The 125,212-nt window shown below is 42.2% G+C and overlaps 2 protein-coding genes across 2 annotated transcripts in view; both read right to left on the bottom strand.

Moving 5' to 3' along the window:
- Positions 1-9,143, bottom strand: part of si:ch211-156j16.1 (uncharacterized protein LOC564557 homolog) — a 9,541-nt gene extending 398 nt beyond the window's left edge. The window contains exons 1-4 of the mRNA XM_041846162.2: positions 8,658-9,143; positions 3,151-3,522; positions 2,702-2,810; positions 1-1,055 (exon numbers count right to left, since the gene is read on the bottom strand). The exon at positions 1-1,055 is cut by the window's left edge and continues 398 nt beyond it. Coding sequence (XP_041702096.1) covers positions 1,049-1,055; positions 2,702-2,810; positions 3,151-3,522; positions 8,658-8,724 — 555 coding nt within the window. The 5' untranslated portion in view covers positions 8,725-9,143 and the 3' untranslated portion in view covers positions 1-1,048. The remainder of the gene's footprint in view (positions 1,056-2,701; positions 2,811-3,150; positions 3,523-8,657) is intronic.
- An 11,492-nt stretch (positions 9,144-20,635) lies between these two features.
- LOC121538293 (forkhead box protein J3-like) lies at positions 20,636-122,979 on the bottom strand. Its single transcript, XM_041846163.2, has 14 exons — positions 122,729-122,979; positions 119,415-119,470; positions 80,502-80,619; positions 79,708-80,131; positions 61,526-61,600; positions 45,300-45,383; positions 40,154-40,255; positions 37,678-37,806; positions 33,329-33,527; positions 27,939-28,286; positions 26,638-26,739; positions 23,202-23,405; positions 22,583-22,684; positions 20,636-22,267 (listed from the first exon to the last, which is right to left on the bottom strand). Exons 4-14 carry the CDS (start codon positions 80,056-80,058, stop codon positions 22,155-22,157), a joined length of 1,809 nt encoding a protein of 602 aa, XP_041702097.1. The 5' UTR covers positions 80,059-80,131; positions 80,502-80,619; positions 119,415-119,470; positions 122,729-122,979; the 3' UTR covers positions 20,636-22,154.
- Positions 122,980-125,212: the final 2,233 nt, after the last annotated feature.

Here is a 125,212-nt window from a genome sequence, read left to right as displayed (position 1 = left end):
GCTATTGACCACTACCTGTAAATGGAACACATTTTTCAGTGAAAACCTGAAGTCGTCAAAGCTGTCCTATTGGAATGGGTGGCAGTTAAAGTACAGTCAATTCACATTAATGTACTTCAATAGTAAAATCTCCAAACGATGCAGGGAATACCAGAGACAGTGGCACAAACCCTTCTGCTAAATTTCACAGATATGTATTAGGTTTTTATATGTCAGTGTTAAAGCTGGCAGAATGTCACGTTACACTTGCAAATGAGGCGTCTTTTCATTAGCCCCTCGCTAACCCTCAGAACATGAGCACAATGTCAGTACAACTTCTGCATACAGTGCTTCATATAGTTGTTGAACATTTCTGTAGTGAGGGACTCATTGGCTAGGTGTTAAGGTGACAAAATACTAATGTGGTTGGTTTTTCAGAAGGATTTTCAGTTAGGTCCATTGGCCACAATAGCCTATGGCTGCTTTGCAATGTTCCATATACTGAATGCTATAGTGAGCAACTGCAACATATGATAAAGTAATAACTATAGTCCCTTTGCATGGTATATACACCCTATGGAATTCACAACATTCTCTCCCGTCTCCTTTTTTTCCATATTCCCATTTTTTCTTGTGTCGTTTTTTGTATAGTTTTTAGGTCCTCTTCACCAACTCAAATGCACATCTGTGTTAATGTACACACCACTGCATAAGAGAGAGCGTTTTCTACCACAAGTTAGATAATCCCTTACTTATTTTTACGAATCCAAATGAAAGACCCTGAAATTCACTGTGACATCCTGTGGGCAACCTTTTTTTCAGTTTGGTTGTTGGTATGGGGGGTTGCTGTGTGGTTGGGCAGGACCGTTGATGTCAATGGCTCTGTCTTGGGGTTGGGGGAGAAGAGGAGAGGTGGGCAACCATCCTCCCCCACACACCTTCCCCTCCTTTTGTCAACAGTCCAAGATCCTGGTTAAGTTAGAGTAGCATGCTTGTTTAATGACAGGAAATTACATAGTTCAGAATTGCCAGAACTTTTTGGGGACTTCCTGTCTTGCAGCCTTTCTCCTCAGGGGCTGAGGGATGAAAAGAGAAGGAGAAAGAGAGAGTAAGACACACAGGCCAACACACATAAACATCTGGTTATAGCTCATAAAAATGTCAGTTGATGGTTTGGAAAATAAAATATAAAACGTTTATGATTTTAAAGATAACACAGCACCTACATAACATTACTTTTAGTAGATACTGCAGTTTTTAATGAAATGTCATAATTCATAAATATAAGGAGTCTCCATTGACCCCAAAATGAGTAAAGAAAAACACGGATTATTTTAATTTAATTAATTCAAAAGTCACACACTTCATTATACTGGGTGTTATCTTGGTTATGGACACTGTACAGACATATATGGCTTGGGATAAGGATATTGTTTGTTTTCAATGGTTTTAAAAAAGGAGAAACAGACTTGAAATCATGATATTTGTGAAAGTAAAATGTATTATATTCCAAATCTAGTCAATTCAAACAAAGAGTTTCAAAATGGACCAATGACAACAACAAATATTTTTGAATTAGTTATCGAGGTAGAACATTCAAGATGACAGCCTTGAATTGTTACTCCGTTTCAGACCAATATGTGATCGAGATTGGCAACATAATCAATCGCAATTAACGATGTAAAGCCAAACGGCTGTCTTCTGGAAAATTCTGCCACCACAGCAGGGAAACCATTTATCAAATGGACCTACTAATTCAATACACAAGGCGTTTGACCGAAATTGAATCTCAAATAGAGCCACTTGTTTCAGTGAATGAACAATGCCTGATGGCTCATAGGCCCATGAGTGGATGTCTCAGAGAGGAGTAGCAACCAATAGCCTGTCGGACAGTTTGTCTGCCTGACAGTTTGTCTGCATCCCAAATGACATCCGATTCCCTTTATAGTGCACTACTTTTGAAAGTAGTGCAGGGAATAGGGTGCCATTTGAGATGCAGCCTTTGTTATGTGTCTGTGATGTTGGACCATGGAGAGTCAGGGGGTTAAGATTATTAACTGGGATAACAATCAAAGAGAAAATTACAGAAACCAAGATGCTTTCTTTTTTGGCAGCCTTTTTCTTAGCAACAGCAGCAGCAGCCCTATGGCATAGAAAACGTTCCCCGTTAGCAGGCAAGCACATCCCCAAATATGACAGTATTCAGAGGAAGAGGTGTTGTAGAGAGTACAGCAGCGGTCTGTTGGAACATGCTTCTTGTTCCCATTTGAAAAGTTAATACAACTTCCTTTTCAAAGGAATACACACACCTCTATTTGAATCTTTGATGTTAAGAGGACCAGTTATGGTTGAAAAGTGATGCAGGTTGTGTCTTACCTATTAAACTACATTCTTCATAACACCCTCTACACCCATTTCACCATAGTGGCTTAAAGGGATAGTTTGGGAATTTGGCAATGAGGCTCTTTATCTACTTCCCCAGAGTATGTATCTGCATGCATAAGTTGTGGAGTATTGTGCATGGTTTTATTGTGCATGGTTTTATGGTAGCTTCATGCTTCTACAGCATGCTTAGTCCTCTCCCAAGATCATGACAAGGCAAACAGGACATGCAGAGTGTGTATGCGTGCATGTGCATGCCTGCATATGAATGTGCGTGTGTATCCATAGACATAGAATGACTCATTCTAGTTCAATATGTGTATCCCTTGGAGGTACTTACGAGTATTTACCCATTCTCCTCACCACGGCGATCACCACGGCGATGACAACGATCACTGCCACTAATGCACCAATAACAATACCCACCACTTGTCCAGAGCCCATACCCTCTGTGGAAGGAACACAAAGGCTGAGTTACTCCAGCAGACCGACCTCAATAGGGAAACAACAACACAGGAAGGAAACCAAGAGGAGAAGGAAAAAATGAATGGAAAGAGGGAAAGACAGAACAAAGACAACATCAACTAAAAGGCAAGAATAGAAATTAAGAGACCAGGGGGCAGAGCAATCTCATGGTGTCTTGAGCTCTACATATCCTTGGCCTCTATTTGATTCCCCTCTATGGGAGCAGACAGACTGTAGCATCGGGAGGATTTCCTCAGCTTCATGGTGTCTCTATATCTCTATCTAATTGCAGATATCTCCTATCCTGAGATCCTCAGTCCTTACCCTCTGGCTCTTCCACCACCACCTCCTCCTCCTCAGACTCTGCAGCTGCCGTGGCCTCGGCTTCGGGTTCCGCCGGGGCCTCGGTGATGATGGTAGGGGCCTCTGTTGCGGCCGTCTCCTGCTTGGCAGCTTCAGTGGCGGCGGCAGGGGCTTCGGTCTCCACAGAAGCGACCTCCGTCGCCTCGGGGGCAGCAGCCTCGGTAGCGGCGGGTTCTTCGGTGGCAGGGGTGTCCGTTACGACCTCCTCGGCCGCAGCCTCGGGTTCAGCTGCCGGGGCATCGGTGACTACGGGATCTTCCTCTTTGGGGGCCACGGTGGCCTCGGGAGCAGCAGGGGCGTCTGTCACCAGCTCTACTGGTGTCACCAGTGTGCCTGAGGGACAGCAAAGAGAGGTCAGAGACTGGTAGAGGCAAATTAACAATATTCGCACATGCTGAAGAGAAAGGCTACATTTGTTGATGACATACATGATAATTTCTTTTTGAATGTAATAATAATAATAATAATAATATGCCATTTAGCAGACGCTTTTATCCAAAGCGACTTACAGTCATGCGTGCATACATTTTTGTGTATGGGTGGTCCCGGGGATCGAACCCACTACCTTGGCGTTACAAGCGCCGTGCTCTACCAGCTGAGCTACAGAGGACCACAATGTGATGTTAATCCCCTAAACAACAGCTCGTGGAGTCCTATTCACCATTTGGTTTCTCTCTGTCATTTCACAATAGTTTTGAAATGTAGTAGCTGGAAAAAGAGAATGACGGTTGGAAAGTCCCTCATTGCAAGGGCATGGTGAGAGAATTTGAGAGAAAAACTACATAAATATTAACATTCTTCTTCGACATTATGTTCCCAAGCCTAAGGCTTGACTCATCAGTAGCAGTGAGAACATGGCTGCCACATCCCATGACTGAACAAACGTTGGTCCTCCCTCCTCCTCCCCAGTCCCACCCACCCCGCCCCTCTCCATCCTGTCTTGGGCCGTGTTTGCGCACTCGCATGCCACACCCTCTGCCTCATTTGCTGTTCATGGAGTCTCCACCTTAACAGGCCCTGGATGGGGATGGCAGGAAGTCAGCAGATGAGGCCATACCATTAAAACACCAAGAGGGGTAAGAAACAATGGACACTTCAGTATAAAACACCACAACTAGGTGCTTAACAGTTGTTGCAGATTGCTTGAGAAAACGTCATCCAAATTACTCGGATGTGTTCGAATTAGTTGTTTGTGATGTTACCAGAGAGACCAAAGATCTACACGATCTCAACTTTAAAAAATCCTCTCATCTGGCCATTTTTGGATGGCAATAACAGTTGGAAAGGAAGCTCTTTGAGCTGAGCTCAGTGGACTGTCAATGCTTGTAGTGAAATGTACTATAATCTATCCTATAATTGTATGAAACCCTCTTGTAATAAGAATAGCCTCTTTGTTCAAAGGGTTGGACCGCAAAATAGAAGCTGAGTGAGACCTTACTGTAGCACTCTACATATCAAGTCCTATCTGTGCCTGTTCCCTTCCAGACCACAACTGAAAGCTTTGCTTGGACAGTGCAGCTTCAAAATTATTAAGTAGAAGTCCATTTTAGTGGAGGACTGAAATTATGGTAAACTTGCAACATGTTCTGCTGCATTCTCTCCTTTTTCCTGAGAGTACTCTTTGCCCTTTCGAATCTGCAGTTCGAAATGTCTCTGAACTCCGATCTGTCTAAACTTAAAACCTGACATCATTTCTTTGCCGTTTTCCACTGATTCTTCTAAACCCTTTACAATAGAGAATGCTTTACGAGGTTAAAAATAACATTCCTTCCAACTGTGCTGGGTAATACAGCTGTGCTAGTGAGTAAGAGAACAGGATTGTTGCCCTGTCTCCCTCTCTCTCGCTCTCTCCCGCCCCTCCTTACCACTATGCTCCCCCACTCACTACCTCTCCCTCTCTCTATATCTCTCTCCCACCGTACTTTTCTCTCCATCCCACTACCACTCTTTCTCCCTATCTTCTCCCTGCCCCGCCTCCACCCCGTGGATGAAGTTGCTCCTGATAAAGATTTTGGGAATGCTGTAATGTTAGCTCTGCAAGAGGAGAGCGGGGTGATGTGGAGAGGGAGAGAGAGCGGTGTAAAACGGAGGAGGGAAGCAGGAATGGTATAGAGAGACCAGCGGCAGCCACTTTCGTTTATTCGCTCTCTCACTCGTCCTGTTCCATGAACAGGGGCCTAGTTCTACAGTCTGTCTCTGGTTTAATGTCCCATCATAGCCTGACCTCAGAGCAGATGTGTGGTTGTGACAGAGGAGTCTGGTGGGAGGAGCTATAGGAGGACAGGCTCATTGTAATGGAATTAATGGAACGGTATCAAACATCAAACATGAAAACCACGTTTGATGCTGTTCCACCTATTCTATTCCAGCCATTACAATGAGCCCGTCCTCCTATAGCTCCTCCCACCAGCCTCCAATGGTGTGTGAATGCTTGAGTTTCAGTGTGTGTGTGTGTGTGTGTGTGTGTGTGTGTGTGTGTGTGTGTGTGTATCATCAGCTCCCTAAATCACCGCTGGGCATTAAAAGTCTGTCTCGTTGACCCTGATTTAACATTTCTCTCAAACAAGCTCCTTGGGGAGGAGGGGGGGACCATAAAAGGCAGGCAAACAGGCAAAGGGGCGAGAGTGAAAAGTGAGAGAGTGACAGAATACAGCAAAGGGCCGGAAGAAGCAGTGGGGCCCATATGGGGTCGGGATCCTGCCTGTCGGACAGTAATGGCATCGTGAGAGAGAACGACAGAGAGGGGGAGAGAGAAAAATATACAGTGTGAGAGAGAGGGAGGGAGCAGGACACATCCATCACCATCACAATCAGCTGCCACTGAGACTCCCCTGTGTGTGTGTGTGTGTGTGTGTGTATGCGAGTGTGGGTGTGTGTAAGTTTAGGGGGGAGATATGCCTGTGCTAAACTGTCTGTAGACAGGAAGGGCCCATCTGCAGACGTGTGAGGGAGTGTGTCTGCTGTGGCCCCATCCCATCTCATCACGGTATGGCCCGCGCAGTACCGCTAGCCTCCCATGCTAACCGTAGGAGTTGCACTTTGAGTTGAGTGGGAGAGATCCGATAGCCAGAGTGGAATATTCCCACTGGCTCTTATCTTAGACACAATAGTGTCTACATACAGGCCATGTTTTTTTCCTCGAGTGGTTGAATCAACGTTGTTTCCATGTCATTTAAAACAAACAAAATCAAGGTCACCAATGGCACAAGACTTCTATCGAGCCGTTTATCCTGTGAACTTAAAAAATATATAGGCTAAATATCACCAATATATCTCAAGCTGACTGCTGTGAAATATGGAGTCACCAAAACAAACATAGCGATAAATCCAGTGAAACTCATTAATCTATTATTAAGTAGACTTTAACAGTACATTAAGTTAACCCCCCCCTCCTCTTGGCAGCAGCTAATAGGGATCCTTAATAAATAAAATAAATACAGCAATATTAATTGAGATGGCTTAAAAGGAGCCACAATAAATATATCAAGGGAGCTTTAGCAATATATCAAGTGAAAGTCCAGAAAGCCATCACATGATACCATCAGTTCACTGTTGTATAAGTTATTTTTGTTTTTCTCTTCACTCTGTGTCTGAGCCTGTGGCGTAGGTGCTAGAGGAGTGAGACATTCATGTTCACTCTGACAGTGAAGACACACAAGCCCTTGGTTCGGCTATGTTGTGGAGGTGCCCTCTCGGTCTAATGGCAGGGCTGAATTACCCTCTCTGTCAGTGCCTGCCACACCAACCCTACACCTCTGTCTGGGGCTACCGCGTTCACAAGCTAAAATGGCCTCCGCCTTGGCCGACTCAAACAGATCTGTATTTTCTCTCCGCACAGATTTGGCATAAAAGAGGCAGGTCTACAACTTCAAACTTTACATTTTGGATAGCATAAAAAAAGGCCCGCTGGTGACGTAAGCGATGCTTTCCTGAGTTGATTTTACAGCGTGCGTCTCATTTTTAGTGTGTGAGCGCACACTTGAATCACTATACAAGCACGCATGGACAGAGGGTATTGACCCGGGTCTTTAGCCAGATGTGTTGGAGTGAGTCTTTTGAAGGCAAGAGGCTCAGACAAAGCTCATTATGAGGAAGGAGGGGCTTGGGCGAGAAATGCATAGGGAGTCAAGTGGGTAGAAAGAATCAACAGGCTCTGTTCGGAGCGTGTGCAGGTTTTTCTACTTATTTTATTCATATTATTTGCATTTTATTTGTCAGGGCGTGGAGCAGAGAGGAGCAGCTTTAGGAGTTAACGCTCTTCCAAAATGGGCCTTCGTGAAAAGGGCTGCCTCTGGTCGGTAAAGGTTGCCGTTTAAAAATAAACCCCCCTCAACTGCCCCCTGGGCCAGCCCTAGACTCATCAACCGAAAGTAGGGGGAATAGTAGGAGAGGAGGGGGCGGCCGGAATGGGGGTTGAGGGGTGCTGGTAAAGCTTGATACCCTGCCAAAGATGGGTAAATGTGGAGGGGGTGGTGGGCCCTGTCAGTCTAACAACATGCGGTAGGGGTGGGGCAGCAGGCAGTAGCCCTCACTGTTAAGCCCTCACGTAGCCGGGTGTTCTCTCTCACGCTCCCATCCATATGACAGTCTTAAATATAGAGCTACCCTCTATTAATACCCACACACAAACTAGCCCAGCCCTGCTGCACTCTGTACTGTCTCTGCTCACTTTTCTCCCTCCCTCCCCATGGGGAAAGGCTTTCCTACCTAGGACTTGCAAGGGAGAGTGGGAGAGGGAAAGAGAAAGATAGGGAGGGATATGCTTTCGGATAAACGTGTACAGTGTGTATATAAGGTCAGACCCGAGCAATGTTTGGTAGCCTTCCAAAGGATATTCCTTTTTCTCACTGCCAGCAGCCAAGAAATCATGTGCACGAGGCACAAGACCTCACACCATTACATCACATTCCCTCATCACAGTCTCCAAATCCAACTTTTCCTCCTCCCCGAGGCTTGGGGAAGGGGTGTGGGGGGAGGGAGAGAAGGAGAGAGGGAACTGTTAGAATCGACACAGACTATCCACCCAGTCGCCCCTCTTTATTACATTAACAGCTTCAGCCAGACCTCTTCTTTTTCCATCCAGGATGAGCCAAAGCAATTCACTGCTAAATGAAACTCACAACTTATATCTAGTGGAGACTCCAGAGGAGAATACAAGAGGCCGATACCACAGTTGTACACATTTCAAATGAAAAAATAACTACTGTGAAAAACTAAATAAAAATAAACTATACATCAAACAAACCAAAGAGAAGGTGTGTTCACTCTTCCTTGAGAGAGAAACTTTAGAACTAAGGACAAAGAACTAAGAGCAGCCCCAAGATTCAAATTCAGGACGCGGCAGGACACAAGCCAAACAGACAAAGGGTGTGAGAAGAGAGGTGTGGTGTGTGAGAGTGTGTGAAAGCCAGGCAGAGTGGCCAGACAGAAAAGACACAAGAGGGCTCGAACCCTGGGTGTTGACTTACTTGCGTGTGCGACGGCACAGAAGGGGCCGACCAGGGCCAGCAGAAGCAGCAGCTGAACTTTGATCATGATGACAAGTAGTCTTCTCCTCTGGTCAATGGTGTACAGAGACCCCAGGGCAAAGAGCAACACTAGACCCTCTCACACACAGCACCACATGTACTGCCGTCTCCAGGGAGATAGCAAAAAAGGAAAAGGTCTTGAGGAAAAAGTTTCCAAAAAAGTCCCAGGGAACTTGTTGCAGTTGTAGATAGAGACACAGATGGTCAGCAGCAGTAACGGCAGACGGGCACGGCTTCGGAGGCTGAGGGAGAAAGGCGTGGAGCGCTCGATGGATGTCGACAGGGCAGGAGAAGAGAGAGAGAGAGAGAGAGAAGAGGTCTGGCCGGCTGCTTGGTAGAATGGAGAGAGACAGGCACAGGGCAAGGGAAAGAGAGAGTGTGAGTGTGTCGGGAGTGGAGGAGGGGTGCTGGTACTGTCGGGGGGTGTGATGGTGAGTGGGGGGCTGGGCAGTGTAAGGTGGTCTCTGCCCTGGTCCTGCCTCCCAACTTGAACAGTCCAGTCAGCGCTGACTGCAGACTGCCCTGCAATACCAGCAGCACACACAGAAATATATAAGTAAATACACCAATATATTTATACACAAGGTAGACACCACAAAAACATACGCAATTAGTTGCATACAAATATACCCTCAAAACAGATACCTTTTTCCCCGCACAAAATAAAATAAAAATGCAGCACAACATAACATTTCTGAAAAACAATTCCATTCCTCAGCTACTAGGTCTTGACATACTGTCAATTGAGAAATGTTTTGACAAAACATGAGTCCGTAAGTGTTCAACCCATTTGTTTAGGCAAGCCTAAATAAGTTCAGGAGTAAAAATGTGCTTAACAAGTCACATAATAAGTTGCATGGACCCCCTCTGTGTGCAATAATACTGTGATTTCTGAACGACTACCTCATCTCTGTACACCACACATACAATTATCTGTAAGGTCCCTCAGTCAAGCAGTGAATTTCAAACACAGATTCAATCACAAAGATCAGCTTTTCCAATGCCTCTCAAAGAAGGGCACCTATTGGTAGATGGGTAAAAAAAAAAGACGTTGAATATCCCTTTGAGCATGGTGAAGTCATTAATTACTTTGGATGGTGTATCAATACACTCAGTCACTACAAAGATACAGGTGTCCTTCCTAACTCAGTTGCCGGAGAGGAAGGAAATCGCTCAGGGATTTCACCATGAGGCCAATGGTGACTTTAAAACAGTTACAGAGTTTAATGGCTGTGATTGGCGAAAACTGAGGATGGATCAACAACATTATAGTTACTCCACAATACTAACCTAATTGACAGAGTGAAAAGAAGGAAGCATGTACAGAATAAAAATATTCCAAAATATGCATCTTGTTTGCAATAAGGCAGTAAAGTAAAACTGCTAAAAAAAATGGCAAAGAAATTAACTTTATGTCCTGAATACAAATGTTATGTTTGGGGCAAATCCAAAATAACACATCACTGAGAACCACTCTTCATATTTTCAATCATGGGTATGCTTGTCATTGGAAATGTAGTTTTTATGACAAAAAGAAACGGAACAGACCTAAGCACAGGCAAAATCCTAGAGGAAAACCTGATTCAGACAAATTCACCTTTCAGCAGGACAAGAACGTAAAACAAGGCCAAATATACACTGGAGTTGCTTACCAAGATGACATTGAATGTTCTTGAGTGGCCTGGTTACAGTTTTGACTTAAATCGGCTTGAAAATCTATGGCAAAAATTGAAAATGGCTGTCTATCAATGATCAACAACCAACTTCACAGAGCTTGAAGCATTTTTTAAAGAATAATGTGCAAATATTGTACAATCCAGGTGTGCAAAGCTCTTAGAAACTTACACAGAAAGACTCACTGCTGTAATCGCTGCCAAAGGTGATTCTAATATGTATTAACTCAGGGGGTTGAATACTTATCTAATCAAGATATATTAGTGTTTTATTTTTCATTATTTATTTTGATTTTTTACAAATGTTAGAATTTTTCTTCCACTTTGACATTAAAGTATTTTGTATAGATCGTTGACAAAGAAATTACAATTAAATACATTTTAATCCGACTTTGTAACACAACAAAATGTGGAAAAAGTAAAGGGGTGTCAATACTTTCTGAAGGCGCTGTATTTGTGTATTGAAGATCTAATAATGAAAGAGAAGGATTGCTGTTTTTAATTTGGTCAAGTTTGTGTGGATGAGGTGGGAAAAGTATTATTATCCATCAATAATGATAAGCCACCAGGTATAGACAACGTAGATGGGAAACTATTGAGAATGGTAGCAAACTGTATTTTTTATTTTTTTTATGCCATTTAGCAGACGCTTTTATCCAAAGCGACTTACAGTCATGCGTGCATACATTTTTGTGTATGGGTGGTCCCGGGGATCGAACCCACTACCTTGGCGTTACAAGCGCCGTGCTCTACCAGCTGAGCTACAGAGGACCAGCTCAGCTGTATTGCCACCCTTATTTGCCATATCTTTAACCAAAGCCTAAAGGAGTGTGTGTGTCCACAGGTGTGGAAGGAAGCTAAAGTAATTCCACCACCTAAAAATAGTAAAGCACCCTTTGGTGGCTCAAACAGCCGCCCAATCAGTTTGCTGCCTGTTCTTAGTAAACTGATGGAGTAAATTGTGATTGACCAAATACAATGCTATTTTTCAAAGAACAAATTAACTACTGACTTTCAGCATGCATATAGGAAAGGGCACTCAACATGTACTGCACTGACTCAGTCAGATGACTGATGATTGGTTGAAAGACATGGATAATAAGATGATAGTCGGAGCTGCATTTTTAGATTTCAGTGCAGCCTTTGATGTTGTTGATCATAATTTGTTATTGAAAAAACTAACTTGTTATGGCTTTAGATCACCTGCCATCACATGGTTGGAGAGTTACTTGTCCAATAGAACTCAGAGAGTATTATTCAATAGAAGCTTCTCTAACATCAGATATGTACAGTGCGGTATCCCTCAAGGCAGTTGCCTTGGACCGATACTCTTGTCTATTTTAACAAATTATTTGCCACTTGTCTTACAAGAAGCTAAAATGACTATGTATGCTAATGATTGTACACTCTACACATCAGCACCTACAGCAGTGAGCTCACTGAAACTCTTAGCAAGGAGTTACAGTCACTTTTAGAATGGGTAATTAAGAATAAACTTGGTCTTAAATACATCTAAAACCAAAAGCATTGTATTTGGTTTAAAGCATTCTCTTAGACCTAAAACTCACCTGGAGTTGTGCATAAAGGGTGTGACCATTGAACAAGTTGAAGAAGCTGAACTCTTAGGAGTAACATTGGATGGTTATCATGGTCACGTCATATTGACAAAGTTGTTGTCAAGATGGGGAGAGGTATGTCTGTTATAAAAAAATATGTTCTGCGTTTTTGACACAAAGATCAACTGTACTAGTGCAGCAAAGAAAGACCCAGCAAAGCTGCAGGTGGCTCAAAACAAAGCAGCACGCCGTGCCCTTAACTGCACACACAGAACTAACAACAACATGCATGATAGTTTTTCATGGTTGAGGGTTGAGGAGAAAGACTAATTCTCTGCTAGTCTTTTAACAAAATGTTTGTGTTGAAAATGCCTAACAACTTGTATAATCTAAGGCCAAAAGTATGTTGACACCCCTTCAAATGAGTGGATTTGGCAATTTCAGCCCCACCTGTTGCTGACAGGTGTATAAAATCGAGCACACAGCCATGCAATCTCCAGAGACAAACATTGGCAGTAGAATGACCCGTACTGAAGAGCTCAGAGCCCAAAAGACCGGTCATCAGGAGTCGGAACAAAAGCACCAGCTCCCGACACCTCTGAATTTTCCTCACATGGGCTGACATACAATTTACACTGGCCCGATTAACAGTCATTTGCGGCGTGCACAAATGTAGCATATATGTACATACCCCACCAGACACACCACTATGGGTTTCTTCACGGTACCCAAACCAAAAACAGATTTAATGCATCGCTCAGTTATGTATAGGGCCACGTCATAGTGGAATGCTCTGCCACCAGAGGTTACTCAGGCAAAAAGCAAGTTTCGCTTTAAAAAAACAAATCTTGAATCACAGCGCCTCTCCTCTTTCTAAAGATATGATTTAACGGTACTGTATATAAGAATATGTATATATGAATAGTGTGTAAATAGTATTTTTGTTGTCTCTTGGTGTCTTTCCAATATATAACTCTAATTTTAATATGTTGTTCTTGTCTATAACTTTTCTGTACTTCATCATGTATTTGTATGTTTTATGTGGACCTCAGGAAGAGTAGCTGATGCATGTGCAGTAGCTAATGGGGATCCTAATAAACTAAACACAAAACCTTTACAGTGAGCAGAGAAATACATACTAAACAAAGTTTGTCCGCTGTTTGAATTCTCATTCATTCAATGATATGCAAGCATTTCAATTTGATCAAAATGACACCAAGAAAGATGTCGTCATCATGCTCCATCATCAGATTGTGATCTTAGATTCAGCTAATGGCGAGTTTTCCTCATTCACTTCCCATACATTGGACTAAAAGGAGTGCTACAGTGGGGAGAACAAGTATTTGATACACTGCCGATTTTGCAGGTTTTCCTACTTACAAAGCATGTAGAGGTCTGTCATTTTTACCACAGGTACACTTCAACTGTGAGAAAATCCAGAAAATCACATTGTATGATTTTTAAGTAATTAATTTGCATTTTATTGCATGACATAAGTATTTGATACATCAGAAAAGCAGAACTTAATATTTGGTACAGAAACCTTTGTTTGCATTTACAGAGATCATACGTTTCCTGTAGGTCTTGACCAGGTTTGCACACACTGCAGCAGGGATTTTGGCCCACTCCTCCATACAAACCTTCTCCAGATCCTTCAGGTTTCGGGGCTGTCGCTGGGAAATACGGACTTTCAGCTCCCTCCAAAGATTTTCTATTGGGTTCAGGTCTGGAGACTGGCTAGGCCACTCCAGGACCTTGAGATGCTTCTTACGGAGCCACTCCTTAGTTGCCCTGGCTGTGTGTTTTGGGTCGTTGTCATGCTGGAAGACCCAGCCATGACCCATCTTCAATGCTCTTACTGAGGGAAGGAGGTTGTTGGCCAAGATCTCGCGATACATGGCCCCATCCATCCTCCCCTCAATACGGTGCAGTCGTCCTGTCCCCTTTGCATAAAAGCATCCCCAAAGAATGATGTTTCCACCTCAATGCTTCTCGGTTGGGATGGTGTTCTTGGGGTTGTACTCATCCTTTTTCTTCCTCCAAACATGGCGAGTGGAGTTTAGACCAAAAAGCTCTATTTTTGTCTCATCAGACCACAGGACCTTCTCCCATTCCTCCTCTGGATCATCCAGATGGTCATTGGCAAACTTCAGATGGGCCTGGACATGCGCTGGCTTGAGCAGGGGGACCTTGCGTGCGCTGCAGGATTTTAATCCATGACGGCGTAGTGTGTTACTAATGGTTTTCTTTGAGACTGTGGTCCCAGCTCTCTTCAGGTCATTGACCAGGTCCTGCCGTGTAGTTCTGGGCTGATCCCTCACTTTCCTCATGATCATTGATGCCCCACGAGGTGAGATCTTGCATGGAGCCCCAGACCGAGGGTGATTGACCGTCATCTTGAACTTCTTCAATGTTCTAATAATTGCGCCAACAGTTGTTGCCTTCTCACCAAGCTGCTTGCCTATTGTCCTGTAGCCCATCCCAGCCTTGTGCAGGTCTACAATTTTATCCCTGATGTCCTTACACAGCTCTCTGGTCTTGGCCATTGTGGAGAGTTGGAGTCTGTTTTATTGAGTGTGTGGACAGGTGTCTTTTATACAGGTAACGAGTTCAAACAGGTGCAGTTAATACAGGTAATGAGTGGAGAACAGGAGGGCTTCTTTAAGAAAAACTAACAGGTCTGTGAGAGCCGGAATTCTTACTGGTTGGTAGGTGATCAAATACTTATGTCATGCAATAAAATGCAAATGAATTACTTAAAAATCATACAATGTGATTTTCTGGATTTTTGTTTTAGATTCAGTCTCTCACAGTTGAAGTGTACCTATGATAAAAATTACAGACCTCTACATGCTTTGTAAGTAGGAAAACCTGCAAAATCGGCAGTGTATCAAATACTTGTTCTCCCCACTGTATATGCATTACAAGTCTATATGCATTACAATGCTATTTTAATAGATTTCTCTTGTGGTTTGACTAAATGGTTTAGGATAGCATACATGCGTTGCTGACAGAGAGTGGCCTCCACTTGATTTTGACACGTTTTCACAATGAAAAAGAACAGTAAAAGCAGTTAAAACATTGTGACTTTAACACGTTCGAGCATGGTGGTCCAAAGAGTTTACATTGAATACAGTAGAGTGCAACAAACTCTAGCTTTGCACACTAGCGACATCTGTTGGACAAAAATAAACATGGAGTGTAAAGATTAGAAGGTGAGGAAATAAGACAATATTTGGGTTGTTCCACAAAAAGATTGCCTTTTGTGTCCCTTTGATATTTTAAGTAGACATTGTGCACCAATATTGCATTATAAAAGCCTGTTATATTAAATGAAGTGCCTTTTAATATAGACCACATGGATCATTCAATAAATCCTATTTGTTATATGAATAAAGGCTTGCTAAAGTGCCAAAATTCACAATTTTGACATCCCTCCGTCAACCTTGTGTCACTTCTAGGAAGATTTCAACCCACTTAATCCAAAAATGTATCCAAGTTTCACCATCATTGTAAAGCCCTAGTTATTTTGTTGCTTTGACAAAGTAATTTCTGAATAATATTATTTATTTCATGTGATTAGTGATGAATTTACATCTGCCACTCATTTTAAGGTCAAACCTGTTACGTGAACTAAACTCTCATTTTAATATGATTAAAGTATTTGTTTAAAAATATTCAAAGGAAAACATTGAACATCTAATAGTCAAATCATATAGTGTAAAAGCAGGTGAGCTGGTTCTACTCTTTTGGTGTTCTGGTGTTTTGTGGTTTTTGTGAAACTTGCATTAAATTGCCACTCCCTGTTTCACACAACAAGCTTTCATTCCCCCTGTCACAAGGGGATTTATAGCTAATTTAAGCTGAAATCATCAACCCTGTTACTTTATTTGATACATAATAGGCACTTACTATAGTCATTTTTTAATTTAACCTCCTGAGATGGGAAAACCTGTTTTTTATAAAGTTGAAAATGTGTGATTTATGGCAATGTTAAAATTGACCAAGTTACCCTTCTCAAAAGTCACCGAATTGATGGAACAACCCATTTGTCAACTTAAAACCTGAAGAGAGAAAGGGCAGGAGAAGGAGCAGGAAGAAAATACAAAGGAAAACATGCATTTATGTAACTGTAGCACCCAAGTATCTTGTGTAGCACATTTTTATAACTTTCTACAAATAACAAAATGGAGGTAGATGAAGTAAAAAGGTTCACTTAACATTTTAATAAACATTGAAACAATTATATCGGACTGCAGTACACGGAAGAGTGTCACAAAAAGCCAATGCATTTGATCACATATGATATATACAATATCTAGGTATATACATACTGTGTTTCTCTTGAAGGAGGAATACTGAAATACTTTCCCTCCCTCCATTTTCTCTCATTCATGAGTCCCATCGCTGAAGGGTAAAGGGATGATTGAAATGACATACAGTATTTACAGTAAGCACAATAACACACTGACATACAATATACTGTATGTGCTAATCATAAAAAAAACTGCACTTGACAGAAATGATCAGGAGCATTTTTTTCTTCTTCAATGAAATGTTGTCTTGAACATTGCAACTCAATTGAGTAACTATATTCAAAGATACAAGAGCACTTTAGGGTCCCGTTTCATAATCATCGTCATTACAGTATCTATTCGTTAAATACTGATTTGCATTGTTGAATGGATACGATTTCAATTCTGTAAATGTAGGTATACTAACGGGATACCGAGAGGACAAAACACACTTGTACACACTGACAATTTTAAGTTTCACAGTTCAAATGCAGTTCATTTGATAATTTTGTCTGTTTATTTCTTGTTAATCCTGCATTGTCTACCATTCTCTCTTTCCCTCACTGAGCTCTTTTTATGATTATACAGTGGGGAAAAAAAGTATTTAGTCAGCCACCAATTGTGCAAGTTCTCCCATTTCAAAAGATGAGAGAGGCCTGTAATTTTCATCATAGGTACACGTCAACTATGACAGACAAATTGAGAAAAGAAAATCCTGAAAATCACATTGTAGGATTTTTAATGAATTTATATGCAAATTATGGTGGAAAATAAGTATTTGGTCACCTACAAACAAGCAAGATTTCTGGCTCTCACAGACCTGTAACTTCTTCTTTAAGAGGCTCCTCTGTCCTCCACTCGTTACCTGTATTAATGGCACCTGTTTGAACTTGTTATCAGTATAAAAGACACCTGTCCACAACCTCAAACAGTCACACTCCAAACTCCACTATGGCCAAGACCAAAGAGCTGTCAAAGGACACCAGAAACAAAATTGTAGACCTGCACCAGGCTGGGAAGACTGAATCTCCAATAGGTAAGCAGCTTGGTTTGAAGAAATCAACTGTGGGAGCAATTATTAGGAAATGGAAGACATACAAGACCACTGATAATCTCCCTCGATCTGGGGCTCCACGCAAGATCTCACCCCGTGGGGTCAAAATGATCACAAGAACGGTGAGCAAAAATCCCAGAACCACACGGGGGGACCTAGTGAATGACCTGCAGAGAGCTGGGACCAAAGCAACAAAGCCTACCATCAGTAACACACTACGCCGCCAGGGACTCAAATGCCAGACGTGTCCCCCTGCTTAAGCCAGTACATGTCCAGGCCCGTCTGAAGTTTGCTAGAGTGCATTTGGATGATCCAGAAGAGGATTGGGAGAATGTCATATGGTCAGATGAAACCAAAATAGAACTTTTTGGTAAAAACTCAACTCGTCGTGTTTGGAGGACAAAGAATGCTTAGTTGCATCCAAAGAACACCATACCTACTGTGAAGCATGGGGGTGGAAACATCATGCTTTGGGGCTGTTTTTCTGCAAAGGGACCAGGACGACTGATCCGTGTAAAGGAAAGAATGAATGGGGCCATGTATCATGAGATTTTGAGTGAAAACCTCCTTCCATCAGCAAGGGCATTGAAGATGAAACGTGGCTGGGTCTTTCAGCATGACAATGATCCCAAACACACCGCCCGGGCAACGAAGGAGTGGCTTCATAAGAAGCATTTCAAGGTCCTGGAGTGGCCTAGCCAGTCTCCAGATCTCAACCCCATAGAAAATCTTTGGAGGGAGTTGAAAGTCTGTGTTGCCCAGCGACAGCCCCAAAACATCACTGCTCTAGAGGAGATCTGCATGGAGGAATGGGCCAAAATACCAGCAACAGTGTGTGAAAACCTTGTGAAGACTTACAGAAAACATTTGACCTGTGTCATTGTCAACAAAGGGTATATAACAAAGTATTGAGAAACTTTTGTTATTGACCAAATACTTATTTTCCACCATAATTTGCAAATAAATTCATAAAAAATCCTACAATGTGATTTTCTGGAAAAAAAAATCTCATTTTGTCTGTCATAGTTGACGTGTACCTATGATGAAAATTACAGGCCTCTCTCATCTTTTTAAGTGGGAGAACTTGCACAATTGGTGGCTGACTAAATACTTTTTTCCCCCACTGTATTAGAAGACAAGGGGAGAGGTTAGACCTAGCAGTCCAACCATTTTCTCTACCTGATGCTACCGTACCACATTGTCCAGCAATGTGCAAAAACTGCTTACCCTCTCACATCCTATGACGAGGCACCTTGGAATCATTACGTGTCCCCATCCAACGCCCATGACTGGATTTGACCTGTGTTTTGAGGGGTCAAGAGTGTTTTAAGAGTCAATGGCTGCATTCCGATTCTCTACCCCACTGACAGAAATGACACAGTTGTCAATTCAACGTCTTTCCACGTTGGTTCAACGTAATTTCATTGAAATGATGTAGAAACAACGTTGATTCAACCAGTGTGTTCCCAGTGGGTACCCTTCTCCAGCAATGGGCACTCAATTACTCCCCCTCTATTAAAAGCATTGGATGGCTGGAGGGAGTTTCCACCATATTCTTCACACCAGTTCATTCCTTTTAAAGCTATTAGGGGCGAGTGTACGATTGCACACTTCGGTAGAAGGGTAGAGAATCTAAATGTTGCCAATCTGTAACCGACTAGCCCAGTGGTCATTTAGAGAACAGGATAACAGGCCACTTTCTTTTTGTAAGAGACAGGCCAAATTAATCTAACCCTCAACTGCAGTCACATTCTAGTATTCTCGTTCACCAGCCAAGTTCACCTGGTACACGAGACTCCTTATGTCCTCAATCCACAGAATTTCACTTAATTTACAGTGCCTTCAGAAAGTATTCACACCCGTTGACCTTTTCCACATTTTGTTGTACAGCCTGAATTTAAAATGGATGAAATTGAGATTTTTTGTTACTGGCCTACACACAATACCCTATAATGTCAAAGTGGAATTATGTTTTTCAAAAGCTGAAATGTTTTGAGTCAATAAGTATTCAACCCCTTTGTTATGGCAAGCCTAAATAAGTTCAGGAGTAAAAATGTGCTTAAGTCATATAATAAGTTGCATGGACTCACTCCGCGTGCGGTAATAGTGTTTAACATGATTTTTGAATGACTACCTCATCTCTGTACCCCACACGTACAATTATCTATAAGGTCCCTCAGTCGAGCAGTGAATTTCAAACACAGATTCAACCAAAGATCAGGGAGGTTTTCCAATGCCTCACAAAGAAGGGCACCTATTTTGTAGATGGGAAACATCTTTAAAAAGCAGACACTGAATATCCCTTTGCGCATGGTGAAGTTATTTATGACACTTTAGATGGCGCATCAATACACCCAGTCACTACAAAGATACAGGCGTCCTTCCTAACTCAGTTGCCGGACAGGAAGGAAACCGCTCAGGGATTTCACCATGAGGCCAATGGTGACTTTAAAACCATTACAGAGTTTAATGGCTGTGATAGGAGAAAACTGACGATGGATCAATTACATTGTAGTTACTCCACAATACTAACCTAATTGACAAAGTGAAGAGAAGGAAGCCTGTACAGAATAACATTATTCCAAAACAGGCATCTCATTTGCAACAAGGCACTAAAGTAATACTGCAAAAAATGTGGCAAAGTAATTAACTTTTTGTCCCGAATACAAAGTGTTATGTTTGGGGCAAATCCACTACAACACATTACTGAGTACCACTCTCCATATTTTCAAGCATAGTGGTGGCTGCATCATGTTGTGGGTATGCTTGTAATTATTAAGGACTGGGGAATTTTTCAGTATAAAAAAATAAACGGAATGGAGCTAAGCACAAGAAAACCTGGTTCAGTCTGCTTTCCACCAGACACTGGGAGATGAATTCACCTTTCAGGAGGACAATAACCTAAAACAAAAGGCGAAATCTACACTGGAGTTTCTTACCAAGAAGACAGTGAATTTTCCTGAGTGGCCGAGTTATAGTTTTCACTTAAATCTTCTTGAAAATCTATGGCAAGACCTGAAAATGGTTGTCTAGCAACGATCAACAACCAATTTGACAGAGCTTGAAGAATATTGAAAAGAATAATAGGAAAATATTGCACAATCCAGGTGTGGAAAGACAGTTACCCAGAAAGACTCACAATCGCTGCTAAAGGTGAGTCGACAAAGTATTGACTCGGGGGTGGAGGGAATACTAATGTAAATTAGATATTTCTGTATTTCATTTTCAATTAATTTGTTAACATTTCTAAAAACATGTTTTCACTTTGTCATTGTAGCGTATTGTGTGTAGATGGGTGAGCAAAAAAATCAATTGAATCCATTTTGAATTCAGACTGTAACTCAACAAAACGTGGAATAAGTCAAGGGGTATGAATACTTTCTGAAGGCACTGTAGCTTATAACGTGGTACATTAGGCGCATCTTTCGACCACAGTGGTCGAAACACCTGCAAACAGGTACAGTAAACGACACACAAACCCATTTGACCTTTGACCTTTCAGTAATGTTCAAAAGGAAATAGGGGTTATGCGTTATTCAGAAATAAAATAGGAAACAGGGACCCTGAGGGCTTGGTACCATGGAGTTACTAACAGGACAGTCCTGATGAACGCTAACACCCACGCGCGCAGTCACACATAGGCGCATGCACTCACATACGCACAGACACGCGCACACATACACTCAGACAAACACACCGAGATAGAGAGAACAAAACAACTGTAGACACCACAACACCACCAGTAAGGGATTAACAGGAGATACATACATAACTATCGGCCCAGCGTCACCATGATCACAGAGTTAAGAAAGTGGCGACGTACAAAACACAAAAGTTGTTACACTGGAAGATTTTTGTTCTCATCAAACCATTGAAGGTTAAAGCAAGTTACCGGTACATAGATTTCAAATACAAATTGAATGGGTGAAATGCAGACATGGGTTCAAATACTATTAGAAATCATTTCAAAAACTTCAGCTGTGCTTGATTGAGCCTTTTGGAACCAATAGAAAAGTCCCAAAAGTGCAAACTCCACCCATCTCGCACTCAAGGCGGGAAAGATTTCAAATAGCATTTGAACCCAGGTGTGGTATAATGTGACCTCTCCTGCAATATAAGCCTGCACCAACAAGATGGCGTCTGAGTCAGTCAAAGAGATAGGACACTTGTTGTCGTCGACAGCCACCGTACCCCAATGTCATTCCCTTATTAGCGTGAGCATTTTTATCTGGTCTACCCTTATTGTCATATTTCTAACTACATTTCTAACTACCTGTATTTCTTGGAAGTGGCGCAAGTATCATTCTGTGGATTTCTTATCACTTCTGCCAGATAGGGGAGTGGTGCTACGGGGAGGAACAGTCACAATACTGTGTGGACTAACTGGCATGATGCCGGATGTTTGTTCCGACGTACAATGGCACTATCTTTTTCATCCTTTCAGTTTAGTGGCAGGTGGATGTCTCTTGAAAAAAAGCTGTCGGAAATCACAAACATTCCTTTCCACTTTGAGTCTTCAGTGGAAAGAAACGAGAATCGAAGCATTTATTAAACAAAATACTTCACCATCGCTTGTCCCCATTTTTGGCGACTTCTAAACCTGTTGGCACATTGAGACGAGACAATTCAAACCGTTCCAAATGTAATTTTTTCTCGACAATATGTCTCCCTCTATGTTTGATTGTCTTCAAAGTCACTCTATACTCTTGTATAAAAAGACCAAGATCAGTGGATTGATACTCCTCTTCTGGAATGTCTCTCTTTCTCCAAAGGGCAGGTGGCCGGGTCCACTCCTCTTCCACTCTTCCCATCCCCTTTCCCTATCGCTATCCCTCTTTCTTCCTCTCCTTGGGGCAGTTCTAAACGATGGAGTCCCAGTCAAAGTCGTCCTGGATGTCTTCGGTAGGCAGCCTCCTCATCTGGTAGTGCCCGGGTGGCATCATGTGCTGCTGGTTCATCTGGCCATGGTGCCCTGAGGATGGAGGTAAAGGTGTAAGGCAGCTGTACAAACACACACTCACGCATACACACACACACACACACAAACAGTATTAGTATTTTAGCAGGATCCCCATTAGCTGTTGCCAAGGCAGCAGCTACTCTTCCTGGGGTCCAAACAGACATCAAACAAAACAACGTTTTATACAAAGTTACATTGCACCATTATTACATTACAATACTACCTTACATTACTAAGAATAATGTGTGGGTGTGTGTTTTAGAGTGTGTACACACACACACACACAATGTCCACTATGAGAGGGGGCTGAGTAGTTAGCAGTAGTACCTGTCATCGTGGAGCCTGCAGTGCTCATGGGGGGCATGTGGGGGTAACCCGGGGGTCCCATCATTGAAGACATGTTCTGTCTTGAGTCCATATACAGATTACCTACAGGAGATGAAGACAACCAACAGGAAGCAACAGTCATTCAGTTTATTATCAATCCTGTTACATATCTATCTCAATTACCTCGTACCCCTGCAGATCGACTCGGTACTGGTACCCACGTTTATATAGCCAAGTTATCGTTACTCATTGTGTATTTATTCCTCGTGTTATTATATTTTTTATATTACGGTATTTCTCTTTTTTTCTCTCTGCATTGTTGGAAGGGCCAGTAAGTAAGCATTTCACTGTTAGTCGACACCTGTTGTTTACGAAGCATGTGACAAATAACATTTGATTTGAACTCCACTGATCTATAGCCTACTTGATTAGATCAGCACAAGGAAGTTTCGCTTTAACCAATCCAACCCTTTCAGATCTATATGGGAGGCACGGTAGAGACTGCGCTTAAGTACAGACCTAGGATCAGGTTTCCATCCGTCCACGAAGCTTAACCATTGTTAACAACTGACTTTAGACCAGTCTCTAGAGGGGCAACTCCATTCTACTGGCCACTGACCTGTGTTTATGTGCTGACTGGGCTTGCTGGTGTGCATGGGGCCGTGGCAGGCAGGTGGGGGTGGCTGTGGTTGCAATGGCCCTTGTGGTGGGATGACCCTGGTGCGGGTGAAGAACTGGTTGATGGAGGAGCACAGGTCTGCTATCTGGGCTGGATCCAGGGACCAGTTGTTCAGCTCCGCCTGCCTCATGCTTTCCTTCAGTCCTTTCATAGACACACACAGACGGGGTCGTTTTAGTTTCAGTAGTCCTAAGTACCTTCCTCTCCTTTTAGTCTCCTTTCTCTCACCTGCACTGGTGTTGCAAAATTACAGTCACTTTCCCGAAGATTTCAAGAATCAGGAGAGAAATAAGCAGGAAATTAGGGAATACTCCAATCGGAATTTCTGGAAAACCTGGGAATTTTGCAACCCTACTGAAAACACTAGATGGATGAAAGCAGTATGTTAGTTAGGGGAGGATAGGGGAGAAGGAGGATAGCGTTCCACCAGTGCTGCTTGACTGTGAATGAGGTCAAGTGCTGTGGGGGCGAGTTGTATCTAAATATTCAGCAATGTCATCAATCATCAGTAGATGTGCACTGACCCTGATAAGAGTGCTCCACAGCCAGGGATAATTAGATTATTCACACTGAGGCAATAGCCAAGCAGACCAGAGACTAGGGCTGCGGCCCAAATGGCTGCGACCCTATTCGCTACGTTGTGCACTACTTTTGACTAGGGGCCTCTGGTCAAAAGTAGTACACTACATTGGGAATAGGGTGCCATTTCAGATGCATATAGTGCACTTCATTGGTAATAGGGTGCCATTTCATACGCATCCTAGGATGGGCCTTTTCTACCTCGGAAACTATCATTGACATTGTGCTACATTCATTTAACAGATGCTCTGTATCCAAAGTGACTTACAACCATACATAGGGCCTAACTTATTGTGATGTCACTTTCGCGTACACTGAGCATACAAAACATTAAGAACACCTTCCTAATATTGAATTGCCTCAATTCATTGGGGAATGGACTCTACAAAGTGTCGAAAGCGTTCCACAGGGATGCTGGCCCATGTTGACTCCAACGCTTCCCACAGTTGTGTCAAGTTGGCTGGATGTCCTTTGGGTGGTGGGCCATTCCTGATACACACAGGAAACTGTTGAGCGTCAAAAACCCAGCAGCGTTGCAGTTCTTGACACAAACCGGTGCGCCTGGCACCTACTACCATACCCCGTTCAAAGGCACTTCAATCTTTTTTCTTGCCCATTCTCCCTCTGAATGGCACACATACACAATTCATGTCTCAATTGTCTCAAGGCTTAAAAATACTTCTTTAACCTGTCTCCTCCCCTTCATCTACACTGATTGAAATGGATTTAACAAGTGACATCAATAAGGGATCATAGCTTTCACCTGAATTCACCTGGTCAGTCTATGTCATGAAAGGACAGGTGTTCACTCAGTGCATTCGGAAAGTATTCAGACCCATTGACTTTTTCCACATTTTGTTACGTTACAGCCTTATTCTAAAATGGATTAAATAAAAAATCCTCATCAATCTACACACAATACCCCATAATGACAAAGCGAAAACAGGTTTTTAGATTTTCTTGCAAATTATTAAAAATAAGAAACAGAAATACCTTATTTACATAAGTATTCAGACCCTTTGCTAGAAGACTTGAACTTGAGCTGAGGTGCATCCTGTTTCCATTGATCATCCTTACAACTTGATTGGAGTCCACCTGTGGTAAATTCAATTGATTGGACATGATTTGGAAAGGCACACACCTACCTATATAAGGTCCCACAGTTGACAGCGCATGTCAGAGCAAAAACCAAGCCATGAGGTTGAAGGAATTGTCCGTAGAGCTCCGAGACAGGATTGTGTCGAGGCACAGATCTGGGGAAGGGTACCAAAACATTTCTGCAGCATTGAAGGTCCCCAAGAACACAGTGGCCTCCATCATTCTTAAATGGAAGAAGTTTGGAACCACCAAGACTCTTCCTAGAGCTGGCCGCCCGGCCAAACTGAGCAATCGGGGGAGAAGGGCCTTGGTCAGGGAGGCAACCAAGAACCCGATGGTCACTCTGACAGACCTCCAGAGCTCCTCTGGAGACAGCCCACTTGGAGTTTGCCAAAAGGCACCTAAAGGACTCTCAGACCATGAGAAACAAGATTCTCTGGTCTGATGAAACCAAGATTGAACTCTTTGGCCTGAATGCCAAGCGTCACGTCTGGCACCATCCCTACAGTGAAGCATGGTGGTGGCAGCATCATCCTGTGGAGATGTTTTTCAGCGGCAGGGACTGGAGACTAGTCAGGATCGAGGGAAAGATGAACGGAGCAAAGTACAGAGAGATCCTTGATGAAAACCTGCTCCAGAGCGCTCAGGACCTCAGACTGGGGTGAAGGTTCAGCTTCCAAAAGGACAACAACCCTAAGCCCACAGCCAAGACAACGCAGGAGTGGCTTCGGGACAAGTCTCTGAATGTCCTTGAGTGGCCCAGCCAGAGCCCGGACTTGAACCCGATCCAACATCTCTGGCCAGAGACCTGAAAATACCTGTGCAGCGACGCTCCCCATCCAACCTGACAGAGCTTGAGAGGATCTGCAGAGAAGAATGGGGAAAACTCCCCAAATACAGGTGTGCCAAGCTTGTAGCGTCATACCCTAGAAGACTTGAGGCTGTAATCGCTTCCAAAGGTGCTTCAACAAAGTACTGAGTAAAGGGTCTGAATACTTATGTAAATATCATATTTCAGTTTTTTATTTTTAATAAATCTGAAAAAAAATCTAATACCTGTTTTTGCTTTATCATTATGGGGTATTGTGTGTAGATTCATGAGGGGAAAAAAACAATTTTAATCAATTTTTAAATAAGGCTGTAATGTAACAAAATGTGGAAAAAGTAAAGGGGTCTGAATACTTTCCGAATGCACTGTATAACCTTAATTGTGTTTAATTGTCGGTAAGTGACATTTCTGTACATTTCAGTATCATTTCCTATGAATTACCTGTGCATAATGATGAACGCATTAAAGGTATTTATTTATACATTTAAATTCAGTAATAAGGCTGCAACAAGGAGCCATGAGCTGATTGTGACAGAAGGTGTTATAATAGCATTATACACGTGATGTTACCACCATTTCTTACATTTAGGATATGCTAGTTGGTGGTTTAGGCGGCGGCAGGGAGTCTAGAGGTTAGCGGAGTGGGCTTGCTACCAGAAGGTTTCCGGTTCAAATCCTGGAAAAAAATCTGATGGGATTTGAGCTGACTACTACAGGGTTGTTAGTGACAAATCCAAGAAAGATAACATCACCTGCTGTTGTGCAAGGAACAACACTATATTGTGGCTCCCACTGCCCCATCTCTCCAAGTTAATGTGTGTGTGTATATCTGAGGTTTGGTCCGTCTTAATAAAGTATTCTTCTTCTTACCTTGGAATGGAGAGAGGTCTACGTCAGCCCAGTTGTAGCTGCCGGCGATGCGACAGCGCTCCTTCAGCCAGTCCAGGTTGGGGTACCAGTCGGCTGACAGACCTGCAGAGACACACACATGTTTTCCCCCTAGATGTCTTCTAAGGTGTAGCGCCAGGGCCCCAAAATCAGTTAGGCATCTAATAATTATATTGAAACAAACCTAAAACAAATTATTTTAGGTAGTGGGAGTGGGCAACAGAGCAAGGCAGGGACAGGGCTAGGCTGGAAGGCGCAATTAAGTAACGGTAGGAGAAATGTTAGTCTCGTTCACCAACCAGCTCTCTATCTGCTATAGAAATTAGCCTGGGAACACGGTTAGGGAAACGTTGACACAAGAGCACGGTGCTGTAATCAACAGAGTGACAGTCAAGGACCAACAGAAGTAATGTAGTGTTTGAGTGAGATGCAGTGAAGCTTTTGACCACAAGATGTCCTTTTTCACAGAGTAAATTCAAGTCACAGACGTTAGTGAAGAGGAATCATTTTCTTCCTTTCACCACAAACCCAAACGGCAACACATTTGAAGCTGTGGATCAAAGACAGGGGATTGCTTTCATTCATCCCAGGCGCTGTGGAGAGGGAAATAACCCAGATAATGGAGCGTCTATTTGTATAGGGCTTTTCTCTGAGCCTAGAGCCCAGTGCAGAGACACAGGAAAAACAAAGACAAGCCCAGGCAAATGAAAGACCTCAGTGAGGTTCAGAAATGCCTGTCTCTATGAGTTTAAGTCACACAGTATAACATGCTTTGAGTAGTAGCGGGAAAACAAACTACATAGCTAATATAACGCAATCCATGAGTCCATGCTGAGCATGTAGGGAGTAGTATTTATTTACATTTTAGTCATTTAGCAGACGCTCTTATCCAGAGCGACTTACAGTTAGTGAGTGCATACATTTTTCATACTGGCCCCCCGTGAGAATCGAACCCACAACCCCAGCGTTGCAAACACCATGCTCTACCAACTGAGCTACACATTTATGTCCTGCCTTAAGCTTCAGACACACCACCACGATGAACGGCTAAAAGCAGCGGGTGGCCTTCCTATCGTTTGCTGTCGCAGCGGTGTGTTAAAGCGACCGCCTGCTGGGTGTCGCCGAACGGTGGCTGTTTGTGCCGATTCAGCATGTGGAATCGTCGGGAAATTAACAGAAAATGACAGACGATATTCTAGTCAGAGGCACTCGGCCGTGCATTGTTTGGGTGCATTTCCTCTCGGACAGTACAGTAGTGTGTACAGTACAGTAATGTGTCTTACCAGTGCTGGTGCAGGGCATCTGTGCTGGCTGGCCATTATGGTTCTGGAGGTGCTGTGACTGCTGCTGCCCACTGTTGAGGTGCTGGTGGTGTTGAGGGTGCTGTGTGTGTTGAGATGAGTGCTGCCCGTGTTGAGTGTGTTGATGAGGTTGGTGTTGGTTGTGCGTGGCGTGGGGAGAGAGGTGCTGCGAGTGGGGTGGTTGGTGGTGGGGTGGGTGGTTTTGATGGTGACTGTGGTTGTGTGCGTGTTGGTGGCTGTGGGAGCTGCTGCTGCCTCCGCCATGGGAGTGCTGGTAGGAGCACAACATCCGCGGCTGATGGCTCGACTCGCTGGGCATACCCATGAGACCTGCAGGGCCAACCACAATCACACACACACACAGACAGACAAACAGACATACAGACGCACACAGACAGACACACAGAATGGTTCCAGGTACTACACCTGTGCTACTACAGTGCAGCATGTGACTGCAATAGATGCAGTCACATTAAGCAAACCGGAGGGATTTCATTCTGATGGGTTTGAGGAATTTGACTCTGTAGACGCGTGTGTTATTTTGACTGATATCTGCCTTACCACATCAGGAATCCTCACTGAAGCTCTGAGGGTGCATTTCAATAGTCTAAAGTGGCTTCCTCTACTCTCCTTGAGTCATTCACCTTCATTTGCACTGGCAGGCATTCATCAGTCTTTCACAACACAGATGAAGGAAAGGAGACGGGAGAGGAGAAGCCACCCTGACTGAGTCAGTCCATGTGGTCTAGACACGCTGTGGTTTTCTAGGGAGGGTGAGGAGCTCGGCTGCTTGGGTGACTCACAGCATTTAAGCCTCCCAAAGGCAATGACTACTGACGTCGTTCCTTGGGTAGAAGCATGCAAGGCAGTGAGCTTCACTTTGCCTAGGCTGTGGGGGCCATAAAAATAGAATGGAACACATATTGTAGGACGGCATTTTTTCGCAATGCAGTAGAGCACAGATTGGTGCAAAAAATACCCGTAAACATCATTATAATATGACAGCGTGATTTTATTTCAAACTTTTAAATATACATATATCAATGAACGTTATATGGAGGCGATTATTTAACTAGGCTAGAGTTCACTAAACTGAGCAATGCATAAATAGTTGCCTTCTTAAATTAACGCACATTGAAGAAAAGTTTAAAATTGTACAGTATTTTATGCACAGATGTGTTTTTTTTGCATGACGAAAACTTTGCCCATACTGTATGGTGGGAGTACAGCAAACTGCCAGATCATAAAAGAGGTGTTTGGACCTTATACAGTGAGGGAAAAAAGTATTTGATCCCCTGCTGATTTTGTACGTTTGCCCACTGACAAAGAAATTATCAGTCTATAATTTTAATGCTAGGTTTATTTGAACAGTGAGAGACAGAATAACAACAAAATAATCCAGAAAAACGCATGTCAAAAATGTTATAAATTCATTTGCATTTTAATGAGGGAAATAAGTATTTGACCCCCTCTCAATCAGAAAGATTTCTGGCTCCCAGGTGTCTTTTATACAGGTAACGAGCTGAGATTAGGAGCACACTCTTAAAGGGAGTGCTCCTAATCCCAGTTTGTTACCTGTATAAAAGACACCTGTCCACAGAAGCAATCAATCAATCAGATTCCAAACTCTCCACCATGGCCAAGACCAAAGAGCTCTCCAAGGATGTCAGGGACAAGATTGTAGACCTATACAAGGCTGGAATGGGCTACAAGACCATTGCCAAGCAGCTTGGTGAGAAGGTGACAACAGTTGGTGTGATTATTCGCAAATGGAAGAAACACAAAATAACTGTCAATCTCCCTCGGCCTGGGGCTCCATGCAAGATCTCACCTCGTGGAGTTGCAATGATCATGAGAACGGTGAGGAATCAGCCCAGAACTACACGGGAGGATCTTGTCAATGATCTCAAGGCAGCTGGGACCATAGTCACCAAGAAAACAATTGGTAACACACTACGCCGTGAAGGACTGAAATCCTGCAGCGCCCGCAAGGTCCCCCTGCTCAAGAAAGCACATATACAGGGCCGTCTGAAGTTTGCCAATGAACATCTGAATGATTCAGAGGAGAACTGGGTGAAAGTGTTGTGGTCAGATGAGACCAAAATCGAGCTCTTTGGCATCAACTCAACTCGCCGTGTTTGGAGGAGGAGGAATGCTGCCTATGACCCCAAGAACACCATCCCCAATGTCAAACATGGAGGTGGAAACATTATGCTTTGGGGGTATTTTTCTGCTAAGGGGACAGGATAACTTCACCGCATCAAAGGGACTATGGACGGGGCCATGTACCGTCAAATCTTGGGTGAGAACCTCCTTCCCTCAGCCAGGGCATTGAAAATGGGTCGTGGATGGGTATTCCAGCATGACAATGACCCAAAACACACGGCCAAGGCAACAAAGGAGTGGCTCGAGAAGAAGCACATTAAGGTCCTGGAGTGGCCTAGCCAGTCTCCAGACCTTAATTCCATAGAAAATCTGTGGAGGGAGCTGAAGGTTTGAGTTGCCAAACGTCAGCCTCGAAACCTTAATGACTTGGAGAAGATCTGCAAAGAGGAGTGGAACAAAATCCCTCCTGAGATGTGTGCAAACCTGGTGGCCAACTACAAGAAACGTCTGACCTCTGTGATTGCCAACAAGGGTTTTGCCACCAAGTACTAAGTCATGTTTTGCAGAGGGGTAAAATACTTATTTCCCTCATTAAAATGCAAATCAATTCATAACATTTTTGACATGTGTTTTTCTGGATTTTTTTGTTGTTATTCTGTCTCTCACTGTTCAAATAAACCTACCATTAAAATTATAGACTGATCATGTCTTTGTCAGTGGGCAAACGTACAAAATCAGCAGGGGATCAAATACTTTTTTCCCTCACTGTACACTGTGGGATTAAGTGCTATGGTTACAGTGCCATTCCAGCCATGGTACACCTGCTAAAAAGCTGATCATAGCCATTGACTTTCAATGCCCTAGGCTATGTCATTGTTATTTACAGTGGGGAAAAAAGGATTTAGTCAGCCACCAATTGTGCAAGTTCTCCCACTTAAAAAGATGAGAGAGGCCTGTAATTTTCATCATAGGTACACGTCAACTATGACAGTTAAATTGAGAGAAAAAAATTCAGAAAATCACATTGTAGGATTTTTAATGAATTTATTTGCAAATTATGGTGGAGAATAAGTATTTGGTCACCTACAAACAAGCAAGATTTCTGGCTCTCACAGACCTGTAACTTCTTCTTTAAGAGGCTCCTCTGTCCTCCACTCGTTACCTGTATTAATGGCACCTGTTTGAACTTGTTATCAGTATAAAAGACACCTGTCCACAACCTCAAACAGTCACACTTCAAACTCCACTATGGCCAAGACCAAAGAGCTGTCAAAGGACACCAGAAACAAAATTGTAGACCTACACCAGGCTGGGAAGACTGAATCTGCAATAGGTAAGCAGCTTGGTTTGAAGAAATCAACTGTGGGAGCAATTATTAGGAAATGGAAGACATACAAGACCACTGATAATCTCCCTCGATCTGGGGCTCCACGCAAGATCTCACCCTGTGGGGTCAAAATGATCACAAGAACGGTGAGCAAAAATCCCAGAACCACACGGGGGACCTAGTGAATGACCTGCAGAGAGCTGGGACCAAAGTAACAAAGCCTACCATCAGTAACACACTACGCCGCCAGGGACTCAAATCCTGCAGTGCCAGACGTGTCCCCCCTGCTTAAGCCAGTACATGTCCAGGCCCGTCTGAAGTTTGCTAGAGTGCATTTGGATGATCCAGAAGAGGATTGGGAGAATGTCATATGGTCAGTTGAAACCAAAATATAACTTTTTGGTAAAAACTCAACTCGTCGTGTTTGGAGGACAAAGAATGCTGAGTTGCATCCAAAGAACACCATACCTACTGTGAAGCATGGGGGTGGAAACATCATGCTTTGGGGCTGTTTTTCTGCAAAGGGACCAGGACGACTGATCCGTGTAAAGGAAAGAATGAATGGGGCCATGTATCGTGAGATTTTGAGTGAAAACCTCCTTCCATCAGCAAGGGCATTGAAGATGAAACGTGGCTGGGTCTTTCAGCATGACAATGATCCCAAACACACCGCCCGGGCAACGAAGGAGTGGCATCGTAAGAAGCATTTCAAGGTCCTGAAGTGGCCTAGCCAGTCTCCAGATCTCAACCCCATAGAACATCTTTGGAGGGAGTTGAAAGTCCATGTTGCCCAGCGACAGCCCCAAAACATCACTGCTCTAGAGGAGATCTGCATGGAGGAATGGGCCAAAATACCAGCAACAGTGTGTGAAAACCTTGTGAAGACTTACAGAAAATGTTTGACCTGTGTCATTGCCAACAAAGGGTATATAACAAAGTATTGAGAAACTTTTGTTATTGACCAAATACTTATTTTCCACCATAATTTGCAAATAAATTCATTAAAAATCCTACAATGTGATTTTCTGGAATTGTTTTTCTCATTTTGTCTGTCATAGTTGACGTGTACCTATGATGAAAATTACAGGCCTCTCATCTTTTTAAGTGGGAGAACTTGCACAATTGGTGGCTGACTAAATACTTTTTTCCCCCACTGTATTCTCGTAGTGATGTGTATTTGTTAAGTTTTTATATTTAATTGTATACAATTCAGCTCGTTGCTCCTCCTTGTACAATGTTTTTTGAACAATAAAAATTAACTTTGTCATTAAGAGTTGATTTCAGGCAACAGATCGACAGAGCGCGTCCATGTCTGGGGTTAGAGAAAGTGGATGGTAAAACAAGGAGGAAGAGGCCCTGTTCACCCAATAGGAAGCTACAGCAAGCAATTAGCGAGAAGCTTCACAATCTAATTAGCAAGTATCAAAGCTAGTCACACAGATGCTGCACTTTGCTCCAATCAAGTGTGAATACAATGTTTTGTTTTTCTGAGAATTCCCCTTGATTGCCTGGCTCGTTTGACTAAGTAACGCAACGATTGTAGATCCGTAGCACAATTGATTATTTGTTTATGTGAGTTCAATAGAGGAATACAAAGAAATACTTTTATTACTAGTTAACGTAATTAACCGTCCAAACTTTGGTGTAGGAGATTGCCATGATGTTGTGGTGTGTGCTTTTAGCTAACCAGTAAAACAACCATTCCCACTTGTGTTCACCATGCAGCTTTTCCTCTGTTTTCTCATCAACCGGGTATGATGTTAGCTGTGCACATGCTTGTTTTCTTTCAAATACTTCAGCGGTGTTCGATTAAGCTTGCCTGCAGCAAACCACACTGTGACTACAGGCAGGCTCAATCAAATGCCCCAAAGTATTTTGATAGAAAACAAACACTATTTGAACCCAGGTCTGCTTCAGAGTGCTACTTCCCATGACCCACCATGCTGGTTGAAGGACTGCTCAAAGACAGACTTGTAGAGGCTGCGGAAGGAGGCACTGAGGTCCTCGAAGTCGGAGAAGAGGAGCTGCTTGTCCCCCTCGGCCACGTTGTACTGGGGCTGGGGAGGAGGAGGAAGTGGAGGGGGAGGATGCAGCTTTAAACTCAGAGACTGGGAGGAGGGCTCCGAGTGACTACTGACCTACACAGAGAGAGAGAGAGAGAGAGAGAGAGAGAGAGAGAGAGAGAGAGAGAGAGAGAGAGAGAGAGAGAGAGAGAGAGAGAGAGAGAGAGAGAGAGAGAGAGAGAGAGAGAGAGAGAGAGAGAGAGAGAGAGAGAGAGAGAGAGAGAGAGAGAGAGAGAGAGAGAGAGAGAGAGAGAGAGAGAGAGAGAGAGAGAGAGAGAGAGAGAGAGAGAGAGAGAGAGAGAGAGAGAGGGATGGAGAGAGGGATGGAAAGAGAGAGAGAGAGAGAGAGAGAGAGATGGAGAGAGAAAGGGAGAGTATTTTCATTACTTTGGTTAAAAAGACTGGATGCTAACATGAGGTATTCACACTGTGCCTGTTTTGGGCATGGTAATAAACATGTTTTCTATATCTCTGTCTCCTGCTGGTCATTCACCCTTCTAACCGGAGGGTCCAGGCTGATTGAACCTATACTAAACCAGCACCTCTTTCGGAGACCACCACAACCAACCAACATTTGAGTTACGAACATCCTCAAGTTAGGATTCTGCCCTAATTACCTTCTCAACGCCATATACTGAGGGAATAACACATAACACTACACTAGTTTATACTATACAGTCATTATCCTTCTATAAAGTCCATCATATAAAGTATTCATACCCCTTGACTTTTTCCCACATTTTGTTATATTGTTGTATTATACTCAGAATTCAAAATTGATTAAATTGTAATTTTGTATCACCCATGTACAAACAATACCCCATAATGACAAAGTGAAAACATGTTTTTTTTTAAAATTTTAGCAAATGCATTGAAAAACGAAATACAGAAATATTTAATTTACATAAGTATTCACACCCTTGAGTCAATACTTTGTAGAAACACCTTTAGCAGTGATTACAGCTGTGAGTCTTTCTAGGTAAGTCTCTAAGAGCTTTCCACAGCTGGATTGTGAAACATTTGCCCATTATTCTTGTCAAAATTCTTCCAGCTTTGTCAAAATTCTTCAAGCTACACCCGCAATAACATCTGCTAAACACGTGTATGTGACCAATACAATTTGATTTGATTTGAAATTGGTTGTTGATCATTGCTAGACAACCATTTTCAGGTCTTGCAATAGATTTTCAAGAAGATTTAAGTCAAAACTGGAACTCAGCCACTCAGGAACATTCACTGTCTTCTTGGTAAGCAACTCCAGTGTAGGTTATTGTCCTGGTGGAAAGCAGACTGAACCAGGTTTTCCTGTCCGATTTTCCTTGTGCTTAGCTCTATTCCATTCTTTTTTTATCCTGAAAGACTCCCCAGTCCTTAACGATTACAAGCATACCCATAGCATGATGCAGCCACCACTATGCTTGAAAATATGGAGAGTGCTACTCAGTAATGTGTTGCATTGAATTTGCCCCAAACATAAAACTTTGTATTTAGGACAAAAAGTGAATTGTTTTGCCAAATTTTTTGCAGTATTACTTTAGTGCCTTGTTGCAAACAGGATGCATGTTTTGGAATATTTGTATTCTGTACAGGCTTCCTTCTTTTCACTCTGTCAATTAAGTCAGTATTGTGGAGTAACTATAATGTTGTTGATCCATCCTCAATGTTCACCTATCACAGCCATTAAACTCTGTAACTGTTTTAAAGTCACCATTGGCCTCACGGTGAAATCCCTGAGCGGTTTCCTTCCTCTCCGGCAACTGAGTTAAGAAGGACGCCTGTATCTTTGTGTTGACTGGGTGTATTGATACACCATACAAAGTGTAATTAATAACTTCAACTGAGGGACCTTGCAGATAATTGTGTGGGGTACAGAGATGAGGTAGTCATTCAAAAATCATGTTAAACACTATTACCGCACGCAGAGTGAGTCCATGCAACTTATTATATGACTTGTTAAACACATTTCTACTCCTGAACTTATTTAGGCTTGCCATAACAAAGGGGTTGAATACTTATTGACAAGACATTTCAGCTTTTCATTTTTTATTAATTTTGTAGAAATTTTGAAAAATATAATTCCACTTTGACATTATGGGGTATTGTGTGTAGGCCAGTGAGAGAAAATCTAAATGTAATCAATTAAATTCCGTCTGTAACACAACAAAATATGGAAAAAGTCAAGGGGTGTGAATACTTTCTGAAGGCACTGTAAGAATAATATTTTCACCCTCTCTCCATCCTAATTGTGGCTCTGCCATGTGCATTGGCCTCAAATATATAATTAGAAGTCCAATCGGCGTGGCGTCTCCCTGAAGTTGATCCAACTGAAAGCGGCATATCCATCCCCGCCGACGCGGCCTTTCTATCCAGCGATCTCGGCAGTGCTGGCACTTGAGACTTCAGCAGGAGATGCCAGGAGTAATCACCTTCAACGAGGAGGCGTCACCTGGGTGGGCTAACGAAGCAGAACTAACCCTGATCCCACATGACTGGCCGTAAATTAGGTCTGGGGCTCCGCGTTACCCCCGGAACGTGGGATGAGGGGATGGGAGGAAAACAGAGGATGGCCTCCAGAATAGATAGGTTACTTTGATGAAATTCTTTTGACCTTTGTATAATGCAGGTGCGGGGGGGGATGATGATTGATAAACAAAAAGCAAACAGTTGCCTCATCTACCGGTAACAGGTAACTGACAAAATAATGGAAACACTTGAGTAAATGAGGGATACAAGGTATATTGGTCCTTCCACGCAGGTTTGGTTCCTGAGTTATTTAAACAATTAACATCCCATCATGCTTAGGGTCATGTATAAAAATGCTGGGCAGGCCATTATTTTGGCTACCATGGCTATGCCCCCATAGGATGACAATGGACACGAGTGGTCACTGAATGGTTTGATGAGCATGAAAACAATGTAAACCATAGGCCATGGCTGTCTCAGTCACCAGATCTCAACCCAATTGAACACTTATGGGAGATTCTGGAGCGGCGCCTGAGACAGCATTTTCCACCACCATCAACAAAACACCAAATGATGGAATTTCTCGTGGAAGAATGGTTTCGCATCCCTCCAATAGAGTTCCAGACACTTGTAGAATCTATGCCAAGGTGCATTGAAGCTGTTCTGGCTCGTGGTTGTCCAAAACCATATTAAGACACTTTATGTTGGGGTTTCCTTTATTTTAGCAGATACCTGTCTATGTCCATTTGAGGAGTTTCTTCCGATGATACTAAGCATAGAATTCAGTTTGGACCACATTGTCTACTCACAGTCACACAGGCCCATATTGGTTTCCACACTGTGCCCAAATTAGACCTGTAGTACATAGTGGACTAAGTCTTTGGGGTTCTTTGCTTTGGCCGACACTACAGACAATGAGACAGTAGACACTACAACACCACAGGAGTGCCTTGGTTTAAATAAACTGTTTGTGGCAATCCTAGGTGACCGGTAAGGATTAGGTTGAGAAAACCGGTGGTTTCTAGTTTCCACCGGGGAAGAAACCAAATGCCCTGTGATGAACAGTAAGACACAGGCTCTTACAAAGCAAATGTTCAGTTTTGTTTCTACTCTTCCCCTTAATTCCCCAAATAAACAACCTTTTAGGTATGAATTCAACTCTCGCCTCAGTAGTGTGTGCATGCACACCACCCCACTCCAGGTATTTCCACACAGTGTCTGGAACAGGGGTTGTGTGTCAGTAGTGACTGTGTCACACTGCCGTGGCCTCAGACACAAACAATAACACAGCCTCACATGAGCAGCATTGCCGCAATAACCACTGAAGTAGTGAGCCAGTAAACACTGGCTGGGAAAAGTCCACTCTGATCCAAGACTGAAGTCGTGTACAGCAGTAAAGGTCGACCAATAGCAACCATGGCAGATTCCCACTAAGACTTTTAAAGATAAATAAAACAAAATAAATATGATTTTTCAAGCAAAGGTCTTTCAAATCTATATAGGCAGTCTGGGTTAGATGTTCCCTACCTCTACAATTTGACACAACAGTTATTCTGTGTCCCAAATGCCACCCTATTACATATAGTGCACTACTTTTGACCATAGTCATATGGGTCCTGGTTAAGAAGTAGTAGTATAAAGGGAATAAAGCGCCACGTGGGTCACAGTCTTAGTATAGCTTCCTTCTCCTCAAGCCATTGTACAGGAAACATCCTGTTGTGGCAGTGTTGGTGGTGTTATTAAGTGGAGGTGTGTGACGTACCGGCGTGTAGCTGTGCACGCTGCCTACGCTGTTGAGGTTGACAGAGGCCAGGCTCTGGTCAGAGAGGCTGTTGTTGAGGCTGCTCCGGGGGCTGTCGCTGCCTTCCTGCTCCGTCTTGTACAACACTACCTGGAACAAAGATGGTGGACGTTAATATCACCACCTGGAACAAAGATGGCCAATGTTAATTTCATTTGCTGGAACAACGATGGCCAATGTTTATATCACTTGCTGGAATAACAGACCTGCCAACCTTGAAGAAGTTTTACGAGTACCACTTCAGCGCGGCGGGGGCACCCCCAGCGGCGTGTGACACCCACACTGCTCAAATCATAGGCAAATGCACTTTTTTAGCCTAATATTGATGTTGGCAGAAGACTGCCTCAGTAGGAATGGTAGGCTATAGACTGTTATGGTTACTTGGTAATTGGCTGCTCTTCAGTAGCTAACTAGAAATATATTTAAATGTTCAATCAGGGCTCTCCCTAGGATTTTCTGACAAGGTGGTGCTGACGTAGGCCTAAGGTTGGGTAGGGGGAGGTCAGGAGGGGGTCAGTCAACTTCCCCCTTAGGAAGTTGGAGCATTTTGCATTTGAAAAACCTGTAAATGCCATTTCTAGAAACCTAGAGTCTAGAAGGGATACTTCCCAGAGTCAGATGAACTTATGGATACCATTTTATGTCTCTGTGTCCAGTATGAAGGAAGATAGAGGTAGTTTTGCCAGCCAATGCTAACTAGCGTTAGCACAATGACTGGAAGTCTATAGGTATCTGCGAAGTCTATGGGTATCTGCTAGCATGCTATTTCCAGTCATTGCGCTAACGCTAGTTAGCAATTGCGCTAGTTAGCAACTTCCTTCACACTGCATGCAGAGACATGAAAATGGTATCCACGAGTTCATCTGACTCTGGGGAAGTCCCTAAGTATCCATTTAAATTATAGCAAACAACTAAGCTAACTTATGGAATTGTTTTAAGATGGTCATACCATGGATCACTTAGCTATTTGATTTTGAATTTTTGGACCCCTGTAGGTATACTTTGTTTTGTTTTTTAAACAATTAATTGATCAAATATTGAATTTGGCCTTTACTGCTATAGCCCATAGAAATGCATTGAATATCACAATCATAAATGGCAAAACAGACATTCAAAAATGTTATCATAAGGAATAAGGTTTCGAAGTTTCATTCCTATATCTAGAAGATAAAGCTCAGGAATTATATAAAAACAAAACAGACCCCTTTTTTTTGCTGCCACAAAACTACTACCATACTTCCATTAATTGTTTTAACCGGTACCGGGTTACCTTGAGACGAGTTACGTGACACTTGTTTCTGAGTGTCGTAGAACAAATGGAGAACACCATCGTGTATGTGAGAGTATCCCCTTTCCATTGTGGGGTCATATTAGTTTGTAGCCCAAACGGTTTGGGTGCTCCAGACAGAAGTTGGCACATTGGCGGTACAGACTTCAGACGAGTCCCGTGGGGCTTGTGGGGGTCGTAGAACAAAACAGAGAACACTAAAACAGAGAACACCAACGTGTAGGCCAAACAGTTCGGATGCTACAAATGTTTTCGTGAAAAGAGCAATTTTAAGGATGTCTCCTGGTCTGACAAACAACGCTGTAGCTCTGCCACTTTCCACCGCAGATGCGGAAGTCCGACATAGGCGGATGCGGTGGATTGAGACATAACTAGCTTAAACAGACGGATTTTGATGGGGATTCAATCGACCCTAGGGGGTTAATGAACATAGGCCTACTACTCTAAAAGTCGAACAGAACTTTCTGTGAAGGACAGTATTAGCGGAACAGCTCTGTCTGCCATGTCTGTTTCCATCCACGAAGCAACACGTACTGAACTACCGCAACACTGCACGTTTCCTTGCTCGTCAATGCACTCGCGCCTACTACTGTTGCGGAGATCAAAGCATGTGCGGGCAACAAAGTGTTCTCGCTTAGTTGACTAAACGCTGTAGCTAACTACCTTCGTCGTAATGACGCCTTAGCTAAGGAGCTAACTACAAAATAATAGTGGTTATGTGCTTGACTAACACATATAATTTTGGAAAATGTATTTGGCAAACAGTTTGTCCTCCCCTTTCCCTACACTTTTTCCTCACACATCAGTGGTATCAACGGAAAAAGTGGAAAGCTGCCATCCAACTCGAGGGAGGAAAATAGTAGGCTATTACGACTACCGGGGGGCGGGCCGGAGCGGAGAACTAGAGATGTTTTCTCCTCGCCCACAAAGTGCCAACTGAAAACATATTTATGCGTATTTTAGGGTAGTTTTTCATACCAGCGTACGTTGACCTCAAATTGTATGCATGGTATGCAAAATGTGTGCAGGTTGGCAGGTCGGGAATAAAGATGGCCGACATTAATATCACTACCTTGAACAAAGATGGCCAGTGTTACAATATTGCCCCAGAGGGCTTAGGGTTTGCATGTCATTACGTCAGACGACTACCTTGTTAGTCACAGTGTTGATTGCCAGAGTGGGAGAGGCATCTCCGTACATGATACAGTCCATTCGCAGGGACTCCGATTCCAGGCTGTAGGGGGTGGAGGCCTGGAGGATAGGAGAGAAGAGGAGAGGACAGTGATATAAGGGAGAGATGGGAGAGGGCTGTCTCTTGGTCGCTCTCTGCAGAACATTGATGGGATAGATAGCATCTAATCTCAAACTGGTATAGTCTACAGTAAACCATAACATAATGTTAATAATTATTACAGACAGACAAACACTTTTCTTTCACCACTTTCAGTCTACCCTCACTTGCCTGGCTCCCAAAACTGCTTACTGAAAGAGGATTGGTTTGCAACAATGCAAACTTTAATTTATGATAAACTCTAAATGAGGGGAGAGAGTTGCAGGATCCCTAACAGAGGTGTGTGTATATAGAAAGTAGGGAATGGCTTGATTCAAGAGTTGTATGAACATAGGGGCAAGGCAGGAGGAAAGATGAGAAGACAGAAAGAGAGAGAATTAGTACTCCTGTATACCTACAAGAGAGGATGATTGGTGCCTCAGCCCCAACAACTTTTTACTTGCTATTTGACCACTTTATATACCACAGAAGAACAGTTAGATGGTTTAGTCACCTTACATACAAACAATGGCTAGGATATGTGCATGCTGTGGATGTATACATGTACAGTGCATTCGGAAAGTATTCAGACCCCTTGACTTTTTCCACATTTTGTTACGTTACAGCCTTATTCTAAAATGGATTAAATAAACATATTTCCTCATCAATCTTCACACAATACCCCATAATGACAAATCGAAAACAGGTTTTTCGAAATGTTTGCAAAAAACAAAAGAAACAAAAACAGAAATACCTTATTTACATAAGTATTCAGACACTTTGCTATGAGACTCAAAATTGAGCTCAGGTGCATCCTGTTTCCATTGATCATCCTTGAGATGTTTCTACAACTTGATTGGAGTCCACCTGTGGTAAATTTAATTGATTGGACATGATTTGGAAAGGCACACAAATGTCCCACAGTTGACAGATTATGTCAGAGAAAAAACCAAGCCATGAGGTCAAAGGAATTGTCCGTAGAGCTCTGAGACAGGATTGTGTCGAGGCACAGATCTGGGGAAGAGTATCCAAAAAGTGTCTGCTGCATTGAAGGTGCTGCATTGAAGGTCCCCAAGAACACAGCGGCCTCCATCATTCTTAAATGGAAGAAGTTTGGAACCACCAAGACTCTTCCTAGAGCTGGCCGCCTGGCCAAACTGAGCAATCGGGGGAGAAGCGTCTTGGTCAGGGAGGTGACCAAGAACCCAATTGTCCCTCTGAAAGAGCTACAGAGTTCCTCTGTGGAGATGGGAGAACCTTCCAGAAGGACAACCATCTCTGCAGCACTCCACCAATCAGGCCTGTATCATAGAGCGGCCAGACGGAAGCCACTCCTCAGTAAAGGGCACATGACAGACCGCTAGGAGTTTGCCAAAAGGCACCTAAAGACTCTCAGACCATGAGAAAGAAGATTCTCTGGTCTGATGAAACCAAGATTGAACTCTTTGGCCTGAATGCCAAGAGTCACGTCTGCATGAAACCTGGCACCATCCCTACGGTGAAGCATGATGGTGGCAGCATCATGCTGTGGGGATGTTTTTCAGCGGCAGGGACTGGGAGACTAGTCAGGATTGAGGGAAAGATGAACAGAGCAAAGTACAGAGAGATCCTTGACGAAAACCTGCTCCAGAGCACTCAGGACCTCAAACTGGGGCGAAGGTTCACCTTCCAACAGGACAACGACCCTAAGCACACAGCCAAGACAACGCAGGAGTGGCTTCGGGACAAGTCTCTGAATGTCCTTGAGTGGCCCAGCCAGAGCCCGGACTTGAACCCAATCGAACATCTCTGGTCTAGAAAAAACAAATATGCATACACATATGGATACACATACTCTTTTGACTGTAAAAGACAGCTATATTTCTGAGTAAAACAAAGTACTCTATTTCTGCGAGCCAATCTGACAACTCTTTCAAATCTGCCAGCAATGCAACCGAAGTGTAATAAAAGGGTCGAAGGTCTTACGTGTAAGAAAAAATGACAAGGTTCTAAATGAATTAATGTTTGTGATAAAAAAAACTTTACAGAAGAAAATATGTATAATGGGAGTCTAGTGGTGTGTGGTAATTAACTGGAACAGAAGCCTAGAATACTCTCCCTCTCTTTCTCTCCCCTCCCTCTCGCTCTTCCGCTCTCTCTTTCCTCCTTCCCTTCGCTCTCCCTCTCATTTTCTCTCGTTCACTCTTTTGCTCTCTTTCCCCCTTCCCGTCGCTCTCCCCCTCTATCTCCCTCCCGTTCTTCCCGTCCCTCTCTCTTCTGCTTTCCCTCCCTTTTCTCATTGGGCTGCGATGATTGTGCACTTTGCCGCTCCATGCCTGCTTTGTTTCCGTGGTGATGGGTAGGGCAGAGGTAGATGCGGAGGGGGAGAATGGGCTTGCTGCTGCTCGGGGCTCAGTGAGCTGCAGCGCTGTGTTCAGTAAGGCGTTCAGGTCACTGAACACCAATGGTGTAGTGTTAATTCTATAGGGGCAGGAGAGACGTGATTTTTCACAGCATGATATGACCATCTGGAAGTAGATAGGTGATGACTGTCGTTTTACGTTAAGCAAAGAATGCAATACTCAATGTCCATATACCTTAGCCTAGAATTTGTAACAGAATTTGTTACATTTATATTGATCTGACACGGGACAATTGATTACCGTTTCTTATATACACTGAACAAAAATATAAACGCTACATGTAAAGTATTGGTCCCATGTTTCATGAGCTGAAATAAAATATCCCAGAAATGTTCCATATGCACAAAATGTTATTTCTCTCAAATTTTGTGCACAAATTTGTTTACATCCCTATTAGTGAGTATTTCTCCTTTGCCAAAATAATCCATCCACTTTACAGGTGTGGCATATCAAGAAGCTGATTAAACCATAAGAGTCTAAGCCCCGTCTAAGCCAGGGGAAGGGGGGGGGGTTCTACTAAGTTATATGGAATTGTTTTAAGAAGGTCATACCAAGGATCATTTTACTATTTGATTTTGAATTTTAAAGACCCCTTGAAGTATCAAAAAAATAAATAAAAAAAGTATTTGATGAAAAATGTTATTTGGCCTTACTGCTATTAGCCCACACAAAAGCATTGAATAACAGATTCACTACATGGAACAAGAGTCCCCTCAAAAAAATCTAAAGGAAGTTTGTTCTGAAGTGTCTGTCCTATATCTGAGAGATATAAGAAAGATCAGGAAACATGTTTAAAAAAAAATCATTTTTTTGTACATGTATTTAACCCCTTATTTTTGGCACTAAACAGTCTCCATATATACTTCCATTAATTTTAACCGGTAACGGGAGATGTTCAGACCAGTCTTGTGAGGCCTGTGGGTGTTCTAGAGCAAAACAATCGACATGTACGTGTTCGTGAGAGTCTCACCCTTCACAGGGGAAGTGTGTAGCCCAAACTGTTTGGACGCTACAGACAGAAGTTGGCAGATTGGCGGTACCGACTTCAGACGAGTCCCAAGACGCTTGTGTATGTCCTAAAGCTAATTAGATTTCCTCGGGGGCGCAGACATTGACATTAGGGGGTTAAACAGCATGATTATTACACAGGAGCACCTTGTGCTTGGGACATGCTGGCATGCTGACTGCAGGAATGTCCACCAGAGCTGTTGCCAGAGAATTTAATGTTCCCTTCTCTACCATAAGCCGCCTCCAACGTCGTTTTAGAGAATTTGGCAGTACGTCCAACCGGCCTCACAATTTTCATTGCAAGTTAAAGCGTACCGTTAGCTAGCTAGCAAACGTTAGCTTGCTGGTTCGCTAGCTAACGTTACGTGTATGATTTGTGTAGTAATATTATTCGAATCAGAAATCTATTTGCATTGCAAGATATATCCTAATGTTAGCTAGCTAACATTGGACCTAGTTGGTTAGCTTTAGCTACCTGCAGATTCATACTACAGCTATGACAATGTTTGTATTGGTAGTAGCATGAGTTGGGATTATGCCGGTTCATTGTTTAGCTAGCTAGCTAGCTAGCTAGCTATACGTCTAAAGAAAAAAGACTCCACCTCACCAGATGTTACATGACCCATCAAGTTAGCCAGGTGTGTCTGGGGGTGATTACGGCCATCTATTGTATTTCGTGAACATATGTACACTACTGTTCAAAGGTTTGGGGTCACTTAGAAATGTCCTTGTTTTCGAAAGAAAAACAATTTTTTTGTCCATTAAAATAACATCAAATTGATCAGAAATACAGTGTAGACATTGTTAATGAGTAAATGGCTATTGTAGCTGGAAACGGCTGATTTTTAATGGAATATCTACATAGGCGTACAGAGGCACATTATCAGCAACCATCAGTCCTGTGTTCCAATGGCACGTTGCGTTTGCTAATCCAAGTTTATCATTTTAAAAGGCTAATTGATAATCAGAAAACCCTTTTGCAATTATGTTAGCACAGCTGAAAACTGTTGTGCTGATTAAAGAAGCAATAAAACTGGCCTTCTTGAGGCTAGTTGAGTATCTGGAGCATCAGCAATTGTGGGTTCGATTACAGGCTCAAAATGGCCAGAAACAAATAACTTTCTTCTGAAACTCGTCAGTCTATTCTTGTTCTGAGAAATGAAGGCTATTCCATGCGAGAAAAGCCATATCTCAGACTGCCCATCTTAATCTTTTCTTTTTATTTATTTGAAGATAAAATATATTTGATTTGTTTAACACTTTTTTGGTTACTACATGATTCCGTATGTGTTAGTTCATAGTTTTGATGTCTTCACTATTATTCTACAATGTAGAAAATAGTAAAAAATTAAGAAAAACCCTGGAATGAGTAGGTGTGTCCAAAAATTTGACTGGTACTGTGTGTGTGTATATATATATATATATATATATATATATATATATATGCTACATTTGTGCACGCCGCAGATGACCATTAATCAGACCAGTGTAAATTGTATGTCGGCCCATGTGAGGAATATTCAGAGGTGTCGGGAGCTGGTGCTTTCGTCCCGACTCCTGATGACCGGTCTTTTGGAATCATCTGGTCCACTCTAGTTTGAAATCCAGTACTCACCATTTCTCCAGAGCGCGGCCTCTTCTTTGGCCTGGTGGGCAGTGTGTCCTCTTTAGGGTTGGTGTCTATAGCCCAGTAGGACCCCTGGAAACCACAACAAACCAGATATTACCACTACCCACTGGGCACAAACTGGTTGAATCAATGTTGTTTCAACGTAATTTGTCAACAAACTGTGACATGGAATCTACATGGAAAATACATTTGATTTGAAAAAGTCATCAACTGTTGTTTTGAGGGTGAAATCTCAACCACAGGATTTGTCATCATGAGCTAGGTTTCCATCCAGTTGGCGACAGATTTTCATGTGAATATTCTAAAATCTGCATGAAAACAATATGTGCATTTTCCCACCAGAGATGTGTTTCCATCAAATTGACTTGTTGCGGATAATAGGCTGTGCGTGATGACGTAGTGCACATAAAAATAACTTTTGTGGTTAAATTCCCATGTGTCGGATAAAAAATAGAAGTTAAATGGGTTTGTATCACATTTTCAACTCTACTGATGGTTTTCGCACAAGAAAATTTGCGTTATATAGCGAATGTGCCCCCTCTGGTCTTGGAATGTGCACTCTAGCCAAGAGCTCACAGATATACAATGCGGGTAGGCTAGCCTACATGATGAGATTATTATGGACAAAAGAGCAAGATTATTTTTTCGACGCCAGGACAATGGAGTCACTCACCACCTTCCGGAGACACTTGAAACCTCACCTCTTTAAGGAATACCTGGGATAGGATAAAAGTAATCCTTCTACCCCCCCCCCATTTTTAAAAAATATATTGTAAAGTGGCTGTCCCACTGGCTATCATAAGGTGAATGCACCAATTTGTATGTCGCTCTGGATAAGAGCGTCTGCTAAATGACGAAAATGTAATGTAAAAATGTAACCAGAATAAGACCCTCAATATTTATTGGAAAGGAGCATCAAGCTCATCACTGTGCACTTTCACCACCCTGTGAAGTTCATCATAATTTATTTAATCTGTAGACTAATAAACTGCATGCTTTCCGCGTCATTACATCATATCATCGCGGGACCACACAACATATAATTGTGTGACTCCAAGTTTACTTTGATATGATGGTTATTATATCAATATCTGTGCATAAAGGTGTTTCCACCGCCATCTCTCACATAATGAATTTAACCGACACAAAAAGATCCCACCTTGTCTAGCGTATTCTGTTTGTCGATATTTTGCAAGTTTATAGACAAATCTGCTGTTTCCATCTGGGCTGTCATTACATTTTTTATGTACTTTACTCGCAAAAAAAGGTTGGATGGAAACCTGGTTACAGTAACCAAATTTCAACACAGACAAACTTCATGTGGTCCTCTGTAGCTCAGCTGGTAGAGCACGGCGCTTGTAACGCCAAGGTAGTGGGTTCGATCCCCGGGACCACCCATACACAAAAATGTATGCACGCATGACTAAGTCGCTTTGGATAAAAGCGTCTGCTAAATGGCATATTATTATTAATATTATTATATAAAATATAGAGAGCTTGGGACTATAAGGTTCTATCTGCATTATTTTCTTTTATGTAGTTATTTACATAGCCTTGTTCTATTCAATGTTATCTACCTTTATATTACTCTAACTACCCCAATTCATGTTGTTAAGTTCAAAAGAATACAATATAAAAATAGCTGACACCATTCAAACCAACTAGAGTTCGGAACTTTAAAGCCAACTATCTCAGAATCATATTTTTGCCGATAGAACCTTATAGTCCCAAGCTCTCGATATGTTGAATTTGTACCTATAAAACGTCAGATTTTCAATGTTAGATCCAGCACAGAAAAAAAACAACCTGGGCAGCACCTCCTACTGGAGCATTGATCTATCTACAGCTACCCTGTGGTATCTCATCCAGGGTTTTAACCAAGCCCAGCCCTGCTTAGCTTTGATATTTGTCACTGACTATTACCAATGTGCTATCGTGAAAATGATTGTTGAGAGATTTGTTAAAAACTAAATAGATTCACTATTGAAGTCATGCCAAAGGATAGGTTTAACAAATGAAATGTGACCATACTTTTTCACTCGTACAGTGCCTTCAAAAAGTATTGACACCCCTTGACTTTTTCCAAAAATGGTTGTCTAGCATGATCAACAACCAATTTGACAGCACTTGAAGAATTTTGAAAAGAATAAATGAGCAAATGTTGCACAATCCGGGTGTGGAAAGCTCTTAGAGATTTACCCAGAAAGACTCACAGCTGTAATCACTGCCAAAAGTGAGTCTACAAAGTATTGACTTGGGGTGTGAATACTTATGTAAAATAGATATTTCTCTATTTCATTTTCCATACATTTGTAAAAGATTCTTCAAACATGTTTCATTTAGTCATTATGGGGTATTGTGTGTAGATGGGTGAGAGTTTTATTTATTTAATCCATTTTGAATTCAGGCTGTAACACAACAAAATGTGGAGTAAGTCAAGGGATATGAATACTTTCTGAAAGCACTGTACATCATCAATGATGCCATTGGGCGGCAGGTAGCTTAGTGGTTAAGAGCGTAGTGCCAGTAACCAAAAGGTCGCTGGTTCTAATCCCCGAGCCGACTAGGTGAAAAATCTGTCGATGTGCCCTTGAGCAAGGCACTTAACCCTAATTGCCCCTGTAAGTCGCTCTGGATAAGAACGTCTGCTAAATGACTAAAATGTAAAATGTAATTTAAGCCTATATACGTTACAGCCTTATTCTGAAATGGATTAAATTACATTTTTCCCCTCATCAATCTACACACACTACCCCATAATGACAAAGCGAAAACAGGTTTTTAGAAGTTTTAGCAAAGTTATTACAAATAAAAACCAGAAATACCTTATTTACATAAGTATTCAGACCCTTTGCTATGAGACTCAAAATTGAGCTCAGGTGCATCCTGTTTCCATTGATCATCCTTGAGATGTTTCTACAACTTGATTGGAGTCCACCTGTGGTCAATTTAATTGATTGGACATGATTTGGAAAGGCACACACCTGTCTATATAAGGCCCCACAGTTGACAGTGCATGTCAGAGCAAAAACCAAGCCATGAGGTCGAAGGAATTGTCCGTAGAGCTCCGAGACAGGATTGTGTCAAGGCACAGATCTGGGGAAGAGTCTCCAAAAAATGTCTGCAGCATTGAAGGTCCCCAAGAACACAGTGGCCTCCATCAGTCTTAAATGGTCTGATGAAACCAAGATTGAACTCTGTGGCCTGAATGTCAAGCATCACGTCTGGAAGAAACCAGGCACCGCTCATCACCTGGCCAACACCATCCCTACGGTGAAGCATGATGGTGGCAGCATCATGCTGTGGGGATGTTTTTCAGTGGCAGGGACTGGGAGACTAGTCAGGATCGAGGGAAAGATAAACGGAGCAAAGTACAGAGAGATCCTTGATGAAAACCTGCTCCAGAGTGCTTAGGACCTCAGACTGGGGCAAAGGTTCACCTTCCAACAGGACAACAACCCTAAGCACACAGCCAAAACAGCGCAGGAGTGGCTTTGGGACAAGTCTCTGAATGTCCTTGAGTGGCCCAGCCAGAGCCCGGACTTGAACCCGATCGAACATCTCTGGAGAGACCTGAAAATAGCTGTGCAGCGACACTCCCCATCCAACCTGACAGAGATGATCTGCAGAGAAGAATGGGAGAAACTTCCCAAATACAGGTGTGCTGAGCTTGTAGAGTCATACCCAAGAAGAAGAATCGCTGCCAAAGGTGCTTATGTAAATGTGATATGTTTTTGTGTACTATATTATGTACTATATTACGTATTGGATCACTAAAAAATATTCCATTTGATTTGGAACGGCACACCAGACAAAATTAAACGGGCCTATTTATATAATGATTATGAATTCGGAGGACAGAAATTATTAAATATTAAAGCATTAGACCTATCACTGAAGCTTTTAGTCATACAAAAGTTACACTTAAATCCAAACTGGTTCTCTAGAAAATTTGTAAAATTGTCTCACCCAATGTTCAAGAATGGCCTTTTCCCCTTTATTCAGATTACAACCTCTCACTTTAAATTATTTGAAAAGGAAATAATCTCCCAAATATCACTATTTCTAAAACAAGCCATAGAAAGTTAGTTGCAATTTCAATTTAATCCTCCAGAAACGACAGAACAAATAATGCAACAAATATTGTGGTTAAACTCAAATATACTAATTGATAGAAAACCTTTTTTTTTGACAAAATGTTTAAAAAAGGTATAATCTTCGTAAATGATATTATCGGTAGGACTGATGGAGTTATGTCAGACGTTTCTTGTAGTTGGCCACCAGGTTTGCACACATCTCAGGAGGGATTTTGTTCCACTCCTCTTTGCAGATCTTCTCCAAGTCATTAAGGTTTCGAGGCTGACGTTTGGCAACTCAAACCTTCAGCTCCCTCCACAGATTTTCTATGGGATTAATGTCTGGAGACTGGCTAGGCCACTCCAGGACCTTAATGTGCTTCTTCTTGAGCCACTCCTTTGTTGCCTTGGCCGTGTGTTTTGGGTCATTGTCATGCTGGAATACCCATCCACAACCCATTTTCAATGCCCTGGCTGAGGGAAGGAGGTTCTCACCCAAGATTTGACAGTACATGGCCCCATCCATCGTCCCTTTGATGCGGTGAAGTTGTCCTGTCCCCTTAGCAGAAAAACACCCCCAAAGCATAATGTTTCCACCTCCATGTTTGATGGTGGGGATGGTGTTCTTGGGGTCATAGGCAGCATTCCTCTTCCTCCAAACACGGCGAGTTGAGTTGATGCCAAAGAGCTCGATTTTGGTCTCATCTGACCACAACACTTTCACCCAGTTATAATAATAATAATAATAATAATAATAATAATAATATGCCATTTAGCAGACGCTTTTATCCAAAGCGACTTACAGTCAGGTGCGCATAAATGTTTACGTATGGGTGGTCCCGGGGATCGAACCCACTATCCTGGCGTTACAAGCGCCATGCTCTACCAATTGAGCTACAGAGGACCATTCAGATGTTCATTGGCAAACTTCAGACGGGCATGTATATGTGCTTTCTTGAGCAGGGGGACCTTGCGGGTGCTGCAGGATTTCAGTCCTTCACGGCGTAGTGTGTTACCAATTGTTTTCTTGGTGACTATGGTCCCAGCTGCCTTGAGATCATTGACAAGATCCTCCCGTGTAGTTCTGGGCTGTTTCCTCACCGTTCTCATGATCATTGCAACTCCACGAGGTAAGATCTTGCATGGAGCCCCAGGCCGAAGGAGATTGACAGTTCTTTTGTGTTTCTTCCATTTGCGAATAATCACACCAACTGTTGTCACCTTCTCACCAAGCTGCTTGGCGATGGTCTTGTAGCCCATTCCAGACTTGTGTAGGTCTACAATCTTGTCCCTGACATCCTTAGAGAGCTCTTTGGTCTTGGCCATGGTGGAGAGTTTGGAATCTGATTGATTGATTGCTTCTGTGGACAGGTGTCTTTTATACAGGTAACAAACTGGGATTAGGAGCACTCCCTTTAAGAGTGTGCTCCTAATCTCAGCTCGTTACCTGTATAAAAGACACCTGGGAGCCAGAAATCTTTCTGATTGAGAGGGGGTCAAATACTTATTTCCCTCATTAAAATGCAAATCAATTTATAACATTTTTGACATGAGTTATTCTGGATATTTTTGTAAGTTATTCTGTCTCTCACTGTTCAAATAAACCTACCATTAAAATTATAGACTGATCATTTCTTTGTTAGTGGGCAAACGTACAAAATCAGCAGGGGATCAAATACTTTGAGTTTGAAAGGATACAATGACAATGAGGGTGAAGTGCAGACTGTCAGCTTTAATTTGAGGGTATTCTCATACATAATGTTTAGACATTATAGAAGCTTTTGTACATGGTCCCCCCCATTTTCGGGCATCAAAAAACATTGGACAGTTTAACATAATGTAGAATAAAGTAATCATTGTTAATATTTGGTCGCATATCCTTTGCATGCAATGACTGCTTGAAGTCTGCGATGCATCGACATCACCAGACGCTGGGTATCTTCCCTGGTGATGCTCTACCAGGCCTGTATTGCAGCCATCTTCAGTTCCTGCTTGTTTCGGGGACTTATTGCCTTCAGTCTCCTCTTCAGCATGTAAAATCCATTTTCAATTGGATTCAGATCCGGTGATTGACTCGGCCAGTCAAGGATTTTCCACTTTTTGGCCATCAAAAACCCCTTCGTTGCTCTAGCAGTATGTTTAGGGTCATTGTCTTGTTGCATGATGAAGTGCCGTCCAATGAGTTTGGAGGCATTTGGTTTTATCTGAGCAGATAAAATATTTCTGTAGACTTCAGAATTCATTGTTCTACTTCTGTCTGCAGTCACATCATCGATGAAGACAAGTGAGCCTGTTCCACTGGCAGCCATACAGGCCCAAGCCATAACACCCCCTCCACCATGTTTCACGGATGAGGTGGTATGCTTTGGATCATGGGCATTTCTTTTTTTTCTCCACACTTTCCTCTTTCCATCACTCTGGTACATGTTAATCTTTGTCTCATCTGTCCACAATACTTTTTTCCAGAACTCTTGGGGCTCTTTTAGGTGCTTTTTAGCAAACTGTCATCTCGCCTTTCTGTTCTTCAGGCTTATCAGTGGTTTGCATCTTGTAGTGTACCCTCTGTAGTCCTGCTGGTGTAGTCTTCTACGTATGGTAGACTTTTACACATCTACACCTGCATCCAGGAGAGTGTATTTGATCTGTTGGGCTGATGTCAGGGGGATTTTCTTCACCATAGAGAGTATTCTCCGGTCATCCACTACAGTGGTCTTCCTCGGTCTACCGGGTAATTTTACATAATTGAGTTCACCGGTTGTTTTTTTCTTGTTAATGATGAACCAAACTGTTGACTTGGGCATGGCCAGGGTTTTTGCAATGTTCCTGATTGATTGATTTTCATTTCTGAGCCTTATGACGGCCAGCTTCATTTACATCGACACTGCTGTCTTCCTCATGTTGTCACACCCCAACAACAACCTCCAAAGGCAATAGCAAAGTCTAGAATCAATACTATTCATCAACAGCTCTCCTGCATTCACTAACGACACAAATGAATACACCTGCCTAACGACACACATCTGTGAAGCCAATATAACAAATACTTGTAGTACCTTAAAATGGGGGGACCATGTACAAAAGGTGCTGTCATTTCTAAACGGTTCATCCGATATGTCTGAAAATACCCACTAATTAAAGCTGACAGTCTGCACTTCACCCTCATTGTCATTTTATCCTTTCAAACTCAAAGTATAGAGTACAGAACCAAAATAACAAAAAAATGGTCACTGTCCAATGAATTATGGTGCTCACTGTATATGTATGTGTGTCTGCATCACTTCCAATACCCCATATGTTTTTTTTCTCGCAATATATATATACACATATATACATATACAGTGGGGAGAACAAGTATTTGATACACTGCCGATTTTGCAGGTTTTCCTACTTACAAAGCATGTAGAGGTCTGTAATTTTTATCATAGGTACACTTCAACTGTGAGAGACGGAATCTAAAACAAAAATCCAGAAAATCACATTGTATGATTTTTAAGTAATTAATTTGCATTTTATTGCATGACATAAGTATTATATACATCAGAAAAGCAGAACTTAATATTTGGTACAGAAACCTTTGTTTGCAATTACAGAGATCATACGTTTCCTGTAGGTCTTGACCAGGTTTGCACACACTGCAGCAGGGATTTTGGCCCACTCCTCCATACAGATCATCTCCAGATCCTTCAGGTTTCGGGGCTGTCGCTGGGCAATACGGACTTTCAGCTCCCTCCAAAGATTTTCTATTGGGTTCAGGTCTGGAGACTGGCTAGGCCACTCCAGGACCTTGAGATGCTTCTTACGCAGCCACTCCTTAGTTGCCCTGGCTGTGTGTTTCGGGTCGTTGTCATGCTGGAAGACCCAGCCACGACCCATCTTCAATGCTCTTACTGAGGGAAGGAGGTTGTTGGCCAAGATCTCGCGATACATGGCCCCATCCATCCTCCCCTCAATACGGTGCAGTCGTCCTGTCCCCTTTGCAGAAAAGCATCCCCAAAGAATGATGTTTCCACCTCCATGCTTCACGGTTGGGATGGTGTTCTTGGGGTTGTACTCATCCTTCTTCTTCCTCCAAACACGGCGAGTGGAGTTTAGACCAAAAAGCTCTATTTTTGTCTCATCAGACCACATGACCTTCTCCCATTCCTCTTCTGGATCATCCAGATGGTCATTGGCAAACTTCAGATGGGCCTGGACATGCGCTGGCTTGAGCAGGGGGACCTTGTGTGCGTTGCAGGATTTTAATCCATGACGGCGTAGTGTGCTACTAATGGTTTTCTTTGAGACTGTGGTCCCAGCTCTCTTCAGGTCATTGACCAGGTCCTGCCGTGTAGTTCTGGGCTGATCCCTCACCTTCCTCATGATCATTGATGCCCCACAAGGTGAGATCTTGCATGGAGCCCCAGACCGAGGGTGATTGACCGTCATCTTGAAATTCTTCCATTTTCTAATAATTGCGCCAACAGTTGTTGCCTTCTCACCAAGCTGCTTGCCTATTGTCCTGTAGCCCATCCCAGCCTTGTGGCAGGTCTACAATTTTATCCCTGATGTCCTTACACAGCTCTCTGGTCTTGGCCATTGTGGAGAGGTTGGAGTCTGTTTGATTGAGTAAGTGGACAGGTGTCTTTTATACAGGTAACGAGTTCAAACAGGTGCAGTTAATACAGGTAATGAGTGGAGAACAGGAGTGCTTCTTAAAGAAAAACTAACAGGCCTGTGAGAGCCGGAATTCTTATTGGTTGGTAGGTGATCAAATACTTATGTCATGCAATAAAATGTAAATTAATTACTTAAAAATCATACAATGTGGTTTTCTGGATTTTTGTTTTATATTCCGTCTCTCACAGTTGAAGTGTACCTATGATAAAAATGACAGACCTCTACATGCTTTGTAAGTAGGAAAACCTGCAAAATCGGCAGTGTACCAAATACCTGTTTTCCCCACTGTATATATATATATATATATATATATTGCGAGAAAAAAAAAACATATGGGGGATTGGAAGTGATGCAGACAATTACATTGATGGAAGTTACAATCTCTCTGAAATATTAAAGCTGATCTACCCCCTGAAAAATAAAAAAAATTATTATAATAATTGCATAATAGTAAACCTAGAGATGTGCATCTTATAGTATTCCGAAGGGTGACGCAAGGCTCGCAACCTTGGCTATACCCACTGGATACAACTATGGGCCTATAGCATTCACATAATAATGGAGTCAGATTGATAAATGTAGTTTATTATTATTCAACATAATTTTTTTGACATCTACATAATGGAGACCCCTCATCCTCAGTTGATGGGGATTTCCACCTTGGCGATGGTCTTGTAGCCCATTCCAGCCTTGTGTAGGTCTACAATCTTGTCCCTGACATCCTTGGAGAGCTCTTTGGTCTTGGCCATGGTGGAGAATTTGGAATCTGATTGACTGATTGCTTCTGTGGACAGGTGTCTTTTATACAGTTAACAAGCTAAGATTAGGAGCACTCCCTTTAAGAGTGTGCTCCTAATCTCAGCTCGTTACATGTATAAAAGACACCTGGGAGCCAGAAATCTTTCTGATTGAGAGGGGGTCAAATACTTATTTCCCTCATTAAAATGCAAATCAATTTATAACATTTTTGACATGCGTTATTCTGGATATTTTTGTTGTTATTCTGTCTCCCACTGTTCAAATAAACCTACCATTAAAATCATAGACTGATAATTTCTTTGTCAGTGGGCAAACGTACAAAATCAGCAGGGGATCAAATACTTTTTTCCCTCACTGTAGGTAGAACATTTTTTGCAATATTCTTACATACACTCGGCACATCACGGTATTCACGAGTGCAGATACAGTACACTTAATAATATTACAAAATTATGTTAACTTAAAAAAGGGCTTCACTAATTGTTTGTGTTTTTACATTTAGTCTAATCAACAATTTTAAACCTCATTGGTAGGCAATTTGATATGAAACACACTTGACTCTGCTTTCTCCTACCAAAACAGGTGGTCATTCAAAGTTAACATCGGAACCATGAAAAACAGTCATTTGGACAGCTCATGAATAAATTAATAAATAAATATATTACTCTGCACATTTCCCCCCTCTGTCCTTGTCGGAGTTATAATGAGTTTTAGGAGGGCATGTCATTTTTTGAATGGTTTTCCACGGTTGCCCATCCTTCTCCCGACAGTAGGGACTGTTCCCCTCCTTCTCCCGGTGCCATGCCCAGTTGATAATCACCCCAAGGTGCCGTGCACAGTTGATAATCACCCTGATAATTGCCTCGAAACTGAACCTAAACTATACCCAAACTAATTTCACACATTTAACAGATGAAATAAATGAAGGAAAGTATGATGGGGAGAAAAAGGGGGAATATGGGTGAGTTGATGAGCGAGGGGAGGCGAATGAAACATAATTATGTAATCACCAATTGTGAATGAAGAACAGGGCGTCCCATTATATTGTATTGATCTATTCTAATTCTAATTTCAAAATGGTATACCCTATATCTGTCGACCGAATCCAAGCAGTCCTATCTGTCTACTCTGGCCTACTTGGGAGTACACAGTGAGAGCGTGCGTAATTTACAATGGCAAGAAGACCAAGATTAATGGATGCACATGCTATGTTAGCGATGCTATAAAACCTGAATGAAAACGACTCAGATGGTGGGGAAGAAATGAATCATGACATCTATGATGATTATTCTTCTAATTCTGAGCCTCAGCCTGAATCTGCAGTGCCTTCAGAAAGTATTCATACCCCTTGACTTATTCCACATTTTGTTGTGTTACAGCCTGAATTCAAAATGGATTAAATACCCCATAATGACAAAGTGAAAAAATGTTTTTAGAAAATTTTGCTAATGTATTGAAAATGAAATACAGAAATATTTAACTTACATAAGTATTCACACCCCTGATTCAATACTTTGTAGAAGCACCTTCGGCAGCAATTACAGCTTTGAGTCATCTGTATCAGCTTTGCACATCTGGATTTGAAAATGTCCTTCCATTCTTTGCTGCAGATTTTCTCAAGCTCTGTTAAGTCAGATGGGGAGTGGCAGTGAGCAGCAATATTTAAGTCTTTCCACAGATTTTCAATGGGATTCAAGTCTGGGCCACTCATGGACTTTCACATTCTTGTTTTAAAGCTTTCCAGCGTTGCTTTGGCTATATGCTTGGGGTCATTGTCCTGTTGGAAAGTAAATCTTTGCCCCAGTCTAAGGTCGTTTGCACTCTGAAGCAGGTTCTCATCAGGGATTTACCTGTATTTTTCTCCATTCATTGTTCCCTCTATCATTTTACATTTACATTTTAGTCATTTAGCAGACGCTCTTATCCAGAGCGACTTACAGTTAGTGCATTCTATCCTTACCAGTCTCACAGTCCCTGCCGCTGAAAAGCATCCCTATAGCACGATGCTGCCACCACCATGCTTCACGGTAGGGATAGTGTTAGACGGGTGATGAGCTGTGCCTGGTTTCTACAGACATAGCACTTTGCATTCAGGCCAAAGAGTTACATTTTTGTCTCATCAGACCACAAAATCTTTTACCTTATGCTCTCAGAGTCTTTCACATGCCTTTTGCAAACTCCAGGCATGCTGTCATGTGCCTTTTTCTCAGGAGTGGCTTCCGTCTGGCCACTCTCCCATAAACCCCAGATTGGTGAAGTGCTGTAGAGACTGTTGTCCTTCTGGCAGGTTCTCCCATCTCAGCCAATGAACTCTGTAGTTCTGTCAGAGTGGTCATTGGGTTCTTGATCACCTCCCTGACCAAGGTCCTTCTTGCCTGGTATTGCTCAGCTTGGTCAGCTCTAGGCAGAGTCTGGGTAGTTCCATATTTTTTCCATTTCCCAATGATGTGCTCTTGGAAACTTTCAACACTCCACAAATTGTTTTATACCCTTCCCCAGATATATGCCTCATCACAATTCTATTTCGGAGATCTACGGATAGTTCCTTGGACTTCATGGTATAGTTTCTGCTCTGATATGCACTGTCAACTGTGGGACCTTATATGTGACTTGTTTCAGGAAACAAGGAGAGCCATTTTAATGCAAACTTTTATTGATTTATCAAAATGCATTTTTTGGCAGAAATGCCTTCTGGAACATGTGAACTTTCATGTGCCTTAATAACAAAACGTGTATGCCATCTGTAAATACGAATAACATTGTTAAATTACGAGCCTAGTTGGTTAAGCCACATAAAAAGACAGCAATCTTCCCACTAGCCATGATTGGCTGAGAAAATGAGTGGGCTGGACATGCCGAGAGAGGAGTTCGGATTGGTCTGCCATATAGAAGGCTTCTGTCTATTTGAGCTGATCAGTATGTGTAAGTAATCCTGTCTAACGCAGCTTTTTTTTATGTATCGTGTAGTGGAGCTGCATAAGTGTTGCTCTTCACTTTCTGGAGGATCGAGTTTTGAAATCAGTGGAATTAGAGTATGATAGCTAAAGAGATGGAGAAAACACCTGTCTCCGGATTACATCTTCAAACTAAGGGCAACCATGGCATCCGTGACAGGGAGACGCGTCCATCATGCATGATGTATACGGGTAAGATAGTCTAGCTAGCTACATTTCCAGATATTACACGTTTCTAATTTTGACAGAAAGTGGTTTCATTTCAAGTTAAAGTGTACTGTTAGCTAGCTAGCTAACGTTATGTGTATGATGTTATTATTCGCATCTCAGAGCCATTTGCTTGGCTAGTTAGAGCCTAATGTTAGCTAGCTAACATTGAACCTGGTTGGTTAGCTACCAGCAGATTCATGCAGGGTAGTAACGACATGAGTTGACACTATGGTTCAATATTTAACTAGCTAATATTAGCGGGCTGGCTCGCTAGCTAACGTTACGTGACATGAATGATCTTACACGTTGTTTACCTAGCTAGATTCATTGTTTACCTAGCTAGCTAGCTACATGTCTTAACAAAAGACTCCACTATGCAAGTAACCATTTCAGGTGCGTTCGTAAATTCAGTCTGAGTATGCCAGAGCGCAGAATAACTGATGAATTTACAAATGCACAACACCCATTGAATATGGCCGGTGTCAGTAAATGTCGGCAAAAAAAGCGTAATTAAATTGTTGCCAGCAGAGCTGGTTAGGCTGTTTTCATGTTATCCAGAGGTAAACAATGAACCATAATCCCAATTTTGTGTCTGAAAGTAAATAGCAAGCTCGCCAATGTTAGCCAGTTAGCTTGGGTGATTGACTGCCGTTGTGAGGTCAGAACGCTTGGATCAACCCTACTCATCGGCCAGAGCATCAAGTGTGCGCTCTGAACGCTCCGAGAGCGAAACGAGATCGGTGGGGCTAAAGCTTTAGAGGGTGTGAACGATCCTGAATGGTTGTGGACAAAGAAGAGCTCTTCACTAGGTACCAAAACATTCAAAGGCCAATTTCTCAAAAGTGAGATTACAAGTTTATCAACTTTCAAAGCAGAATTACTTTCCCATTGTTCCCTTAAATGCAGTGTATGATATAGCATGGTGTAGCTCTGTGTCTCTGCTTTTATCCAATGTAAAAAACACAATTTCAAATGTTGCTACTTTAGACCGAATCAAGGCGGTCAGTCACATATAGACAGGTTTCTTTCTAAATCATGTCCAAACAATTGAATTGGACACAGGTGGACTCCAATGAAGTTGTAGGATGATCAAAGGAAATTGGATGCACCTGAGCTCAATGTGGAGTGTCATCGCAAAGGGGTGTAAATACCTATGTATATTTGATATTTCTTTATTTGATTTTCAATAAATATGGCCAAAATTCTAAAAACCTGTTTTCACTTTGTCATTATGGGGTACTGTGTGTAGATGGGTGATTTAAAAAATCAATTTAATCAATTTTGAATTCAGACTGTAATGCAACAAAATGTGGAATAAGTCAAGGGGTATGAATACTTTCTGAAGGCACTGTACACCCCCGAGGCCTTAGCGCAACAAAGCCAGAATGGTGCGCACTGTGCAGGTGCCAGCGCCACCACCAAATGAAATGGTGAGACAGGAGAGAGGAAGGGATGGCCCTGTTTGGATAGAACAAGCCGGTGACAATGCTACGGCCGATTATCAGCACAAAATGCTATCACTGAGAGAGCAGGCCCTACATCTCAAGCAAAAAACAACATCAGTGACACACTCACCAGCTTTTGTTGTTTATGTGACATAGACATGCTCCAACTGATGCCATTGTGTGAAGACGCACACCATGTAGAGCTGAAGTCGGAAGTTTACATACACTTAGGTTGGAGTCATTCAAACTATTTGCTTGACATCATGGGAAAATCAAAAGAAATCAGCCAAGACTTCAGAAAAAATATTGTAGACCACCACAAGTCTGGTTCATCCTTGGGAAAAATTTCCAAACGCCTGAAGGTACCACATTCATCTGTACAAACAATAGTATGCAAGTATAAACACCATGGGACCACGCAGCCGTCATACCGCTCAGGAAGGAGACGCGTTCTGTCTCCTAGAGATGAACGTACTTTGGTGCGAAAAGAGCAAATCAATCCCAGAACAACAGCAAAGGACCTTGTGAAGATGCTGAAGAAAACAGGTACAATATAATCTATATCCACAGTAAAACGAGTCCTATATCGACATAACCTGAAAGCGCGCTCAGCAAGGAAGAAGCCACTGCTCCAAAACCGCCATAAAAAAGCCAGACTACGGTTTGCAACTGCACATGGGGACAAAGATCGTACTTTTTGGAGAAATGTCCTCTGGTCTGATGAAACAAAAATATAACTGTTGGGCCATAATTACCATCGTTATGTTTGGAGGAAAAGGGGGTGCCTTGCAAGCCGAAGAACACCATCCCAACCGTGAAGCACGAGGGTGGCAGCATCATGCTGTGGGGGTGCTTTGCTGCAGGAGGGACTGGTGCACTTCACAAAATAGATGGCATCATGAGGAAGGAAAATTATGTGGATATATTGAAGCAACATCTCAAGACATCAGTCAGGAAGTTAAAGCTTGGTCGCAAATGGGTCTTCCAAATGGTCAATGACCCCAAGCATACTTCCAATGTTGTGGCAAAATGGCTTAAGGACAACAAAGTCAAGGTATTGGAGTGGCCATCACAAAGCCCTGACCTCAATCCTATAGAAAATGTGTGGGCAGAACTGAAAAAGCGTGTGCGAGCAAGGAGGCCTACAAACCTGACTCAGTTACACCAGCTCTGTCAGGAGGAATGGGCCAAAATTCACCAAACTTATTGTGGGAAGCTTGTGGAAGGCTACCCGAAACGTTTGACCCAAGTTAAACAATTTAAAGGCAATGCTACCAAATACGAATTGAGTGTATGTAAACTTCTGACCCACTGGGAATGTGATAAAAGAAATAAAAGCTGAAATAAATCATTCGCTCTACTATTATTAAGACATTTCACATTCTTAAAATAAAGTGGTGATCCTAACTGACCTAAGACAGGGAATTTTTACTAGGATTAAATGTCAGGAATTGTGAAAAACTGAGTTTAAATGTATTTGGCCAAGGTGTATGTAAACTCCTTACTTCAACTGTAAGCACGAGCTGGCAATAATTGACAATTTTTGACTGCTGTCATATCGACACTTAAAGTATGTTCATTATGCCACCATTATTGATTTTGTGCTGATTTTCACTATTTAACAAGCAGACTTGGTGCTTGATTTTTAGGCTACTGGTGTTTTCATCATTTGACCGCGCGTCTTGATGACCGTGCATCTTGATGGTTAGGGTATTTTTTAAATGTCGTCTTTATAAAAAGAAGCTGTTAGAACGTTCCAACACATATGCTTTCTGTTTCATAGTTGTAACAAAGGCACTCCACGAATAACATTGATTGAACACTTGAAATTATTATAGATTTTTTTACATATAGCCTACAGTAACATAAACTAATGAAAATGCTATTGTGTTATTTGAAATACATATTTTTCTATTCTAATATTACCTAAGGCCTTCATAAACACAACCAAATTATAATTTTTGCGTAGCATATATGAAATGTATTAATTACACTGTTAGAATGTTGCAGTCAGAATGACTGCTCATTAGCTTGAAGGGGGGTCCCTCATGGCCAAGCGGTTCTAGTGTTAAATATGTACTCATAGACTATAATGGTCAGGGAATACTTACTTTTCCAGGGTCATCTTTAGAGCGAGGCACTTTGAGAAAACACTTGTTTAGGGACAGATTATGCCGTATTGAGTTCTGGGAGAAAAGAGAGAGAAGAGGGGAGATAGAGAGGAGAGAAAAGGGGGGGCTGTTAGACATGTTTTCATTAACAGAATCATGACAGCATAGAAAATAATATATGTTTTTTCAATACATAAAAAGAAGAGGACGAGTAGCTTTTCACTTGGTCTGCATGAGTAAGATTAACTATTATACTTTTGCGCAAACTACCAGCCAATCATACCCTCCCAGGCACCTGTTAGCAAGAAGAAGATGATACAGTCAGTACCTGGATCATCTATTATTTCACCATGCTCTATTGTTTTACAGTTCAAGAAAAGTTGAATGGCCGGTTTGCCGGATACAGACTATGCCTCCATTTAAAACTGCATTTTTGCCCAAGACTAGGCTTAATCTGGGTCTGGAAAAAACGGTCCAGAACTGTATTAGGTGGTTAATTATGCAATGGAGACATTTGTGATATGTGATATAACAGTCTTAAACAAACATCATTCCATGGCTAGCAGCACTAAGTAATGGTATAGTGGAAACCCATGGAGATAAGAGCCTCTCCCAGCCTGTCTGTCTGTAGCTCCTGTACCATATAGTAAAGCTCCAGTACGCTTGGCCTGACATGAACCGTGTTCCCCCTCAGGGCTCCTCCACTCATCTGGAGCTCCTAATTAATACCACTGGGGAGGGGAGAAGACAGAGTCCTGCTCTCTCGCTCTTCCTTTCTCCTTCTCTCTATCCCTCTCTCTCTCTATCCCTTACTCTCTCACAACCCCTTTCTCTATCCCTTTCTCCCTCTCTCTATCCATGCCCTTCTCTCTCTCAATATTTCTCTCTTCATTCGCTCCTCACCCTCTCCATCCTCTCTCCTACATCTCTTCACCGTTCTCCCTCTTTTTCTACACATTTCAATCTATCTTGTGAGCTCATAGCCCATGGTCAGAATATGGAGAAATTAAGTCAATGTGTGTTCTTATACTTGAGAATAAAGCAAGCTAATGCAGAGTCATTACCTGACAAATACATCAATAATTCATTTATGCACATGGCATCCTATGCTAGACCGTTTTTCAAAAAGAGCCCAAACCATAAACCAAAAACACACATGCCACAAACCCACACCGAACACAGACACACACGTGCGCGCACACACACACACACCGAACACCACAACCCCCCTCCCCCCATCATTGGTCCCCCAGAAGACAGATGTAGACAGCTGAAGACTGAGCACATCGCTCCACAATGAGGACACTTCACCAGTTACTATAGTAAGCCCTGAAAGCTGTACCGGGCCATAAACCAACGGAGAGCCGTTACCACGGCGAGAGACAGTGCCTTTCTCACTGAATGGGCTGATTTTATCATAGCCCGATGCGGTGGCATTGACAATAATGCACTGAGTGGCTGCGACGTGAACGGAGCTAATGCGATTCGCTCCCGCGTCTGCCCACTCGTTTGATGGCATTGGATGATTAACGAGCTTATTGGGCACAGCTGGGGCTTTGCTGCTGCCCAGTGCTAAATTAATCTCGGTGGAAGGCGGCATACGGTGGAAAGGAGGTTGTCAAATTTTACTTCCTAGTTCTTGGAAGATTTGGGGGATTTGAAATTAGACGGTTTACGTTGCCTTAAGGCATTTTTTATATAATCATCGTAGCTATTATTAGTAAGTGCTCTGCTTTAGTAATATCTACAGTATGATGTGTAATATGGCGCAGGCCTACGCTGAATAAGCATGACATGAGCCAGTTTAAAAAATCTGGGGTTTTAGAAATGCATAGAAAAAGAGAGGGATATAGCGAATGAAAGAGATAGAGAGGTTATGTCTGCAGATGGCTAGAGGATATAGGCCGGAAGGTGACCTAACCATGCTGGAGATATTAGCTCAGACTGCAATCTGTGAGAGTGCTGTTGGGGAAGATATAGGACAGAGTAAGACATATGGATAATGTTGAGGAATATATAGGACAGGGTAATGGTTAATGTTGAAGTAGATATATGCCAGAGTAACACGTGTGGATAATGTTAAAGCTATGGGTGCAACAGAAATTACGTGGGTCAGAGTGAGGTCAGAAGGTGAGGTGTCTGTCAGGTGAGGCCTGCTGAGAGAGGGGGGACTGAGGGGTGGTGTGATAGGGTGTGTATGGAGAACGGCAGGGCTCCCACACAGACAGCCCTAGTCAGAAGCAATACTGAGGAGTGTTTGTTGTTCCACTAACTCTCCTGGAGTTTCAGCAGATTTGTCCTGGGGCTCCCAGGCGTCGCTGCAACACTGTCACAGGGAGAGAGAGAGAGAGAGAAAGAAACAGAGAAAGAGAGAGAGAGAGGGGGGGGGAACAGAGCGAGTGAGAGAAGCACAGAGAGAGAGAGCGAGAGATGGTAAACAAATGGTTACGCGAGAGGATGAGGACACAGGCAGAGAGAGATAGATAAGGATAGTGTGGTGGGGGGAGAAGGGTAGGGAGTCTGGGGACGGGGAGATGCATTGTCACATCTAAATATCTCATGGGATCTAGAGACAACACTGGGACACCTTAACTACAGGTCTAAGCAGAGACAGTGATAGACACATCCTGTATGAGGAGGGGGTTGAATACGAGTCACTGCTTCAAATGCAACCAAATACATTATCATTCCATTTGATGGAGCACCACCCCACCCCCTTAGTGGAGAATGGGAAGTCTGCCGTAACTGGAGCCCACTGTGTGAGTGATGGGCACAAAGAGATTTCAGGAGACTGAGCTGCCACTGTCCCTGGGGACATAGCGAGGATCCGTGCGCATGCTGCATACATCTCTATACAGACAAAACAGACACTATAGTGCAGCAAAGCATGTGCCGTTTTTCAGTGGAAATCTTTGTTTGTTGGTTTGATTTGAATGTATCGGCTGGATTAACCTGACTGGGATTGGAAGGGAATTGATCCCAACTTTGGTTTTTCCAATATAGTAGAAACTGGAAATTGAATAGGGAAAGGGGCCAGCGGCAGGCCATGGCGACTGGCTCCTTCTAGTGCATATCAGACTGCAGCAAAGTGCTGCAGCAAAGTGACAGGTCTTGTCAGTACCGGGTTTCTCTGTGGAGAATGGGGACAGGGACAGGGGCACGAAGTGTTGCCCAAGCACATGGCTGTGTCCCAACAGTCTAAAATAGTAGGAGGTGTATATTTAACCGGCAGAATGGAAACTTAAGGTAAGGTATAGGGGTTGAAATTAATTAAGGTTACGGTAGGGCTCCAAACTAACATTTACCCTGGTGCATTAGTGTCACTAACATTTTAATTTGGTGGCACCAGCCCATGATTTGGCCGCACCAACATTTTGCCATGGCGTCACACAATAAGAAAAAATTTGCAATCATCTTATTAAATCATTCACAGTGCTACTGAGATAGTATGGTTAAATAAGTTGTTTCATATAACATGCAGCAGGAATGGATAATTCAAGATATTGTGATGTGCAACCTAAATCAGTGATTGTCATACATTTTGGGTTGACAATTAGGCTATTGTTGCTATATCAAAATAGGGCTCCAGAATTTCAAACTCTTTTGTTCAATACAGATTAATTTGTTTACATCTTTTTGTTTGTACTAATATCAGAAAGGCTAATTCATTTGGGGCTAATTCACCATCTGAGGAAGTGAAAACTCAAAACTCTTCAGCTAGATCGCTAAATATAAAATACTGCTAGTTAGCAGTGTAATTGATTAATTTAACACCAAATTGAATGTCCTAAATAACCTCTGCTACTACCCAATGATGACTATATTAGCCTATGCAATCACTGCCAATGGCAGTCACGTGCTTCCCGTGCTCCGTATCTCAAAGCCATACAAATTACTTTGGTTGTAAAACTGTGGTAGAACGCTCAATATTGAGAGTTGATAAATAAATAAAATGTGCAGTAAAATTGCAAGAGTTAATTCACCTCCTATGAAGTCAAATGTAACACTATTTTGGGTTTTATATGGTCCCACACCCATTTTGTGTTAAAACTACTCTGGTCATGGTGTTGATATTTTTGGAGTTAAAACGACACTATCCAACTCTCAGAGAGTTGCTTAAATCTAACTCCAAATGCAATTTATTCTTTTCAGTATCATTTTTAATCCACTCCCTTGCCATTTTACACTTTTCTGTGTTGTTTTGAATTAAGAACAAACTACAGCAGAGTACACTTCACTTTCAATTTACTTCCTTTGAGTTAATAGGGTGTAAAGCCTCATTTGAATATTTCTTAAGGTTTTACTTTTGGTGGTTTTCAATTTGATTTGCAATCTATGTTGGATGCCAATCTACAGTGAGGGAAAACAGTATTTGATCCCCTGCTGATTTTGTACGTTTGCCCACTGACAAAGAAATGATCAGTCTATAATTTTAATGGTAGGTTTATTTGAACAGTGAGAGACAGAATAACAACAAAATAATCCAGAAAAACTCATGTCAAAAATGGTATAAATTGATTTGCATTTTAATGAGGGAAATAAGTATTTGACCCCCTCTCAATCAGAAAGATTTCTGGCTCCCAGGTGTCTTTTATACAGGTAACGAGCTGAGATTAGGAGCACACTCTTAAAGGGAGTGCTTCTAATCTCAGCTTGTTACCTGTATAAAAGACACCTGTCCACAGAAGCAATCAATCAATCAGATTCCAAACTCTCCACCATGGCCAAGACCAAAGAGCTCTCCAAGGATGTCAGGGACAAGATTGTAGACCTACACAAGGCTGGAATGGGCTACAAGACCATCGCCAAGCAGCTTGGTGAGAAGGTGACAACAGTTGGTGCGATTATTCGCAAATGGAAGAAACACAAAAGAACTGTCAATCTCCTTCGGCCTGGGGCTCCATGCAAGATCTTACCTCGTGGAGTTGCAATGATCATGAGAACGGTGAGGAATCAGCCCAGAACTACACGGGAGGATCTTGTCAATCATCTCAAGGCAGCTGGGACCATAGTCACCAAGAAAACAATTGGTAACACACTATGCCGTGAAGGACTGAAATCCTGCAGTGCCCGCAAGATCCCCCTGCTCAAGAAAGCACATATACATGCCCATCTGAAGTTTGCCAATGAACATCTGAATGATTCAGAGGAGAACTGGGTGAAAGTGTTGTGGTCAGATGAGACCAAAATCGAGCTCTTTGGCATCAACTCAACTCGCCGTGTTTGGAGGTGGAGGAATGCTGCCTATGACCCCAAGAACACCATCCCCACCGTCAAACATGGAGGTGGAAACATTATGCTTTGGGGGTGTTTTTCTGCTAAGGGGACAGGACAACTTCACCGCATCAAAGGGACGATGGACGGGGCCATGTACCGTCAAATCTTGGGTGAGAACCTCCTTCCCTCAGCCAGGGCATTGAAAATGGGTCGTGGATGGGTATTCCTGCATGACAATGACCAAAAACACACGGCCAAGGCAACAAAGGAGTGGCTCAAGAAGAAGCACATTAAGGTCCTGGAGTGGCCTAGCCAGTCTCCAGACCTTAATCACATAGAAAATCTGTGGAGGGAGCTGAATGTCAGCCTCGAAACCTTAATGACTTGGAGAAGATCTGCAAAGAGGAGTGGGACAAAATCCCTCCTGAGATGTGTGCAAACCTGGTGGCCAACTACAAGAAACGTCTGACCTCTGTGATTGCCAACAAGGGTTTTGCCACCAAGTACTAAGTCATGTTTTGCAGAGGGGTCAAATACTTATTTCCCTCATTAAAATGCAAATCAATTTATAACATTTTTGACATGAGTTTTTCTGGATTTTTTTGTTGTTATTCTGTCTCTCACTGTTCAAATAAACCTACCATTAAAATTATAGACTGATCATTTCTTTGTCAGTGGGCAAACGTACAACATCAGCAGGGGATCAAATACTGTACATGGAAAAGAAATCCAGCACTTTTAAATCATTGCTCACAACTTGCATTTAGAATGCCTGTCAGAGTAGGGTAGAAAATAAACTACATGAAGACTACCTACACCATGTAAACTGGAACAACTTTAACTAATGGTTGCTATAAATCCAACTACTTACAGACTGGATTAGTATAGAAAAATATATGTTACTTATTTTTGTGTAGCATAAGATCAAAACCAATCAATGTACATGCGAAAACACAGACATTGAAAAAAAATAAAAGAATCTGTCTGCAACAGAGCATGCTGGGAAATATGACAATGAGGCTCCTCCCACATCTGTGGATAACTCCATAGATTTAACTCCCTGTCTGTGGTTACTTTTAATGTAGTTAAAAGTACTCCGTCCCAATGAACTCCAGTTATCAACACTAACTTGCGGGAGCGTATCACTCTCAAGTGTTAAGATAACTCCCAGTAGAGTCAATTTAACCCAACATTTTTTAACACTGTGATTTCAACTATACTTGATTTACTGAGTACGTACAGAAAGCTGAGTTCCGCCGCTCTTTAACTGTAACCACAGTTGAAAAAAGTACATTTTTCCCGCTATTTGAAATGCTGCCAATCAGAACAAATTTTTTCAGAAGTGATTCATATTTTCCTTCAACTTTCTCAAGAGGCAATGACGCAGCGTTTGTCTACCACTTTGTGTAGTCGTTAGCAATGATGCTAATGACAACCATTTTCTGGTAGATGGAAAGGCTTTCCCAAAAACTCCTCAATTAAATGTTAACTACAAAGTAGTCTATCCCTACCTGGCAGAATGATATCATGATTATTTGCATCAATCCAGCTGTGATTTGTTAAGCAAACTCTGCCATCACCTGTGTTCTACTTAAAGTCTCTTGCTGGTGCACACTTGAATTAAAGGGTATCTACACCCAAAAATGAACATGTTTTTTTTTTTTTAAGTGTAATTTTGAGAGCGAAAACCTGAAAAACTGGGAAATATCTGAGTATGAAAGATGTATGCACTCACTAACTGAAAGTTGCTCTGGATAAGAGCGTCTGCTAAATGACTAAAATGTAAAAAAATGTAAAATGTAAAAACAAAATGGAGAAAACGTAACTTAATTTGGAAGAAAAAAAACTAAACGGAGTTGGTAAAAAAAATATATAAATATACAATGCTTAAATAGTATATTTTCATTAACTCCTTTTTCCAAGTGACTTTGTCTACCCAGTCGTCTCACCTATCAGTGGTTGTACATTCATGTTTTAATTAATCAGATCCTACTACCTAAACTCCTCTGTGCTGCATCATGTATTTCAATACCCTAACGTCACATCCAGACAAACATATCCTTCGTACCTCCTAACAAAACGAAGACCCAACTTACTGATGTCACTGTCATCAGAATAATATTCAATTCAACTTAATCTAATTAAATTAAAAACCCTTATTCACCTTGCAATGCAGTGTCGTTAACATTGCACAGGTATGACATCCTGTATACTCTATCAACTATGCCAAATCCAAGATGCAGCCTTGTAATTGTTGCATTCCAGCCCTTTTGAAATCAACACCACCCCTATTATTAGACGTATCACAGAATAACAACCCTAGGTGAATAATGAAAGAAATATGATATTGGACGTGTGCCTTTGCTCCTGTGAATAGAACCAGGGAAATACCTCACACTTTTAATTACAACATAAATACAGACTGATAATACTGATTAGTATCAAATATTTGGGAGTGAAATCCGGGCACATAGAGAGGGACAGATTTAACAAACAGTGCTTTTAAGGCCGCTATTCAACAAGAGTTATGGTGGTCATAACATCGCAATGATTATACGTTGTGCGGCATATCTGTCAAGCACATAAACCTAACATTTGGCAAATCTGACCATAACTCTATCCTCCTAATTCCTGCTTATAAGCAAAAACTAAAGTATTGCCAGGTCGCAGTTGTAAATGAGAACTTGTTCTGAACTGGCTTACCTGGTTAAATAAAGGTAAAAATTTTTTAAAAAATAATAAATAAATGCAGGAAGCACAAGTGACTCGGTTAATAAAAAAGTGGTCAGATGACGCAGATGCTAAGCTACAGGACTGTTTTGCTAGCACAGATTGGAATATGTTCCGGGATTCTTCAGATAGCATTGAGGAGTACACCACATCAGTCACTGGCTTCATCAATAAGTGCATCGATGATGTCGTCCCCACAGTGACCGTACGTACATACCCCAACCAGAAGCCATGGATTACAGGCAACATCCACTTCTGAGCTAAAGGGTAGAGCTGCCGCTTTCAAGGAGCGGGACTCTAACCCGGAAGCTTATAAGGAATCCCGCTATGCCCTCCGACGAACCATCAAACAGGCAAAGAGTCAGTACAGGACTAAGATTGAATCGTACTACACCGGCTCTGACGCTCGTCGGATGTGGCAGGGCTTGAAAACTATTACAGACTACAAAGGGAAGCACAGCCGCGAACTGCCCAGTGACACAAGCCTACCAGACGAGCTAAATCACTTCTCTGCTCGCTTCGAGGCAAGCAACACTGAAGCATGCATGAGAGCATCAGCTGTTCCGGATGACTATGTGATCACGCTCTCCGTAGCCGATGTGAGTAAGACTTTTAAGCAGGTCAACATTCACAAGGCCGCAGGGCCAGACGGATTACCAGGACGTGTACTCCGAGCATGTGCTGACCAACTGGCAAGTGTCTTTACTGACATTTTCAACATGTCCCTGACTGAGTCTGTAATACTAACATGTTTCAAGCAGACCACCATAGTCCCTGTGCCCAAGGACACTAAGATAACCTGCCTAAATGACTACTGACCCATAGCACTCACGTCTGTAGCCATGAAGTGCTTTGAAAGGCTGGTCATGGCTCACATCAACACCATTATCCCAGAAACCCTAGACCCACTACAATTTGCATACCGCCCCAACAGATCCACAGATGATGCAATCTCTATTGCACTCCACACTGCCCTTTCCCACCTGGACAAGAGGAACACCTACGTGAGAATGCTATTCATTGACTACAGCTCAGCGTTCAACACCATAGTGCCCTCAAAGCTCATCACTAAGCTAAGGATCCTGGGACTAAATACCTCCCACTGCAACTGGATCCTGGACTTCCTGATGGGCCGCCCCCAGGTGGTAAGGGTAGGTAACAACATGTCTGCCACGCTGATCCTCAACACGGGGGCCCCTCAGGGGTGCGTGCTCAGTCCCCTTCTGTACTCCCTGTTCACCCATGACTACATGGCCAGGCACGACTCCAACACCATCATTAAGTTTGCTGACGACACAACAGTGGTAGGCCTGATCACCGGCAACAATGAGACAGCCTATAGGGAGGAGGTCAGAGACCTGGCCGTGTGGTGCCAGGATAACAACCTTTCCCTCAACGTGATCAAGACAAAGGAGATGATTATGGACTACAGGAAAAAAAAGAGGACTGAGCACGCCCCCATTCCATTCGATGGGGCTGTAGTGGAACAGGTTGAGAGCTTCAAGTTCCTTGGTGTCCACATCACCAACAAACTATCATGGTCCAAACACACCAAGACAGTCGTGAAGAGGGCACGACAAACCCTATTCCCCCTCAGGAGACTGAAAAGATTTGGCATGGGTCCTCAGATCCTCAAAAAGTTATACAGCTGCACCATCGAGAGCATCCTGACTGGTTGCATCACCGCCTGGTATGGCAACTGCTCAGCCTCCGACCGCAAGGACCAGTACATCACTGGGGTCAAGCTTCCTGCCATCCAGGACCTCTATACCTAGTCATAGACTGTTCTCTCTGCTACCGCACGGCAAGCGATACCTGAGCACCAAGTCTAGGTCCAAAAGGCTTCTCAACAGCTTCTACCCCCAAGCCATAAGACTCCTGAACAGCTAATCATGGCTACCCGGACTATTTGCACCCCCCCACCCCATCCACCTATTTTACGCTGCTGCTACTCTGTTTACTATTTATGCATAGTCACTTTAACTCTACCCACATGTACATATGACCTCAATTACCTCGACTAGCCGGTGCCCCCGCACATCGACTCTGTACCGGTACCCCCCTATATATAGCCTCCCTACTGCTATTTTATTTTACTGCTGCTCTTTAGCTATTTGCTTTTATTTTTTATTTTTCTTAATTAACATTTTTTTTTTTTTTTTACTTTTATTTTTTTTAACTGCATGGTTGGTTAAGGGCTTGTAAGTAAGCATTTCACTGTAATGTCTACACCTGTTGTATTCGGCACATGTGGCAAATAAAATATGATTTGAACATATGTAAATCAGGAACCACCACAAATCCATCCTCATCCACAATAAAAAATCTTACAGCTAGTTCAGAGAGCAGAGAATATGTTCTCATCTAAGTTCTAATAATGTGTGCAAATGTGTCTACTATACAGGAGATCATCTGCAGTAGTCTGTATAGTCAAAAAAGGTTGATAGTCGAGCCTAAGGAACAGGTGCGTGGACACACATCTGGCTGGCAGACAGGACAGGCGTAACATGTTAACAGGGGATGCTGGGATGCATGTAACAGGCTACAACTATGTCTGCGTTGCCAGGCAACAGAGAGTAAACATGAAGAAAGAGAAAAACACTATAAAATATCCATATAGACTATTCTGTCACCTACAAAATATGTATTTTAGACAGTTCAATTGAAACACACTCAGTCACACACGCGTGAGGACACAAAATCAAGGATCAATCAAAGACGACGTTTTTACTGTACCGTCCTTCGCCCCAGACCCAAAAAGTAGTTCCATGAGCGCAAAATCACTGATGCATCCATCCCCATTATTCTAAGACCAACCGTTGAAAAAATATACAGAAATAACCCATGACCCTTGCTCATTTTATATCATTGGGTGTGACACGTGGCGTCCGTCGAAAGGCCAAAGGCCATTACAGAGCAGCCTTTTGCACCGTCACATTAGGGGCGCTAATTCAGAGCCAATTATCTGGCTGGAAGGGCAGGCAGCAGGACTGGTAGCAGGACCACAGGGGCAGGCACAGCAGCATTACATCTAGATTTACATATGGATACCATTATCAAGTCAGCCTGTAGGCAAACTTGTGTTGTTAAATTTTCAATTCAAACTTAAGGTTAGTATTTGATGCTTATTCGTTTTCAGCCTAGTCCCTTCAGTAGGGTTTCATGCCCGCTGATGATAATAATGGTAAGAGAAACACTAATATCGACTAGTGAGAAGAGAGGAAATGCCTGTGGTGCATTCCACTGGCAGCAATGCACTGATTACGGGTTCTGGTGAAGAGGGCCTAGGCTCTATGGGGTGGAAGGACACAATGGTGTGAAAGGGCTGCAAGGGCAGAGTACAGGGCATGAGGAAGTAGAGCCAGGCACTGTGGAATCTAAAGGAGGACGGGGCTGAGAGAAAAGACATGAGAGAAATCGGGCGGCGAAGACTGTGCCCCAATATGTTATCTAGAAGGAACACCAGGGGCAAATAAGAAATATGAGACATTCTGCGTGGGAGCTACAAGTTCAGTTCATAAGATGCCACTTAATGACAACTGAATAGCAAAATAACGAGCAAAAAAAATGCGACGTAGCCTAACAGTAATTGAAACATTGCATAGTAATCAGATGTAGGCTAAAACTGATTGAAACATTGCATAGTCAAATCCGATTTCTCGATTTTCTAACGGGATGCATCACTGATCATATGCTTTTCAATTGATGAGCATATGAGCACTTCATAAAAGGTTTCAAAGAGAAAAGACCAGACAACAGTTTATGACTCAAAACCACTTTCAGAGGTTTATAAAAGCTCTGTAAAACACAGTACATATGTGGGTATGCATGTAAACACATATTATATCATAGCTCAATGTGACATAAAACACACATTTATATTAGACCTACTGCTTATAAAGCAGAGCACCTCTTTCCATAACAGCTGGTATCAGAATAGCACTTGGGATGTCAAATTAGAGGTTGACACGGGAGTGAAAATGTATTCCTGTCCCGTCTTGTCCTGTAAAAAAAAATCCCCGTACAGTCCTGATCCCGCAAACAGTTTTATAACCCCAGAAATGTTCCTGTCCCATCCTGATAAAAATCCCTCACGTGCCCATTTTTACACGTGGAAATCAGAAATAACTTCCTCCGTTAGCTGCTGTCTGTTTGTCCCGGTCATCACTAGTTACCACAGTCACAAAGTCATAACCCCCGCCTAACTTTAACCCTAACCTTAATCACACTGCCTAACCCTAACCTAAAAGTTCATTTTAGTTTTCGTGCATTTTTACGATATAGACAATTTTGACTTTGTGGCTGTGCCATCTAGTGGAAATCGTCTGTCTCCCGCTTGGGCTGTGAGTAGCCATAGCAACTGCTTCATTTAGCTGCTGCTCAGTGCTCATGAGACCGTTGCCTGCACACACAGCTAATAACAACCACATTACGAGATTTTGGCAATGAAGGCAGCCCTTCCTCTTACCCAGAGTCGGATGAACTCATGGATATGGGCATGTGTAATTGTGGGTCTCCGCGTGCATAAGCTAAAGTAGTGTCTGGCTACAACTGGAGCGAGGCACGAGAGTGAGCTGACGGAAGGGGGAAATTACCATTTATTTTTTTATAATTGTTCTTATTATTTTAAATAAACTACACTGAGTTTACAAAACATTAGGAACAACTTCCTAATATTGAGTTGCACCCCCTTTTGCCCTCAGAACAGCCTCAATTCGTCAGGGCATGGACTCTAACAAGGTGTCGAAAGCGTTTTACAGGGATGCTGGCCCATGTTGACTCCAATGCTTCCCACAGTTGTGTCAAGTTGGCTGGTAGTGGATCTCTACTCCAAATAGCTTGTTCCATCTTATTCACAGATGCTCAATTGGATTGAGATCTGGTGACTGGGCAGGCCACTGCAGTAAGCTGAATTCACTGTCATGTTCGTCGAACCATTCCTGGAAAACCCTAGCCTTGTGGCATGGGGCATTATCCTGCTGAAATGTGCAGATCAATACACTGCTGCCATGAAGGGATGCACCTAATTGGCATTTATGATGGGGCCCAATGTGTGCCATGAAAACACACCTCAATGGCACACATACACAATCAATGTCTCAATTGTCTCAAGGCTTAAAAATCCTTCTTTAACCTGTCTCCTCCCCTTCATCTACACTGATTGAAGTGGATTTAACAAGTGACATCAATAAGGAATCCTGTCCTGTTCTGAACTTGACTCTAGAAATTCTTTCCCATTCCTGCCGGAATCAACCTGTCAACCTCTAGTCCAAACAACACCCTATTGCCTTTATAGCACACACATTTTGACTAGGGCCCTTGTCCAAATTGGCACCCTATTCATTTTTTGACCAGAGGCCCTTTTCCTTTTGTAGAACACCACTTTTGACCAGAGCCCTATGTGTATGAGAAATGCTGTTATCGACCAATGAGAGTGAGAGAGGTTAATGTGGGCCTGGGTCAAAAGTAGTGCACTATAAAGGGAATAGGGTACCATTTGGGATGCATCCCACGTCCTGCTCCCTCATACCATGCGGACGTGTTATGACCTTGACGAGTTATCTGATTACACTCAGTGTATCCTGTGGCTAATGCGCTTGTGTTCAAAATGGGAGAGGGGTTAGCATTGGCCTGGTTTCAACCTGGCCTCTCTCATGCCTGTGCATCCACATTATCATACAGAGCAGACGCGTGCGTGTGCTGGGTAGTAAACTCACCACTACCCATCTCCTCTGGCTGAGCCGCCCTACTGTAATCTGTAGACTGCACACGTATGCCTACCTGAGTGGGAGTCTCTTACTCACACACTCACTCGTGTGTGTGTGGACTGTGTGTGTGTGTGTGTGGACTGTGTGTGTGTGTGTGTGTGCGCTTACGTGTCTTTGTGAGTGTGCGTGCGTGAAGTACAAGCTATTTTACTTGTGCATCAACAGTATATTCTCCAAATCAAGGAATCCAGACACTGCTTGGGCTCCATGTCTGTCTCCCACTGTGTGCAGCTGACAGTAATCACCTTGACTGTAATGAATTCGCTCACGTTCCCTTTGATGCAGATCACCGTTTCAACCACAACATCTCCGCACTGGGCCAGGTACATCCGGGAGTAAATGTTTACAGCTTGAGGCTGAGCCATGTATGCAGTGGGCCTATTAGACCTCAACAGTCCTCGTGCCAGATTATACTGTGCATCTCATCATCTGGAGTATTCCTAGGATGTCGAACGTAGTTTGGTCTTGAGGAAATTAAAGGCTAAATCCTCAAGATGGATCTTACGTTTATGGTGGATATATCGTTAGCCTTTTTACAGGCCAGTAATCTTGTTACTTTTCCAACCCCTTTTAGAATCATCTTTGAGATGAGATGATGTCCATACACATGTAAGTACATGTGTGATTATTCTAGCTTGTCAATGCAAGGACAATTATAATACCCAAGAGGGCCAATGTACTGAAAAAGTGTTTTTCTAATTAAAATCAAATAAAAAATCTAATTGTACTTGTCATATGCACGAAATACAACGGGTGGAGACAACTGTGAAATGCTTGCTTACGAGCCCTTCCCAACAATAATAATACAAATAAAAATCTTTGATCAATAGATTCAGTTTGGTATTGATGTCTGTATTAACGTCCCTGATACCAGGGCTGTCCCTGAATCACAATTTTGAGGTTCGAATCAGATTTGGCATTTATACAGCATTAACAAATATCCGTCAAATCCACAATTCACAAACGTTAGCTAAGTAGCGATGGTTGCTAACGTTAGCTAGCATTAGATCGCTGTCCCTGTGCCAAAACTCAGTTATTTCTCATAGAATCGGAATAGAAAATAATATATGGGGTCAAACCTACTTATTACTGTGGTGTGGAAGACTTTGAATAAGTACATCAGAGAAAGCTTACAGATCTTAAACATCTGCAGTACTATACGTATTAATGAGGGCATTATGCCTATCCTATTTAAGATCAATCAATCAAATGTATTTATAAAGCCCTTTTTACATCAGCAGATGTCACAAAGCGCTATACAGAAACCCAGCCTAAAACCCCAAACAGTTATATTGCCCATATGACGGGGTAACTGCCTGAACAGAGAGAAACCATTGACAATTCAAGAAAAAACGAATCACAATGCCTGAAAGGTCTAGAAAATCTATTTATCTTGGTTTTCTGTGAACAAATGAAAGAAGAAATCTACAGAACATATCTCATGACCACGCCAACAAGCTTGGAACCCTACCAAAACAAACTGACTTTTATCGCAAACCATTTTGAGCTGCTGGCATGCAATTTAGCTCAGGAAGATTAAATCCTGAGAATAAACATAGGTTTGTGAACGGAGCATGGAGAGGGAAGATATTTTCACTCACTGAGGAAATCAGAGATTAAATGGAGATTGTTGTGGATGTGTCCCAAATGTCATTCTATTCCCTATATAGTGTGCTACTTTTGACCAGGACCCATAGGGAATAGGGTGCTATTTGGGACACATCTACAGTGGGGGAAAAAAGAATTTAGTCAGCCACCAATTGTGCAAGTTCTCCCACTTAAAAAGATGAGAGAGGCCTGTAATTTTCATCATAGGTACACGTCAACTATGACAGACAAAATGAGGAAAAAATTTCCAGAAAATCATATTGTAGGATTTTTAATGAATTTATTTGCAAATTATGGTGGAAAATAAGTATTTGGTCAATAACAAAAGTTTCTCAATACTTTGTTATATACCCTTTGTTGGCAATGACACAGGTCAAACGTTTTCTGTAAGTCTTCACAAGGTTTTCACACACTGTTGCTGGTATTTTGGCCCATTCCTCCATGCAGATCTCCTCTAGAGCAGTCATGTTTTGGGGCTGTCGCTGGGCAACACAGACTTTCAACTCCCTCCAAAGATTTTCTATGGGGTTGAGATCTGGAGACTGGCTAGGCCACTCCAGGACCTTGAAATGCTTCTTATGAAGCCACTCATTCGTTGCCCGGGCGGTGTGTTTGGGATCATTGTCATGCTGAAAGACACAGCCACGTTTCATCTTCAATGCCCTTGCTGATGGAAGGAGGTTTTCACTCAAAATCTCATGATACATGGCCCCATTCATTCTTTCCTTTACACGGATCAGTCGTCCTGGTCCCTTTGCAGAAAAACAGCCCCAAAGCATGATGTTTCCCACCCCCATGCTTCACAGTAGGTATGGTGTTCTTTGGATGCAACTAAGCATTCTTTGTCCTCCAAACACGACCGAGTTGAGTTTTTACCAAAAAGTTCTATTTTGGTTTCATCTGACCATATGACATTCTCCCAATCCTCTTCTGGATCATCCAAATGCACTCTAGCAAACTTCAGACGGGCCTGGACATGTACTGGCTTAAGCAGGGGGACATGTCTGGCACTGCAGGATTTGAGTCCCTGGCGCGTAGTGTGTTACTGACGGTAGGCTTTGTTACTTTGGTCCCAGCTCTCTGCAGGTCATTCACTAGGTCCCCCCGTGTGGTTCTGGGATTTTTGCTCACCGTTCTTGTGATCATTTTGACCCCACAGGGTGAGATCTTGCGTGGAGCCCCAGATCGAGGGAGATTATCAGTGGTCTTGTATGTCTTCCATTTCCTAATAATTGCTCCCACAGTTGATTTCTTCAAACCAAGCTGCTTACCTATTGCAGATTCAGTCTTCCCAGCCTGGTGCAGGTCTACAATTTTGTTTCTGGTGTCCTTTGACAGCTCTTTGGTCTTGGCCATAGTGGAGTTTGGAGTGTGACTGTTTGAAGTTGTGGACAGGTGTCTTTTATACTGATAACAAGTTCAAACAGGTGCCATTAATACAGGTAACGAGTGGAGGACAGAGGAGCCTCTTAAAGAAGAAGTTACAGGTCTGTGAGAGCCAGAAATCTTGCTTGTTTGTAGGTGACCAAATACTTATTTTCCACAATAATTTGCAAATAAATTCATTAAAAATCCTACAATGTGATTTTCTGGAATTTCTTTTCTCAATTTGTCTGTCATAGTTGACGTGTACCTATGATGAAAATTACAGGCCTCTCTCATCTTTTTAAGTGGGAGAACTTGCACAATTGGTGGCTGACTAAATACTTTTTTCCCCCACTGTACTGGGGACATTGTAGCCAGGCAGCCTCATCAGACAAAGCACAGCCTCTGTCATGTGATTAATAAGGGTAAGTATTCCCTAGACTAAACCAAAGGATTCCAGATCATTCTACTCATCTCTCAAGTAAAAGAAGCATGTTGTGTCATTTGTCTGGATTTATACAATACTATTTACATGAAAGCTGCAATCCGCATATAATTAATTTTAAAGTTAAAAAAAAAAGATTGATGTACAAATCGCAGATCGCACCATTAAGGATTTGTTAATGCCACCTGAATGGAACGTGCGCTCTGTCACTCACTGCCGTACTCCTTCACAAAGCAATGACTGACCGTCACCAGTAATATTTCCTCATACTTCCGAGACATGTTGCAAAGTCAAGAGCAGCGCAGCAATTAAATATGAAACAAACGTTCAAACAAATGTCAATACTGGTTCACACTTATTCAATGTATTTTTTAATCAAATTTAAATCTCTATTTAAGCAATAAGGCCCGAGGAGGTGTGGTATATGGCCAATATACCACGAATAAGGGCTGTTCTTAGCACGACACAACGCGGAGTGCCTGGATACAGCCCTTAGCCATGGTACAGTATATTGGCCATATACCAGAAACCCCCGAGGTGCCTTACTGCGATTATAAACTGGTTAACAAAGTAATTAGAACAGTAAAAAATATACCTGTGGTATATTGTCTGATATACCACAGCTTTCAGCCAATCAGCATCCAGGACCCAAACTTCCCAGATTATAATATACATTATACTGAATTTACTGGAGTGTCAGAAGGCGATAAACAGTGGACTATGTCAGCCTAAGTCTGCTAATTGAACTTGTAAGATCCTGCTCCTCACAACAAGACACATTACTGCAACAGGTATAAATGTATCTGAAGGGATAGTTGACCAAAAACTAAGTTTATCGGACATTTGTATCCCTCAAAAGTGGGTTACGTAGATCCCACATCATGCAATCAGAAAAATATGCAGACCTCAATCCCAAACGAATAGGAAAGATGAGCGCCACCTAATTCCATTAGTATAACAAACTGAATCTGAAGTGAACCATCCCTTTAATGCACACAAAATGCCCCTTCCCCCCATCCCTCTTTCATTCTTCCATTTCCACCTCCTACCTTCCAGCCGCTCCCTGCCTCCCGGTAGTAGGGGAAGTTGTCACAGATCCATTGGTATATCTCGCTGAGGGTCATCCTCTTGTTAGGCGAGCCGTTGATGGCGAAGGTGATAAGGCTGGCGTAGCTGTAGGGTGGCTTGCCATCCCTGTGCTGGGCCACCTCCTCCTGGTCCAGCGTGTTGCCCTGGTCCAGCGGGGCACTCTTCTTTCCCGGCTCGTGGCCATGATGCCCGTGGGGGTACCCGTGAGTGTGGTGTTGGTGCCCGGCATTGGACTTCTGGATGGCCGCCCGCATGGTAAGCTGGGGAAGCCAGTCCATGGAAGTCAGGCTGCTCCCTAGTTCAGAGGTCATGGCGGTGGTGGTGAGGGGTTGGGGGACTCAGGGGCAGGGTGGGGAGATGCTCTCCTTTGGCACTGGCTGAATTCTAGAAGAAAAGTAGGATGTTTGCTAAACAACTGAAACACTCGGAAGAAATGTACAGATATGATACGGTATGCACTGCAGCTGACTGGACTACGGATCAATAGAAGTGTCAGGAGATGATAGTGTGTGTGTGTGTGTGTGTGTGTGTGTGTGTGTGTGTGTGATCAGATTTGGTCAGGAGATGGATTTGGTGCTCTTGATTCTTTTCATGGAATGGTCCAGATTTCAGCACAGCAAATACTGTGTCTGTCATAGCCTCCCTCAATATCAAACAAATATTTTACATAGCAACTGTTTCCTCTAAGTTTCAACTTCACTCCAAGCTGTACATTTAACCATCAGCAAACAAAGTAATTTGAGCAAATTCTTACTTTTTTCGTTTCTTTACATCTCTCCTCTGGCCCAAGCTTCTGTGGAATGTACTGAACCGATAGGTAGAGTAGTCCTTCTATGGTGCATGTTCATACGCTCCTCATTCATGCGCCAATGCTGTAACACAGAAAGCACACGCAAAGGTGAGTTTGTCAAGTCCTGGCTGACAACACTCATTAGCGACAAAAAATGACAATCGTAAAGCCACCCACTACAACAGCAAAACTGTCTGAGTTCTGGCTTGCTTCTGTCATTCTCACTCCAACAAAGTGGAAATGGCAACTCGATCTGCATAGTGACTAAAAGCTGGGGAATTCTTTTCACAACTGCCTGCCAAATGGGGGAACAGCACGGGAGGAATTCCAACTCTCCAGAGGAACCCGAAACCCCAGAATCTCCAATGATCTCTGTCGATGTGCCCCACTCTGCTGTCAAGTCCAGGCCCACCTCTCAGTTTCAGACCTGAAGGTAGTAGAGCTTCTGCCACAAACAACCAGAGTGCTTCAGAAGAGAAGGCTCTACATTTAATTAGTTTTCAGCCATTTTTGTGAGACTCAGATCCACACAGAACCATAATCCACAAAGGTATGTAGAAGAACACAAGCAGGGCTAAATGTTGCTGTACACAAATAACATAAAATAACAGTTAATATATTAATAAAAGCCAGTTAATACGATCTAAAATATATAATTTCAGAGTATAGGATCATTTCAGTGTGGACCAATGTCCTGCTTGAACCCTGAAAATACAATTTCCAGGCTACAACCTGGTCAGTAGTAAAGCTAAGCCTCCAAAAGATACCTGCACATCTCTGAGCCCATACAACCTTCAAGTGTCCTTAAACAGAGACAAACACACCAGCCCACGCAATCACACACACACACACTGCATCATGTCCTGAAACTTCTAAGGCGGTCTACCAGGAATACAAAACTCTCGGTTTCTGCAGATCCCCCTCGAGAGCAACATACAAGAGGAGAAAACGAAGACAATACTCTGCCCGCAAACCAGTTTAATTACAAGTTGAAAAAACAAATGTTTAACGCATATTCATCTAGCCAAACATGCTGGGAAAAATAAAGGGAAGTGGGAAAATGCCGGGTGAGCTTTTATACCGCCACCCCCGTCTCTTCCTGAAGGCCCTTGACAGTGGCACTGTGAGAGAAAGCAGAGCCAGACCCCCAATCCCAGGAAGCCATCTTAATTAGTCCACCTTTTTGCTGCAGGGGGGTGGGTAAGGAAAAAAAACACAAGTTCTTATTTTCCCCTCATTAAGAGTAGGCTTTAGCTGCAAATCAGGCTGCCACAAGCCCCGACCTGCTGTGCTGCTGCTGCTGCTGCTGCTGCTGTTGTTGTTGCAGTTTAGAGCGTGGGCTTGACTGTTGTGATGGCATAGTGTTAGCATAGCGAGGCACTAGGATGAGTAATATGCTAGAACAGAGAGGGTGCATGACACTGCTTCTGGGGAAAGGGGGGCCGAACACCCAAAGACAGTGATTACCCAGTCAACAAGTCCCACAGTGACTGCCCTAACCCATATTCCTGGAAGCGCTCCGCCTATTGTATCTGAAGCGAGTGTGCCGTTACAGTTCATTTGTTTTCCTTCAAGTCTGCAGAGGCAAGCCTTACTGCGCTTTCCAAAGTAAAACAGTTAAATATGCTAGCTGTTGTGAAGCATTGAGTTCCGTAGCACAGGCTCAATTGGTACACAGGGTTCAGAGCTTGTCTGCGATTTGTGGTTGTGTGTTAATACCATCACTGAGGTATTTAGCTTCTGTAACCACGGCACAGCCATGATGAAGCAAGCTCCAAAATCAAATCTCTGAATGTAACCACAACTTGTACCACAGCCATCCATATAATAATTGCCTGTCAAGAGAGTGACTTGACACATAGTAATTACAGGCAAAAACAGGAAGACTTGTGGGAACCCTGATACCTTGGATAGAAGGGGCTTGTGCCAAGTCTGCAAATGGATTCATTAAAGATGCAATCAGGTAGGTAGACTAGTGGTTAAGAGCGCTGTGCCAGTAACCGAAAGGCAGCTGGTTTGAATCCCTGAGCCGACAACGTGAAAAATCTGCCCATGTGCCCTTGAGCAAGGCACTTAACCCTAATTGCGCCTGTAAGTCGCTCTGGATATGAGCATCTGCTAAAATGACAAATGTAAACAAACATCTAATAAAATGCATTGATATTTAATGTCACATATTTAATAACTACCTCCAATGAATTTCACACCAGAGGGATTCTCTGTCTCCTTGAAGCAGGGCTGTGAGTAAGGAACCTTTCAAATGCATTATAGTGTGGTGACAGCAATGACACCAATACAATCACAGGCATAGCCGTGGCAAGTAGGGGTGCTGAGGGGGCTGCAGCACCCCCTGAAAAATCTAAACAAAATACAAATCGGAATTATTTTTTCTATTGTTTTTGGAATAAACATTTTTTCTCACAAAAGTAGTGCACTGGGCCTTTACTAGCCTTGTATTAGCTGACCGATATAGCTGACTGTAGCGTGGGAAAAAACAATGTTTGGCTATGATCACAGGACTCACATCTAAAGACCCCATGCTTCCTTATATTTTTTGAAAAGATACAACAATTATTGCCATTCTAGAAGCCATTGCCTATGCCTCTGCCTGACCGCTGAAGCATCATTGAAACTCTGGGCAGAGAGAAAGAGGGTTGATCCCAAAAATGATTAGATTAGCAGGAGTTTGGTAATTGCATTGATTCCTATTATTCCTTATTATCCTGAATTTCTTTATTTTATAATTTGCCTGAAACTAAAACAGATATGCATATTTTGGTGAATGAGATTAGGCCCTGAAATATGTTATTTCCAGCGCTCAAAATATAGTGACGAAAGCCTGTCTGCCACACAGGTCAGGTGTCTTCAAGAGGGAATAGTGCGCAATAGGGCCATTTTAGCCTACACCTAAAAGACACATGAGCAGTAACAGAATATGATGGGGTAAAAAATTGGTTTTCAGTGACTGTAAACATTATTTGAACATCTTTCAAAAAACCCTAAAAGTAGCACAACCCTGTGAACTGGTTATGAGGCTTTCATAACTGGGCATATTGTCCCTTTAAAAGAGTTTGGGCCTGTATGTGATTGAATGTATTCACCCATTAGACTTTTGTGGCTGGGATGCACTCAGCTGAATGCATCGCTAACAGCCCCCCGCTGCTCGCCAGGCTTTTAGACCGAAAGCGGCTTTACACTTCTGCATTTTAATAGGGACTCTGAATGGAGAGAGTGAGAAGGAGGAATCGAAATATTTTCGGAAGAAGGCGAAGTATTGGAAGTAATGACAAAATCCCCCCCTCCTCCCCATCTCCCGGAGTGTGATGAGCTGACGGGGTTTCCGGGGAGGACTGTGTTGTGTGTCTATGCTAATGTGTCAAAAGGAGCCTGTAGGCAGGCCAATAACTGTCATGTCTGGGAGTACTGGGCATTGGAAAGAGGGAGAAAAAGGTCAAAAAAGGCAAATCCAACTTCGTAATTACTTTCCGACACGATGCCAGACGACATACCACTGAAAAAGGTTCAATTATAAGATACTGAGGCAAAGCTGATGCCTTCATTTGCGGGTTCTTGCTCATCTTTCAACAAAATTGAGTTAAGCCCCATGTTTAACTCCAGGAGAAGCGAGCTTGATAATTACATCTCTAAGATCTGTGGGCGTGGTTAGCTGTCATTTCACATTGATATATAATATCATTCATTTCAGCCTTCTGATCTGGTTGGATTTATTGTTAATGCTCATTTTATGCATTGTCTCTTCATGGGGAACACTTAACCTATGGGTTTTCCTTACATCCGGGATTCATATTCACTATCATAAATTTTTACTATGGCTGTTTGCTAAACATCATATTGTCTTGTGTCATAAACTTTATTTTGCAGGGAGTGCACAGTTATTTCCAAATATACAGTAGCTATCCTCTGCAGGGACAAGGGTGCATACAGTATATGCTGCTAGTAGTGGCTCGCAAGTATAATTCGTGATCAGCCTATATTTATCTGATGATATTCATCGTTACTCATTGCCACTTCATGGAATGCATAGGCATAGTCATTATAATATAGCCTTCATTGTAGCGGCTATCGTGCCTGCACAAATCAATACAATCAAATTGTATTGTCATTTCTTGAGGTTAGGCAATCATATTCACTCATCATGGGGCTATGACATTTGTATCATGTCATGTTGATCTAGCACGGCTCTAGCGCAGGTTTGCAGTCTAGGCTTTATGTTTGGTTTCAGGTGTGTAGCCCACGGGCCTACTGTTTCCCCTTAACGTGTTGTGCCCTTTATTCTCCACTCGCTATCGCTCTCTCCTCTCTACTAATTCTATTAGAATGTACGGAACGGCAGATAACACCGGCGCATCTTTCATGGTTGTGCCCTGCCGGCTGTGAGAACTCCCGTCCACAGGCCGATTGCTTTGTGCTGTTCACTGCTACACTGAGTATACAAAACATTTCCATGACATAGACTGACTAGGTGAATCCAGGTGAAAGCTATGATCCCTTATTGATGTCACTTGTTAAATCCACTTCAATCAGTGTAGATGAAGGGAGGAGACAGGTTAAAGAAGGATTTTTAAGCGTTGAGACAATTGAGACATGGATTGTGTATGTGTGCCATTCAGAGTGCGAATGGGCAAGACAAAATATTTCAGTGTCTTTGAACGGGGTATTGGTAGTAGGTCAAGAACTGCAACGCTGCTGGGTTTTTCACGTTCAAGAGTTCCCCGTGTGTATTAAGAATGGTACACCACCCAAAGAAAATCCAGCCAACTTGACACAACTGTGGGAAGCATTGGAGTCAACATTGGCCAGCATCCCTGTGGAACACTTGACACCTTGTACAGTTCATGTCGTTTTGGAACTAAACTAAATTATAGGTCTAATGAATGTCATTTGACCCAATATTATGGCCATAGATTAGCAAATTAACCCTGATATGTATCAAATTACATTTTTAAACAGTTTACATGTAATTGTACAATTATTTTGTATGCTCTGAGTCTCCAATATGGTTTTGCAAGAAATTGAATATAGAATATAATATATTATATTAGTTATTGTATGTGTTCTACCAGTAATCAACATATTGTTCAATGTAAAAAAAGAAAGGCCTGTGCTTATTCTGTTACTTTAGCTAATATGCTTTTTTTTGTTGTTGCCAGGAGCATACCACCCTGCATCCCACTGCTGGCTTACCTCTGAAGCTAAGCAGCGTTGGTCCTGGTCGGTCCCTGGATGGGAGACAAGATGCTGCTGGAAGTGGTGTTGGAGGGTAGTCGGAGGCACTCTTTCCTCTGGTATTTTTTTATTTATATATCCCAATACGCCAGGGCAGAGATGGGGGACAATGCCCTGTGTAGGGTGCGTCTTTCAGATGGGATGTTAAATGGGTGTCCTGACTCTCTGTGGTCACTAAAGATCCTATGGCACTTATCGTAAGAGTAAGGGTGTTAACCCCGGTGCCCTGGCTAAATTCCCAATCTGGCCCTCATACCATCATGGCCACCTAATCATCCCCAGCTTCCAATTGGCTTATTCATCCCCCTCCTCTACCCTGTATTTATTCCCCAGGCTGTTGCTGTAAATGAGAATGTGTTCTCAGTCAACTTACCTGGTTAAATAAATAACATTATTTTGCTGCGGTATCGAGTATCGTTTTGGTATTGTGTATCGTGATAATAAACCGGGTAACGGTATCGAAGTCAAAAATCTGATATCGTGACAACACTACTCGGTACTGGTAAGTTATTATTTATCGCTCTACATTTTTGGGAAGGGCCCGTAAGTAAGCATTTCAATGTTTGTCTACACCTAACATCTGCAAAGACTTGGGAGTTTTTCAGGATGAAAAGAAACAGGATGGAGCCAAGCACAGGCAAAATCCTAGAGGAAAACCTGCTTTAGTCTGCTTTACACCAGACACTGGGAGAGGAATTTACCTTTAAGCAGGACAATAACCTACAACACAAAGCCAAATCTACATTGGAGTTGTTTACCAAAAAGATAGTGAATGTTCCTGAGTGGCCAAGTTACAGTTTTGACTTAAATCTGCTTGAAAATCTATAGCAAGACTTGTGAATTGCTGTCTAGCCATGATCCCCAACATCTTGACAGAGCTTGAGAGTTTTTAAAAGAATAATGGGCAAATATTGCACAGTACAGGTGTGCAAAGCTCTTATGAGACTTACCCTAGAAGACTCACAGCTGTAATCGCTGCCAAAGGTGTTTCTAATATGTACTGACTCAGGGGGGTGAATACTTATCTAATCAAGGTATATTAGTGTTTTATTTTTCATTAATCTTCCACTTTGACATTAGAGTATTTCGTGTAGATCGTTGACAATAAATGATAATTCAATCCATTTTAATCCCACTTTATAACACAATAAAATCTGAAGAAATCCAAGGGGGGTGTAGACTTTCTATAGGCACTGATAAAGTGACTAGGCAATAGGATAGATAATGAACAGTAGCTGTAGCGTATGTGAGGAGTCAAAAGGGTAATTGCAGATAGTCCGGGTAGCTACTTGGTTAACTATTTACATTTTAGTCATTTAGCAGACGCTCTTATCCAGAGCAATTTACAGTAGTGAGGGCATACATTTTCGTACTGGTCCCCTGTGGGAATTGAACACTCAACCCTGGTGTTGCAAGCGCCATGCTCTACCAACTGAGCCACATGGGACTACGATGATCAAAGTGAGCCGCTGCTGTTGGGAAGTCAAAACTGTCCAACTTCTTGGAGCAGCTTGCGATGGTCATCAGACTTTGTCCTCAAGAAAACGTCTTTATGCTGTTTTGGAGAAAGAATCCTGTCGTCTCGGCAGGCACACTGGAAACGGGGATATCAACACAATCTTCGCCAATTTTGCCCAGTCGGGGTACACTTAGCTGAAGTCCCTTATGAGGACCTCAAGTATTTTGCGTGAGTAAAAATGGAAACACACACACCCAACACTAATTTCCAAGCAGCTTGAGGATTTATTAGCATGTTAAGTATATTTTCCTTTGAAGTTGGAGCACATCGACTGGTATTTCCATCAATGAATAAAAACAATTATTTTGCAATGGTTTTTCTTTTTCTCCCAGACAATTTGGCAGGCAACAATTTTATTTATTGGCTTTTTTTTTTGGGGGGGGCAAAAGCCACCATTTACCAGCTAACGGAAACCCTGATCTGTTGGGGCGGTATGCGAATTAAGGTGGGTCCAAGGTGATGATGGTGTTGATGTGAGCGATGACCAGCCTTTCAAAGCATTTCATGGCTACCGATGTGAGTGCTATGTGGCGACAGTCATTTAGACAGGTTACGTTGGTGTTCTTGGGCGTAGGTATTACAGACTGGGTCAAGGAGAGGTTGAAAATGTCAGTGAAGATACTTGCCAGTTGTTCTGAGTACTCGTCCTGGTAATCTGTTTGGCCCCACGGCCTTGTGAATTTTCACCTGTTTAAAGGTCTTACTCACATCGGCTACGGAGAGTGAGATCACACAGTCGTCCGGAACAGCTGGTGCTCTCATGCATGGTTCAGTGTTGCTTGCCTCGAAGCGAGCATAGATGGGATTTAGCTCATCTGGTAGGCTTGCGTCACTGGGCAATTTGCAGTTGGGTTTCCCTTTGTAAAACTGTGATAGTTTGCAAGTCCTGCCACATCCGACAAGTGTCAGAGCCGGCGTAGTAGGATTCAATCTTAGTCCTGTATTGATGCTTTGCCTGTTTGATGAATCGTCAAAGGTCGTAGCGGGATTTCTTATAAGTGTCTGGATTAGTGGCCCTCTCCTTGAAAGCAGCAGCTCTAGCCTTTAGCTCAGTGTGGATGTAGTGTTGCATGGTATACCAAAACGTGAGTACTTTTTCGATACTAAAACATCAAAAACTGTTAGGTATTATAATTGTTTTTACTTTCGGTACTTCTGTTAAGTGTGTCTAATGGATCAAATCTGCGCAGCCGATACCCCCTTATACCACATGTGCACCGTACCTGCTCCACTTAGCCTGCATTGGGAGTCTGGGCTGCATCATGTTAGCTCCCCACTCATGCTGCACAGAAGTTAACACACTTGAATAATGCGACACGGCATGTAGAATTGTTTGCAAAAAAAATTCCATGCAGGCTAGAACACTTTATAATGCAAGAAGATAACGGTAGCTTCCAGCTTTGTAGGCTAACTTTCCTTGCTAGCTTACAGCTAAAGACAACATAATTTCACTACCCCAGTACTATGTTTGTGATAATATGTAAACCATAATGCAAAATATGCTGATTTTAAAGCCGATTGCCACCTAAACTTTTTTAATTCACTTAAAAATCAGTCACTCTCTCATGTCTCTCCCAAAGATTATCTATTCTATTGCCTCAGCGAACTGACTCGCCTCGTGAATGACGTCATTACTGGTTAAAGAGACACTGCACACTTTTATAAAATAAGCTACTTCTATGCAAATGTTGTTGATCAGTGCAATTAAATAAGTGCCAAATGGAAGTGAAACAGATTGTTTGTCATCTGTAGCCCCATGAAATCAGTGAAAACAAGTTTAATAACTCAATGCATGCACACACTCCTATTGAATATGCATTCACCTGTATTGTGGATAGGCCTAGGCTACATCTTGACTTACCCAGTTTATCAACTGATTTACTATTCAAATAAATTATTACCATTATGTTGTTGTGTAGTTAGATTGTAAAAACAAAGTCAAATTGATTGTAGTATTGTATAATTGATTCATTAATGCATACATGGCTGTCTCTGAAAAATGTTGACGTAGAAAATTCTAATGTAATGATATTGAACTCAAAAGATGCCCAACGATTGAACAGAGTTGAGCTGAGCTGAGTTTATCTGTTTGGATCAAGTGCCATTCTATGACTTTGGCAAATTTCCTTTTTTTGCCATGGTATCGTTTTGGTATTGAGTATTGTGATGGTATCCAGTAAACCTGGTATTGAAGTCAAAATTCTGGTATCATTACAACACTATGCGGATGTTGCCTGAAATCCATGGCTTCTGGTTGGGATATGTACGTACGGTCACTGTGGGGATGGAGTTGTCAATGCACTTATTAATGAAGCCAGTGACTGATGTGGTGAATTCCTCAATGTTACCGGATGAATCCCGGAACATATTCCAGTCTGTGTTAGCGAAACAGTCCTGTAGCTTAGCATTCGCTTTATTGGACCACTTCCGTATTGAGTACTTCCTGTTTGAGTTTTTGCTTGTAAGCAGGAATCAGGAGCATAGAGTTATTGTCAGATTTGCCAAAGTGAGGGCGAGGGAGAGCCTTGTATGCGTTTCTGTGTGTGAAGTAAAGGTGATCTAGAATTTTGTTGCCTCTTGTGGCACAGGTGACATGATAGTAAAAGAGGTAAAACAGATTTCACTTTCCATGCATTAAAATCACCGGCCACGAGAAGCGCCGCCTCTGGGTGTGCATTTTCTTGTTTACTTATGGCCCTATACAGCTCGTTGAGTGCAGTCTTAGTGCCAGCATCGGTCTTTGGTGGTAAATAGACAGCTACAAAAAAATATATGCTGAACAAAAATATAAACGCAACATGTAAAGTGTTGGTCCCATGTTTCATGAGCTGAAATAAATGATCTCAGAAATGTTCCATACGCACAAAAAGCTTATATCTCTAAAATGTTGTGGACAAATTTGTTTACATCCCTGTTAGTGAGCATTTCTCCTTTACCAAGATAATCCATCCACCTGACAGGTGTGGCATATCAAGAAGCTGATTAAACAGAATGATCAATACACAGGTGCACCTTGTGCTGGGGACAACAAAAGGCCACTCTAAAATGTGCAGTTTCTTCACACAAGACTATGCCACAGATGTATCAAATTTTGAGGGAGAATTTAATTGGCATGCTGACTGCAGGAATGTCCTTCAGAGCTGTTGCCAGAGAATATAATGTTCATTTTAGAGAATTTGGCAGTACGTCCAACCGGCCTCACAACCACAGACCACGTGCAACCACGCCAGCCCAGGACTGGCTTCTTCACCTGTAGGATCGTTTGAGACCAGCCACCTGGACAGCTGATTAAATTGTGGGTTTGCACAATCTAAGAATATATTTGAAGAATCTCAAATATAAAATCTTTTGGGTTACTACATGATTCCATATGTGTTAATTCATAGTTTTGATGTCTTCACTATTATTCTACAATGTAGAAAATAGTAAAAAAATAAAGAAAACCCCTTGAATGAGTAGGTGTGTCCAAACTTTTGACTGGTACTGTATACTGAACAAAAATATAAACGCAACATGCAACAATTTCTAAGATTTTACTGAGTTACAGTTCGTAAATCAGTCAATTGAAATAAATTCATTAGGCCCCAATCTATGGATTTCACATGACTGGGCAGGAGTGCAGCCATGGGTGGGTCTTGGAGGGCATAGGCCACCCACTTGGCAGCCAGGGCCACCCACTGGGGAGCCAGGCACAGCCAATCAGAATGAGTTTTTCCCCACAAAAGGGCTTTATTACAGACAGAAATACTCCTCAGCTTATGATAGAGAAATTAACAAATTCTCTCGCAACAGCTCTGGTGGACATTCCTGCAGTCAGCATGCCAATTGCACCCTCCCTCAAAACTTGAGACATCTGTGGCATTGTGTTTTGTGACAAAACTGCACATTTTAAAGTGGCCTTTTATTGTCCCCAGCACAAAGTGCACCTGTGTAATGATCATGCTGTTTAATCAACTTCTTGATATGCCACACCTGTCAGGTGGATGGATTATTTTAGCAAAGGAGAAATGCTCACTAACAGGCATGCAAACACATTTGTGCACAACATTTTTGAGAAATAAGCTTTTTGTGCGTATGGAAAAATTCTGGGAGTTTTTATTTCAGATGATGAAACATGGGACCAACACTTTACATGTTGCGTTTATATTTTTGTTCAGTATAGGCCCAACTAAGAAAAGACAAACTAGCTGTTGGTAAGAAACAAACTAAAAGTGTAATTATAGAACGCTAGTGGATTTATAGTAAGAAGCAAAAGTGAAAACAGCATCGTTGTCATCAACATTGTTGCATGTGCTGCATTGACCATACAGACTGAATGCAAGCCTCTCGTGGTCGAGGAACAACAAATGCCCTCCTTGAGTGATGGGGCGGGGCTAGGTCTGTGTGGAAAGCGGCATGGAGAGAGAGAGAGAGAGAGAGAGAGCGGAGAGAGATGACTCAAGTAGCGAATTAAACTATAAAAACGGACATTACACACGGCGTATCACATTTAACAAACCAAACATTCAAATTCCGTTATAAAAGGTAAAGTAAAAACCCAAACCGGTCCGTGCATCAATACCTGTATATCGTCAAATACAGTATACCGCCCAGCCCTAATATGTTGCAAGTAAAACCCTTGGGTGGAGAGTTGATACAGTTCCAAATCTGGAAAGTTATAATCACCCCCAGATTTAGGGACATGTAAAAGTTTACTATTTATTCTATGAGTTTTATTTGTCCATATGAAGTCTGTTATGGCCGAGTATACTTTTTTAAAGAATGTCTTCAGTGGTATTACCGAAAATAAATATGAAAACCGTTCTAAAGAGGTTTATTCCACCCACCTGTAAGATTTATGGGGAGATTATTCAATTTAATTAGATCTGCTTTTATGTTGTTGAGTAATGGGATAAAGTTATCTTTATAAATGTGTTGTTTGTTGTCACTTATTAAGCATCCTAAGTATTTCATATTTTTTTTGGTCCACTAAGTGGATTGCTGTCGATCATGAGTTATTATTTTTCTTATTGCAATTATTTCTGGGGGTTTTCATGTTAATTTTACATCCTGAGATTTTAGAGTATTTCGGAAATATTTTTACCAAGGGGGGCATTGAGTTTTCAATATTAGTCAGGTATATCAGAAAGTCATCAGCAAATAAGTTTTGTTTATATTCATGTTTACCAATACTGATACCTGTTAGATTTGATCCTGTCTAATTCTTTCTGCAAGCGGTTCAATTTCCAGTGCAAACCGGAGGGGGGAGAGAGGATATCTCTGTCTTGTACCCATTTCTAAAGCAATTTTATCAAATAATGTATTATTTGTATATATTTTTGCTTTAGGATATTTAATTAATATTTTTGACATTTATTATTTCAGCTGGAAAGTTGAATGTTTCCAAAGTTTTGAATAGAAAAGGCCACTCAAGACGATCGAAAGCCTTTTCAGCATAAACAGCCATTATTGATAAGTCTACATCTTGTTTGTTAGCGTATTGTATCATACTAAAACATGGTCTTGTATTTGTTTGTAAGTGTCTATTTTTAATAAAACCTGTTTGGTTAATATGTATCAAGTCTGGTAATACTTTTTCCATTCTGTTGCTTATGAGTTTTGTTATTATTTTATTGTCTCAATTTACATAATTTACGGGTCTGTAATCTGCAGGGGACTCTCCAGATTTTCCTGGTTTTAATATAACTGAAATAAACTGTTTGATACATGCCACATAGAACATTTTCTAAATGAGAAGTTGCTTTTTTAAAATGTTTTTCTTCCATGAGTAATATTCAGTAGGCTATGTATTGTATAACAGCACAATCATTATTTTAATTTAGGGTTTTTCTTCAGGCTTGGGCTCATATATAAGCATATGTGTATGCATAAGCTCTAATATGCGTATGGTTGTTTCTAATTAATCATCACCTTAGAAAGCGCTGTCCATTTAGTTGTGTTGGGCTTTGAAACAACATCCACAACAACCAACCTGTTGTTGAACTTCTTTCTTCAAATTGATCAATCACAGTGAAGTTTGTTTTAAATGCACGATACTATTTTGATGACAAGTGTTTGATGTGACTTTCGATTGCATTTTAATTTATGTCAGAGTGGTTAGAGGGACAATAGAGCCCGGAGTACCAGGCCATTAGCGACCTGACGGTCGTTAGTGAGTTAGGTAATACCATAAATGTCCAGAGTGCATAAAATGAGATTACCTTGACTCAACGGTCATGTGGAATTTTACTGAGGTCATGACTCATGACTGCTGGTGTGGCGGTAGTACGGTCACCGTTTTTGTCGTTGTTGTTCTGAACCAACTGCCCGCAAATTGTCGTGACGTCATCAAGTTTGAGGACTGGAGTTGGTAAACAATGGTCTAGACTCTAGCGAACCACCATATACTAAAATATCCATACAATCCACTAGCCAGCCTGCCAGCCATATGTGACTTGTTTCAGGAAACTAGGCGTATGTCGCACGTCATTAGAACGTAAACATAATTTTTTTATCAAAATGCGTTTTTGGGCAGAAATGCCTTCTGGAACATGTGAACTTTTATGTGCTTTAATAATGTATAATATAATAATGTATAATAATGTATAATAATGTATTCCATCCGTAAATACGAATAAAATTGTTTAATCCACCAGAAAAGACAACAAATAATCCAACAAATATTATGGTTAAACTCAAATATACTAATTCATTAAAAAAATGTTTTTTTTTGAAAAAATGTTTAAAACAGATATAACTGGTTGAGTTATGTCACACATGCAGCTAACAAAAATCTATGGAAATATCTGCTCTACCCAAAACTACAACCAACTAAATTGCCGCATTACTGCAAAAATGGAAGAGGCAAGTGGAAGGGGGAAAAAATAAGGAACTTGTCTGTCAGCCCTGCATTAAATACCATAATTGGTTAAAAAAAATTGTGATAAATAAAAAAAGCATACCAGTTTCATTTCAGGAACAAAAAATGGACAGCTGTGCCATATACAGTGCATTCGGAAAGTATTCAGACCCCTTGACCTTTTCCACATTTTGTTACATTACAGCCTTATTCTAAAATGGATGGAATTGTTTTTTCCCCCCTATTCAATCTACACACAATAACCCCATAATGACAAAGCAAAAATAGTTTTGTAGATTTTTTTTCAAATGTATTAAAAATAAACTTCTGAAACATCACATTTACATAAGAATTCAGACCCTTTACTCAGTACTTTGTTGAAGCACCTTTGGCAGCGATTACAGCCTCGAGTCTTCTTGGGTATGACACTACATGCTTGGCACACCTGTATTTGGGGAGTTTATCCTATTCCTCTCTGCAGATCCTCTCAAGCTCTGTCCGTTTGGATGGGGAGCGTAGCTGCACATCTATTTTCAGGTCTCTCCAGAGATGTTCGATCGGGTTCAAGTCCGGGCTCTGTCTGGGCCACTCAAGGACATTCAGAGACTTGTCCCGAAGCCACTCCTGCATTGTCTTGGCTGTGTGCTTAGGGTTGTTGTCCTGTTGGAAGGTGAACCTTCGCCCCAGTCTGAGGTCCTGAGCGCTCTGGAGCAGGTTTTCATCAAGGATCTCTCTGTACTTTGCTCCGTTCATCTTTTCCTCGATCCTGACTAGTCCGTGCCGCTGAAGAACATCCCCACAGCATGATGCTGCCACCACCATGCTTCACCGTAGGGATGGTGCCAGGATTCCTCCAGACATGACGCTTGGCAATCAGACCAAAGAGTTCAATCTTGGTTTCATCAGACCAGAGAATCTTGTGTCTCATGGTCTGAGAGTCGTTAGGTGCCTTTTGGCAAACTCCAGGAGGGCTGTCATGTGCCTTTTTACTGAGGAGTGGCTTCTGTCTGGCCATTCTACCATAAAGGCCTGATTGGTGGAGTGCTGCAGAGATGGTTGTCCTTCTGGAAGGTTCCCCCATCTCCACAGAGGAACTCTAGAGCTCTGTCAGAGTGACCATCGGGTTCTTGGTCACCTCCCTGACCAAGGCCCTTCTCCCATGACTGCTCAGTTTGGCCAGGCGGCAAGCTCTAGAAAGAGTCTTTGTGGTTCCAAACTTCTTCCATTTAAGAATGATGGAGGCCACTGTGTTCTTGGGGACCTTCAATGCTGCAGAAATGTTTTGGTACCCTTTCCCAGATCTGTGTCTCGACACCATCCTGTCTCGGAGCTCTACGGACAATTCCTTCGACCTCATGGCTTGGTTTTTGCTCTGACATGCACTGTCAACTGTGGCACCTTATAGACAGGTGTGTGCCTTTTCAAATAATTTCCAATCAATTGAATTTACCACAGGTGGACTCCAATCAAGTTGTAGAAACATCTCAAGGATGATCAATGGAAAAAGGATGCACCTGAGCTCAATTTCGAGTGTAATAACAAAGGGTCTGAATACTTAAGGAAATAAGGTATTTCTGCATACATTTCTAAAAACCTGTTTTCACTTTGTCATTATGGGGTATTGTGTGTATATTGATGAGGGATAAATAAATAAAAAATCCATTTTAGAATAAGGCTGTAATGTAACAAAATAATGTGGAAAAAGTTAAGGGGTCTGAATACTTTCCAAATGCACTGTAGATTGCAAAATAGTTCGGAAGAGATTTTCAATGTACCGATTCCATGGCACATGGTTTATGAACTGATACACAAAACAAACGCCGGATTCAAAATGTAGAATTGTTTTATTTATTTATAAATTTGTGCAACCAATAGAATGTTATATATATGGGGGATATAGCCATCCCAGCTCTGCAGATTTAGCTTGACGAAACAATCATTAGATCATTAGTTTTGGTACTGTCCATATGTAGCTTGTTTTTGGTCGCAGGTTCAGCAATGGCTGAAAAATTGCAACATTTACCTGGAGCCAACTCTGCAAATAGCACTGCTGGGTGATTTGACAAGTCATAGTCAAATCGATCAATAATATAATAATACCTTTAGCAAAAATGTTTATCATTAATTTACAATCTGTAGAAACTATGAGAATAGAAAGGTTCAGAACTTTTGTGAAACATCACATCACAGTTGAAAAATATAGGCCTATGGCAAATAGAAATCAAAACTGGATGGTGTTCAGAGATAGATGGGAGGGGTTGAGTGGAGCTGAAGGGTGGGACTAAAAACAACACGATAACTAATCTAAAATATACTGTGTCCGTAAAATGTATATAGGTTCAGAACTTTTGTGAAACAGCACAGTTAAAAATATATGGCAAATAGAAATCAAAACTGGATGATCTTCAGAGATAGATGGGAGGGGTTGAGGGTAGCTGAAGGATGGGATTAAAAACAAACAAAAGATAGCTATTGTAAAATACACTGTGTCCATAAAATGTATATAGTACGTATAAACTGGAAGTAGAAGCCTAAGTGTTGTTGTCCATTCGTTTACTCCAATTAGGGGAGGGGTGGTAGGGTTAGGGGAAAATAATAAAAGGAAAATATGTTTAAAAAATATATACATTTACCCAAAAATATATATGGGGGATTGGAAATGATGCAGACAATTACTTTGATGGAAGCTACAATCTATTTGCAATATTAAAGTTTATCTACCCCCTTAAAAATAAAAGCCTAGTTGGTTTTGCCACAAAAAAAGACAGGAACCTTTCTGCTAGCCATGATTGGCTGAGATAATGGAAGGGCTGGACATGCCGGGAGATGAGTTTGGATTGGTCTGCCATGTAGCATGCTTCTGTCTATAACATGAGCTGCTCAGTATGTGTTGAGTTGATAGTCCTTTCTACCGTGCCATTTTTTAAAGATATAACGTTAGCCATCGAGAACTACAAAAGTTTTGCTATTTTTCTCAACATTGATGCCCTGAATTTAGCAGGCGCTATCGACAGATCAGTTGGAAAAAGTGATGGGCTACTTTCTGCACACGCCATGGTCAGTGTGAACTGGAGTGACTTGACACAACGCTGGCCAAACAAGATGTAGCTACAAACAAAACAGAGATAAATGGTTCCAGTCTGCCGTGAAGAGTTCATCCATGTACAGTGAGGGAAACAAGTATTTGATCCCCTACTGATTTTGTAAATTTGCCCACTGACAATGAAATTATCAGTCTATAATTTTAATGGTAGGTTTATTTGAACAGTGAGAGACAGAATAACAACAAAAAAATCCAGAATAATGCATGACAAAAAATTTATAAATTGATTTGCATTTTAATGAGGGAAATAAGTATTTGACCCCCTCTCAATCAGAAAGATTTCTGGCTCCCAGGTGTCTTTTATACAGGTAACGAGCTGAGATTAGGAGCACACTCTTAAAGGGAGTGCTCCTAATCTCAGCTTGTTACCTGTATAAAAAGACACCTGTCCACAGAAGCAATCAATCAATCAGATTCCAAACTCTCCACCATGGCCAAGACCAAAGAGCTCTCCAAGGATGTCAGGGACAAGATTGTAGACCTACACAAGGCTAAAATGGGCTACAAGACCATCGCCAAGCAGCTTGGTGAGAAGGTGACAACAGTTGGTGTGATTATTCGCAAATGGAAGAAACACAAAATAACTGTCAATCTACCGCGGCCTGGGGCTCCATGCAAGATCTCACCTCGTGGATTTGCAATGATCATGAGAACGGTGAGGAATCAGCCCAGAACTACACAGGAAGATCTTGTCAATGATCTCAAGGCAGCTGGGACTATAGTCACCAAGAAAACAATTGGTAACACACTACGCCGTGAAGGACTGAAATCCTGCAGCGCCCGCAAGGTCCCCCTGCTCAAGAAAGCACATATACAGGGCCATCTGAAGTTTGCCAATGAACATCTGAATGAATCAGGGGAGAACTGGGTGAAAGTGTTGTGGTCAGATGAGACCAAAATCGAGCTCTTTGGCATCAACTCAACTCGCCGTGTTTGGAGGAGGAGGAATGCTGCCTATGACCCCAAGAACACCATCCCCACCGTCAAACATGGAGGTGGAAACATTATGCCTTGGGGGTGTTTTTCTGCTAAGGGGAAAGGACAACTTCACCGCATCAAAGGGACGATGGACGGGGCCATGTACTGTCAAATCTTGGGTGAGAACCTCCTTCCCTCAGCCAGGGCATTGAAAATGGGTCGTGGATGGGTATTCCAGCATGACAATGACCCAAAACACACGGCCAAGGCAACAAAGGAGCGGCTCAAGAATAAGCACATTAAGGTCCTAGAAAATCTGTGGAGGGAGCTGAAGGTTCGAGTTGCCAAACGTCAGCCTCGAAACCTTAATGACTTGGAGAAGATCTGCAAAGAGGAGTGGAACAAAATCCCTCCTGAGATGTGTGCATACCTGGTGGCCAACTACAAGAAACGTCTGACCTCTGTGATTGCCAACAAGGGTTTTGCCACCAAGTACTAAGTCATGTTTTGCAGAGGGGTCAAATACTTATTTCCCTCATTAAAATGCAAATCAATTTATAACATTTTTGACATGCGTTTTTTTGGATTATTTTGTTGTTATTCTGTCTCTCACTGTTCAAATAAACCTACCATTAAAATTATAGACTGATCATGTCTTTGTCAGTGGGCAAACGTACAAAATCAGCAGGGGATCAAATACTTTTCCCCTCCCTGTATATGGGTAAGAGTCTAGCTACATTTTCAGATATGTTAAATTTCAAATTTTGTCAGAAAGTCGTTTTCATTGCAAGTTAAAGCGTACTGTTCGCTAGCTAGCGAACGATAACTTGCTGGCTCGATAGCTAACGTTCCTGTCACGATCGTCATGAAAAGTGGACCAAGGCGCAGCGTGATATGCGTACATCTCTTTAATAGTGTACTAGCAACACGATACAAAACAACAAAACGAAACGTGAAGTCCTCGGTCATGAACACAAACCAACACGGAACAAGATCCCACAAAACACAAGTGCACAACAGGCTGCCTAAGTATGAATCCCAATCAGAGACAACAAGCAACAGCTGATTCTCGTTGCCTCTGATTGAGAACCACCCCGGCCAACCTAGAAAACACATGAACTAGAAAGTGAACATAGAACACAAAACATAGACCCTACACACCCTGGCTCAACATATAAAAGAGTCCCCAGAGCCAGGGCGTGACAGCGGACTGCGACCACGCCAACATAAACCCAACAGGGGAGGGGCCGGGTGGGCATTCCGCCTCGGAGGCGGATCCGGCTCCGGGCGTGACCACCACCCTCTAACAACCCCCCCGTAGTGCCCCTGGTCTGGTCTGGCCCTGCTGGCTGGAGCTGGACTGGACATCGGTGGAGCGGATTGCTTAGGCTCCGGTGTGGAGCAGCTGACCGGTACCTGACCAGGCACCGGTGAAACAGGCACGGGCTGTGCCGGACTGACGACACGCACCACAGGCTTGGTGCGGAGAGCAGGAACGGGCCGGACCGGGCTGACGACGCGCACCATCGGCTTGGTGCGGGGAGCAGGAACAGGCCGGGCCGGCGACGTGCACCATAGGCTTGGTGCGGGGAGCAGGAACAGGCCGGGCCGGGCTGGCGACGCGCACCATTGGCTTGGTGCGGGGAGCAGGGACGGGCCGTACCGGGCTGACGAAGCGCACCACTGGCTTGGAGCGGGGAGCAGGAACAGGCCGGGCCGGGCTGTGGAGACGGACTGGAGGTCTGGAGCGAAGAGCTGACACAACCCGTCCTGGCTGAATGCCTATTTTTACACACTCTGTGTGAGGCATCAGCACAGGACGTACAGGGCTGTGCACCCGTACTGGCACTACAGCACGTGGCACTGGCGCAGGATATCTGGGACCGAGGAGGGGTACTGGAGTCCACGAGCGTTGAGCCGGCACACTCCGTCCTGGCTGCATGCCCACCTTAGCACGACACGTGCGTGGTGCTCGCACAGGACGTACCGGACTGTGCCGGACCACTCGCGGCACAGTACGCAGCTCCGCATACCTCGGAACCTGCCCAGTCTCATGCTGCCTAGCCTGAGTACGGGGAGTTGGCTCTGCTCTACCTCTAGGCTCCGCCAACCTCCCTTCCAGCCCCCCAAACCCGGTGGCCTCCTCTCCTAATCCACAAACTCGCCCAGTAGCTGCCTCCAGCAGCCCCGTCGTCCATGCCGTGTGCCCCCCCAAAAAATGTATTGGGGTTGCCTCTTGCGTGTCCGACGTCGGCCCGGTTGGCGCCGCTGCTCCTCTCTATGGCGCGCCTCCACCGTCTCCTCCCACGGACGGAGATCCATACCGGCCTGGATTTCCTCCCAAGTCCAGGACCCCTGCCCGTCCAAGATCTCCTCCCAAGTCCAGGCTGTCTGCTCCTGGACACGCTGCTTGGTCCTTTGATGGTGGGATCTTCTGTCACGATCGTCATGAAAAGTGGACCAAGGCGCAGCGTGATATGCGTACATCTCTTTAATAGTGTACTAGCAACACGATACAAAACAACAAAACGAAACGTGAAGTCCTCGGTCATGAACACAAACCAACACGGAACAAGATCCCACAAAACACAAGTGCACAACAGGCTGCCTAAGTATGGTTCCCAATCAGAGACAACAAGCAACAGCTGATTCTCGTTGCCTCTGATTGAGAACCCCCCCGGCCAACCTAGAAAACACATGAACTAGAAACTGAACATAGAACACAAAACATAGACCCTACACACCCTGGCTCAACATATAAGAGTCCCCAGAGCGTGACAGTTACGTGTATGATCTGTGTAGTAATATGATTCTAATCAGAAACCCATTTGCATTGCTAGTTATAGCCTAATGTTAGCTAGCTAACATTGAACCTAGTTGGTTATCTCTTTAGCTACCTGAAGATTCATACTACAGCTATGACAATGTTTGTATTGGTAGTAGTATGAGTTGGGATTATGCCGGTTCATTGTTTAGCTAGCTAGCTACATGTCTAAAGAAAAAAAGACTCCACTTCGCCAGATGATTACATGACCCATCAAGTTAGCCAGGTGTGTCTGGGGGCAATTACAGACATCTATTGTATTTCATGAACATGTATACATGTCTAGACAATAGTGACCCATCCACTTAGCTAGATGTGGCTGGGGGGGGGGTTATAGCATTTCCTTCACATTACCCATCAATTTAGAGAAGTGTGTTAGGTAAGCTTCATCTAATAATTATAAAATATTTATAAAATATTTTGATCTGGACACTTTCTGTTTTTGATATTGTTACTATGCAAGTAACCATTTCACTGTACCGTTTACACCTGCTGTATCCTGTGTGTGTGAAAAATAAAACATTGATTTTATTTGATATAGTGTGTTTACCAGAGACAGTAATGTGAAGAACAACATGACCTGCACCAAAGTCAGATTAGGATATAGGCCAAGGACTAGATAAAGTGTATTTTTACCTGGAGTTTTCCTTTTTGTAGGCTACTACTTTTACACCTTTTAGTCTTGAAATCTTTGGTTCTTTACTAAACTACTCACTCTGTTTAGCACATGGCCTCACGTGAATCCTTAAAGAGATGGGTGGGGCTAAGGCTTAAGAGGATGTGAACAATGCTGAATAGGTGTAGACAAAGAAGAGCTCTCCAGTAGGTGTACCAAAACATTCAAGGGCCATTTTCTCAAGTTTATGAACTTTCAAAGCAGAATTACTTTCCCATTGTTCCTCAACTGCAGTGTATGATATACCATTTTCTAGCTCTGAGTCTCTACTTTTAACCATTGTAAAAAACACTATTTCAAATTTTGTGACATAAGACCGGATCGAGGTGGTCGGTCACATATACAGTGAGGGAAAAAAGTATTTGATCCCCTGCTGATTTTGTACGTTTGCCCACTGACAAAGAAATGATCAGTCTATAATTTTAATGGTAGGTTTATTTGAATAGTGAGAGACAGAATAACAACAAAAAAATCCAGAAAAACGCATGTAAAAAATGTTATAAATTGATTTACATTTTAATGAGAGAAATAAGTATTTGAACCCCTCTCATTCAGAAAGATTTCTGGCTCCCAGGTGACTTTTATACAGGTAACGAGCTGAGATTAGGAGCACACTCTTAAAGGGAGTGCTCCTAATCGCAGTTTGTTACCTGTATAAAAGACACCTGTCCACGGAAGCAATCAATCAGATTCCAAACTCTCCACCAAGGCCAAGACCAAAGAGCTCTCCAAGGATGTCAGGGACAAGATTGTAGACCTACACAAGATTGTATTGGGCTACAAGACCATCGCCAAGCAGCTTGGTGAGAAGGTTACAACAGTTGGTGTGATTATTCGCAAATGGAAGAAACACAGAAGAACTGTCAATCTCCCTCGGCCTGGGGCTCCATGCAAGATCTCACCTCGTGGAGTTGCAATGATCATGAGAACGGTGAGGAATCAGCCCAGAACTACACGGGAGGATCTTGTCAATGGTCTCAAGGCAGCTGGGACCATAGTCAGAGGAGAACAAAAGTGTTGTGGTCAGATGAGACCAAAATGGAGCTCTTTGGCATCAACTCAACTCGCCATGTTTGGAGGAGAAGGAATGCTGCCTATGACCCCAAGAACACCATCCCCACCGTCAAACATGGAGGTGCAAACATGATGCTTTGGGGGTGTTTTTCTGCTAAGGGGACAGGACAACTTCACCGCATCAAAGGGACGATGGACGGGGCCATGTACTGTCAAATCTTTGGTGAGAACCTCCTTCCCTCAGCCTGGGCATTGAAAATGGGTCGTGGATGGGTATTACAGCATGACAATTACCCAAAACACATGGCCAAGGCAACAAAGGAGTGGCTCAAGAAGAAGCACATTAAGGTCCCGGAGTGGCCTAGCCAGTCTCCAGACCTTAATCCCATAGAAAATCTGTGGAGGGAGCTGAAGATTCGAGTTGCCAAACATCAGCCTCGAAACCTTAATGACTTGGAGAAGATCTGCAAAGAGGAGTGGGACAAAATCCCTCCTGAGATGTGTGCAAACCTGGTGGCCAACTACAAGAAACATCTGACCTCTGTGATTGCCAACAAGGGTTTTGCCACCAAGTACTAAGTCATGTTTGCAGAGGGGTCAAATACTTATTTCCCTCATTAAAATGCAAATCCATTTATAACATTTTTGACATGCGTTTTTCTGGATTTTTTTGTTGTTATTCTGTCTCTCACTGTTCAAATAAACCTACCATTAAAATTATAGACTGATAATTTCTTTGTCAGTGGGCAAACGTACAAAATCAGCAGGGGATCAAATACTTTTTTCCCCTCACTGTATCATGAGTTTATGAGTATTATATTATGAAGTTATTATTTAAGAGCATTAAAGAAATTGAGCTAGCTAACTAGCATATTTACATCAATCATCAACATCAATGATAAGCTGATAGCCCACCTTCTTTTCCCGATATGCCTTTAGGAGGCACTGTAACTGGCTTGCTTACAATGATGAGTGAGTGTGCTGTTGTAGAAATAAATAGGCATATGCTAAAAAAGTATGTATATTTTTTGCTACAGAGGCAGTTAGTATGTTATGAATTTGGCACTAATGAATCATGAAAGTAAGCGGGGGGGTTCTCTTAATTTTGAGCACCTGCCCCCTGAAAGGTCTGTGCACGGCCCTGTCGGAGCAGGAAAAGAGAAGCTCTCCTTGTAAAGTTCCAAACGGTCAAAACCATTCGCTTTTAAGACGGGGTGAAATCCAAATCTGTGTTATATTAATTGGCTATGTCATAGCTAATTTCTAAAGAATCTGATAGTGGTAAATGCTGAGTCTTCCCCTTGGCTCAGCTCAGCTGCTTACACACACCATATACACTGGAGGTCCAAAATTATTGGCACTCTTGATAAAGATCAGCCAAAAAGACTATAAAATAAATACTACAAATACTGAGCAATATTGAAAGAGATTTTGTTTAATAAGCAATAAAAGGGCCTCCTGAGTGGTGCAGCGGTCTGAGGCACTGCATCGCAGTGATTGAGGCATCACTACAGACCCGGGTTCGATCCCAGGCTGTGTCACAACCGGCCATGACTGGGAGTCCCATAGGGCGGCGCACAATTGCCCCAGCGTCGTCCGGGTTAGGGGAAGGTTTGGCCGGGGGGGGGGCTTTACTTAGCTCATCGCGCTCCAGCGACTCCTTGTGGCGGGCCAGGCGCCTGCAGGCTGACTTCGGTCGTCAGTTGAATGGTGTTTCCTCCTACACATTGGTGCGGCTGGCTTCCGGGTTGATCGGGCGGGTGTTAAGAAGTGCGGTTTGGCGGGTCATGTTTCGGAGGATGCATGACTCGACCTTTGCCTCTCCAGAGCCCATTGTGGAGTTGCAGCGATGAGACAAGGTCGCAATTGGAGCGCAATTGGATATCACGAAATTGGGGAGAAAAAGGGGGTAAAATACCCCCCAAAAAATATATATCTAGTTTGGACACACCTACTCATTCAAGGATTTTTCTTTTTTTAAACTATTTTCTGTAGAATAATAGTGAAGACATCAAAACTATGAAATAACACATTTGGAATCATGTAGTAACCAAAAAAAGTGTTAAACAAATCAAATATATTTTAGATTTTAGATTCTTCAAAGAAGCCACCCTTTGCCTCGATGACAGCTTTGCACACTCTTGGCATTCTCTCAACCAGCTTCACCTGGAATGCTTTTCAACAGTCTTGAAGGAGTTCCCACATATGCTGAGCACTTGTTGGCTGCTTTTCCTTTACTCTGCGGTCCAACTCATCTCAAACCATCTCAATTGGGTTGAGGTCTGGTGATTGTGGAGGCCAGGTCATTTGATGCAGCACTCCATCACTCTCCTTCTTTGTCAAATAGACCTTACACAGCCTGGAAGTGTGTTGGGTCATTGTCCTGTTAAAAAACAAATTATAGTTTCACTATGCGCAAACCAGATGGGATGGCGTATCGCTGCAGAATGCTGTGACAACCATGCTGGTTAAGTGTGCCTTGAATTCTAAATAAATCACTGACAGTGCTACCAGCAAAGCACCATCACACTTCCTCCTCCATGCTTCACAGTGGGAACCACACATGTGGAGATCATCTGTTCACCTACTCTGCGTCTCACAAAGACACGGCGGTTGGGACCAAAAATCTCAAATTTGGACTCATCAGACCAAAGGACAGATTTCCACCGGTCTAATGTCCATTGCTCGTGTTTCTTGGCCCAAGCAAGTCTCTTCTTATTATTGGTGTCATTTAGTAGTGGTTTCCTTGCAGCAATTTGACCATGAAATATGGACTTGGTCTTTTACCAAATAGGGCTATCTTCTGTATACCACCCCTACCTTGTCACAACACAACTGATTGGCTCAAACGCATTAAGAAGGAAAGAAATTCCACAAATTAACTTTTAACAAGGCACACCTGTTAATTGAAATGCATTCCAGGTGACTACCTCATGAAGCTGGTTGAGAGAATGCCAAGAGTGTGCAAAGCTGTCATCAAGGCAAAGGGTGGCTACTTTGAAGAATCTCAAATATAAAATATATTTTGATTTGTTGGACACTTTTTTGGTTACTACATGATTCCATATGTGTTATTTCATAGTTTTGATGTCTTCACTATTATTCTACAATGTAGAAAATAGTAAAAAATAAAGAATAACCCTGGAATGAGTAGGTTTGTCCAAACATTTGACTGGTACTGTATATACTAAAAAATACTTACAAAGAATAATACGTCATAAAAAAACATAAGGGTCAAAATTATTAGCACCCCTGTTTATAATACTCCAGCACCCTCCCCTTGCGAAGATAATGACACTGAGCCTTTTTCTAAAATGTTTTATGAGATTGGAGAACACATTGGGAAATTCCTCCATACAGAACCTTTCCAGGTCCTTTATATCCTTCGTCTGCACTTATGGACTGCCCCCTTCAATTCAAACCACAGGTTTTCAATGGGGTTCAAGTCCGAATAACGAGATGGCCATTGCAAAATGTTGATTTTGTGGTCAATTAACCATTTATTTTAGGATTTTTATGTGTGCTTGGTGTTATTGTCTCGCTGGAAGATCCATATGCAGTCAAGTTTCAACATCCTGGCAGAGGCAACCAGGTTTTTGGCTAAAATGTCCTGGTACTTGGTAAAGTTCATGATGCCGTTGGCCTTAACAAGGGCCTCAAGACCAGTGGAAGCAAAAGCAAAATAGCCCCATAATATCAAAGAATCACCACCATATTTTACAGTAGGTAACTTAGAATCAAATATCTAGCCTACACAGATACACAGTAACACCTAAAAACGGCTACCAGGATAGAAGAGGTTGCAACCCATCGACATACCACGAGAACAAGGAAAAAGCTATCGCAACTTGAAATCCTGAGAACGGGAAAGTTCAAAAGGCGTCTTTTACCATAAATAAAATATGGGAGTGCAGCATTTCGGCACACTCCCCCTACGAGAGGTCCCAGGAGAGGGAAGGATGCTCTATATGAACTCACGCTCTGCACAGTAAAGGCTACAGCACCGCATCACCTCTGGAAATCAACTGAAATCCCACATCCACCAATATTCAGTAGTCCTCTTTAAAAATGCATTGATTTACAGCAAAAATAGATTAAAGCGCCCAACTTCGCCAACCTAAAAAAGTTTGGCTTCTGAATAGCATTAATAATGGAACACCCCCAAAACCTAGAGGCATTCGCTTGAAGGAATGGCTTTGGTTTTGTTGCACTTTATAATGGGGAGTCATTTACATGTTTTAGAAGTATTACATCTTTTGATGGTTGTTTATAATTACATTGTTTTACATGCAAATAGGCTGACAATTGTTCCTCATTAAAAAACAACCAGTACAATGCAATAATACACTACTGTCAACCCAAGGTTTTACAGAGTTCAGAAGTGGAGCTTCTGTGTTCTTCTCACTAGTTGCATAGGGTGTTGGCAGCACTAAGAAGTTTGCAAATGCCAGTTCAGTTCTCCTAAACCAGTTCTACACGTGACATTTAAACGTAATGAGTCCCACTTATCTGAAGTCTTTCTCTAAATTTGAAATGACAGAACACATTTTTCTAAAGAAATCTGAAAAGGTCTTTCTAACACAGCGGTCTCCAAAAGGTCGATCGCGAGCCACTGGCCCACATATGAGGAGCTCACCAAACAATTCTGAAGGTACACGCAATTTTTCATGTTTTCCACCGCAAACTGTCATAAACAAATCTCACAAGTATTAAACACCGCAAGCTCCCAGCTACTAACTAATCAACGCGACACTGACATTATCCCACCCCTAGTTAGCCACTATTGGCTTAAAAAGCCAAACTTAACACAATATCTGCCAATTAATTTCCAGCAATATTGCCCGTCTGTCTGTGTGGTGTGCACGTTTGTCTATCACTCCATGTGTAGCCAGTTGATGTGATAACCGCCTTGTGGATTGACAGAAATACTTTTCCCAAAACCTTCTCAATTAAATGTTAACTGCAAAGTAGGCTTACCTACCTACTTACCTGGCAAAAGTATATAATGAGTAAGTATATTTGTTATTTGTAAACTTTGCCATGAAATCAGCAGCAGTAGCAGGCCTACATAACCATTGTTAGACCGGCACATTCCTCACTTGCTAGATGCACAATTGAAATGGCTAGATGAGCAATTAAAGGGGAACAACACTCAAAAAAAAAAGTGTTTTAGTTTTCTTCCAGACCTAAAAATGTTTTTCTTCTTAAGTGATTTAAGCATTGACATGGACTCAGAACATCCTATTTCGTTTTTCATTATTTTATTTTTTTTATCTATGAACAATCGTAGTTTTGAGAGTGAAAAACAAAAAAATCTAAAACCAGGAACATTTTAACTGAGAAAACACAATTTGGGAAAATATCAAACGTAATTTGAGAAAAAAAAGCAAAGATTTTATAGGACCCCCTTACATGCTACCCAGACCGCACGAGCGCAAGTTGATTTTGTCCCCCCACACCAGACGCGATCAGGACACGCAGGTTGAAATATAAAAATAAACTCTGAACCAATTATATTAATTTTGGGACAGGTTGAAAAGCATTAAACATTTATGGCAATTTAGCTAGCTAGCTTGCTGTTGCTAGCTAATTTGTCCTGGGATATAAACATTGGGTTGTTATTCTCTGTAGCTCAGCTGGTAGAGCACGGCGCTTGTAACGCCAAGGTAGTGGGTTCGATCCCCGGGACCACCCATACACAAAAAAAATGTATGCACGCATGACTGTAAGTCGCTTTGGATAAAAGCGTCTGCTAAATGGCATATTATTATTATTATTATTACCTGAAATGCACAAGGTCCTCTACTCTGACAATTAATCCACAGATAAAATGGTAAAAGTTTTTTTTCTAGTAATCTCTCCTCCTTCAGGCTTCTTCTTCTTCTTTGGACTTTATATGGCGGTTGGCAACAAACTTTATGGTGCATTACCACAACCATTTGGAGGCGAAAGAAACGCACACCTATTTAGGCGAGGTGCTGGCTAACAGAGTAGAACACTTGAAAAAGAAAAGGAGAGCCGCACGCTCTAGGAGCTCAGATGCAATCATTTAATAACCTAATAGCTAACGTTTCGACAGACAAGCTGTCTTCATCAGGGTATACCACAACCAACTGGACTGGAGCATAGACCTCAGTTCATCTTTCAATCACCCACGTGGGTGCTCCTAAAAACCAATGAGGAGATGGGAGAGGCAGGACTTGCAGCGCATTGAGCGTCACAAATAGAACCAAGTTCTATTTTAGCGGCTGGCCACGCAGACACTCGTTGACGCGCGCGAGCAGTGTGGGTGCAATGATTGAATAACAATGTGTGCAGTGTGGTCAGCATGTCAGAGTTGTTTATTAATCATTATTTTACCAGGTATGTTGACAGAAAACATAGTGCACTACTTTCTCTTGTACACTAAAGACCCAAGAAGAGTTGCAGGGGAGAGGAGAAGAGAAGAATGTGCCTATTTGAAAGCTAGAAGAAAAGTATCATTTTTTTAAAGAAGCTCTCATGCTAGAAAAGGTCTGAGACCCCTGTTCTAACGGTTGAAAAGCACTTCATCAATTTGGATTCTGGTGATGTGCAACAGTTTGTAAGGGCCCTGACCACGATGACAGCATGGATGTTCAGATCCATCTAGAAGTCCCTGGTCTCAACTGCAGCACCCACAGAACAATAATATCAATGTACACACTGCTAGTAATATGATTTCCTCTCCCTCATTTTACATTTTAGTAATTTAGCAGACGCTCTTATCCAGAGCAATTAGGGTTAAGTGCCTTGCTCAAGAGCACATCGACCGATTTTTCACCTAGTTGGCTCAGGGATTCGAACCAGTGACCTTTCGGTTACTGGCCCAATGCTCTTAACCGCTAGGCTACCTTGCCGGTTCATCGTGCTGCACAAGAGGTAGGATACATTTAAAAGGTACTTCACAGTAGTGGCCTGAGGTGGTCTAACGGTTACTGCCACTGCCTTTGGAGCACACATGTACGCCGGTGCTGGCGTAAATTAGAATCCGGCCCACACCCTTATAGCATAGCATCTCTCCTAATAGCTTTCCTGTCTCTCTTCCCTGTCTCTGTCTAATAAAAAAATCCTAAAACATATATTTAAAAAAAGATACAGCACTGTAGGCATGGATGGACTGTGAACACGTCCATGATAAGAGTACATGCTGGGAATAGCCCAAGCAGAATGGAGACTTGAAAGCACATTGAGCTTGTTCTGGAGTCAATTTACCTGCAGGGGTCTGTTACTCCAACTAATGGCAGGTCATTTGAATAATCACTTTAACAAGGGGAGCATTTAGTAATGCTTTCAGGGATAAAGGACTGGAATTCCAAATGATCAAATTGGTATGCAAAGGTGGGAACATTCCCACCTTGGAGAAACGATTGCACAATTTCATAGTCGTGTCGTCTGATTTGGAGCTTTACTTTAAATGTATAATTTGCAGACATCTATACTCCTATGCAAATAATATAGTCAGTATTATAGCATTACAGTTCGACCAAAGAGCTTATCAGGATATCTTGTTTGTTTCGATGCATGGCACTGTAATCAAACGAACCAAACTTGAACTAAGCATATAGAGGTAACTGCCAAAATAAAGGAAACACCAACAAGCTCCCTCACGACGCCAGGACAGCGGAGTCACTCACCACCTTCCGGAGACATTTGAAACCCCACCTCTTTAAGGAATACCTGGGATAGGATAAAGTAATCCTTCTACCCCCCCCCCAAAAAAATTAAATAAAAAAATATATATATATTTGTAAAGTGGTTATCCCACTGGCTATAGGGTGAATGCACCAATTTGTAAGTCGCTCTGGATAAGAGCGTCTGCTAAATGACGTAAATGTAAATGTGAATTAGGTGTCTTAATAGGCCGTTGGGCCACCACGAGCCACCAAAACAGCTTCAATGTACCTTCGTGTAGATTCTATTAGTGTATGGAACTCTACTGGAGGGATGCAACACCATTCTTCCAATAGAAATTCCTTCATTTGGCATTTTGTTGAAGGTGGTGGAAAACGCCGGCTCAGGCGGCAATCCAGAATCTCCCATACAGTTGAAGTCGGAAGTTTACATACACCTTAGCCAAATACATTTAAACTCAGTTTTTCACAATTCCTGACATTTAATCCTAGTAAAAATTCCCTGTCTTAGGTCAGTTAGGATCACCACTTTATTTTAAGAATGTGAAATGTCCGAATAATAGTAGAGAGAATGATTTATTTCAGCTTTTATTTATTTCATCACATTCCCAGTGGGTCAGAAGTTTACATACACTCAATTAGTATTTGGTAGCATTGCCTTTAAATTGTTTAACTTGGGTCAAACGTTTTGGGTAGCCTTCCACAAGCTTCCCACAATAAGTTGGGTGAATTTTGGCCCATTCCTCCTGACAGAGCTGGTGTAACTGAGTCAGGTTTGTAGGCCTCCTTGCTCGCACACGCTTTTTCAGTTATGCCCACACATTTTCTATAGGATTGAGGTCAGGGCTTTGTGATGGCCACTCCAATATCTTGACTTTGTTGTCCTTAAGCCATTTTGCCACAACTTTGGAAGTATGCTTGGGGTCATTGTCCATTTGGAAGACCCATTTGCGACCAAGCTTTAACTTCCTGACTGATGTCTTGAGATGTTGCTTCAATATATCCACATAATTTTCCTTCCTCATGATGCCATCTATTTTGTGAAGTGCACCAGTCCCTCCTGCAGCAAAGCACCCCCACATCATGATGCTGCCACCCTCGTGCTTCATGGTTGGGATGGTGTTCTTCGGCTTGCAAGTGTACCCCTTTTTCCTCCAAACATAACGATGGTCATTATGGCCAAACAGTTCTATTTTTGTTTCATCAGACAAGTGGACATTTCTCCAAAACGTACGATCTTTGTCCCCATGTGCAGTTGCAAACCGTCGTCTGGCTTTTTTATGGCTGTTTTGGAGCAGTGGCTTCTTCCTTGCTGAGCGGCCTTTCAGGTTATGTCGATATAGGACTCATTTTACTGTGGATATAGATACTTTTGCACCTGTTTCCTCCAGCATCGTCACAAGGTCCTTTGCTGTTATTCTGGGATTGATTTGCACTTTTCGCACCAAAGTACGTTCATCTCTAGGAGACATAAAGCGTCTCCTTCCTGAGCGGTATGACGGCTGTGTGCTCCCATGGTGTTTATCTTGCGTTCTATTGTTTGTACAGATGAACGTGGTACCTTCAGGCATTTGGAAATTGCTCCCAAGGATGAACCAGACTTGTGGAGGTCTACAATTTGTTTTCTGAGGTCTTGGCTGATTTCTTTTGATTTTCCCATGATGTCAAGCAAAGAAGCACTGAGTTTGAAGGTAGGCCTTGAAATACATCCATAGGTACACCTCCAATTGACTCAAATTATGTCAATTAACCTATCAGAAGCTTCTAAAGTCATGATATCATTTTCTGGAATTTTCCAAGCTGTTTAAAGGCACAGTCAACTTAGTGTATGTAAACTTTTGACCCACTGGAATTGTCATACAGTGAATTATAAGTGAAATAATCTGTCTGTAAACAATTGTTGGAAAAATTACTTGTGTCATGCACAAAGTAGATGTCCTAACCGACTTGTGGAGTGGTTGAAAAATGTATTTCAACTGTAAGTGTTCAATTGGGTTGAGATCTGGTGACTGACACACACACCCTAGGGGTGGGCGATATGGCCAAAATATCATATGATATTTTTCAAAATGTTTACGGTATTTTATGTTTTTTAATAATTAAAGTTCTAAATATGCTTTATGGGTAGCTAATTGACCTAGGGTGGCAACACATAAATTATAAGTTATTTTAAATGGGACGTTCTCCATTCAGATTTTTTATACTGTTCAATCCAACTTCAACCAAAAATTATTTTCATAAATTTCTGCCTTTCCTGCACTAATTTGTTATAATTTCCACACTGTGCCACGTAAGGCTGGATGATATGGGCAAAACGTCAAGGCCAAATTAATTGGTGAACTGTTGGAATCATGGAAATAGAATGATTATTCAAATTCTATAGTTGTAAATATAGTGGGCAGCACATGGAATATATTGTTGTTTGATATGACAACAAATGAAAAAGCCAGGGATTAATTATTGGGACAATGTAGGAACCAAAGCGTTGTTGGTCAGTGTTTCCCAGGGGACCCTAATTAGATGTTACATTACATGTTTTCTCTTACTTCATCACAGGTGATCCATAATATTGACCAGATACTCAAGTGGCCGCTCTAACAATGAAAATAAATGTCTTAAAAATGGAAGGCAGTCGGGAAGATCAGCTGGGACCATTCTAGCCAATGAGAGGGCAGATACATGTGTGATCAACAAGCACAACACTGATATAAAGTGTTTTTTCTCAAAGTTGCCGGGATGTCACGTGTCCTACTTATATCAGTACACTCGTAACAACCTAAGCACTAGGAAACCTCTGTTTGATCAAATAAGCCACACATAGCAAATAAGACATTACATTTTTTGTTAAAATTCGACACTCATTGACCATACAAAAGCTCCTCGCTTGGTGAGCAAAACAAATGGAAAAAATGGCACCTGCTGGAGAAAACAGATTTTGGGCCCAGTTATTCCTCTCGCTTCGCTTCTTCCTCTCTGACTTCATGTAGCTAGCCAGCGCTAGCTAACATATTCATGCTTTGCCTATTTCTCTCGGATTTAGAAGATACTGTTGCTCAAACATGGTGATCTAGGCATATACCAGCACTGGTACCAGGCTGTATTATCTAGCTAGGTTTGCTCTGACTGTTTGTACATTTAGCTAGCCAGCCCACTAGCAATTAGCATTAGCGGCTAAAAATATTTATTTTAGCCACAACTTGCTAAGAAATTACAAAGTAGCTGTTTGTAGACAGTAAGATAAAATCTAATCAAATCCAATTGTATTTGTCACATGCACCGAATACAACAGGTGTAGACCTTACCATGAAATGCGTACTTACAAATCCTTAACCAACAATGCATTTCAAGAAATAGAGTTAAGAAAATATTTACTCAATAAACTAAAGTAAAAAATAAAATAAAAAGTAACACAATAAAAAACAACAATAACGAGGCTATATAGATACAAACTAATAATGTAATTATAGAACGCTTGTGGATTTATATTGGAAGCATAGTGGAAATCAGCATCTGACCAAGCAGACAGAGAGAAGACTCAAGTAGCAAACGGAGTAAACTTTAAAAACGGCCAGAGTTGCGCGTATCACTTTTTTTTGGAAGCACCTGCTTTCAATATACTTTGTATCCCTCATTCACTCAAGTGTTTCCTTTATTTTGGCAAATACCTGTAGGCCTAGTTTCTATTTTTTATACTTAATGTTGTTTAACTCAAACTTTCTCCCCTGGAATCGCTACAATGGTGTCGGAATGAGGATAACCAGAGCCCTATACTAGGAATCAGGTTTGAGGAGTTAGCGAGATAACTTTGGCCAACTCTGAGTTCAACTCTGGATAACCGGTACCACGAAAGTGGCTCACCTTTTAGCCAGGTACATTTCTATGGCAACAAATCCTTCAGAACTAACCTGCAGGGTAACTCAGGGCTAACTCTATTTATCAATAATAAAGGTCAAAGACACAATTTGAGGACCAATGAAATCAGATACCGTCCCTTCGCAAAGATTGTGCCATCATCCCCTTCATTTGAGGAGGACGACTGATTCAATATTTTATTAATCAAATGTTTGTGTGTAAAAAACAAACATCTATCACGTTACACATTTAGCAATGACTGCATTTACTTTCCAAACTGCATGCTTTTTTAGCACAATTGTATTTTGAAATTTGCGAAAGGCAAACTGACAGCTGCAACCAACCATATACTGTACATATAATCCATAGATGGCAGTTCCCATTCAAGTCAAGACTGGCAGCCATTGCTAGTGTCCCGTGTAGCTCAGTTGGTAGAGCATGGCGTTGTGAGTTCCATTCCCACGGGGGGCCAGTATGAAAAATAAAAATGTATGCACTCACTAACTGTAAGTCGCTCTGGATAAGAGCGTCTGCTAAATGACTAAAATGTAAATGTACTCATGAGTTTAACAGTCAAATTGCCAGGGTTAGAGGTTCCAAAACCCTTCTATTACAGTGCAATCGGAAAGTATTCAGACCCCTTGACTTTTTCCACATTTTGTGTGGAAAAATCTATCTACACAAAATACCCCATAATGACAAAGCAAAAACAGGTTTTTAGAATTATTTTCAAATATATTTTTTAGAAATCTGAAATATTAGAGCCTCTACTCAATACTTTGTTGAAGCAACTTTGGCAGCGATTACAGCCTCGAGTCTTCTTGGGTATGACGCTACAAGCTTGGCACACCTGTATTTGGGGAGTTTCTCCCATTCTTCTCTGCAGATCCTCTCATGCTCTGTCAGGATGGGAGGGGAGTGTCGCTGCTCAGCTATTTTCCGGTCTCTCCAGAGATGTTAGATCTGGTTCAAATCCGGGCTCTGGATGGGCCACTCAAGTACTTTGAGACTTGGCTGTGTGCTTAGGGTCGTTGTCCTGTTGGAAGGTGAACCTTAGCCCCAGTCTGAGGTCCTGAGCACTCTGGAGCAGGTTTTCATCAAGGATCTCTGTACTTTGCTCCGTTCATCTTTCCCTCGGTCCTGACTAGTCTCCCAGTCCCTGCCGCTGAAAAACATCCCCACAACATGATGCTGCCACCACCATGCTTCACCGTAGGGATGGTGCCAGGTTTCCTCCAGAAGTGATGCTTGGCATTCAGGCCAAAGAGTTCAATCTTGGTTTCATCAGACCAGAGAATCTTGTTTCTCATGGTCTGAGAGTCCTTTAGGTGCCTTTTGGCAAACTCCAAGCGAGCTGTTATGTGCCTTTAATGAGGAGTGGCTTCCGTCTGGCCACTCTACCATAAAGGCCTGATTGGTGGAATGATGCAGAGATAGTTGTCCTTCTGGAAGGTTCTCCCATCTCCACAGAGGAACTTTGGAGCTCTGTCAGAGTGACCATCGTGTTTTTGGTCACCTCCCTGACCAAGACCCTTCTCCCCCGATTGCTCAGTTTGGCTGGGCGGCCAGCTCTAGGAAGAGTCTTGGTGGTTCCAAACTTCTTCCATTTAAGAATGATGGAGGCCACTGTATTCTTGGGGACCTTCAGTGCTGCAGAAATGTTTTGGTACCCTTCCCCAGATCTGTGCCTCGACACAAGCTCTACGGACAATTCCTTCGACCTCATGGCTTCGACCTAATATGACCCCTCTATGGAAAGACGGTGTTCTCCATTTTGCTCTACAACCCCCACAAGTGTCACAAGACTCGTCTGAAGGTAACCCGGAATAGGACATTTCCACGTCAAAGGTGTACAGGTAATTCCACGGTAAAAAACTGTTTATTTTTTCCTGCGCTTTCTTATATCTCTCAGATATAGGACAGACAGTTCAAAACATACTTAATTTCTATTACATCTGTTTTTCCATGTATGAATCTGTTATTCAAAGCGTTTCTATGGGCTAATAGCAGTAAGGCCAAATTCAATGTTTAATCAAATAATTGTTTTATATGATTTTTTATACCTACAGGGGTCCTAAAATTCTAAATCAAATACACTACACAACCAAAAGTATGTCAAAACCTGCTCGTCGAACATCTCATTCCAAAATCATGGGCATTAAGGAGTTGGTTCCCCCTTTTGCTGCTATAACAGCCTCCACTCTTCTGGGAAGGCTTTCCACTAGATGTTGGAACATTTCTGTGGGGACTTGCTTCCATTCAGCCACAAGAGCATTAGTGAGGTCGGGCACTGATGTTGGGCGATTAGGCCTGGCTCGCAGTCGGTGTTCCAATTAATCCCAAAGGTGTTAATTGTGGTTGAGGTCAGGGCTCTGTGCAGGCCAGTCACGTTCTTCCACAATGATCTCTACAAACCATTTGTGTGTGGACCTCGCTTTGTGCACGGGGGCATTGTCATGCTGAAACAGGAAAAGGCCTTCCCCAAACTGTTGCCACAAAGTTGGAAACACAGAATCGTCTAGAATGTCATTGTATGATTCGTCCGTCGGACTTCCAGATGGTGAAGCATGATTCATCACTCCAGAGAATTCCCTTCCCCAGATCTGTGCCTTGACACAAACCTGTCTCTGAGCTCTACGGACAATTCCTTCAACCTCATAGCTTTCTTTTTGTTTTGACATGTACTGTCAACTGTGGGACCTTATATAGACAGGTGTGTGCCTTTCCAAATCATGTCCAATCAATTAAAATTTACCACAGGTGGACTCCAATCAAGTTGTAGAAACATCTCAAGGATGATCAATGGAAACAGGATGCACCTGAGCTCAATTTCGAGTCTCATAGCAAAGGTCCTGAATACTTATGTAAATAAGGTATTTATGTTTTGTTTTTTACTACATTTCTACACATTTTCGCTTTGTCATTATGGGGTATTGTGCGTATATTGATGAAGCCAAACATTTAATCAGTTTTAGAATAAGGCTGTAACGTAACAAAATGTGGAAAAAGTCAAGGGGTCTGAATACTTTCCAAATGCACTGTATATGTCTATGGCCACAACAAGCTGTTCCACAGAAAAGGAGCGATAAGAGAGGGAAAAGGTGCTTGTGCATTGATAAGCACACCAAAGATTGCATTAATGATAAAGTCATAAAATAAAGACGGCACTTATAAAAGCCTATTTCATACCATAGCCTGCTGAATTTGCAAGATAACTTTTCTTTCATTTTGATTTCGGCACAAATGAAAATGTGGCACTAACTCGCCCATGGATTGATGTTTCAGCATTGTCTCAATGAAGAGTTCAGCGTACGATTAGCCATGTGTGACATGGACGCGCAGTTACAAGCCTGCTAGAGTTAGCGGCAGACGGACAAGCAATATCCACTGTCGTAGTACGGATGAAGCCTGACCTGGAATGTGAAGCTAACAAAAGCTAGCTAACTGAAGCAGGCTTGCTTTATAAAAGCCTGAGTAGATCTAGCTTGCTTCGTAGTATACCACTCTGGTCTAGCCATCAGCGATGCATGTAGACATAAGGAACTTTGCATAGAGAAGCGTTGGACACTATCTCCCGTTTGGTGGGGATAGTGTAACAAATCTGCTGTTCATAAGACTGATAACTTGAAGCAATGGTTACAGGCGCTGCCTTTGAACCTGTGTTTGAGCCCCAGTCAGGGATGTCACCCTTTCTTCTCACAAAGCTCTATAGTATTGATGAGATTATGGAAAGCAAATTATAAATTATAGTTAATTAAATAATTTTCCCAACGCCTAGCAAAACAAAAAGGAACCTGCCATTTCAATTCATAGAACTGCAAAAGGGGCAATTCCATGGTAACGGAATTACGCTGAGACTCAGATTTTTCACTTTAAAATGTAAACCAAACAAAAACCATTGATTTTGAAGTTTAACAAACCATACAACTCTATGCACAATAACTACTTTTAACAATAACCACTGAACATTTTACAAAAACACATTTACAGGAAGAACTGCGCAGATACAAAGTTTGCATCTGCACAGTTTTTCCAGTAAATTATTGTATATTTTTTTACTGTGTAAAGTGTTCAAAGTAGTCATTGTGCATAGAGTTGTATGGTTTGTTGAACTTTTAAAATCAATGTTTTTTATTTGGCATACATTTTAAAGTGAAAAATATGAGTCTCAGCACATCTCCGTTACCGTGGATTTGCCCAAAGACAAAACATAATTTAACAATTTCACTTAATAAAAGTAGGTTGATTCTGCATCCCTAATTTCTTGGTGATGCATTTGCTGTCATTGACAGTGATTATAATGACCTCTGAGAATAAAATAGAAATCAGAAAACATGAGGGTTCCTTTTTAGAAAGTTTAATGGGAATCTGCATAACATATTTTAATGAGGCATTTAAGGGTCTATGAGTGATCTATTGAGAATGTCTACAATGGCAATCAGCAGAGAGAGAGTGGCAGCTGTTCTGCAATTAAAACGCCAAATTACCCTCAATCAACACTATTTAAGACCGCACGTAAATCTCAGCACAAATAATGATGAGAAAAATCTGTTCAGACAGCTCTCATCTTGATAGGAATTTGGGATGCATCCAAATCAGGAACCAGGCATCTTTCAACCTCTCACTTAATGTTCTGTTAAGATTAAGCATGACATTTTTTTCAGTACACCTATGTTCAATGATATATCATGTGGGTCTCTACAGTAGCTGGAAGCTGCAGTGTTGTGATGTGATAGGAGTCATTCCCAACTCCTCTATGGCAAACTGGATTTTCTCAAGACTTAAATACATGCAGCAACACCAAATGCATGTAAGCTTTTTTTAAACATAAAAAAAGACAAGGCTCGTTGTACGACTCATAGACCAAATCCACGTCTAAAGAAATAGCCTAATGCAATATGATTTGAGTAGTAGGGTCTGTATTCAAAGCAGACATAAAAGCCATGAAAGCTAATAGTCTTTGTTCAAACAAAAACGTGCCAATATAGTTTATTGTCGGCTACAGATGTTAGCTTGTCACTACCAGTGAATAGCCTACACTTCAACAATGCATCATCATTCTTGTATTTCAGGTTCCTTCCTTGTGCTTAGTTTGTTATGCTTTCAAAATGACTAAATCATAATTTAGGACTATGTCACATTCAACCATGGAGTTCGTAAATGGCTAAATTGTAACAAGAAAACGAACTGTGCCTCTTCAGCCATCTTCGAGATAAAGCCACTGGCGGACTTACCATTAGGCAGAAGACTCAATTGCCTCAGTCCTCACATCATCAAGGATCCTCATGACCTGGGCATAAAAAAAAAAATCAAATAATAACATTATAATATTTTATCCGCTTGATTTAAAAAAATCCCCATCAAAATCTGTCTGTTTAAGCTAGAAATATTGTTTTGCATTGGCTGCGTCTTAATCCACTGCATCCGCCAATGTCGACCTTCTGCATCTGCAATGAAAGGTGGCTGAGCTACAGCGATGTTTGTCAGCCCAGGAGACATCTCGAATATCGGTCTTCTCCCAAAAACGTCTGTACGGTTTGGCCTACAAATTAATATGACCCCTCTATGGAAAGATGGTGTTCTCCGTTTTGTTCTACGACCCCCACAAGTGTCACAGGACTTGTCTGAAAGTAACCCGGAATAGGGCATTTCCACGTCAAAAGGTATACAGGTAATTACATGGTAAAAAAATGTTTTACTTTTTTCCTGCGCTTTCTTAGATCTCTCAGATATAGGACAGACACTTCAAAACATACTTCATTTCGATTTAAATCTGTTTTTCCATGTATGAATCTGTTATTCAAAGAGTTTCTATGGGCTAATAGCAGTAAGGCCAAATTCAATGTTTCATCAAAAATTGTTTTATATGATATTTTATACCTACAGGGGTCCTAAAATTCTAAATCAAATACACTACATGACCAAATGTATGTCAACACCTGCTCGTCGAACATCTCATTCCAAAATCATGGGCATTAAGGAGTTGGTTCCCCCTTTGCTGCTGTAACAGCCTCCACTCTTCTGGGAAGGCTTTCAACTAGATGTTGGAACATTGCTGCGGGGACTTGCTTTCATTCAGCCACAGGAGCATTAGTGAGGTCGGGCACTGATGTTGGGCGATTAGGCCTGGCTCGCAGTCGGTGTTCCAATTCATCCCAAAGGTCTTCAATGTGGTTGAGGTCAGGGCTCTGTGTAGGCCAGTCACGTTCTTCCACACCGATCTCGACAAACCATTTCTCTATGGACCTCGCTTTGTGCACGGGGGCATTGTCATGCTGAAACAGGAAAAGGCCTTCCCCAAACTGTTGCCACAAAGTTGGAAGCACAGAATCGTCTAGAATATCATTGTATGATTCGTCCGTCGGACTGCCAGATGGTGAAGCATGATTAATCACTCCAGAGAACGCATTTCCACTGCTTCAGAGTCCATTGGCGGTGAGCTTTACACCACTCCAGCCGACGCTTGCCATTGCGCATGGTGATCTTAGGCTTGTGTGCGGATGCTCAGCCATGGAAACCCATTTCATGAAGCTCCTGACGAACAGTTCTTGTGCTGACGTTGCTTCCAGAGGCAGTTTGGAACTCGGTAGTGAGTGTTGCAACCAAGGACAGACGATTTTTACACGCTACGTGCTTCAGCACTCGGCAGTCCCGTTCTGTGCACTTGTGTGGCCTATCACCTTGCGGCTGAACTGTTGTTGCTCCTAGATGTTTCCATCTCACAATAACAGCACTTACAGTTGACCGGGGAAGCTCTAGCAGGGCGGAAATTTGATGACCTGACTTGTTGGAAAGGTGGCATCCTATGACGGTGCCACGTTGAAAGTCACTGAGCTCTTCAGTAAGGCCATTATACTGCCAATGTTTGTGTATGGAGATTTCATGGCTGTGTGCTTGATTTTATACACTCGTTAGCATAGGGTGGGGCTGAAATAGCCAAATCCACTAATTTGAAGGGGTGTCCACATACTTTTGTATATACAGTATAGTGTAGTAAAATTATCCTTGGTAGTAGTCTGGCGTTGCCATACCTCCAAAATCACATCGCTGTCACACCTTCCTTGGAGGTCTGGAGAATTTTGTATTGCAAAAATGGTTTGGGTGTTACATTTCAAGAACCCTCCCCCGCAAGACAATAACCCCAATTACACATCAAAATCCACAGAATTTTTTTTAATAAGGCCACAAAATCTAAATATTGCAATGGCCATCTCAGTCTCCGGACATGTCTGATTAATCAGGTTGTAATACACAATTAATTGGTATATACAGCCTGACACATTGGAATGCAATATTTTGTAAATGCTCCTTACAAGCCAGAATGTTTAATAAAATTACATTTCAACTTACTCTACCGGTTGTCTGTGAGATTTTTCTTTCAGCCGCTCGAAATTTGAGACAAAATATCCACAGGAAAGTACTGTTTACCAGACTTTTTAAAGAGCCGTTAGGTTTGCCACTGCCAACTGAATGCGAGCGGCGTTCGGTCTATGGTTTGGTTACGCTCGGTTAACGTTTATAATTTACATATTGTGCAAGTGTTTACGCAGCATGCGTCAGTAGATTGAAAATACAAGCCGACCGAACCATATACCTACCAGCTCTCTAAAAAGTCCGGTAAACAATACTTTCCTGTGGATATTTCGTCCTACATTTTGAGCATCTGAAGGACGAACCGCACAGACAACCGGTAGAGTAAGTTTAAATGTATTTTTATTAAACATTCTGGCTTGTAAGGAACATTTACACCCCAATGTGTCTGCTTGTATATACCAATTAATTACAGACTGATTAATCAGAAATTATGTGGTTTGAATTCAAGAGGGCAGTCCATAAGCGCAAATGAAGGGTATCAGGGATCTGGAAAGATTCTGAATGGAGGAATGGTCTAAAATCCCTCCCCATGTGTTTTCCAACTCATAAAACATGGTGAGGTATTGAAAGGTATTGAAAACAGGGTTGTCAATCATTCTTTCCCCTACCTTTTTTTGAAACAAAAATATTAACGTTACTTGTTAACAAAATCTCTTTCTCTGAGCAATTGTATAAGTATAAAACAATATAATTTCCCATTTTTTTTTGCATACAATATAGCTCAATATTTGAATTATTTATTTTATGCAGTCAATTCTGCTCATCTTTATCAAGGGTGTCAATAATTTTGAACCCCACTATGTCACCACTTCAGAAGTTCACGCAGGTCTAAAAAGTAGCCTAGTGCATGCATTGATGCATACATGTCAGAATGTTTGCGCAACCGTTTCGATCAATTTCTAAATTCAATTTCAGTCATTCTGCTCCTTGTAAGGCAATTAAACAACATAATCAATCAGATAAGCACGACCCAGGATCACCCTGAAAAAAACTTGTGGAAGTTGAATTCAAAGCTATCCTCAAATAACATGGGCTGTCTATATGCATGACAGGGAGAGAGACAACCTGTCAAGGCATGTACGCAACGCAACCCGAAGCTCAATTACATTTGTTATGTGAGATATTTTCTCCCGGCCTTGCTTACTGACATTCCCCAATTCTTCAGTTTACTTACCCGGGTGGATGGTTATGAACCCGTTACAATTTTACAGAGGTTCAGCGGTTCCAGTGCTGCACTTGAACATTTCCTCCGAGGACTGAGCTTCTTCACGTTCTAGGGCTGTCACTGAAGTTGCATGCCCCATGCGATACTCGTGTCACATTGACCCGTGCTGTGGTCAATTGCGTCCCATGAATTGGAGACTTCTTCACCCGGCTATTCGCGTTTGCTTCTCCAACAACAGGATCCCACCGCGTCTCCCGACTCAGTTCTCTTGCTAAACCACCGGAACTACTTCCAATGCCAGCCGGAGCACGTTGAAGACAAATCCATGCACCACAGTCTGACAACATATTTCACATCTACATAACTAGTTCCGGTATTAAATATTTAATTAACTTTTAATGGGGAATTAGTTATTGCCAACAACAACTTGCTAATAATAATAATACTACACTTTTTGTTTTTGTTTTTGCTTTTACTAGGAATCTACTTCTACATCTAAAGCCACTGGACAGTTTAAATCAGACAGATTATAAAAATTATGCATGGATCAAACTAGTCATCATTACAAGGTTGATTTGCTTTCAGGCATGTCTTCAGTTTGTGTTTAAAATTGTCATAGTTAGAACAACCTATTATTTATGTAGGCAGTGTATTTCAGTAGTTGGTGGTACAATGAATGAATGAATGAATGAATGAAGGAAGGAAGGAAGGAAGGAAGGAAGGAAGGAAGGAAGGAAGGAAGGAAGGAAGGAAGGAAGGAAGGAAGGAAAAAAAGGAAGGAAAAAAAGGAAGGAAAAAAAGGAAGGAAATAATAAATATTTGTCCCATAGGGAAATGAGCATACACATCACTTCAGATAACATACATCACAGGACATACAGTACATCACAAGACATGATCAGACAGGCATACATATATAGACTGTAGATGGTGGGTTATGGTTTATAGTCTTTCAGTGATTAGGAAACTGATGCTGGTTGGTGAGAATGACTTGTGTGTCAGGTTTATCCAACAAGAGTCCCCTCTGGTGGCTGCTCTTGTTATCCTGCTATCCCTCTCCCTTTGGTAAAGGAGCAGGCTCAGTGGTGGAGGGGCAAGGCGATAGAGATTCTATAATTTATGAATCTATGATTATATATGTATTTGTTTGGGCAAGGACATGTTAAATCATATTTCTAGATAGATTTATAAACTATCTAGTTCCCACAAGAAACGAAATGAACAAAAATATGACCAACTGGGGAAATTGTGTTCGTCCCCACAAGGTCAAATGCTATTTCTAGGGGGTTTAGGGCTAAGGTTAGAATTAGTGTTAGGGTTAGAATTAGGGTTAGGGTTAGGAGCTAGGGTTAGTTTTAGGGTTAGGAGCTAGGGTTAGGATTAGGGTTAAGGTATTTAATTTTTCACCTTTATTTAACCAGGTAGGCCAGTTGAGAACAAGTTCTCATTTACAACTGCGACCTGGCCAAGATAAAGCAAAGCAGTGCGATTAAAAACAACAACACAGAGTTCCATATGGGGTGATCAAAACATAAAGTCAAAAATACAACAGAAAATATATATACAGTGTGTGCAAATGTAGCAAGTTATGGAGGTAAGGCAATAAATAGGCCATAGTGCAAAATAGTTACAATTTAGTATTAACACTGGAATGATAGATGTGCAAAAGATGATGTGCAAATAGAGATACTGGGGTGCAAATGAGCAAAATAAATAACAATATGGGGATGAGGTAGTTGGGTGGGCTAATTTCAAAATGGCTGTGTACAGGTGCAGTGATCGGTACGCTGCTCTGACAACTGACGCTTAAAGTTAGTGAGGGAGATAAGAGTCTCCAGCTTCAGAGATTTTTGCAGTTCGTTCCAGTCATTGGCAGCAGAGAACTGGAAGGAATGGCGGCCAAAGGAGGTGTTGGTTTTGGGGATGACCAGTGAGATATACCTGCTGGAGCGCAGACTACGGGTGGGTGTTGCTATGGTGACCAGTGAGCTAAGATAAGGCGGGGATTTGCCTAGCAGTGATTTATAGATGACCAGAGCCAGTGGGTTTGGCGACGAATATGTAGTGAGGGCCAGCCAACAAGAGTGTACAGGTCACAATGGTGGGTAGTATATGGGGCTTTGGTGACAAAACGGATGGCACTGTGATAGACTACATCCAATTTGCTGAGTAGAGTGTTGGAGGCTATTTTGTAAATGACATCGCCGGAGTCAAGAATCGGTAGGATAGTCAGTTTTACGAGGGCATGTTTGGCAGCATGAGTGAAGGAGGCTTTGTTGCGAAATAGGAAGCCGATTCTAAATCTAACTTTTGTTTGGAGACGCTTAATTTGAGTCTGGAAGGAGAGTTAACAGTCTAACCAGACACCTAGGTATTTGTAGTTGTCCACATACTCTAGGTCAGACCCGCCGAGAGTAGTGATTCTAGTCGGGTGGGCGGGTGCAAGCAGCGTTCAGTTGAAGAGCATGCATTTAGTTTTACTAGTGTTTAAGA

The sequence above is a fragment of the Coregonus clupeaformis genome, chromosome 24, assembly GCF_020615455.1.
Source record: "Coregonus clupeaformis isolate EN_2021a chromosome 24, ASM2061545v1, whole genome shotgun sequence".
NCBI classification, from domain to species: domain Eukaryota; kingdom Metazoa; phylum Chordata; class Actinopteri; order Salmoniformes; family Salmonidae; genus Coregonus; species Coregonus clupeaformis.
This window is presented reverse-complemented; position numbering and strand designations above follow the sequence as displayed.

Bases quoted from the DNA above. Each gene is read 5' to 3' on its own strand.
- LOC121538293 (XM_041846163.2), bottom strand. From the start codon at position 80,058: ATGACCTCTGAACTAGGGAGCAGCCTGACTTCCATGGACTGGCTTCCC. The intron at 45,384-61,525 runs GTAAGTATTCCC...TGTGGTTTCCAG, and splicing joins CTAAAGATGACCCTGGAAAA to GGGTCCTACTGGGCTATAGA. The intron at 22,268-22,582 runs GTACTACTGCTA...CTCCATCCTCAG, and splicing joins TGCAGGCTCCACGATGACAG to GGCACCATGGCCAGATGAAC.